The 133442-nt window shown below is 42.8% G+C and overlaps 3 protein-coding genes and 1 non-coding gene across 12 annotated transcripts; 3 read left to right on the top strand and 1 right to left on the bottom strand.

The window, feature by feature from the left end:
• Positions 1 to 11844: 11844 nt before the first annotated feature.
• atp2b2 (ATPase plasma membrane Ca2+ transporting 2) lies at positions 11845 to 60548 on the top strand. 9 transcript variants are annotated; one of them, XM_076141449.1, is made up of 22 exons: positions 11845 to 12043; positions 27988 to 28188; positions 31383 to 31646; positions 31959 to 32084; positions 33218 to 33343; positions 33708 to 33743; positions 37156 to 37197; positions 39023 to 39187; positions 39900 to 40114; positions 40909 to 41151; positions 47701 to 47942; positions 48056 to 48290; positions 51158 to 51337; positions 51476 to 51563; positions 51693 to 51799; positions 52526 to 52717; positions 52900 to 53113; positions 53231 to 53442; positions 53644 to 53751; positions 53890 to 54072; positions 55384 to 55476; positions 57821 to 60548. In XM_076141449.1, exons 1-22 carry the CDS (start codon positions 11845 to 11847, stop codon positions 58127 to 58129), a joined length of 3780 nt encoding a protein of 1259 aa, XP_075997564.1. In that variant the 3' UTR covers positions 58130 to 60548. The 9 variants fall into 9 exon arrangements, with proteins under 9 accessions (XP_075997564.1, XP_075997563.1, XP_075997565.1 ...); XM_076141448.1 differs by lacking the exon at positions 55384 to 55476 and adding an exon at positions 34963 to 35055; XM_076141450.1 differs by lacking the exon at positions 33708 to 33743.
• Positions 60549 to 70494: 9946 nt separating this feature from the next.
• Positions 70495 to 85566, top strand: slc6a11b (solute carrier family 6 member 11b). The gene is made up of 14 exons (XM_076140876.1): positions 70495 to 70715; positions 71234 to 71368; positions 71495 to 71635; positions 71737 to 71818; positions 73570 to 73702; positions 76358 to 76492; positions 79869 to 79972; positions 80161 to 80285; positions 81017 to 81129; positions 81337 to 81474; positions 83684 to 83786; positions 84283 to 84383; positions 84986 to 85156; positions 85312 to 85566. Exons 1-14 carry the CDS (start codon positions 70505 to 70507, stop codon positions 85453 to 85455), a joined length of 1836 nt encoding a protein of 611 aa, XP_075996991.1. The 5' UTR covers positions 70495 to 70504; the 3' UTR covers positions 85456 to 85566.
• Positions 85567 to 91157: 5591 nt separating this feature from the next.
• trnat-agu (transfer RNA threonine (anticodon AGU)) lies at positions 91158 to 91231 on the bottom strand. The gene has a single exon. It is a non-coding gene; the product is annotated as a tRNA-Thr (tRNA).
• A 20710-nt stretch (positions 91232 to 111941) lies between these two features.
• Positions 111942 to 120156, top strand: slc6a1b (solute carrier family 6 member 1b). Its single transcript, XM_076140875.1, has 14 exons — positions 111942 to 112197; positions 112501 to 112632; positions 112769 to 112869; positions 113375 to 113484; positions 113779 to 113911; positions 114538 to 114672; positions 114953 to 115056; positions 115455 to 115579; positions 116017 to 116129; positions 116387 to 116518; positions 118284 to 118386; positions 118608 to 118708; positions 118894 to 119061; positions 119929 to 120156. Exons 1-14 carry the CDS (start codon positions 111942 to 111944, stop codon positions 120040 to 120042), a joined length of 1827 nt encoding a protein of 608 aa, XP_075996990.1. The 3' UTR covers positions 120043 to 120156.
• Positions 120157 to 133442: the final 13286 nt, after the last annotated feature.

The following is a 133442-nucleotide window of genomic DNA, read 5'->3' as shown; positions in this document are numbered from 1 at the left end:
TAGATGTCTTTCCTGCCCTTTCAACCATTGAACCAATCAGAATTATGCCTAAGCGCTCATCTCTCTGGATGAATCTACAGCTGCTCCCTGTAACCTATAAGTAGTGAGCTATATGGACGATTCTCTGTAAACATGAGCCTAAGTGGAATCAATGCAAGTTTCCTCTCCAGGGTTGAAGTTATTACTTAGAATTCACGTCAACTAACTGTATTTACAGTTGGAAAATCTATAGGTATCCGTTTCATTTCTTGTCTATTTTCCTTCTACACTCCCTCAATAGAATGTGATGTAATAATATTAAAAGAGACAATCCATACATTATTCTGCGCTGGCATGTGTCACACGTTCAAAGGAGAACCTGTTAGTGTCGCAGTGCATTGGAATCTGCTGTGTCATCACCGCTGCCGCGCAGCATAGTGACAAACATGTTGAAGCAGAACTGACAGGGATTTTTTTTACACAAGACTGCTGGATAGACGACTCTAGAGGTTCATGTCGCTGATAATAAGAAGTGACAGCATATGATAGACGATGTTGGTAACGTTCTAAGTACTTCATGCTGTTTTTAGTCAGGCTGCTTGGAGAACTCTCGGAGCTGAAAGGAGGATTTTGTGCATTTAATTCAGTCAATTTAAATTCAGTTTTCTTCTCTCATTCTCATTCAATCAATATTTAGATATACTGAGTTGATCCTGATGGCATGTGATTACTTATGTGGTATTTAGTGATTTATTTGTACCTGTCTTTTGTTTATTTCCGTTTATTTTCCTATCATAGTATCAGTGAACTCACCCTTTCCCTGGAGAGGATTTTCACTTAGATCATGTGATGAGGGTTGATCGTGAGGCGGTGCCATTAAGGATGACGAACAGTGTGGTGTGCGGTGTGCGGTGTAGTGGATCAGTTAATGCTGTTGTCCAGTTTTTGCACAGATTTTTCATTCTTTCATGGCCTCTGGCTTTAACTGACTTGTTTTGCTTAGAGTTTGAAGTTCGAATCAGACAGAAGTGAAACCTAATGTTTCTGTATCCGTGTGCTACTTTATCTGCTACGCTGACTTGAGAAAGGAGTTGTTGTCACTGGCTTTGAATAGATCCTTATCTCGACGTTTTTGAATCAATCTTTTAATTTATTTGTGATAATTTGAAGTGAGACTGTCGTAGTGTGTATACAGGAAACTATACAGGGAAGTTCTCCTTCTGCGGATGTCACTGATCTACGAGCAGAACTGCCATCCACTGAGCGGCTTATATAGGGTCTCCTGCAGCTGTTCCCCGTTTGCCCGTGTGGAAGCTTCCTCGTAGCTTGCGTCTCCAAGCTGAGGAACAGGTGTCCTCTCAGTGTCTCCTCTGTCCCCTCTCCTCCCCCTGCTGCTGCAGCGGCTATCACTTGGCCCAGCTGTGCCCACGAGAGCTCGTTAGACATTAACAGAAAAAACTCCAGCCCGAGCTGACAGTCTCCTCCAGAAACCCTGAAAATCATCATCTAGTTTCTCTCTGTTATGTACATGGCTGCCAGATGTGCTGTCTGCCTTCCTGCTCTTCTCTCCGTTTTGCACTCTCCTGATCAAAGAAGTCTTTTTCTTAGAGAATGTTGGAATGTTTGTTGTTGTCGAAACACAACAAGCTAGTATTGAAAGTATGTGTAGGAAGGCAGATGTAAGTGATATTGACACTACTTGTGACTGTAATGTCACAGCCTGGAGTACAGCAATAAGCCTGTTTTTTTCTAATTGATTGTACCCAGGTGAAGGACTTCCAGGACCAATCGCTCAGTCTGACAGCAGAGTGTGTGTTTGGGGACATACATGTGTGTGTGACACAATGAGAGGCAGTGACTGATAGCTTTTATCTTATCTCCATCCCGGACCTGTCAGTCATTCTATCATTAAAGCCGACTTGATTCACATAGTGTGACGTTCCTTGCTTGCAGTTTGGTTTTGGCAGCTTTAGACTATTCAGCTCAATAACCTGACTTGTGTTTATTGAAAACGTAAGTGTCAGTTACAATCCATATGGTGCAAAAGTGTTCCAGTTACACGTGCAGACTCAGCGGCGGCTGCAGTGCCGTTACAGTCAGGTGGAAGTGTTGCTTGCACCTGTCTGGTTATTCTTTGGCTCCAGGGAAACCTACTTGACTTTAATTCATGATTGATTGATTGGTACAATTGGTACTTTGGCTTTGGCATAATGTTGCACTTGACTTTCTCCTCAGACATATTAAAGTGACAGAGCACAAAGAGCAATTAAATAAATAAATCAAAACAAAATGACATAAACCACTTTGTGTTTTCTCTCTTTTTGATTTTGATATATCTGAATTGGCATTATGATACAATTCCTAAGGCTATCAAGTTGTCAATTAGCTTAGTTCCAATGATGTGAATACACAGCTGCTTGTAAGATGTACGATAGCTTTCTCCGGCTGTCATGCAGCTATTATAAAATGAAGATTCCATCTGCAGACTTTGGCACCACGCTCTAGCAAAATCTACACAACACACATCCTCATCACTGTCTAAGTTTATCGATAAAAAGGGTTCATTGCCTCCTCTGCTTGCCAAAAACACGATTTGAGCTTGCGTAACAATTACACTAAAGCAAGAATTAAGGCCCATAAATGCAGTGGCATCGTCGTAAATTATGTCGACACCAGATCATTTCCCTGGGTGACCACACTTTCACATTCTTCATAACCTCCCACCATTATTCCCTCCTCCTCTCCTCTCCTCTCCTCTCCTCTCCTCTCCTCTCCTCTCCTCTCCCCTCCCCTCCTCTCCTCCACCTTTAGCCTGCATGTGTTGAATTGAATTAGACCAATAACTCCCTCATGATTCGTCCCGGCTCATCTGGAGCAAGGAGATGGCCCCAGTATTTTTATTTTATTTTTGCCTTCCAATGACCTTGTTGCAAGAAGTGAATGCGCCAGTGCAATAACTAGTGGCTGCATGGTGTGTTTAAAGTGTATGGGTGTGCGGTTAAGGGAATAGCATGTACAGTATGTGTGCTTTTGAATATTATGTTAACATGTAGATGTATGTAGAAGTCATAGGTATGTATGTATGCGAATGTAGGACTGCAGGTGTAATCACAGTTCAGTCCCAACCATGTATAGGCATATGGACATATTTTTTGTAATTTTTTGATAAAAGCCATGTGACATACAAGCATTTATACACACCAAATACATATGCAGCAGTATGTGTTCATCTAGGTATCTGTTCCTCTGGGTTTACATACACACACACATACATACATAATACAAGGTTATGCATAAACCTTGAGACAGAATGACAGTATGGATCAGCCGTCACAATGAATAACGTTGGATCTTGTCGACGCTTCATCAAGATATGCAAATTGGGTATTGTGTTTAGCTGTTACGCAATTTGAAAAAATGACTGCAGCTGCCGGTCCTAATTCGGGATAAAAACCGGGATAAAAACGCAGGAATGCTAAAATGGCCACCACTGAATCTTTGACATGCTCTCTGCATGCATGCTGCAGCCAAATATTACACCGTTTCAGTCCATCCTTATCTTCCAGCAGACAGCTGAATTCAAAGCTCAAATCACATCCATGTGTCTCTTTCTATTTCTAGTCTTATCTTTCTAGGCCTCATGCCTGTTGTCCTATTTTCCAGTGAATCCTGGAACACCAATATCCTCCCTTCTCCTGTCTCAACCAATGGATGATCTCTCACAACAATGGCCCAAATGCAACCCCCCCCACACCCTCACCCCCTCGCCAGATGTTTTACTCTCTATTGTTATAGGACAGATGTTCTCTGGATGGCACTGTCAGAAACACACTGACAGACTGTTTGCAGATTTCCCATCCCTCGCAGACAGACGTCAACCCCCGCTGAGCACAGCATCCTAACTGATTCCAAATTTCCCCCTATAGGTAGACAACTCGGGCATTATATAATGAGCCACTGACAGGCAGGGTGCAGCCAGGTGTGCACACGAGGCAAACAGGAAACAGAGAAGTTCAAAGACAAGACAGACCTTCATAGATTTTACAATTCAGATCGAACCTGCTCAGGTGCGAAGTCGATAGTGTAAAAAGCATCACATTCTGCTCTCTTCTCTTCTATTCTATTGTGGTGTGATAATGCAGCACAGTGTGACTCTAACGCGCTGTATCATGCGTTTCGTTCCCCGGGTATTTTCTGGACACAGATTAAGCAGCTTGTCGCACTGTAAAAGCAATGGCAGCGTAAACACAATGCTTTTATTAAAAAGGCTTACGAGGGAACAGATAATTGTAAGTCAGGCTCCTGGACTACAGGGAAACAATTGAGGTGAAAAAACGGGTTCAAATGAGGTTCATTTAGTTAAGAACTAACTATGCTTTTGTTGTGGCGACAAAGTAAATGTCCTTCACTAATTAGGATACGTAAACCCCGCAGTATTGTATCTATTTCAATAAAACACGTACTTTCCAGCTATTTTATCACACTACAGTTATAATCAGCTATCTAAACAAAGACAACGAAAAACAAAGATAATGCACCTTAGTAAAAAAGAAATACGAAGAAGCACTGAGCACTTTAGATGCAAGTCCACCCGCCTGCATGCTCAGACAGTATTCAGAGCCACAGGGTGCTAACTTGTCTGAAATTTCACCCAAAGCCTGAGCTTGAAATCCATACTCACTCTCCTTATACCTTATTATTCAAACCTAAGTTTTGTGCATTGAAGCTAGAGAATGCTGCTGATGACTCAGTATATTTTGACGGCTCTCTCTTGGTAAGGAACCCTTTGTGGTGACGGACCCCCTCACGTCCCAGGGCACCTCGTCACTACGGTCGCGTGAGCCATAAAGCATGTGGAAGGCGCCGCGTGTCATCTTGCGTGGATCAGTGAAATCCCTCGAGCACATTCATCATCCAGTTGTTTTGATGCATTACTCTCCAAGGATAGTGAATCTAACGGTGACACAAATTAGAACTGACCCACTCATAAGAAGGCTCTATGTTCACACGGACCGGGTTATGATACTTTCATGTAAGCGTAAATGTCGGGAAAGTTTAAATCTGCATAAAAGTGTCATTGCGGGAGTTGACTTAGGGGAAAACAGAGCTGTCGCAACTCCAAACACACATGTTATCATGGTGTGTTCGTGAAGACAGCGCCACAGACATCTGTCTCATTTTCTTTGAGTGTGCAAAACTTAAATAACTTATGTGCTAATTATGCCGCGTTCACCGCACCGATATCACTTCCCCCCCCTATCTGTCATGGGCTTGACTCTAACTCTGGGGGAATGTGTCATTGTTTGTTGCCTTGGCATCTTGTTGGGGGTTACGGTAAAGGCCGAGCCAGGGTGACATCACACATCCCGAGGTATTCAGCAAGACATTAAAAAGAAGTGTATGAGATCATCGTCAAGATCGAGGAAAGAGCTGAGGTGGGAAAAAAGCCTCCTAATAGGTAATAACGCCTCTCTAATAAAACTACAGGGTATTAAGAATCAAATGAGTTTTGTAATTATAACCTAGAGTTTAGGAAAGAAACAATTACATTAAAAGAGTTTCTATTTGTGCTCTAATAGCCGAGTACTCCGCTCTACTCCTCCTACCTTATAATTTACCGTGCAGCATTCTACTCCCCTGAGCTCCCATACAAATTGATTGACAGCTAGATACCACCCTCCTGGGGAATCAGGCCAGGAATCCAGTTTGATCCGAGAATTCATCACCGTGGAGTAAAACTGCTGCCTGCTTCCGACGCAGACCACAGCCTGTTGTTGTCCCAGGGCGTCCTCTACTCCATTCAGCCCCATTACTGCTGACAGCATTTTGAGTCATCTTACAAAATGGGAAGTTTTCCAGTAACAGTGATGATCCTACTTTTTCCATCATTAGGCTATGAGTCAATTTGTCATCTTTTTAATATTTATTGGACTAGAATGTCAATATTTTATCTGTTTTTTAATATAAACAAAGTCTCTGCTGAAGGCAATATTACACTCTCCACCTTCCTTGTGATGTTGCTGACATCATCTAAAGCCGTTTGCTCAGACAAGCAGGTGCTCAGGTGTCTGTGTATGCGGCAGGACAGTGCAAAGGAATTCACCAAGAATGAAGCGGCTTTAATTTGAAAAAAGGTGTTGCAGAGAACGGAGGAGATAAATAGTGAGATAATGAGAACGAGCAGGCGGAAAAGCGTCATCGCAAGAGCCGAGGGAAGATAAAGGTGTCAGCCGAGACTGGAGCCTGCCTGGCTGAGGCGGAATGGCCAAGGAGGGAGGTCAAAATCAAGGATGGGAGAGGAGGAGAGGAGGAGAGGAGCAGCAGCGTAACCTTAACAGATAATTCATGTTTTACTTCCTCTCTCAGTGGGGGGGTGAAGCCGAAACACAGGTTCCATTAGGGCCCCTCTCTTTCTCTTTCTTCCTCTCTCTCTCTCTCTCTCTCTCTCTCTCTCTCTCTCTCTCTCTCCCCCCTCTCTCTCCCTCTATACCAAAGGCTTATATGGGTTAGTGCCTTGTGCTGTGTTCCACCACCAGTTCTCCCTCTCTTCACGTCTTCACTCTCCCGCTCTGCAGTGACACATAACAACCCTGCAGCAATCCGGGTTGCCTGGCCAACTGCGTGTCTTCAAACGTCCCTCTCCATCTCCGGCGTGACACCGTCGCAGGCTAAACACGTACATAGATGCTCCTTTATTTCTCTGCAGCATTTACACTGACATGACTCGGAGCTACAGTCCTTTCCTTGCTCCTCCGCCGGTTTCTAAAAGAGTGCTCTTCTCCGTACCTGACTCTATCTGCTCGTTTGGCTGACATGACAGCTGCTTTCAACCCAATTAGAGGGCACTGATGGTGGCTGAATGGAGGTTCTTCTTTTGGTTACGTAAGAAATCACCTTAGAGACGGTGTATTTTTATGTGTGCTCACTTGCAATTTTTTGCCCCTACGCACGCCTGTGTGTGTGTGTGTGTGTGTGTGGGCACAGCAGGCGCTATCTGCTAATGTGTGTATGCATGCATGTTTGGGGATTCCCAGAACAGCTCACTAATGCGTCTGCTGCTATTTAATATTTCATTTCCCACATTTTTATTTAAAGACGATAAATGGCTCACTGCAGAAACCAGCGGTGTGGTCTATAAACAAACACTGTAGGGCAGTAAAGCCTTGAGGATACTTGTTTCAGTACATATTACTACTGTTCATTAATAAAGAAGCAATTTATAAAGCACACACATACTCTGGTGTATTTAGGAATAAGTACATACAGTAAATAATCGTTGTTATATAATAGGATGACTTAACATGGATCGTGGTTTCAAATGAAGCTCTTCATGTTAAGGTAAAAACATACAAAACTATTAATTTATTCAATATTCCATATGGATAATTACCAACATAGAGGTGAGAACAGCTGCTGTATCTTTCCTGCACTACTCTTTGTTACAGGCAGGGGGGGCTGCCTGCCAGTGCTGGCGCTGGTGCAGTGAGCCCAGCTTGTTGCCATGTCTCAGTGTGCTCAAGGACGTTTGAAAGGAGAGGAAGAGAGACGAAGATGCACAGAGAGAATCCATGCTTTCATTGTGCCAGACAGAAAACGGTTGACTTTGGACTGCTTACCGGAGCGTAGAGAAAGGCAGTTAATCTGTAGCTCCACCATCAGCGCTCGATTTTCACGGCCACTAAACAGAAGAGTCGACATGATGCAGAAAGAAACAAAAAAATAATAGCAAATCGGTACAAACAACACAGTTTCTGTCTCGGTTACGAAAGGAAAAGATCACATTTGTGCATTTGAAGAAGTCGGATTGTATGGTGGTAGGATGATGTCGTTTAGAGACAGATCAGTGACTCATGACTGCTAAACGGGATGTCTGCTTAACACTTGAAGATGGATAGAGAGAGAGAGAGAGAGAGAGAGAGAGAGAGGGAGGAAGGGAAACAAACAAACAAACAAACAAAGCACAGTATGGTGGTCAGATGGACTTTGTGTTTTGATGTGGACCCATATGGTGTGTGTTCACATTGCTGTCACATTTAAAATAAATAGCCTGTTAGCAATTGCAGAGTCTGCACTTTCTCCTCTCTTGCTGTATCACACAGTGAGTCGCTCATTACTCACTGTGGAGATGGGCAGACCACACCAACAGGTATGCAGACAGACAGCTAGAAGGACGGCCCACTGACAGACAGGCAGACAGGTACAAAGACAGCATTAGACAGGTGATGAGAATATTCCAGGCCAAAGGTTCTTGGATGATTCTAACAAAATGATGAAGCGCCTCCATGACCTCACTATGGAGGGAGAGAAAGCACCCCCCATACTTTGATCTTCACGGTCTGTGATAGTGAGGGAGAACCATTTGGATACGCTGCCTTCATCTGTGAATGCAAAGAAAATGCTAACAATAGCTGCACTCACAGCTGCCCTCTTTTTGCAAGAAAGAGGAAATCTTTTCTGTGTGTGTGTGTGTGTGTGTGTGTGTGTGTGTGTGTGTGTGTGTGTGTGTGTGTGTGTGTGTGTGTGTGTGTGTGTGTGTGTGTGTGCGTGTGTGTGCGCGCGCGCGCGCGTGTTTACATTCACTAAAAGAAAAACATCATTTGCTTTGAAGTTAGTCAGCCGTGGCATCAGCATGGCACCTCACCTTCATCTCCCCCCCCTCCTCTCCTCCGTTCCGTCCATTTCTTTGCTCCCTCCCCATCTTTTCCAACAATTCTTCATCACTCTTTGCTTTTGGTCTCCATGCCTTCCTCCCTCAGTCTTTCACCGTTTTCGCCCCCTTCCTCTCTCTTTTCTTCTCATTTCCCTCCCTCCTACATCTCAGTCGCTCCCACTCCTGCACATGTCATCGTAATTTAAAGATAGGCAGCTGTGCGCCGGCAGAATATAACACCACCAACACCAGCAGTCACTTACATCACCCACACCACAATGTGAAGCTGGAAATATTCAGCCTTTGATACTTCATAATGAACAGATGTTGTGGAGGGAGCTGAACTAACCACATGGATTCTGCATAGCTCTCACAGGTTTCATCACGGAATAAGAAGGTCAAGTATCAAAACACATCATGCCAGTGTCCGTTTTAGCAAAAATCGGCTTTAAAATTATTATTATTTACTCACCAGGATTCATGATCAAAGTATCATCAGTGCTTATTTCCATCAGATGATTTTGAGTTTGTCAATTTAATGCTAATAATGCACGGATAGGTTGGAAATGAGCGGCGCTGTTGTTTCAAGGATTAACAAGGTTTATTAACCGCTAACACAGGTCTGACATGACCTGATGTAATTACTGCTGGACCTACTGATCAGTTGATCAGCAGAGAATAATCCTTATCATTTCAAACACTAAACGTTGTTCTCACTAAATACAAATGTGAGTATTTGTTGCTTTGCTCTGTTACATGAAGGCTTTTCTTTGATAGTTGGTCAGACATATTCTATGCAATTCTTGGAAATCACCTTACCTCTCCTCTAATACAGACTCATTTTCATATATTCCAGACTGGACGGTTAATAGATTAATCAAATAAAGATTCAGTGATTATAGCAGGTACAGCAGCAGAGGTGGAGGTGTTGACAGTCTCTCTCGTTGTCACAGCAGTTCCATCTGGCGCCACAATATTTAGAGAATTACCTGTGTGATGCAGTTTCTCTCTTCAGCCTCTTGGTTAACCATTCAGGCAAACATGAGCACACACACACACACGCACGCACGCACAGACACACACAAATGCCGCACACAAATGTACACACTTAATTTACTTGGAGAGCATTTGTTTGCTTTCATTTGGCAGTTTTGGAGGTTTCTGCCCATCACAGATGTCCCCCTTGGCATTTAAAGAGCTCTGCTAAAATTGATTGGACCTGATCAGCAAGAGGAGGAGGAAAGCATGAAAGGTGCAATCCAAAGAAATGTATCTACCTTAGAGCTGAGCTATATAATATATTTAGCAAAAATACAGTGATTTGAGTTTTCTGTGTGGCGATGTTTGCAGATTGCACGTTCACCCTTTTCACCTCTCTTTACATCAACCTGTATAGCACAGTGCTGTTGTGGATGGATCTCATCTCTGTATGACTGGGGACGTGTGTGTGTGTGTGTGTGTGTGTGCGTGCGTGTGTGCGTGCGTGCGTGCGTCTGGCGTGCGTGCGTGCGTGCGTACGTACGTGTGTGTGCGTATGTTTGCGTGTGCGTGCGTATGTTTGCGTGTGTTTGCGTGTGTGTGTGTGTCAGGGAATAGAGAGTGTATAAGTGGATGTATATTAGGCAGATTGGCACATAAAAGACCTGAGCTGTTCTATGATGGTAATGAGTCTTAATTAGAGCATTGTTGTCACAGATAATGGTTCTACTAGAAGAGATTACTCTTACTATTTAAACCAATGCAAAGTATATACAGAGTAAACACAGTTGTGCCCACAAAACAAATTCATTAATTGTGAACTATAGTTATTTCTTAGGGCAGGAAACACAACACGTTTAACTGATTTGGTGATTTTCCTTTTTACGTTTAACTGATCATGCAGGTGTACAAATGTGCATTTTTCTGAATATTTAAGCACTTAGCTACACAATGCTCTTGTCTGAGGTTAAACGTCATTCTACGGTGAGAGGGTTACAGCTCAGTGATGATGACAGTGATGTGTACGAGAGGTCAGTGACAACAAGAAGTGAACCAGTGGTAGAGAGAGAGAGAGAGAGAGAGAGAGAGAGAGAGAGAGAGAAGTAGAAGTAGATAGCGGCAGCATCCACAGCTCGGCCCATCCTCCCCGTGACAGCGCAGTGTTACGTGCTGCCTCTCTCCTTTGTCGTCAGAGCAGCCCCAGCCTCCCGCCCGCACACAGCTCCTCTCCGCTCTGCACCAGAAAGGAGCATCCTCTCCTCTCCACCCTCCCTCTTTCATATTCTCTCTGTCTCTCTCCCCCTCTCTCTCTCTCTCTCTCTCTCTCCCCCCTACTCTCTCTCTCTTTCTCTCTCTCTCCCCCTCTCCCGCTCGCTCTCTGGCTTCCTCCGTCTCTCTCTCTCTCTGTCAGTCGGTGTGTCCTCAGAATGAGGTTAGCGGCACCACCAGCAGCTGTAGATAGCGACAGAGCCACAGTCACTGCAGCAGCCAGGAGAGGTTGTCCTTCAGCCGTGCGCCACCATCCACTGCTGCGTTCGCCTGCACTCTGAGAACGCCATGCTCATCCCTGTGCTCTTCTTCTCTCTCTCCTACCCTGCTGTTCCGTCCCTCACCTTCTGTCCTCTTTGAATTCATCCCTCGAATTCTCTCTCTCTCTCTCTCTCTCTCTCTCTCTCTCTCTCTCTCTCTCTCTCTCTCTCTCTCTCTCTCCCTCTCTTTCTCTCCCTCTCTGTAGCAGTGATGGGGGAGACCACCATGTAGAGAGAGGCAGTGGAGGCAACAGCAGAATCGCAGCAATAGGATGCCACACATGGAGCGGGTCTGGACTGCAGCCGTGGTGAGCCTGAGACCTACAGGACGTGCAACCACTATCATTGCTCTTCTCAGGACCTGACCACTGGGCTGTCCGACGCTCACCTGGATGCTCTCCACTCACGTCTCATCTTTACCTCATCTTCTTCTTCTTCTTCTCTTCCTCTCCTGCTCTTTCTCCTCCTCCTCTTCTGTTCCTACTCTCGGACGTTTTGTTTTTGGTCTGCTGATTTCTTAACAGTCTCTCCTGAAACTGAGAAGCTGCTCCTCCGTTCATCCCCGCGACATTCTTTATTTTACCCTCTCGATTCCTGTTTTGGGATTTTTTTGGGATAAGACTGAGCCCGTTGAGCTTGTGCAAGCTTTTTGATTGATCTATAAGCAATAAAAACACTCTAAACTAACTGACTTGACAAGCCGACATCATGGGGGACATGTCCAACAGCGATTTTTATGCCAAGAACCAAAGAAATGAGGAGAACCATGCGGCCGAGTTCGGCTGCTCGGTCATGGAGCTGCGCTCGTTGATGGAGCTGCGTGGCTCAGAGGCGGTGGTGAAGCTCTTGGAGGACTACATGGGTGTAGAGGGACTGTGCAAACGACTGAAAACCTCGCCTACGGAAGGTGAGTCCTCCCACTTGTCTGTGTGTGTGTGTGTGTGTGTGTGTGTGTGTGTGTGTATGTGTGTGTGTGTGTGTGCGTGTGCGTGTACAATCTTGAGGCATATGTGTTACAAATCATAAGATTAACAAATATAAAAGATGGGAGATTTTTATCAGGTTTGTCGGTGGTGTTGTATTGATTCTTAGTATTTCTGTCACGGGAGGAGACACGGGAACATGCAGACACACTAAAGCACCCGGCGAAATACGTAAGCACAGCATCACACCAGCAGACAGGGGAGGGAGTCCCGTTTGAAGGGACCCACTAAAATTCTGCTCTCAGCCAGCCTGTGTTAGACTGTTTAGTATGCATAGAAATGGCCTGGACGGTTTAACCCTCCTCCTCCTCCTCCTCCTCCCCTTCCTCCTCCACCCCCTCCACCCCCTCCTCTTTTGTCACTCTCCTATCCCACCGGCTAATCGGCCGCAAAATTATTAAGTAGCAAGTCCGTGGGGTAAGATGGTGGAGGTTTTGGCCCATGAGGGCAGTGCTGAGGTGTCTGCACATATAGATCAGGATAATGAATGACAGCAGCTAAGAAATGAGAAAGCAATACACCCCATTGGCCTAATAGTGTGCTTATTTATTTATTTATGTTGCAATTGGAAAACAAGACAAATGTTTCCTTGCTGCAGTGCAAATGACACATTTCTCATTTTCTCTCCTGCCTTTACACTCCCGTGGGTGTAGACGCTGTTTAGTTGTATCAATAATGCAGTTTTTCTTCCCAGAGAAAATACAGAGTGAACATTACATAATAACATGTAACGCCAGGTGACTGTCCACTAGCTGAGAAGCCCTCTCATATGCAATTCATCAAATGCCTTTGCTTTCTCATATCTCCCTCTGCATGTGGAATATGTAGGATATGTGCAGTACGTGTGTTGGATTTGTGGCTGCGTTTTCTGTCGCTCCATCCTTAACTGCATTCTGAGGGAGGAGCAACAGTGAGGCATAAAAAAAAAAAAAAAAAAGGACGTCGCTAACGGCTACATCTGTGTGTTGAATATTTATAACCGCGCTGAAATCACCCACCTCCCCTGATGGAGGGACGGCTGATCGGTATGCACGCTCTGTCGTCCCCGTGACATCCGAGGTAACCTGTAACCTTACTGGCAGACCGTTGGTGAAGGTCGTGTTTCCCGGTGTTCTGGTGAAAGAGCGCCGCTTTCTAGGTCAGCTGGTACCTGCAGCTTGGCAGTCACACAGTTAAATAAAGAGCAAATTAAAATGGATGGATATTTGCAACATCAGAGCAACAGTGGAATGAAGCCAGAGACACAGACAGCAGAGTTACATCAATCATGTGAAATATCACTTTTGTTGGTTGGTATTTGGCTTTGTGGAGTCTGAAATGTCACCAGCGACTTGCAGCATTCTATCTAACACTGAGGGTTACATTGCATTAAATACAGGGGCTCCACTTTAGTAATCACACCACACTCTCCAGGAACATTACGTAACAGCAATGTAACAGCACAGCGGCATCACAGCACATCACAGACACGGCGCAAGATGTACTTCAGTCTTGCTGTCACTCAAGCTGGCAAATTACATCACAATTCCCAACAAATCAATAGATCTATTGTCTATTGTGCATCAATCTATTTTCTTATTCCAGTTCAGGGAAATGTACTTGAAAATATTGTTTTCAGTCCACCAATACAAAATGATACGTCTTTGAATTCCCCTGTTGATGAATCCAAAGGGTTAAATCACTATCAGCATGAGAATATCAAATAAAATAATAAATTAGACTTATAATGACAGGTATCAGAAGTATTTATTGGATTAAATACACATACTGCAGTGAGTGTTGTAGCGCTAACGAGCAGGATGCCCCTCTTCTCTCATTCCAGGTTATCATTATTAATGCTCATAATGAATGATTTTATCCCTCATTTGGACACAAGTGGAAACTGAGTAATGCTGTCCGCTGCTATTTGCATAAGCGATCCCAGGTGTTTGTGTGTTTATGCCGCGTCGGTTTCCCCCCTGTGTACCGTGCGGTTACTCCGCAGAACATATGTTACCGCAGAAATATGATCGCGGTAATTATCTTTGAAGGTATAGTGCGTTGCTGGCTGTCATCGTGTGTGGTGTGTGTAATGTGTACGCGTCCCTGGGGCCCGCGTGTCATGGTAAGAGGCCTTCAGCACGGTTGACCTATTAGCCTCGCGTAGTCTACACCAGCCCCTCCAATGCAGCCTGTAGAAGTTTGTGTCAGGAAAATTACGTGGTGGCTCTGTGAGTACGGATACGCGGCCGCCAAGGAAACGTCACTCCTGACCGCAAGCGTTTAGAGGAATGATTTGTTAGGTTTAAGGGAAGATAGGGTTTAGGACAACTGCTTTATTTCCAAGACAGAGCAGACGGAGAATATAATATAAGAGGCTGGCAGTAGCTTTCCCAACACATGGCAGCTATAGTACAACAACCATAGTATGTGGGAGAAGATATTGTGGTTACTAGGGGAACAAATACTGATATAGCTATGATGTAAACATTTCCAGAGCTAAAAAAAAAAACCTGCTTTTGTGATTTTTTTCCCCTAAGATTTAATGATCCTGAGGTTTCCCGGGAGACAGTTTTTTTATTTACCAGCAACCTGGGTGTAATAACCAAAGTGTTGCATTGTAGGTGACAACAAGGTGAAGGAGCTTGTGTTTCCCCCCTTGGGTGGGGGAACGGCGCAAATCATTGTAGGGGCGAGCCGGGGATGTCAGGCTGCAGGTTAGTTTCCCATACGAAACGGGAGGAAGCTGCTCGGGGTGCGACCTGCAGGTGGAGGGGCTCGGGGTGCGACGATATCTCCCGTCAACCAGCGACTCCTAACATATCTGGCAACCTTTATCCTAAAGAGCTATGCAGCGTGTGTTCCTCACTAATAGTGTCTTCATTTATCACTGTCATGTCCCAAAGATCTGTCTCATAACTGCCACCGCCGCCTTTCTCACAATTTCCTGTTCATTGTTTGCCGATCTGTACATCAATATGACTTCACACACCAAGGTGATGAGATGAAGTGCTATCTCCTGCATGCTGAACAGCCATGAGAGATAGGAATAAATACTAATTAATACAGCAGGAGGGCTCAGTAGGAAAAAGGGATTCGATCCAAGCGTGATATTCAGCAGTTTCCTTCCTTTTTATACATTTATAGCGAGTGTGGAATGTGTAATTTCTTGTGAGATTTAAACCCATGCAGTTCTACTTTCAAATCCCTTTCTACCTTCACCTTTGCCCTGATTTGACTCCCTACACACACACATACACACACACTCACACGTCCTTCACAATCTCCCATGAATCATCTCTCCCCGACCATCAGGGAGTCGCCGTGTCTTGACGCTGAATCTCGCCGAGCACATTGCGGCCTGAGCGTCGTTGCCAGCGCTAATACAATATGTGTTTCTTCTCATACTAAGTGATGTAAATGAGGGAATATCTAATCACAGAGGGAGTAAACACGATCTGGCCAAGCGTTCAATTCCAACTTTCAGCACAGACGGTCAATACTACTCAAACCTTATAAGTGAACCATTTGCACTAACACCTCATGACTTAACCCACCCTGAGATCTGCATCTAGAATCGCAGCACTGCTTCACTGTGATTCACCTCTACCTTAACGTCTGGCTGCCGTCCAGCCCTTTTCTCATCTTCTTCACCCCACTGTGGTTGGTCTTCTCACTTTGCCTCTTCTCTCATTTCCTGCAAAGTTCCCTCTGTGCCTTTGCACCCAGCAGCCTTTCAGCATTTCTCCGTTCCTCCTCGCCTCTCCAGATCACCTCCTCATCAACCCAAGCCGCCTTATTCATTCTCTCTCTCTCTCTCTCTCTCTCTCTCTCTCTCTCTCTCTCTCTCTCTCTCTCTCTCTCTCCCCGCCTCTCCCTCTCCATCCTCTCTTCGTCTCTTTTGCGCCTCTGCTCCCATTACTATTTCCGTGTGCCGGTCGTTCACTGGCATCCCAGTGGGCCGGTGTACAGCATAGCCTAAATAGACCTGCTCTACATCCATAACCTTCATCGTCTCCGTCTCCTCATCTTCATGTCTCTGAGTTAGTAACAGTATGATCTTGAAAGTAGCACAAGCTTGATACGTTAGAGGTCTGCTTGTACCAAAAGAACGACTTTTACAGCCAAAATGCAGTCAAGCAATAATTAATTTCCTTCACGTTCAGATGGAGACAAACACATGTGGTGCAGGGAGGGGTGGAGAAAATGATTTCCCGGCAATGCAGGCGAATACTTGATTGAGAGCATTTGTGCTTATGGGCAAATCCTTAAGGGGACTTATATATTTTCTCATGGCAGCAGTGACAGTGGTGGATGGTGGCCTGGTGATGCATCGGGCACAAAGCCTCTATTTCTCATGGGAGGAGGTTGTTGATGGTTCTTGTGTGGCTCGTCCATTCCCCCAGATGAGCGTTTGTGAACATGATTCAAAGCCGTGCGCGCTCCACACCCAACCAACTCCCCCCAACCCCCGGCCCCTCCAGTGTGACGGAGACATAAATCTATTCATTTCTAACCGGGTGATTTCTATGTGTGCGTCCGATTTAAAATCAACGACACTGCCTGGGCGGTGGAAATGTACAGAAGGATACAGTAGGTAGAGGATGGAGACAAAAACAATGAATGAGAAGAGAGAGGGAGAAGGAAAGGTAAATAATTTAAAAAATGTATTTTTTTCTGCCCACACAGCAATGCAAGGGTCAGATCTATAAAAATGATTTAACTAATGGCAGGATCGTATTGGATTTTCCCCTTGGTCATGTCAATAAAACACCTGATGATTTTTCTCATGCTGACTTGGTCTATGCGCACACATGATGAGGCCGGGAGGAATTCAGAAAACTGCTTGCTCCACTCATCTGTCCTCCTCCTCTCCTCCCCGCTTCAGCATTCAGTTCAAGCGCTCCCGGCCTCCGATTCCTCCCTCATCCTCACCCATCCTCTCCTGGTTTTCCTTTAATCCCTCCTGCAAAATAAATCCGAATCCCCTGCTTCGCTCCCTGTCTCCCGCCTTCCGCTCGCCTCCCGTGTATCATGTCCGTTTGTCCCTCATTCCAGCTCCCTCTCCTTTCCCGCCTTCCTGCACCATTCCCTCGCGATTAAACTAATCGCGTCCTCCAGTTGCAGCGCGACGAGCACATTCCCCTCTGACGTAGCCTATTTAATCTCCGTCTCACAAGGGATCTCTCACATCGAGCCACCGTCTCTGTAATAAGGACAATTCCTCCTGCTCTGCAACTCCTCCACTCCCCCTCCTCGCTTCCTTCCCTCCCCCCACCCCTCCACCAGTCTGCAGAAATGGATGGAGGAAGAGAGAGAGAGAGAGAGAGAGAGAGAATGAATGAGAGAGGGAATGAAAGGAGGCAGCGGAGAGATGGCTCTCAGAGGACAGATTATAAATGATACACAGCCATTTTGCTCTGCGAGGGAGCAAAACCACATCATGTGCGCACACACTAACACACACTAACACACCGGAGCACTCACACAGGTGTTCTGCAGTACAGTAGCAGTGACCTTGAAGCAGCCTGTGGCAAAGCACTTCATCACTTAACATGCACTATTAGGAAGACATATTAAAGACGATTACAGGATGAGTTCAGTTAATCGATTTTGTACAGATTTCGACCAAATTGTAACATTCAGTGGTTGAAATTATGCATAATATATATTTGCTAATATTGAATGATAGCTGGCCCTCGTCTCCCTTATTAAATCTTTGAATTCCATTTAGAACTGCAAGCGTAATAGTTTATTACAGCCATGAGAGCCAAGACCATTAAAGAAACCCCACATCATTTCATCATGCATCATACTCTTACTTTTAGTCTATAAAGTATCAATAAACTTAGCAGCAATAAAGTAAATGCCAATACATCCTTTTGTGTGCTTTATTGTAAAGCCACACCAGTGTTTTAATGCAGAAGGATAATCACAAATATGAACACACACACACGACAACTCACATGCAAATTGTGTACATAGTCAGATTTCATTTCTGTTCACTTTGACATTTATTTGTTTTTTAATACACACACATAGTCCTAGTTATGTTAATGTGTGTAGCATTACAGCTCTAATCCTAATTGGAGAAACTGTCTCTGATTTGAATATGAGGAACATTATTTGTTCTGTTTGTTTTTAAATGAACCTTAGTGCAGATGAGGTGAGGCCTAGCAAATTCCATTGAGCTTGAAACTTCCAACTGAGTGATTGTAAGCATATTAACTATGTTTTGTCCTTTGGTTACCGTTAGCCTGGTGCCAGACCTGCTGGTGTTCAGCTTATGTAGGCCCACATGTGAGTCAGCGTTCTCACAGATGGATTGGACACAAGTACAGAGTTGTGTTGGTTGCTATGCTGCATCACAGCGTCACACTTTCTGAGTGACAGAAGTGAAAGAGTGAAGATATGAAAATGATAATGTGACTTCTTATTCACGACTGTTGAGGAGAGCACAGACGGCTGCTGCTCTCCTCAGATTTTTGTTTTCTTGTTCTTAAGTGGAAGAGCAAGATATTTCTGTTGCATGCTGGTCTTGTTGTTCTTGGTGAAGCAAATTACAGCTTATTGCACTATTGGTGGAGATTGATTTGATCTACTGCTGTTGGCTAAGGAGAACAGTAAAACCAAGAAAAAAGCACAAAGTGATTTAGTCAATAAAACAACCACAAAACCCACACCACAACCTCCTCACACACAAATGGACCGGGACTGTGGATAAACAATAACAGTACGAGGCATGAGGGAGAATGTATAGTGTATTTGTGCAGCACTGTTTCTTATCAGAGAGGATTTCCCCCCGCAAAACCCACACAACTCCCCACGGATCCCGGTGCTGACTCGTCACGGTTTCCAGCAGGCGTCTGCCCGGGTGAATGTATAGTATAAGAAGGTACAGATTGGTAGTATACACGAGAGCAGAAATGTAATAGAGTGGAGGTGCAAAAAAAAGGTGCTTTCTTTTTGATTTAGCGTTGAGTCCGATTTGTTTTTATCCCAGTAATCATTTGAATGTAAAATAACCCAGTTTTCACGTCAGCTAACATATGAGAGAGCAGAATATAGTTTGAGGCTTTTCTCTTCTTACGTACATCTGGACTCAGTAATTAAGCAGTTCACCTTTCACACATGAAGGAACATTAATGAGCCTTAATCCATTCTGTGCTGCGTATTGTTCCGCTGCAACTGTCTCAGCTCCACGAATGACAACAACTTAGATTCAAATTTTATACGGTACGATTTCCTCTCTTTCTTATTCGAAACGCTTCACAACGACCGAAAAACTTTGGCTGTATAGCAACTGTCCAGTTCCAAATTGAGTTCTCCGCCTCTGCACCCAGCAACCCAACAACCTTATTACTTAGAACTCTGAGCCGCCAGTAAAGCGGGCTGCCGCTGGATAAACGAGTCCCAGGAAATATACAGTCCCTGAAGTGACATCTCCAAATGCTTTCCTGTCTCAGGTTGCCGTCGCATATCTTTATCCAGCTCTTGTCTTATGAAATGTCACCGATTCAAGCTGGCTGCTTGAGGCTGCGAGGACGGAGGCAAGTTGACAGGCGTGGTGAAGCTCTTCGCCGGATATGCAGAGTCCCAGGCTATAACTGGCTTCTTTCCATCTATGTCAGCTCTTTTTTCTCGAGTTGACCTCTCTCCTCTCTCTTCTCCCGCTGTTGGGCAAAACAGAGGTGGTAGCTCTGCTGTCAACACACAAACAGACAAGAACACATCCTGCCTTGGACAAGACCCCAACCTGTCTTGCTCAAGGGCAGAGTGGAGCTGCAGTATCTCTCAGTCATGTTTACACAGCAAAGGGCAATAATCTCAGGGAGGATGGTGGAGACTGACTTGTCATAACTACATAAAATACATTCTGTAGTTTTGTAACCTTAGTCCTCTTGAAAACGTCCCTTGCCTTGTCCAAAGGCATAAAGGACACAAGACCTAAACCTGCTCAGTCTTGCACAGGAGAACAGACATTTTGCTGTACAGACATTGTCAGACTTGTACAAGGGCACAGGATCAAAGTCAGGCATTGATTGTTCTTAAATGTGCAAACACATCATTTCACCTTTTACAATATCCCGGTATCTTTTTCTCTTGTGACATTGTTAATCATGTATTATCCAATACATATTTGCAGCAGATCAGAGTTTGAAGATTGTCAAGATCATTAGTAGTAGTAGTATTGTAGCAGCAGTAGTAGTAACAAATGACCACCCAGAGGATTTGTGTGTGTGTGTGGGAAAAAATCAATTGTGCTGAATCATATATGCATCAATTTCACGTCATGAATTACAAAGAGATGCATCTATTAGTGCAGCAGATGGGACAATTTGGATGGTGTTCACGGACTTGCTCGCACTACAACTCTACAACGCTGCTAAGTAGTGCAAGAAGACATCAAAAGCTCTATAGTATTTCTACAGTATTAGAACTAGTCTTTGTTTATATTTACACGGCCACCGTAGCGCCTCTGCCATGACCCCGACAATATGTTTTCCCTGCCGATCCAATAATAATGAGGGGCACATTAGCCTGTGTAGCTTTCCCTCACCTGTCATGACTATTTAATAACTTTCACTGGTACTTTGAATTTTAATGACCGCCCCTATTGTGGCCGGCGCTCATCTGAACCCACGAGCGAAACCAGAGACTGACACCCAGATGGGAAACAGGAGATAGTCACAATGTTATTCTTCCTTTGAACCTCTCCGCCCTGAATACTCTCACTTTTCATTCCCCTTGGGATTTGCGGATCTGTGTGTGTGTGTGTGTGTGTGTGTGTGTGTGTGTGTGTGTGTGTGCGCACCATAGGCAATTTTCTACATGCATGGGCACCATTTCCTAAAATCTGGAATTATTTCTGCCTAACCCAATGGAGCTTTATCACAATCACCACATTTCACTAGGGGCTTATTTGAAATGCACTAATAACCAGTGAATGGTCCATCATTGTGTGATAACTTCACACTGATTAACAGCCACTGACTCATACACTGGTAAGTCATTCATAAACTGCAAACAGGTTTGTTAGTATTCGATGTGTGAGAGAAAAGAGAGAGAGAGAGCAATAAGTTTAACACAAATTCCATACCAATGACATTTGGTCAAGAGATAGCGCTGCTGCATTATGAAACTATCCATTAATCGGCAGAGTTACGCTTTCTTTGGCATTTAGCTGAATAACAAATGAGGGATAAATGAGAGAAATGAAAAACAGGCCGGGAACGAGCAGATTAATGAGAGGAAGAACGAGGGGACGCAGGAGTAGATTGACTGGATGAATGGTTGAACAGTCTGGAATTACAGGATGAAGTTACTTCCTCTGTTGCACTTTGCCCTTCTCACTAAGCAGTCGTGTGGCTAAACACAGCCACACGCTCTCCTATGTCCACACACACACACACACAGACACAAACAGACACACACCGTGGCTGTAAACAGATGTCTCATTAACGACGTGTCCACAACAAGGCCAGATCCTCTGAAGGTGCAGCTGCCATACCTGGAGTCCAAATCGAATTGCGCTCATCAAACATGTCCCCCACACACACACACACACACACACACACACTGCACACTATTATGTAGATCTACCAATGATCCTTACACCTATTTTGCTCATTTTGGCCGCTGCGAATGAAGACAGCATGTTAGAAGACGACGCAACGGATCTTTGGATGGTAATTGCAGAGGCTGGTGTTACATAATCGCAGCTACGCTCATTTTAATATGAAAAAAAAGCACCAAGATGTATCGTCATAGAAACAAAAGAGGCTGTTTACTTTGGCCGTTCATTTCTGAAAAATCAGTGTGGGATGCAGAAGAGGTTTTTATGATCATTACATCCAGCTCTCCAGTGTTTACGTTTATGACCCAAATACTGCATACAGCAAAGTAATAATATTCAGTATGATGATTTGTTATGCTGTGGAATGTGTGTGTGCGTGTGTGAGAGAGAGAGCTGTTATCTGTGTTTTCTCACTTCACTCTCTGCTGCATGAGTCAGACTAGAGTGCCTGACCGCAAAGCTCACCCACTTGTGCAGCTGCCCCCACAGACACGCACACACACACACACTCACACACACACACACACACACTCAATCATTTACTTGTATTCCTCACTTGTATACTTCACGATCCTCACTGTGACATGAGATACATTCAGTTCGCAAAATGTGCGGCAGGTTTTGATCCGAGAAGACGGTTTTATCGAATTATCTGGATGACTTTGCCCAGAATTCCTTTTATATAAACCCGTGTTCCAGATTTGTCCGGGGTTTTGCTCTTGAAACGATCGAGGTAATTCAGTCAAACCTGCTTCTAGGGAACAGGCGGCCCTGTCTGCACCATTTGGTTTCCTGTTATTTCTTATCTGTGTTTCTCTTCTCGCCAGCAGAATATTCTATAATAGGCTTTGGTATTGTGTGATGAAGCACACGCACACACACACACACTCACACACAAACTCACACTCACAGTCACACACACAGGCACAATGTAGTCTCGTGATAAGGAAGACATGGTGTCAGAAATTGCTCAGTGTCACTTTCAATTCCATTTTGAGTCCATTTATCGTGCCGCGTTTGCCTTCCTCCACTTGTGAAGTGACAACACGCAATATTTGTTTACATACATACATGCATACAGTATATCTGCTCGCATGCTCTGTCCCGTGAGGACACTGACTGCTCAGTGGCCATGAAAGTCTTAATCTGCCATGTGTGCGTGAGTGATGTCAGATCCTCCAGCCTTCAGTGAAACCACTTGTTTTAGGAGCGTATGGAGGCCACACGTTTGCCCCCTTCTGCCCCTTCCGTTGCCTGTAAGATGCGATGAGTGTGTGTGTGTGTGTGTTTTCCCGGTTGTCGTGTAGCCACAACATATTCTTTAAGTCGGGTTCCATGCGCGGCCTTTGACACTGAGACCACTCAGCTGTGTGATGTGTGCATGTATTTCTGCTCACAGGCTATGTGTTTGTGTGTGTGTGTGTCTGCATCGTCCATGCTCCCTTTAGGTTAAATCACACTTAAATCGTGCGTGACCAACAGATTCCAAGATGGTGACTGAGCAACGCTTTCACATTCGTCTCTCCATTAAGTGTGATTATCACAGCTGCCGACAATTATTTTTTTTACATATTCACACGGCACAATCATTTTTTCCTTCTCCGGCTTTGCACACACACACACACACACACACACACACACACACACACACACACACGCAGTAACAAATCTCTCCTTTCATGGCATAAAATGGTGTCATTATTGTGAAGGTCACTCTCAAGGACAGCGTGACACATTTCTCCATCACTCCGTCTTCTAATAAGAGCGCGATAATTATCCACCTTTTAGCCACTGATGGATTATTATTCAAAGAGTTACTCCACATCCCGCTTACTCCTGTTCTCCATTTCTGCTCCTCTCTCTCTCTTCTCTCGCTCTTGTCCCCCATATCTGTCGTTTCTTCCCCCCGTCCCTCTGTCTTTGTCAGTGGTGATACGTTTCCCAAGCTATTGATTGCAGAAAAAGACATAAATACGTTTCGTCATTGTAATGACGACGATCATCATCATATGAGCTTGTTGCCATGGTGACCTGGTTTAGAGTCTTTGTGGCACAGGTTTGTAAAAGAAAGAAAAAAAGAAGAAGTTCACACAGGCAGGAGGAGGTGAAAGGAAACGCTCGCTTCCTGTCTGTCAGAGCTCAAACACACAGATTCAGTCCATGATGTGTGTATGTTTATAACAAGGTCATTTGAAGGTCGTCAATCCTCCCTGTTATTGTCCATGTCTGCAAACAGCCATGGCTGCCATGTGTGAGATACACACACACACACAAGCATGCACACATAATACATTCTCCAACGTTTGGAGTCGCCGGTGTTTCCACTCTACGTGTGGGATGCATAGCGTTTCCATGGAGATCTATTTTTAGCTACCTGACACACACAAAAAAAAAGGGCCAACTATTCAAATATGCCACCATGATCCCGCTCCCTGACAAAAATCCATTCTGCCTCCTCACATAAAGGAAAGCAGCTCTGTGGGGCTCTTCATCTTCCTGCCACATCTGTGCGGAAACAATAGCTCCCTTTTGCTCAAATAGTTTTAAATTACAGATTTTGCAAATGTGATTGATCAGCACATCACTCCACATTCATTTGAGTTCATCGGGGAAGAAGAAGGGAGGAACTCAAGTCAGGTTTATTGGTACAGACCCAGCCTGCATCACATATCATGTCTCTCTGTGCCTCACTGGCCTGCACAGCAACATTTACACCATAATGTTCACTATTGCATTTTTGAAAAATTGCTTGCTATCATGAAATTGCCTTTTTTTTATAAAACACGAGTGTTGGTATGACGCCAAACTTCATGCTTAATTTCACTAATGGATCTAAGAGCAGCGCTGTGGTAATCACCATATTTTGGTTGAAGCATGAGCCCAGAGGTCCAGAGAGTTCATCTGTGCTGCAGACCTTTTTATAATTAAGAACATAAAATAATCAGATGTTTTCTCATGGGCACTTGGAATCCTCACAGTAGCTCTGTAATGCACAGAACAGTGTGTGTGTACGCCCATAGCTTGACGCCGCTTAAATAGCTGGTGTGCAGCAGCAAAGATTAACTAATTAAAGTATTTTTTTTGTCTGCAACCAAGGTCATAATTAAGATGAATAGTCTTAATTAGTCAGTATGGCTTTTAACCCTAATTACCTGCATCACCCGGGCACGCGTTTGTTTTGGGGTCATTGTTCATTTACTATGATAGAATGAACCCAGATCAATGCAGCATTTGGGCTGCGATCCATACGTTCCCAGGGTTCTTCTGTTCAGCTGTTTCACTCTTTAAACCTAAATCAATCAGATCAATCAATAAGCATAAGCAGTACTGAAAGGCATCCGTACCGCATGACTTTTGGCATATACATTCCCAGTCAAATACTGCGCAGAGGTTGTGAACTTCACCACATCCCCTCCTGATCTCTGTGAGCGGCTCCTGTGCTGTGGTTGTTTCTAAGCGCTGCCTTCTCCCTGCCAGAATAATTACGTGGGCTGACATTATTAGCATACAGTGTTTTATAATCTGTGAATCTATTGCGGTGAGCAGCGATCACCGAAGGAAGCGATTTTCAAATGAAGGAAAGAAATTGATTGTGGCTTTGGCCGTATTTCTGGTAGCGTCGGAGGGAAACATTTCATTAACAAGGTCAAATGTCACGCCTCACCTATAGGAAGCGTCTCGTGCAGCCGTACTAATCACGTAGCACGAACAGCTGAGGGAAGCAGTGAGGTAGGCTTTAATGTGAAGTGATTGCTGACCTTCTGCAGAATGCTACATTTGCATGCCATAGCTCGCTCCCCCTGCATCCCCACAGAAGCAAAATGGAGGGAAATTAGCATATGTATTTGTTTTCTAACAACCACAGAATTCAAATCTGTAAATCCTGTATTCAGTAGAAGCAAGTTTGAATCATGCAGTATATGGATGCTTATCTGACCTGGCATGTGCACAAATCTCTGAATATGTACGTGTGGATATCTGTGCCTGTGTGTGCGCCTGTGTGTGTGTGTGTGTGTGTGTGTGTGTGTGTGAGATTTTGTGGGCTCACGGTTAATCGAGCGATACCAGAATGCAGGCATGCTTGCTCCGGCTCCGTTTCACACAGAAAATGCACGTGCGGCTCGGTCACGACTCGCGACGCTGTGCAAACACACTGACACGCTGGCACGCGCTGAGGCTGTGTGTGCGATGTGCGGCTCGGTGCTGTGGAGATCAATGGGCGAGCACGCTAGGTCCTCTCACAAAGACAATTAAAAGAGAATGGATAATGAGCCTATTTAAAGACTGATCTATTTGTAACCAGGGCATTCTCCTGTGTAGGAGCTTGGAATTGTTCTCTTTTCTGCCTGCCCTCCTTCTGTCCTCTCTCTCTCTCTCTCTCTCTCTCTCTCTCTCTCTCTCTCTCGCTCTCTCTCTTCCTCACGCCAACCATCTCTCTCTCTCTTTCTTGTATTTATCTCGTCCCATGTTTTTCAGCAGCATGCACACAGAAACCCGTCTGCCGTCCTTGTGTCTCCGTCCCTCAGCTCCGCTCAGCGTTGCTTTTGTTCCTCTCTCTCTCTCTCTGAAGTTAGACATATTTGAATAATCAGCTGTGTTCTGTCGGTATCAAAACATCAAATGCAGCCACACATGGCAAAAAAAACAAAGAAAAGTCATATTGCCGCGATGCTATCAGGTGCAATCCAGGTTGACTCCTGGGGGACCTGGTGACGCATCAGGCGTGACATAATGCTGTGGTAACGTCTGCGGCTGTGAGGGAGAGACTGAGGGTGAATATGCATTGAGCCTCTGTGCGCGAAGGGCAACACCAATAATGTTCCTGCAGCACTGAAAGCAGCAGCACTGTACAGTCACTGGACTCTGTATACGATTTTAAGTATAAAGTACATTTGCATTCTGGTTCTTACCCTTCCAGACCCACCATGTCTGTGCTGAGGGGGGAAGAGAACCCTGTTGATTTATGAGGCATTTTCTGCTTCAGTCTCTATGAGGGAGGAAGAGATTTATACACATTACACATTCATACAATTTCAGTAGTTTGTCCACTTTTTTTGAGTGGCAACTGTGCCGCAATGTTGTCAGAGTGTTGACGTCACGTAAGATTGGAGAGGATCTTTGAGAGAAGCTTTGATGTACAGTAAATAATAACAATAATGAATGAATGTGATTTATGTGAATGTGAATAAATCAGCAATGGCCCATTACTTTGAATAACGATGGAGATAGTTCGCTGACTCACCGTACGAATTCACCATAATTGTCAGACCTATTGTTGCTCATTTAAATCTTACAAGACGAAATGAATGAATGAATGTATTCAATTTTAAACTGTACAAGTACAAGTAGAGTAAATAAAGCTAATTGAAAATGCAATAATACCGCTCATTTACATTTCTAGCTTTCACCTTTGCTCTCAGCAAAACACAGCAACTGATGTAATTCTTCAGCACCCACAATGTTAGCATTGCATTCCAACCTACCGGCAGAACTGTTCCACTCTTCCTTCAGTAAATTGTGCCTTGAGCTTGTGTGAAGTTTTTCAGTCAGAAGAGAGAAATGTATTTATGTACAGGAGTTCATGGCGTATGAGGAGGTGGATGAGGTCAAAGAGCAAGGTTTTCCTCTTGAAAGGCGTTATATAAGAAATGCAGAGCCGGGGCCCGTCATGACTCAAACTGGTAATTAGTGGTGGATTGTATGATGCATGTGTGTGTGTGTGTGAGAGAAAGAGAGACGCTCACTGTATCGCTGTATTATTAACCATCCATACTTTGGATGCCCCGATCAAGGTTTTTACACCGATATGCTGTCATTGGATCAGCTGGTATGGTTCCCAGGTGGCGCCGTGTTGTAACGCCGCAGCCGTGCTTGTGACACATGAAGACTGCAGCACATTAAGCAGATCATACCGCCATGAAATGAGCAGCGTTTGGTGACTCCTGCGACTACCGCATCGAGACCTTGACACCGGTTTGGCTGATGTAATCCAGTTTATTGCCCAGGGAGCAAAGGTCGCCGAGCATGATTTGTCAGTAGAGCCCGCTGGGGCCTTGAATCAAACCTTAACCCTTCCTCCTTAGTCTTAGCAGCAAACGTAAGCACTCATATAGTCTCTTATGTCCGTTCTACTGACACAAGATGGTATTTTTCATGAATATTTATCTTACAGGTTCCCTCCACTTAACTATGAGCCGTCCAGTCACTACCGATCGATGACTTACTCATACCTGCAATAAATCCTATGTTTGTGAAACTGATTGTGCAAACTCTAACCTAGTCTCCCTCTCATTCTTCTTCTTCTCCTCTCAGGACTTGCCGGTGCCCCAATTGACCTGGACAAAAGAAAAGAAATATATGGCAAAAACCTGATACCTCCAAAGAAGCCAAAAACCTTCCTTCAGCTGGTATGGGAGGCCCTGCAGGACGTCACCCTCATCATCCTGGAGGTCGCTGCCCTGATCTCCCTCGTCCTTTCTTTCTACCACTCTCCTGGAGAGAGCGACGGACATTGTGAGTGCTCCACCTCCTTAATGCTCAGTCATCATCTGCTTTGGGGGTGTTTTTTGAGGAATAGACACACACACACACACACACAGATAAGGAACACTCATAGATGACACGGACCTCACTGATACAGTCTCGCTTACATGTGTACACATATGCTGGTGAGGGAGGGGGAAAAAAATGTGACCTGCCTCGAGAGGTCAAGTGACTCATCCAGCATGGGGATGTGTGTGTTTGTGTGTGTGTGCGCGCGCAAGTGTGCAATACGGAAGGCACAGGGGAGGTTAATGAAGTGTTGAGCAGAGAAATAACCTTGAGTGCGCAGTGGCCATACATCAGGCCTGTGAGCCGTGAAACAGGAAATGAAGACAGCGACCATAATGAGGTGCTGAGTCAGCAATATCAGTCATTGCTCCCACCATTATCACAGTAATGGAATTCTGTTATCCCGCCAAACTAACAAATCATTATTTTAAGAGGTTTTAAAAGTACTGGGGTGAAGTTGGAGAAGAAATAGTCGCCTCCTTCGTTGCTTGAGTTTGTTTTTAAACTAGATTATAACATCCGTTTGTTTTAGGTTTGTTATTAGTACAATTACTAGTTTATTAAGATTTAATCGGGCATTAAGAACAGTGGCGTTGCCCACACACTGCTTCTTTTGAGGTTGACTTTGTGAATGAGCTCGCCACATTACAAGTTCAAATAAAGCAGATAAATGGATTAGGAATAATTATGCTAATAAGTGCATCTATCTGCAGATAAATAATCAGACTCCCTTTTAGGTTGCAGCAAAGAGGTGCAGACATGCAAGTCCCCCCCCTCATATCTGAATGATATGAATACATATGAGTTTAAATCAGCATATAAACCCCTGCAGATATGAAACAGCGAGTCACACATGAATGCAAACTGCTCTGAATCACCATACAGACACAGAATCACAGTCTCTCTCTCCCTCTTCCTCTCCCTCTCCCTCTCTCTCCCTCTCTCTCCCTCTCCCTCTCCCTCTCCCTCTCCCTCTCCCTCTCCCTCTCCCTCTCCCTCTCCCTCCCTCTCCCTCTCCCTCTTCCTCTCCCTCTCTCTCTCTGTCTCCCTCTGTCTTTCTCTCTCTCTACCTCTCCCTCTCTGTCTCTCTCTCCCTCTCCCTCTCCCTTTCTGTCTCTCTCTGTGTCTCTCTCTCTCTGTCTCTCTCTCCTCTCTCTCTCTCTCTCTCTCTCTCTCTCTCTCTCTCTCTCTCTCTCTCTCTCTCCTCTCCCTCTCCCTCCCTCGTTCTCTATCACACCATCAAAACCCACCCGCGCATGTGTGTGTTTGTGTGGGTGATTGGATGGTTGTGTGTGTGTGTGTTTGTGTGTGTGTGTGTGGGTGGACATAAGCAACTATAGGCTTTATGGGGGGAGAAGCACTAGGGTAATAAAAATGTGTTGGCGCAAAAAGAGCACACCTGCAATAACAGATCTACCACACACACACACACACACACACACACTAGGGAGATTGACAGATACTTTATTCCTCCCAGGGGAAATTCAGGAGAGAAATTCCCGCCCGGCTGTGTGGGTCAGAGAGGTCACAGTCAGAGTGGTGGGACGACTTGATCTTATGAGCATTTACATATAAAAAGCCGTGGGCTCATAATTGCACCTCTCCTCCAAGAAAACCACCATTGAAACACAAATCATCCATCTCTCCACGCTGAAAACAACAGGGTCAGAGTAGACCGCTTTCATCCAGGCGAAGGCTTCAGCACCACGGACAGCTACACACTCAGTTAAAGCCACAGTACAGAAACGTAAAATTTCAGGTCATTCACATTGATTTCAAGCATTTTGGCGATAATCTGTAAAATCAGTAACATTCAGGTGCTATTCTTTCTTACAGTGCAAAGCATGTATACCTCCACCACATTCTCCTTGTGACCCATTACACACACCCAAGGTCAACACACAGGGCTTTCAATTGACTCCGACAGCAAATGGAGAAGACATGCGGAAGTCTGCAGTCGGAAAGGAAATGTTGAACATATAATCGTCTAAGTAAACTTTTCAGCTATATGTGGTTGAGCTGTTTTATGTTCGTTTTTATGTTTTATAGTTCCACACTGGGCCATTCTACACTCCAAATGCCAGATATTACACAAAATATCACAAAAAATGCAATGTCAGTGTCCTAGTTTGGATGTAAAATCCCCCAAAAAATCCTTTCATTTTGTTAAATCTCCAGAGTATCACTTTAAAGACCCGTTATGCTTTGTAAAAATGTTTTGCTTTCTGGGCACATTTTGCAAGGCTCAATGGTGATCCAAGCTTTTTCTGTAGTTGCTGTTGAAAAGAACAACAGAACGCACAGTACATCCTAATGCTCAGGGTTTTGGGCCCAAATCGAATAAACTCACAATTAAACTCACGCTTAAATGAAAGAAATCTTAAGATAAATGTTTAAAATATTTATACTGCGATTGATCTCTTCCTCTCTCTTTGGCTGGAACGAGCACAGATGCAGATTTATATAAATGCCTGCAGGGTTAATGGCCGTCTCACTGAAAACAGTTAGACAGCTGCACTGACTATACAGCGTCTCCAGATGATGATTATATTGCCAACCCTAAACCATAAATTGTGCTGCCATCTACCTCTGCTAAAAGATCAAACCCTGCATAGGTAATGTCTATAATGGGGAGTCTACACCCGAGCTCTGGCATGTTCACTGCCAGTATTTTATAGTCCCGAAGCAAATCACCCCACTGAGGGCTTTTGAAGTCAGCTGGCGAGGAGTGAAGAGCACAATGGCTCCCAGAGTAATACAAGGAGCAGCATGAGGAGGACAGGGAATTGGAATCGTTTCATTCCCAAATATACCACAGTCTGTCACCGCGCTGCCGACACACTGCAGGGCCTTCATTTGAAGTGGAGGGAATGAATGGAGAGGCGAGGAGTGAGGGAGAAGTAAATCCTCTGAACACAGCACACAGCACAAACAGGCAATCGCTCGTGTGAATGTTAATGCAAACACACACACTCACACGCGCAACACCGTTTACCTACTTCCTGGTGTATCTCATTTATTTGGTCATCCTGTAGTTTCTTGCTTGTATCTCAATGTCAGTACAGCACATGTGTGTATGTAATAAACTATGTGCATGTCTAAACACGGCAAATGTTTGACCTCTGTATATGACCCTCTTCATCACCGCATTGTAGCTGCGAACTGTGGCGCGGCAGCAAGCGGCGCGGAAGATGAAGGTGAGGCAGATGCTGGCTGGATCGAGGGCGCCGCCATCCTGCTGTCTGTGGTTTGCGTGGTGCTTGTGACGGCCTTCAATGACTGGTCCAAGGAGAAGCAGTTTCGAGGGCTGCAGAGCCGCATCGAGCAGGAGCAGAAGTTTCAGGTGGTCCGTAGTAGCCAAGTCATACAGCTACCTGTGTCCGACATCGTTGTGGGGGACATCGCGCAGATCAAATACGGTAGGTTTGAGGAGACTGTGTGTATGTGTGTGTGTGTGGCATGTGGTATGGACTGATAAAGTATGAAAGGATGATGCCTCCGCGTTCATAAACTCTCTCCTGCTGTGGATTAACCCAATAAACTCCATCCCACCACCAACATTTGCTTACTTTAGGAAATATAACAATGCTTGAAAATTCTCAAAATCCTCCTTTCTGTAATCTCTCCAGCTTTGTATCTACGTCGCTGCTCGCATCGTAATCTTAAATCCGCTCTTATCTGGAGTCCATTCACGAATCCAGTCCACAAGTCTGCACTTTGTGTCATTGCAGGTGATCTGTTGCCTGCTGATGGAATCTTGATTCAGGGCAATGACCTGAAGATCGATGAATCATCGCTGACAGGAGAGTCCGACCACGTCAAGAAGTCTGCAGACAAAGACCCAATGCTGTTGTCTGGTATGTTGTCAGTCTGGCTCCAATACTGCAATGCCCAATAAGAGGTGATGTTATGCTACCTTAAAATATTTGTGTGAAGAACGGTCGGCACAGGAAATAATACCTAAAGTTCTGTTATCAGCGTGTGATTAGCACGAGAAGTGTCATTCCACAAGCTGCTGTCTCGCCTCCGCCACCCAATCGCTGGAGATCAAAATAAAAAGGTGAAATCCCACAATCGCAACCTCACCTCAGGCGAAAGACAAAGGTATTTAATAGTAATGGCGGCATCAAGAGATTAGCGGGACACCCTGTGAAACATCCTGTGGAACATCCTCTGATCTTCACCCCATCTTTAATGATTTTAGTGTTTGTATAGCAGCAAAGATGTTCAGCAGGAGGATTCTTAGGAATGCAAAGTATGGCAAAGAGCAGAGGCGTGGGTTCATCTAATCTCACAGTTTAGTCATCTTAGTTTTTCTCTGAGTATTATGAGTAATTAGTTATATGCCTTTTTGCTGCCTTCTTCAATTAGTCTCTTCATACTCGCCCACATCGACTTAGTCTGCTACAAATTTATAACCCACACTTAAGGCAATGCATCCAACCGCACTAATGCGACTTACTGTACATCAGGTGGCCGACTGCCTTGGGTTGACCCTAATTATGACACCGTTGGGGTTCAAAAGTTTCTTGCTGCACTTATGTAGGGAAGATTTTTAAAAAGCAAAAATATAATTTCAAACTCTTTGCAATCACGTCAACCGAGCTGAGATTTTGTGAGATTGTGTAATTTATCATGCAAATCCAATACAGCAACTGTTATGCGTGATGTTTAATTGTGTGTGTGTGTGTGTGTGTGTGTGTGTGTGTGTGTGTGTGTGTGTGTGTGTGTGTGTGTGTGTGTGTGTGTGTGCGCGCGTGTGTGCGTGTGTGTGTGTGTGTGTGTGTGTTTGGGGGGGGGGGTCATTTTGTGACTTCAGTATTATAATCTATATATATAATCTATCAGTATTTTTCTGTAATACTTCAAAAGGTCAGTCTGTGTAAGAGGTCATGTAGGCTGCAAGGCCAAGGTCAAAGAACAAGGCTGCATTGTGATGAGTTTACATTGCTCTCCCTCTCTCTCTCCCTCCCTCTCTCTCTCTCTAAAGGAACCCATGTGATGGAGGGGTCAGGGCGCATGGTGGTGACCGCTGTCGGTGTCAACTCTCAGACCGGGATCATCTTCACTCTGCTGGGGGCTGGAACAGAGGAGGAAGAGAAGAAAGAAAAGAAAGGTATGAACGTCATCTCACAAACTCATCTCACAACTAACATGCGGCTAGGATGATTTGACGTTTCTTTCTGTCAGTTTTGCACAGCCACATTCCAGCCAAAGACTTCTAGCTGTTATGGGCTTTTCAGTATCCACCTTATTGATTGGCTCTCAAACAATAAACTAACAAAATAATAAATGTCCATCTACTATTTAAATAATGTAAACTTTATATACTGTACATATTTGTAGTACCTGACAGTGACCCTTTGTACCTAAAAGTACTATATGAAATGAGTTTTGGAGGTTGTGAGCTGCAGTATTCAGGTTCTGTGGGTTCAGGTGCATTACTCTCCTTGCTCTCTTATCGTTCCAAAACCTCCTAGACGAAAGGGCCGTGGAAGACGGACACCAGAACACAGGTAGAGTATCACATTTCTCTGACCTCCCCTAAACCCTAACCTGGGAGTGGTACTTTTGACCTTTAACCCCTAATTTACCCTCAACAAACCCCTGTGACTCCTCACTCCTTTTACCACAAGCACCCCCTGTTCACTTAAAAAGAGAAGCTTCATCCTCTCAACACTGCATCTTTTTAAGTGACAATGACAACTGTTAACAAGTTGTCGCCATTGTCATTTTCGTCTGGCTGAGCAGATGACTTAATAACGGATAACCTATGTTTGCGTGAGTGTTGACTTAGATTGCATACAGGGCAACACCAAACATGCTACATCGTGTGAATCAAATACAGTATTTCCCCTCTGAGCCGCCATTAACGCCACCACCAGGGTCGGTTGATGGGGATTTTTTGCTGGCCCCCAGGAAAAGAATCCATGAAAACGAGCAGGAAGGAGATTATGATCACAGAGCACTTATATATGTCACCTCGTTTTGTTTTGGTGCTTACATTTTTTGTACGTTTCCCTGGGTTAAAGTGAAGTTATGGTTGTTCAGAGGGATAGATGACCCACGGTGTTGCTGATACACACTGCTGTTTCATCAGGAGGAATGTGCAAAACATATTGTAGTCTTAAAGTAACATTCTCTCTACCTGCTAACTTCCCTGGCTGATTACGTTTGGACCCTTTTAAGTTTGACTCTTAAATTGGCTATGCAACGACTCTTAACGTTTTGTTTTTTGGATTGCGCTCAGATTATGATTTGTGGTGCTTAAATGCTCGAATAACATGGTTGAAATGAACTACAGTAGGACAGTACAGAATAAAAGTATGTACACTGGCATTTATTGAGGTGTGTAATTTTCTCCGATTTAGTCCAAGATTTGGTTTCACTCTGGAGGCCCCCTCCCATTCCATATTCCTGTTGTACTTTAAACATATATGTTCATTTGTCCTGTTTCCTGTCTGTCCAGTGTTATACATGTTTACTTACACCCCCCCCCCCAAAATATGTAAATCACACTATTCATTTAATTCAGTATTTTATAATCTAGATAGATACAAAAGGAATAATCCACACTGAGTAGAACAGCATTTAACATACAGTCTATCAATACTGTATCTCTTAACCATGTTATTTCTGTCCATTGTTCTACCCTGTGTGTGTGTGTGCGTGTGTGCGTGCGTGTGGGTGTGTGTTTTTGTTCATTCACGTTCGGCCCTCATTGTTACTGGCTAGACTGCTCCCATCCCCCTATCCACCCCATCGCCACTATAGCCACGGATGGGGCTGCAGGCATTAATGCCCCTGGCAGTGCCGCCCTTATTAATGGTAGGTTGACACAAATTCTGAACTCTGAACTTTGTCTGTCGTGACTTTTTGACTCCTCCCTTCTTCATTCTCAAACTTCATCCTACCATGGGTGTCCACCTTCTGCTCTGCTTAGACCCTTTTAGTATCCATGACCCTAAATGCACGTGTCCGATACCGTTGTAGAAATATCTCCCCTTCTCATTGTTCTTGTCTTTTCGCTGTCTTCTTGTGTTGTTTCTAATGGCTATGAAGGGTTTTTTGAAAATTTGGTATACACATTTATTTAGGTCTGTAAAGACGGGTGCTCTTGTATTTTCTTATCCAGTCCCAACACAGATTTTGTGCAGAATAAGCAACACTAGAAGTTCAGAATCTTAATCATTCATGATTGAACATTTCTATTGTATGCCATTTATGTAAAAACCTAAACTGACAAAGGGTTTCAGAACAAAATGAATGTAAAAGCTGTGAAAATGACTGTTTGGCCTGAGGGAAGTGTTTGAAATGGAGCTGGAGCTGGGCCTTTCTGAGCAGTAACAGGTGTTTGTGGACCTTCACATGCACATGGTTGTTTGAGGAAGTGTTCAATATCAGAGTGCTGGAGTTAACACCAGTGACCTCCAGGAAATCCTCAAGCCATAAAACCAAGCCTGGGTGAGCTTGTAGCTCCAGAGTGCAGTTGCAGAGGGTTTCCATTAGCTGAATGAGCTGGATGCTTTGGCTCATTGGTGCACTGTGCTGCCTCCTGTCTGTGTCTCCTTGGAGAACTGTCCCGCAGCCTTTGGACTTGCGTCAGGAAATACGTGTTTTGCACTGTAAATGGTGACCTCGTGCTGTCCTGGGCGTTGGTTTGGCAGCTCATAGTCATTTTTTGTCATTGTCTGATTTATTGTAGCTGGATGTGGAGGTGAAGGTGAAACAAACCTTTTGTTTCCCTCCACATGCAAGCCTGAAACTTAGAGAAGAAGTTGGCCTCAGCTCAACTTGAGTTACAGTTATTACTGTCCTTTTGTTGTCATTAATACATTTGAGCACTGAGTGCTGGAAGATAATCTGTGGAACAATCTCTTATCTGCCCACTACAGAGAGAGAGAGAGGACATATCTTTTTAATTGCAGCTTGAGTAGATAATGGGATCAACACTGCAGTTCATAATAAATTCTTTCTTAATGTCTCATTGTTTGTGCATTTGTACGAGCTAACATTTAGTTTTATCTTTTATTACCTTGCAAAATGGTCCATAATTCTCAGAGGGATCAAGACTCAGCAAGTCAGCACGTTGATTTTGTCATTTCAAAGGAAGAACGTTGGGTTGAAATGTGCTTTTAAGTGAAGTCCTCTGGATCTAACAACATAATAAATTCAAAACATCTGAACTTTGATTTCGATTTTCCTCCAGTTGTTCTTATGTAACTTCACCATGTGGGAGGCTTTCTCTTCAGGCTCTCTCTTTCTCTCTCTCTCTCTCTCTCTCTCTATCTCTCTATCTTTCTCTCTCTCTCTCTCTCTCTCTCTCTCTCTCTCCCTCTGTATATTCACATCTACATCCTCTTGCATGTGCTTTCTGAAACTGCATGCTGTCTCCTGTTTTCTGTGTGTGTGTGTGTGTGTGCTGTGTGTGTTTGTGTCGTGCTCTTCGTCGTCGTCCGCGTTCTGTGTAATGCTGTATATATCCTGATGGTTTGACTTGTACTGTTGATAATGTGTGTGAAATGACCTGTGCTCACATTGTATGTCACTCAGAACAACATTTAGCTGCAGATAAACTCATTAGAGGCTGCACACTTTGCTTAATGAAACTGAATACAATTATAAGATGCCCTTTTCCTCCCACGACATAAAAAGAGGACCTGCACAATACGTGTCTCTGATTAGAGTTACGGTAACCTTAAGTTACGTTTTCTCGCCTGATTAACATCTTGCGATTAGTTACATTGCATCACTAAGCCTTTCTATGTGACTGTCACAGAGACGTTTAAGGTATTAAAGGTCATTTTCCTGTCTCCCTGTGTGTGACTTTTTGGTTCTAACTGTGTGTGACGTCTCTGTGGTGATTCTCTGTTGACTTGTGTGCCTTGGTTATTTTTGTCGTTATTGTCCTGTATGTCTCCATCGTAGGTAAAATGCAAGATGGCAATATGGAGAGCAACCAGATTAAAGGTAACCAACCACACCTCTCACTCGCCTGTGCCCTCCCTTGTCCCCTCCTCTTCCTCACCCTCCTTCCTCTCCTCCTCTTCACCTCCTCTGTTGTGTGCAGTGGAAGTTTTGGGTCAAATACAGGTGACCGATCGCCTGATATTTGGTTTATTTCAGTCCATATTGAATTCTGCCTTCTTAACACCACTGCACTGCACTTTTTCCCAGATAAAAGCCTTAGAAGTAGTGTGACTTTTTATTTGCCCCAGGTCTTACCTGCAGTCCCCCCACCCCCCCTCCAATCTAACCAACTGTCATTCACCAACCGTGTTGTCCCTGTTGTTTGTTCTGTTGTTCTCGTTGTGTTGTTGACTCGTATGAGAAGCACCAACCTGTCCTTCAGTTTTGACACACTCACCCAGAACGTGTTGCGGTCACTGTCCTCCTCTTATAAACCTCACTTTGGTTTCTCCTTTCCCAATGACGATTTGCTCTTATAACCTCTCCGAGATGCACTGTGTAAAATAAATTGTTCCAGGATGAGAGAGAGATGCTCTGACATTTTAGATGGTGCCCTCTAGTGCTTTTTGTTTAATTGATCATTTACTGTAGCAGGGTAAAGATGGAAAATTAAAAGGATTCAGTTTGCAACAGAGAAAAGTAAGTTAAACCTTGGATAATGTAGCCAGCAGCAGTTTGCAGTTTAAAACATTTAACCATATAACTGATCATCACGATTATCCCAGAATGACTGTTATGATAACGCACTCATTTGATTAGTTGTCAGCGTCCTTGTGCTTTACCACCAGGCACTTGTCACAACAACACACCAATGTTTCCATCGCTCAAGCAAATGAAGCATTTAAGTCAAAACATTTACCTTCCAAAGCATGAAAACAACACCGGAAACGCCATTCTCATTCCCAAGGTAGCTTTAATATTCTAATGTGTGTTGCGTCACAAAACTTTACATGGATGTGCCCAGTTTGACTTCACCCTTTACCTTTACTCCTTTATCAGTATGGGATTATTATCGAACCGTTAACTAACAGTCAAGGTATCACACAAAACACATCTTGATAAGCGTGACAATTTCGAATGTGATCTGCTGAGTACAGTTGGGTACAGAGAGGACACACACTCTGTCCTGCGTGGGTAGGACACAAAAAAGAGAGAAATACGCTCACCAAGATGAATGTGTTTTTTAACAAAGCAAGGTTTTTGTGAGCATCAAATTCACGTCCAAACTGCCCACAGAAAACGGGTTGGAAATGGTGCTGGGTGCATTAACAAGGGAGCACTTATGTAGTGAGCAGTGTCGCTTTTGTTTGTGTGTGTGAGAGGGAGAGAGAGAGAGGGAGAGGGAGAGGGAGAAAGAGAGAGGGGCGGGGGGGGGGGGGGGGGGGCAATTTGGTTGAATTTATATACATTAACATGCTACTGTATTTAAATGGAAAATGATCATTTGCAGTATGTGATCAGAGGTTTGGGATTTCCCCCTGTGTTTAGATTCATGTGGTTAGTAGATGAGAGAAGCTTTATGATTGTAATGCATTAGCAGCATATTAAGATTGTAATGATATTGATCAAGTTGTGGTGTGAAATGGTCTTAGCCTTTCTTGGCCTTTTGCAAACATGGAATCACTACAGAATAACTCAGGAATTGAAACCTTAAAGTATACAAGGAAACATATTCTTATTGTACACAGGAATGTGTTTTCGAGCACCTTTGATCAAAAACAAAAACAATCATATGAAACATGGTTCTGGGACATTTCCTCCTCACTTTCTTGGTCTAACCTCCCTTTGTAATGCCGTCGCGCTCTTCTTTTTGTGGTGTTTACAGTGAAAAAGCAAGATGGAGCAGCTGCCATGGAGATGCAACCTCTAAAGAGTGCCGAGGGTGGAGAGACCGACGAGAAAGAGAGGAAGAAGGTGTCCGCTCCTAAGAAAGAGAAGTCGGTGCTGCAAGGAAAGCTGACCAAACTGGCTGTCCAGATTGGCAAAGCAGGTACAGCAAATTGCACACAGACACGTCCTTCACCGCGTCAGTAACATCAGGACCAACAATGCACCACAGCATCATCCTGTCCATCAAAGGGAGATGCTGCACTGATAAGACACATTACCCGGACAATCAAAGTACTTACAGAGAATGCAGTGTCTCCCTGACGGAACTGTGCAGACTGTTTCCACAAAATGCTTCATATAGAGGATGCTGATTATACATATCTGTATAGTAACAGATGCCCATATGGCGATACACCTACATACTGTGTGGGCGTCATCCCTGCAGCGATATAACCCCTCCTTCATTGTATAGCCAAAGAAATGCATTAAATACCAGTCAGAAGACAGTGAGCTATCATAGAATCTCAACCTGTCTCAACATGTTCTTGATCCTACCTTTTCCCTTGAGCAGGGCACCGGGCCTGCGGTGGTTGGAGCATCTAGTAGTTTAGTTGAGTCTTTTGAACAGATTTGGCATCAATATGAATATTCCCATAATGCCAAATATGATAAAACATTTTCATGACGTTACAAAAATGTTGCACTGCAAAATGTATTTGCAATACAAATTGTTTGTTTAGTGTCAGAAGCATCCAACTCCATGGATGGATCAGCACGCAGGATGCTCTTTAACATCATTTGGCTCTTTCACTGAATCTTCCTTTATTTCCTTCACATCACTCCTGAGCTCAGACACGCCCTTCCTCTTCCAGGTTTGCTCATGTCGGCCATCACTGTCATCATCCTCGTTCTGTACTTTGCTATCGAGAACTTTGTGCTGCGTAAGCAGCCTTGGCTGCCCGAGTGTACCCCCATCTACATTCAGTACTTTGTGAAGTTCTTCATCATCGGTGTGACTGTGCTGGTGGTGGCGGTGCCTGAAGGCCTGCCCTTGGCTGTCACCATCTCCCTGGCTTACTCTGTCAAGGTGAGCAAGGACACACACACCCACTTTGGCACTGTTGTCAGAACACTGCTTTTGGTCATTGTAAATCTGTGCTCTTACCTTGTACAACCCACAAGACATAAATTGAATTTTGAGAAGACACAAACAGACAGGCAAACCATTTTCATCTATTCTTTTAATGAATAGCTTATACTTGCTTTGTGTTCGTTTCCCTCTGAAAATGTATAAATTCCCTGACAAGTTTGTGGGGCAGAAACATATTGGGGGGCGTGAAAAACTTCTGATCTATTAAAGGAGGGCCCTGCAGAAAAAGTTTGGGAACCACTACAGTACACAATACCAATAAGTAAAAGTGCCCCTTTACAAAGTCTTCTTAGGCAACAAATACAAACAAATAAACAAATATGAATTCACAACAGGTTTGTATTCATATGCTCAGTGCTCGAATACACTGTTGCCCATAAAGTTGGAATAAAAAATCTCTGAATGTTTTATACAAAAGGTGACCTTGTATCTCAGTTTGGAATATGTTCTTGCATTCAGATCAGCTGAATGACTCTGTGCTTCTCTGACCTCTGTGTGTGTGTGAGTAAATTCATCACCACCCCTTCCATTTCTAAAGTGTATTAAGAAGTACAATGTTTAATTTCAAAATATAGCTGATAAAAAATAGTAAAATATGTAAACACTCAAGTACGGCACTGTACAAGTATATTAGAGTTTATATTGACTGAAGCATCCTTTAAATTCAACCCTTGTGTGTGTGTAGTATTTTTCATGTATGTGAGGATGAACACGCTGTGTCCCTACACTAGAAAATGATGAAAGACAACAATCTGGTGCGTCACCTGGACGCGTGCGAAACGATGGGCAACGCTACGGCCATCTGCTCCGACAAGACAGGCACGCTAACCACCAACCGCATGACGGCTGTGGAGGTTTACCTCGGCGACGTGCACTACAAAGAAATACCCGAGCCCGGAGTCCTGCCGCCCAAATCACTGGACTTACTGGTCCACTCCATCTCCATCAACAGCGCCTACACCACCAAGATACTGGTAAGCCCACATGTCAAGTGAAATATGATCACACACTCTTATGACTGTAAACAAAAGCCTTTTTAGTGACTGTGTAAGTCTTAAATAACTGCTGAGAGCTTCTTGGTCTGTATGATGCGAGCAGGTCTGAAACACTGAGATAGTCAGGCACCGCCGCCTTCGTCTTGGCAGAGCAGCCCGTCGCCGTCCTTGGCTGCTGCTTGGGATTCGTCAGGCGTTCGCTCAGCTCGTCACCTTGAGCACGGTTGTGCAATTTCGTCTTATCTGATATTCAGAGCGTCGCAGACTGTAATCGAACCCAATCTGTCTGAGTGCTCAGAGATCTCGTGTTTACAGTGTCTCCAAGGAGGGGAGATTTCTCTGCAGATAGATAGATAGATAGATAGATAGATAGATAGATAGATGGATAGATGGATGGATGGATGGATGGATGGATGGATGGATGGATAGATAGATAGATAGATAGATAGATAGATAGATAGATAGATAGATAGATAGATAGATAGATAGATAGATAGATAGATAGATAGATAGATAGATAGATAGATAGATGGATGGATGGATGGATGGATGGATGGATAGTTAGATAGATGTTATAGTTTTACATTATTGAATGGTGTTGGATGGGTTTTACACCAAATATTGATCTCTTCATTCAGAGCTACTGTATTACAATAACAGCAATTTGTTTTTAACTGATTTCTCATGGATTGCATTCCCCTGTGCTCCCCCACCTACTTTGTTCAGAAATGAGGTCATGTAGAGGTGAACACAGAGCTCTTAATTATTCCCAAGCACAGCCCAAAGTAAGACAAACAGCAATAAAAGCTATTTTTGTAATCTGATCTCACTCAGGTTTAGAAGGGAACACATTTTCAAGGAATATTTGGAACATCCCTCCCCACACACACACACACACACTCCCTCTGAGCCACTCCAGCCCTGCAGTGTGCTGGCTGGTATGTTCTTATATAACAGGCCAATCCTGTGGGATGCCAGGATGGCTATGGAAGGCTTTGATGGCCACCGCACAACAGCACAAAGGCAGAGAGGCCGGCTTTGATACCCATATCAGTCCCCCCACTGCTTCTCTGGCTTCATAATACACACACTGGCCCAGCTCTGGCTCTTCATACACACTGTACAGCGGAGACTCATCCTCAGGGGGAGAGATCCACGTGCATTTTCAGAGGCACGCACACAAAACGCAGGATAACACGCGCGCAACATGCTAATACTGTAGATATGTGTTCGTGTGCACAGGACGGACACGCACAAGCACAAAGGAGCGATCGCTCTTCTGTGTGATTTTGTGTCGGGTGTAATCACGCAGAAAATTCAAGCACGCTACATGGGAAACTGTGAAAGCGATTCAGTGACATCAATGTACTGGCATCATTTCACAAGAACATGCGTCATCTCCACAACGTCACAGCAAACATAGAATGAACTTATTGTAGCTTTTATCTATGAAATGTGTGGAATCTTGCATATCATAGGTGGAAAGATTGTAAATGAAAGGGGCAGAAAGTGGACAGAGTTAAAGATAAGATAGATATAAACATGATTTATGCTACTAAATAGTGATAATTAAAGTAGTACTTCCAGATCAATACACAGATAATGACAGAGAGTACTGTGTAGTGGACTCAGGCTCCTATAAATATTACTCACACACTCATTTTTGTCAGGAGTGTGTTTCCTCAGCACAGGCGTGCTTAGTGTGACTGCGTGAGTGTCCTGGGAGCCCAGATTCATGTCGCTTCAAGCACCTGCTCAGGTCATTATTCTGGTCAGGTTAAAGAGAGGTGGAGAACACACAGACACACACGTACACACATGGAAATACACACATCGAAACACAAACAGATGGCTTCAATTCTTTGATAACTCTGTGTGTCATTTCCACATAGATGAGGGACAAAGTAGAAGGAAAAGAATTCATGCGAGATGAGCAATTTAGTATTTTGTAGTTACTGTTTTTTGTTGTTGTTTGGTTCATATAATTGGTTTGTGCTTTTGTCGGCTAAATGTTCCCGTTTGCACAACATTAAAAGACATAAGAGCATCTTGGACATCTGCAGCTTGGAGCACAGAACTCCAATTCTTCTCTTCTCTTCTCTTCTCTTCTCTTCTCTTCTCTTCTCTTCTCATCTCATCTCATCTCATCTCATCTCATCTCATCTCTCCTCTCCTCTCCTCTCCTCTCCTCTCCTCTCCTCTCCTCTTCTCCATGGCAGTTTTCATGTTTTCAGTGATCGGTTTTTCCGAGAAAGAGCAGCATCTAAGAAACCAGTCTTAAACATCTTCATTCAGAGAAACTGATTAAACTGCTACTTCTATCTGTGATCGTCTTTAATCAGATGTAGCATGTTCTTCATCTTTGTAAGAATGAACTGTATTCAATCAACTGCTTTCCATTGCTGTTGGCATGTAATTCCTATAGCCATAGATACACATGCATACACACTGCTTACATGATTGCACACATGACAGACTATTTTCAGATACCTACTGTGATTGTACAGGCGTGTTCCCCACATTATATTCTGCAAGCTGAACATCTCCCGCATTCCTTACTGTATGATCGGTACATGTATTTAATCAACTCAAAATAAAGACTGTTGTGGAAGGCATTATTGGTAATTGGCCATTATTCTAGAGCAGAGCACCGTCCAAGCACCGCAATTATACTCTTACTGCTGGCCTTTATAGAAGATGCAACTGCAGTGACATTGCAGTTGCATGCTCCTTTCTACAGTAACCATAATAGTAAAAATAACTAGAAAGAAATTCAGCAATAAAGCAACAATTCCATATCTTAAGGGTGCAAGATGTCAATCAAATAACGGCATTATAGGCCAACACAGCAAGGATTAGTAAAGAAAATGGTAGAAGAAGCGAGAGAAACACTTGTGTGACAAGTGTCCTCATCACAGAGCGGCAGGCTCTGTCCTCCAGCACGCCTCCAGGCCTTAGCCCAGTTGGCCGGTACATTCATGTGGAGTGCAAGAATATCATCCACTCACTCCTACAATCGGGAAGGAGCGGGAACGGGGTGAGGATGCCAAGGAAGAGCCCGAGGTGTCTTATAGTGGCGAGAGAGGGGAGAGAAGAGAAGAAAGGAGGACAAGAAAGAGGAGAAAGGCAGGCTAGAGTGAGAGAGAGAGAGAGAGAGAGAGAGGGGGAAGGAGAGATGGACAAAGGAGCTAAAGACGGGGAGAAAAGGAGGACGGAGGAGGACGATTTTTGAAGAGAGAGGAAGAAAAGGAGGAACAGGAGGAATGGATTAAGGAGAGCCCCAGGTGAAATAGGAAGTGAGGTTGCCAGCTCTCCCTCTGGCATATGTCCTGGCCTGCGGGAGCACCCAGGGACCAGGGTGAGGGCAGCTGGTCCTTAGCCACGTCCAGGCCAATACTTGCCCACCCGAGCCAAGTCATGCGAGCGCTGGGCATCCCGTGCCAGCAATAGCCTTTGTGCGTGGAAACCCACGTCAAACCAGAGCTCTGGAATCTCTTCAACGTAACGCTGTGGATTCCTCTGTTTGCACCTTTTCTTCTGTTGCGCTTATATTTTTATCAAAGCTGGATTGCTTTGTTAGTGTTCAGGGTCAATACAACACACAACAGGTCTCATTGTCATTCGAAGCTCTAATTGACCTTCATATCCTTGTCCAGTCAGTACTTTGCACACACGTTGTCTGTTCATCTGTTGCTAGGAACCATTCCGCCCAACACTCAGCAAACAATGCAGATGAGCCCATTAGTTCCATCCCCTCATTAGCCAATGACAGGCAATGTCTTCCTGATGCAATCATTGGTCATTAGGAAAAGGCATTAATTCTGTTATTTACCTCAAACTCAGTCTAAAGTATTTATACTCCTGTCTGCAGCTGTTAGACACACAGCTGAACATTAACCAGATATGTCTAATTACCAGGTGAACATGGGCCAGCACTCTGATTGAGTTTTAATGATTAATGAGATTTTAGATTACTTTCTCTAAACCGCTCAGCTGGAACTTCTGGCTCACGGGAGCCGGAGAGACGGGAGGAAACATTTCTGAGCCTAAATGATAATAAATAATATGCGGTGGTTTCAAATGCAACATATCCAAGTCCTGAAGCAAGCATAGCAATCAGGTACATTCCTTACAAGACTGAAAATGCTTCATCTGCATCATCTGAGTTTGGTTTAAATGGAGTCTGCAAACCCCGACTTTGTCTCGCATCTCTAGAGTTGAGCCTCGGCTCAGCGTAGCTTTTGCTGCTTCACTGCCTTTGTGCCTTTCATCCTGGTTTAATCACATTTTCATCTCCACTCCGGAGGAAGGTGTTTCATCATTCGTCCCTGAGCTACCTCTTGGAAAAATGGCTTCTTAGCACACTTTATTAGCAATCTTTATCAAAACCGTATTAACATGCGGACAAGAAGGCTCATTTGTTTTACGAACGCAACCGTAGCCGTTCGTTCCAACCGGCCATTAAACTGATTAACTGTAGTGCCAATGCACAATCTCTCTCTCTAAGCAATGCAGAGAGTGCTGAGCGGAGGCAACAACAACAACAGGAAAGTGAATTCAAAAAACAGGAAAATGACAGGCTGTCCTTTTAAATGCGATGCTGGGTGGAAGCTTGTTCACAGACAGAACAGCGAGCAGGCAGTCAATCTATTTTGGGGCAAACAGCACAGACTGAAGGTGTCTGCTTAGCTGCAAGTCAGGAGCATTATGTTCACTGTGCTTTTGACACGCTGAGGTAATGTACAGTCTATGTGTGTGTGTGTGTGCCTGCCTGGGTGTTCTGTAGCTGAGTGTGTAGGTGTGGAACATACTGTTGATACTATATAGCGAAACCCACGGGAGACACGCTGTCACTTATAGGGACTGAAATGAAGCAAATGTAACTTGTTGTACAATCAAAAATCAGGATGCTGCGTCGTGCTGATCAAGAACGTCAAGCAACAAATATCCACTTACTGTTAATGACGCGTTTCTGGAATAATGAAACTCTACATTCACTCTCTCTCTCATTAATTTTGAAGATTCCTTTCAGTTTCCCTTCGTCAGTTGTTACATGTGTCTGTTTTATCAAGCTGAGATGAAAATGAGCCTGTGAGTGTGTGATTTAGTGAGGGGACATGTTATGAAAAATGACAGAAAGAGTTGCATTCTCTTATTATAAGTGTCCAGACTAATGGGCATCACTGTCAATACAATTTGTGTATTTGTGTGTGTGTGTGTGTGTGTGTGTGTGTGCGCGTGTGTCTCTGTGTGTGAGTCTGTCCCATCTAATGATCGTCTTTCTTCTGTTACACTGGCTGAAATGGAATATCGTAAATTTGCATAGAATTCAGAATGGCCGCTGTTTACGTTTCATCGCCTGTATATTTTGTGATGCTGATCATTTAGAAGAGAAAACAGAGTAAACAAGTGCAGGCGACTGGAGACAATACAGAAAAATAAAGTAGAGAAAAAGGAAAAAGGAAACAGAAAGATATGAGGATGAGTGGCAGAGTGCACCTCTCTCTCTCTACCTCTCTCTCTCTCTCTCACACACACACTTTCTCCCAAGTTTCGCCTGCATGCTATGCTTTGCCCTGTGTTACCATGGCAATGCAAAGACTTCAACAAGCTGACCACATCGCTCGCGTGTGCAGAAATACACTCAGGACGCACCATCACGTACGTGTGTGTGCAAATTGTGCGCATATACAGCAGGACCTCTATACGTTCACATAATGTGTTCGGTGAACTGCAATCCCACGCCTGCCACTACTACTGCGAGTAATACTGATCATCGATTGAAATACACACACTAGTATCATTGTATACTGCACCATTACACGCTGAGATTATCATTCATAACCCACATGAGTCACAATCCATGCTGTTATATTGATGTATGTACTCTATAGTGAGATGTTTACCAAATGTTTTAGGGGAAAAACACGTTTCCAATTACGTTTTGCGCTGAGCTGCATGTCTTAAATAAGAACGTCCAAATTTGATTCCATCTCATCTCCTCCCCTCCCACACACTGCAACCCTTTCACCTGCTATCTAGTTAATTATCACTAGCTGCTATTTCGAGCCCTACATTGGCGGCACTGCGCTGAAGAAAAGAGAATCTCATTTATAGAAGAGAATAGATTCCAACCTGCCTCCTGTATACAGTGAAGTCACAGTAGCCAGGTGAAGTAGAATACTGGAGCAAATCTAAAATGTGCGGCATGGGCTGAAAGAATAGAGGCGGTAAAACACCAAATCAAATCAGCATCACAAAATATAAGGACCACTTAAGTAAGAAAAGAACAGTTACATCAGAAGCATACATTCAACCGTGCTTAAAGTTGCAATAAACACACTGCAGAGAATAAATAACCTTCTGAAAATACATCAAAACATAAGATCTCTCTCTGTCTCTCTCTCTCTCTCTCTCTCTCTCTCTCTCTCTTTCTCTCTCTCTGTCTCTCTCTCTTTCTCTCTCTCTCTCTCTCTCTCTCTCTCTCTCTCTCTCTCTCTCTGTCTCTGTCTCTCTCTCTCTCTCCAGCCCCCAGATAAGGAAGGCGGCCTTCCCAAGCAGGTGGGCAACAAGACAGAATGTGGCCTGCTGGGGTTGGTGTTGGATCTGAAACGGGACTACCAGCCCATAAGGAACCAGCTCCCCGAGGAGAAGCTGTACAAAGTCTACACCTTCAACTCTGTCAGGAAGTCCATGAGCACCGTCGTCAAGCTGCCCGACGGAAGCTTCCGCATGTACAGCAAGGGAGCCTCCGAAATCGTCCTCAAGAAGTGAGTCCCTGGTTTTGTGAAATTACGGTAATAAGAAGGATTTCAGAGCTTTTTACACTTAGGTGATATCACAAAACCAAGCAAAGTAACATCACTGCCCCGCCTTACCACAGGTGTGGCCGCATCCTGAACGAGGTGGGCGAGCCAAGGATTTTCCGTCCGAGGGACAAGGATGAGATGGTGAAGAAGGTGATCGAGCCCATGGCGTGCAACGGCCTGAGGACCATCTGCGTGGCGTACCGTGACTTCAGTGGTGACCCCGAGCCCAACTGGGAAGACGAAGGCAACATTCTCACTGACCTGGTGGCCATATGCGTGGTGGGGATAGAGGACCCGGTCAGACCAGAGGTACGAGGGTTGTTTCTGATCGTTCTGATCGGCTTTAGACGTTGCGGGCTGGATCTTGATCTCTTGTGAGTGTTAACTTCTCCCTGCGCGGTTGTTATCTCCTCGTGTCATCAGCTGTTCCTGTCCTGTCCCTGAGTGTTCAGAGGCACGCTGGCTCCTGAATTAATGATTTTGCAAGAGATTGTTTCCTCGGCTGGTCACATTGTTTTATAATGGATTTCACTGACAGGAAAAGATGAGTATAATAGTCGGAAAGAAGTATCCCTGTACAGTAAGAAAGCCGACCTCGCTTGACAGCTGGCGTGTGTGCGTACAGGAAGGAAGGAAACAGACTACTGCATTATTCAACTTCCTCCTTCCATCTTTTTCCATCTGCTCTTCACTCTCCAAAATGGTCTCTGATTTCACCTCTCTGTCATGTTTTCTCCCGTATATATATCTCTCCATACTTCAGGACTTTCTCAGGGCCTCTGTTTTAAAGAGAGGGAAAGAAGGGAGGACAGGAAAAATAGAGCTTGTTCTTGTCAGAAACATGAATATGCAAACAATCTTGTGAAGATCCCAACCAAACTAAAGTAAGAGCAAGTGTCCTGGCAAAAAAAGAACACAGAAAGGAGAGGCAATATGGGGTTAAGACAAACTTTGCAAGATAGTGGTTTTGCGTCCGCTCCTTGCATCTGCAATCTATGGAATGTTCACCATCACTTCATATAAGTCTTGAGTTCTGTCTGCCTGCAGGGATACTCAACATCATCCATATTGTTGTTGCAACCTAAAACAGACCAACGTTTTGTGTAATTTCCCGTTCCTTCCACCACAGTAGCCACCTAACAGCTGACATTTTCAATAACCCGTATGGAAAAGCAGCTCACCAGCAGCAGCTTTCCAGGCTTCTTAGTATGGCAGTAAGTTAACACTGAATAATACTGGGAATAAGATGACTCTCTCGCTGTCTAAAAGGTCACACGGGCTGGTAAACATGTTTTTCGGGTTTGTTTATTAGTCTCTAATTTCATCCGCCAGAATGAGATGCTCTTTTAGTCACTGGCAGCTCTGGAGGGTTGCCTCCAGAGACGGGAGGAGAGGAGGAAGAGAGACAACACGAGACAGCCAGAGCGGGAAGGGGGAAAGACGGAGCAGACTGAAAACTAGATTGATCTCTGAGAGGATGATGAGAGTGGGCAGAGAGTGGGAGGACAAGGAGGAGGAGGAGATGGAGGAGGAGGAGGAGGAGGAAGAGAAGGAGAAAGTTGGGCAAGGAGAGAAAAGGAGAAAACTGAGAGCGCAAACAGATCCGCGCAGAGACATGAGATCCTCCCTCTTGTTCCTTGATCCCTGATCCTTGTCTGTCTCACCCACTTGCCTCTCTCCATCTCCCTCTGGTAGCCACCAGGCCCAGATTGTATTTTTAATAGGTTTCCACTTTTCCTCGCTCCTCTTCTCTCTGCCTCCTTGGATGAGCAGTCAACTGGGGCAGTGTGGATCCAAAGCAAAGCAGAGGGCAGGAATGACACGTCTGAGAATCTTGATATGAATCAATGAGGGTAGAAAAAGGAAAACGTATAACTTACTGTAAAGGCTTCACAGGTTCACATTCCTATATAATATGATTAATGGTACTTTCTATCTGTAAATATTTACTTAAGACTTAATCATTTAATATCACATCATCTCATATATCCATTAGATCTTTTGCCTTCTTAATTGTCTTTACTGTTTTGGCGTATTTTCCAAATCGCCAAGCAGTCAAAGCAGAGCGAAGTCCACCAGCATTTAGAAGCAAATGTTGTGTAATACCTATTCCAATTCAGCATTTGGAAGCCATGTTGAGATGCAGCTGAATGTGTGTGTGTTTGTTTGACCCCTGAGCTCATTAAAGACCTGACTGTGTCCCTCACTGTATAGATTTACTTTGTAGTCCGCCCCCTCTTTAAATGACTTGTTAAATGCATTGTGTTGTGCCTACAGATGAGCAGTTGGCAGTGTAATATGTGTGCACACACTGTGGTGGTGGATTCACTCGGTGGTGTGTGTGGGTTTTGCGAGTACAAGTTCTGGTGTGTGTGTAAGTCCAAGTGCATGTGCCTGTGTATGAAGTTGAAAGCATGCATATTCCTGCACATGGATTTGCATGAGTGTGTGTGTGTGTGTGTGTGTGTGTGTGTGTGAGAGAGAGAGATAGAGAACACAGGGGGTGCACTGCTGCCTGCCTGGGTGTTTGTGCAAATTGATGCGAGTTGCTGCTACTATATGTGCACACGTTTGTTTATGTGTGGGCTTGGATTGCAGTGCTCGCCCACACTGACCTTTGCCAGGAAGGAGACAGGATTCTGAATTAATTCTCTGCTTTCGCTCGCTGGTTGTACCACAGATCAATCCACATATCCCCTGGCTAATCTAATAGAACTGTCTGGAGGGAAAATAGCTCAGATGAAAGGCGTTACTGTGTGTGTGTGTGTGTGTGTGTTCGAGATGTTTTTATTATTACGTTATACCTACAACACTGTGTATTTAAAGCAGTTGAAGGCTGCAAAAGACTAAAAATGATACAGTTTGCACCAGTTTCACATCATTTGTATGATCAATAAATCAATTCTTAATCATCGCTTCTGAGAATATTACAGCTGTTTGTCAAGACATTAGAGATTGACAGTTAAATTATTGTTCTATGTACATTACGCAATATGAAACATACAGTACAGTACAGAGTCACTTCTGTTCACTTGTATATGTTAACCTCCACAGTCAGAGGGAGGACATCTGCTCTTTGCTGAGGAAATAAAGATCTTTGCTGTCTTGGAAAGTGAAATCTTCGACTGGGTGCAGTGCTATATTTTATTTTGACACTTTATTTCTCTTCTCCTTAGGTGCCAGATGCCATCCTGAAGTGCCAGCGTGCAGGCATCACAGTGCGCATGGTGACCGGAGACAACATCAACACAGCCAGGGCCATCGCAATCAAGTGCGGCATCATCCAGCCGGGAGAGGACTTCCTCTGCATCGACGGCAAAGAGTTCAACAGGAGGATCCGCAACGAGAAAGGAGAGGTGACTACAGCTGGGAGGTGGCAGGCGGCGAGGAAGCAGTGAGGGTGAGAAGGGAAGAAGGCTCTCTAAATCACACTGTAACTACCTTTCCTTCTGTTTTCGTTGTGTTTGTGTGTACCTGTGTACCTGTGTACTTAGGTGGAACAAGAGCGTATGGACAAGGTTTGGCCTAAGCTCCGAGTGCTGGCCAGGTCCTCCCCGACTGACAAACACACTCTTGTCAAAGGTAAACTGTTGACTTTACCTCCTTGCTTGGTCACCAGTTTTACAAAGACAGTAAGAAACGAGGATAGTGTTCCAATCAAATTGATCTTATCAAGAATGTGTGAATTTTGTATTTGTCTGCGTGTGACAGGCATCATCGACAGCACCATGGTTGAACAGAGGCAGGTGGTGGCTGTGACAGGGGACGGGACCAATGATGGACCTGCTCTAAAGAAAGCTGATGTGGGCTTCGCCATGGTGAGCAGCAGCAGCACCCCTCCCTCTCCTCTCTTTATGTTTGTTTTCCTGTTTTCTCGCCTGCTTGCTTACTGATGATACCCCCCCCCACCCACCCACCCACACACCCACACACACACACACACACACACACACACACACACACACAACCCCTCCATATCAGCCTCTGCAGATAGCTTCTTCACCTCTGCAGTATGAAAATGGCCCTCTGAGGCAATCTGGCTGTGGCTGCCTAGATTAGGAGCTCCCCCTAGTGGATTTCTGTGGTCGCACAATTGTCCTGCAGAGGAGCGTTATCAGCAGAACACTACATGATGAAATTACAGTTATAGTTTAAAAATGAAGAGCTTTATGTGTCGGCATTTACGATCTCTCTTTAAATTGTAATGATACTTTTTGAACAGTCTTTAACAGGCTTTGCTGCTTGTTGCCTGCTGCTCTGTATGTTTCTGCTCCCTGTGCAGACTGAACACAACATTTAGTTTAGTTTATGTTCTGCACTGGACCACCACAAAACTTCAAACAGCACCATCATTTATGCATTTGCACGCACCGAATCAACATTATCCTGCCTCCCCCTCTGGACTCTTGAGTGTTATTGTATCCAGTGACTGCAGAGTTGATTTGTGAGCATAACACAGCGTCGTGCAGAATGTGATCGTCGCACACCATGACATGATGAAACGCTAATTTCATTCCGTCTGCACCTTATCTGTGCGTTCCTAGGGCATCGCTGGCACGGATGTGGCCAAGGAGGCGTCGGATATCATTCTGACCGATGACAACTTCAGCAGCATTGTCAAGGCCGTGATGTGGGGCAGAAACGTCTACGACAGCATTTCCAAGTTTCTCCAGTTCCAGCTGACTGTCAATGTTGTGGCTGTTATAGTGGCGTTCACTGGCGCCTGCATCACACAGGTCAGAGGGTTGTGTGTGTTAATAATGTTAGCAAATAATGTTTTGGTGTGAGTTACAGCTTTGGGAATAGGGGCAGAGGTGAGCCAATGCTTTGCCACTATGGGGTGCAAGTGCAACAGTGTTCTCAATAGTACGAATGTCTCCAGTTCCTCAATAGTACTAATGTGCTTGCGTTTCTTCAGGACTCTCCTCTGAAGGCAGTGCAGATGCTGTGGGTGAACCTGATCATGGACACCTTCGCCTCTCTGGCTCTGGCCACGGAGCCTCCCACCGAGTCTTTGCTGAGGAGGAAGCCATACGGCCGCAACAAGCCACTCATCTCCAGCACCATGACCAAGAACATCTTCGGACATGGAGTGTATCAGCTCGTCATCATCTTCACGCTTCTCTTTGTTGGTACGCACACATCATCACACATACAAAGATACAAAACACTCATGGCATATCAAGTGTCAGTCACAAACATACACTGTGCACTTACACACAAACAGATCCAACTCTTTTCACCCTTAGGCGAGCAGATCTTCGACATTGACAGTGGCCGTAACGCCCCTCTTCACTCTCCTCCATCCGAGCACTACACCATCATCTTCAACACCTTCGTCATGATGCAGCTCTTTAATGAGATAAACGCCCGCAAAATCCACGGAGAGAGGAACGTCTTTGATGGCATCTTCAGGAATCCCATCTTCTGCTCTATTGTGTTTGGCACCTTTGCTGTGCAGGTAAAGCAGACGCTGATCTGTTCAGGGTTATCGCCATAGATACAGGATATAGGGAGTCACCACCATGCAAATTCCTTTACGTGGAGAAACAAATGAGTTGCCACATAATGTTATTTAGCTCTGATTTAATTAATGTAAGTGACAGTGGTGAGATGAGTATGTGTGTGTTTCAGTCTGACGTGTGTACTTTGGTTTGTATAGATCTTTATAGTGCAGTTTGGTGGAAAGCCATTCAGCTGTCAACCTCTGGATTTGGAAAAGTGGATGTGGTGTGTGTTCTTAGGGCTGGGCGAGCTTGTCTGGGGGCAGGTAATGTATACATTCATCTGCATGCCTTTCTCTTTTATTCCTCCTCTCTCTCTCTCTCTCACTCCCTTCTTATTTCTCTGCACCGTATGCTTTTCATCTTGCATTTTGAGACAACTTCCTGTCTTCTCTGTGGGTCAGGTGATCGCGTCGGTACCCAACAGCAAGTTGCGCTTCCTGCGGCGGGCAGGGCAGTTGACCCGAAAAGACGAGCTGCCGGAGGAGGACGTGAATGAAGACAACGACGAAATTGACCACGCAGAGAGAGAACTGAGGAGAGGACAGATCCTCTGGTTCAGAGGCCTCAACCGCATTCAGACTCAGGTGAGAACATGACATCAAAAGCTCAGTCCTCGTTTAGTGATTTTGTCCGTGTTATCATTATTATTATTTCAATGGAAATGTGAGGTTTGATGGAACCGATGAAGTAACAGCAACAACAGCACTGGAAAGGTTAAATTTCACCTGTGACCAGCCGTCTTCTCTGGTTCTAACATGGCTTTTCATTATAATCTCTGTCTGTCTTTGTTATATAATCAATTTCCAGTTTAGGGGGTTGCTGTTCCTCAGACGTTGTCATGCGTACGCCTGAGAGAACACAGGAGATGTTGTGTTAAATGTGCCGGGGCTGCTCACACTAGTCAGTAACTGTCTTGAAGGTATTCTTTTATCTCAAGGTGATTCAGGTACATGAAGATGTGCTTCTCACTGGAGTGTTGCTAACATCAGCGTGGACCAGTGGAAGATCAGCGCTCAAACCTTAAACATAATTGGAAATGGATTCTGAATGATGATCTCCTCGGACCATAATCACTGTGATGTCCAAGCCTGCATGCTGGATTGGTTGTTTAATGGTTTCATCTCAATGTATCACCCATGGTCCAGGGTGAAGCTATCCCAAAGCACAGTCCCATGGACCAGAGTCATACACCGGTAGCCAATCGCAACCCAGATAGTGGATTATTGCTGTGGTCAGCATTCTGCTGGACAGCTAGGGAGGTTTCCATTAGTGTTAACTCAAGTGAAAACATCAAAACACAATAAATCCCGAACGATACACATGCAGTCCCTCCAGAGTTTTGTGATTCCACAATTGTAGAATTCAGCTCAAATTCAACAAAACACCAGACTTTCCCGCAATCTTGTATAATTTCGCATTGTATTGCGTAATTACCACATCATTTTACATTTACCGCACAAAGATCACTAAACATGCAATGACTATGTGTGAGGAAGCAGAGAAACTCATTCCTCACTGAGCAGGCTGGAATGTTGGCTGCTCCTCCTGAAACCCATTCAGCCACATGTGCATATGGTTTGTGTTTGTTTATCATGTAGAGCTATTTAAACTTTAGAATCTGAATACAATTTAGGGAAATGACGGTTTGGATTGCAAAAAAATCACAAAAAAATATGTTGAACTCCTGGGGGGACTGCAAACAGCTGCATCTGTAGATCACACACTCTTCCCTTCACTTCAGTTCTTTACAATTCGTCATGGGATACTGCACCCTGATCTTTAGCCGTCCCACCATCGTGTCTTGATTGACTCCAGCCAGCCAGCCTGTGTTGCCATTTGTTCTCTGTCTCTCTGAGCAGCCATTTGTCCTCTTCTGTCCCGCTCTCCTCCCACAGATTGATGTAGTCAACACCTTCAAGAGTGGCACCTCCTTTCAGGGGGCGGGGGTTCTGAGAAGGCAATCATCCACCACCAGCCAGAACCAGGATGTAACCAATGTTTCTAGTCCTAGTCACGTGTCCTTGTCCAATGCCCTTTCCTCTCCTACAAGCACTACTGCTGCTACTGCTCCTTCCACTACTGGCCGTGAGTCAGAACTCTGTCAGTCTGCTTCTCTGCTCTCTTTGCTTCAGGGATGCCATCCCGTCATTAATTTATAAAACTATGTGTAGATTGAACAAATCTGAACATTATGCAGTTCATTAATCCGAAATCAAAATATTGTGTCTGTGTGTATTTTGGACTTGGCATTTCTGAAGATGCGTCTTTTTTCTTTCTCGCTATCTGCTTTTTCATTTCCTTTCTTTGTTGTGTGTTTTTGCTGTTCATACTGGATTTCAGATTCATCTTTATAGCTCGTGCCATGCTTGGGTGTACTGTCCTCTCATTGGTGAATGTGTGTTTGTTTCCTCAGAGTGCTAGGAGCGCAGGACTAAGGGTGATACCCACGGCGTGACATTTCAGGTTGTGAGTTTGTCTCCCTCTGCTCACCCCCTCCCCTCATCCCAACCTCCAGTCCTCCCATTTGTATGTCTTTACAGACATTGTTGTGAACTAATTCCAGATAACTCATTAAGTAACTGAGTAAACATTCAAGTATAAGCTGCAAGTAAGATCTGATTTGAGCTCACATGGTGTAGGTGAGCAAATACAGCCAAGCAATCCTGAACAGAGCTCTTCAAAGAGCCTAACACTCTTCTCTTCTCTTCTCTTCTCTTCTCTTCTCTTCTCTTCTCTTCTCTTCTCTTCTCTTCTCTTCTCTTCTCTTCTCTCCTCTCCTCTCCTCTCCTCTCCTCTCCTCTCCTCTTCTCTACTCTTGTTCAATGTCTCCTCCATCAGTGTTAATTGTCCGACATCCTGTCACATGCACTCATCCAGGTTTCTTTTTGATGCTTTTGTTTTCTTACTGCAGTAGCATTACAGTAGTAGTAGCAGCAGCATTCACAAACTCTTGAAATACTATTAATACATTTAACATAATTAAGAATTACTTACATATAATAATTGGATTGTAAAACAGTTGCCATTGTTATTTTATAGTGGAAAGCATTTTGAACCAATTTGGATACAAATTGTGTTAATATATTAACATTTCCATTAATATTTTAACATTGGTGACTAATAGTAATTCATGTATTGGCCTGTTATGTATCTTAAAAAACTAACTTTGATGAATATGTGTGATCTATAGAAGCAGCAATTTATTCAAATGTATTCATAAAAACATGAAAGCCTGCTGAGTCATCATCTTGATCATGTGATGGTGTGCATGCAGAGGCAGGTTATGATTCCTTTAATCCTCCACCTGAACAACCTGATTCACTACATTGTCACTAAGGCTCACAGTTCTTTGAGTTGTATACTTGAGTGTTTACTTAGACGTGCATGGAGATAAGAACGTGCTTTGACCATCAGACCTCTCGACATTAAAGTTCCCATTCCCTCCATCCTGTGCGCTTCGTCTCAGTGTGCCTCCGTGTCCTCTCCGTCCATCACAGCTCACCTCCTCTTCACCGTCCTGTTGTTGCATGTAGTTTGTGTACCTCTTGTTTACTGCCGTGTTGTCAAATGGTCACTTTTTTGCCATGGATGTGTTGTTTTGCTGTGCGTTTTACACTGCAGTGCTTGTGTTGAACCAGCATTCACCCAGACTTGACTTGTTTCCATTGTCCTGTTTGGGGACCATGCTTCACCCACCCTGTGCTGTCTTTGTGTGTGTGAGTGTGTGTGTGTGTGTGTTCAGAGTCTGTGTGGATATTGTCCCAGACAGTGCTCTGGTACCTTTCTGAAGTGTAAATCACCTGATTGGATCTCTCAGATCTAACCTCCTTCCTCCTTACTGACCTCGTCCACCAGATCTCTTCAAACTTGCATGTGATATTCTCCTTTAATTTTTCTGTGAGCATTCCATTTATTAACGTGGCTTGTTTCTAGGTATACAGCACATTGGACTAAAGCGTATACTTACAACGAGCGTTTGTGTTGCTTTGTTTCTTTTTTTTCCTGAAATGTATGATTTTGACCGTTTTTCGTTGTGGATTGTCTTCCTCACAATATTCCTTAGTGCACGTCAACTGCGTGAGTTGTGAACTGTAGTCATGTTGTGAAAGCAGAACACAGACTGCAGTTGCGTATAATCTTGCTGCTCCCTCACCTTCTTCACCTCTTTATCAGTCTCCCTCCCCAATTGAGAGGTTCCTTCCTCCCCCCTGTCCCCGTCCCCTCCTCTTCCACTTCCCTCTTTTTTTCTCATCCCAAGGGTCCCTCCAACCCTCTCACCTCAGCCCGGTACGATCTCTCATTGTTCTCTCTGTTCTCCCTCTCATACCGCAGATCCGTGTTGTGAATGCGTTCCGTAGCTCCCTCTATGAAGGCCTGGAGAAACCAGATTCCAGATCGTCCATCCACAACTTCATGACACACCCTGAGTTTAGGATAGAAGACTCCACACCCGACATCCCCCTCATCGATGACATGGACGATGACCCCGCCCGGAGGAGGAAGTACTCCAGCCAGCCCTCGTCCCCTAACAAGAATAACAACGCCATCGACAGTGGCATCAATCTGACCATCGACACCAGTAAATCAGCTGCTTCTTCCAGCCCGACGAGCCCTCTGCACAGCTTGGAGACCAGCCTCTAACCTGAATCCGAGCCTCAGCCCTCTAATGTTGTTTCCTGCCCTGCGCCTCTAGCTGGCAGTCTGGGGTCGCCTCCTCCAAGTCCTCCAGACCTTTAACTCTCACCTTGACTCTCAACTCATGCCACCCTAAAGTTGCACCCTGTTCGGTTCAATTCTCATCTTCCAGCCTCCCATCCACCTACCTGGGACGGATCCTGTGGCAAATTTTCCAAATCCCACCCCCTCCCCCTCCCCCTTAACGTTGAGCTCCTAAAGCTCTCAGCTTCTTTGAATGGACAAACATTCAAAGTAACATTACAAGGTAGAACATACACATACACTGACATACAATCAAAAAGCGCGACAAAGCCACACAATCTACAGCCATGCTGCTTTTGTGGTTGTATATGCATGGTGGTGGTGTGTATGACTATATGCGTGTTAGCATGTAAATGTGTGCCACTGAGTGCACATCTGTGTGACGTGTGCCTTTAGTGGCGACGGAAGAGGACGACGCGGAGGGAAAAATGAGGAGTAAATCACAAAACAGGACTTTTAAACTCCCCTTAAACTCCCTCTCCTCAACAGTAACATTGTCAATACTGATAATAGTTTAAATTAAATTGAAAAACATTATTATTATTATTCTGATTCTGATTATTATTATTGTTATTATTATTGTTGCTCCTGCATGAATGTACATTACCCAAGTTTTATTTAAAAGGGTTTAATTTTATTGGAATTCTTTGGTTCTGATGGGCTGGGCCTCGGGGCGGACTACTATTTTACAGACAGCTTGTCTGAGTTCCTGGCCTGCAAGTTCCCTCTGTGTGGCATGTACATGTAACCAACTGTAAAAATGTATTTCAACCATAAACGGAAATGTGTTTTGAGGTGGCAGGGCTCAACTTGCACAGTGGTTTTGCACCTGTCGGAAAATAAGGAACACATAATTATACTGATGATGAAAGCATTTATGGGATATATTCTATAAATATAAATACATATAAATATATTTAGAGAGAGTTTATCTTTGTTTGTTGGCATGTTGCCTTGTTCCTGCTTCAATGGCTCAAAATACTTTGACTTATTTATGTCTTAAAGAGAATGTAATTTGTTTACAACCTCGTAGAGATATACTTGCTGGTTTCTAGAAGGAGGGCGGACACACCGGAGCTCTGGATAGACGGATCCGAGCCGTGTCTGTGTGTTATTCCTGAAAACCATGTGCTGGAATTTGCCTGCTGTCTTGTCAAATACTGTAGATATTTTTAGAGGATTAACAAACAAAAAGAAACCAAAATATAATGGGATACCTAGTAAATGTGGAATCTTAGTATTAATCTATATGATTGTTGGGATCCAGACGGAGCGGCTCGCCTGTGGTTTTCTAAGCGGAGGCCTCGTTTTTGTGACAGACGGGGAATATCAACTTCTCTCTTCTATTTTTTTCATTTTGTTTTGCCTTTTTCTTTGCTTGGGCTCTGGCCTCAGTCAAGGCTGACATCAGGACCTTTAAAGTGAACTGTCATCTAGCTAAATCTGCTTGATCAAAGGACTTTGTGTTTAAAAATGTGTGTGACCATCGAGGCTGCAATCGAGTCATGGTAGAAATTTGCAAAGTTATATTTGGATCTGTGAGAAAATCAGACTTTTTTTTGTTGTTGAAAGTATTAGGATATATTATGTTGATTATTTTTTATTTTGATTTATTTAGACGCACACACACATGCACACGCACACTCTCTCTCACACACACACACACACTCACACACACACACACCTACAAAGCTGTTGGCATTTTTAACATCTGAAAAAAAACAACAAGAAATAACAGAAAAAAAAACAAATTACAACAAAAATGGAATGTTGCTTTGACTCTTTTTCTATATAAAAAAGATGATTCTTTTCTGCACTATCTGGTTATGAATGACAAATTCTGTGGTGTACTTCTAGATGTGCTTTTTGTGTGTTTTAACCAAGCTTGTCTTCCTGCCGTCACAGAATATACAGTACTCTAGCATCTCGAGTGTACTCACTAGTTGTAAACTATTTATTGTGCTTTGACCAATCAGACATGACCAGAGAGACGCACATGTACTCAAGTCGTATTGCACCCGGAAGGACAAGGCCACTTACAAAAAGCCTGTACTGTCATTATTTCTATAACTAACCCAAGTCATTGGCAAGCATGACGTGATAGGCTCATTATGCAACTTGAAAAAAAAATTGACGAATTTTCTACTTTTAAAAAATCCTATATACTCTATACAACCATTCACCCAGGCAGTTCTGTCCCTTTTTCAAATTGATTCCCCCTTCAGTCAATCTGTCCATTTGCAGAGGATGCACAAGCTTTACCAGTCAGCTCAGGCGTGTTGAAAAAGTAACATTGACCATTCAAATAAAATTATTTTATTTCATTTGAAAAAAAACAAACAGTCTGGATTCTGATGTTTTGCTTCGAAGCTGTTGATTTATTTTCCTCTTTTTTCCTTTACAGTGTTTTAAACTTGACGATTCCTTTGTTTCTCTGTAAAATAAAGACAAAAAAAAACAATAACAAAAAAAGCATCACGTCAACAACAGCATTTTCAATAAAAGACTCCGGCTCTCACACCACTTTTCACAACCAGGAGGACATTTCAGCTTTAAGAGGACGCAAAGACACCGAATTTAACAAATATTTGTTGTAAATTTTCAGAGGACAGAAACTCTGTGTGGACTGGCGTGAGACGGGAAAGCCGTCCTGACAACATCTCCCATCATGCATCACGCCAACACAGCTGTTTGGCTGTATGTAATCTAAAGCAGCTCCTGTCAGAAACACATTCAACACCGCCATTACATGAAAACTGACAACCTATAATGAAGCTGATGCTGAAGATGATGGTGACGATGATGATGATGATGATAATGATGATGATGATGATGATGATAATAATGATGAAAGTGCTGATGATAATTATGATATCAATGATACTTCTTGCAACATACTGTCACCTGCCTCGATGTACTGTATTTAGCAGCATGCAGTTTGTGGAACAAAGAAAAAGAGAAATGCCAACAGATAACTTTTGGCATTCTTAGCCATTTATGGGTAAGTGATTTAAGTGTTCATTCATCTTGTTTTTATGATACTTTTTTTTAATCTATACAATAATTGTAAATAAAGAACTCAATGTCTTTGTTCATTTAATACTATGCAAAAGTCATGCTTTTCTGATTGTTACCCACCCTTAATCCTAGAGTGTGTTGCTGGAATGTTTGTGGTCTCAAAAGTCAGTAAAACAATGTGATGTAAATTATTTTCTAGCTTGATGAAAAAGTAAAAATGATTATGAAAATGATTCTGGTAATATTATGAGGAGGAGGAGGGTAATGGTGTTGGCAATGACGATGGTGGCGATGATGATGATGATGATTATGATGATGAACTGTGACTCTTGCTGCTTGACTGTCACATTTTACCACACTCCTGACAGGAGCGCAAGTGAAAAACATTAATAAAAAAAAATAAAAAAAATGGAAAATCACTAATAAATCTCCCAGAGCAGCATGACCCAGCATGGTGTGTCCTGGCCCCGTCCCACATGTCCTGTGCTGATTGGTGTCTCTTCCATGCGGTGACCCAGCGATGGGCAGCATTTGTTTTTCACATCATATTGACTAGTTGTTGATGTAATTGGACTGTTCTTTTACTTCATGACACCCTGCCTTTAGCATGAGGGGCGTCTGGCCATATGGCACTGAAGCTGATTTGTTTTCTACTGCATGCTTAAGGTTTGTTAAATGCTTGGTTTGATCTGCTGCAATTCTCTGTGTGTTTGGGGATGGAGTTAAGGGCTCTTAAGGTGCATGATGAGCTGACTATATGTTCTGGATGGAGGATGGATGGATGGATGGATGGTTGGTGATTGGTCAAACCACACGGCAGAGTGACAACAAACCAGCAGGTTTCTAGACGCGGCCAAACCCTGAACAGGTTAGTACATGAAGACATGATTGCCGATTATGAAGGTGATTTGCCTTTTGAATGGAAAGGTCCCAGAAGCTGTGTGTGTGTGTGTGTGTGTCTTCCACTGGATGGCAGTATTTGACTAACGATGAGTCAGCCTGTTACTGTTCCCCTCTTGGGAATATAATCACCTGTTGTTAATCTTATTACAGCAAAACACTTCAGTCTGAGTCGTACAAAAGAAAACTCTCTGCAAACTTTCTACAAACTCCAGCTCATAATATAATGCCAGTTGTTTGCATGGCAATATAAAGAATTCCACTAAATCATGCCTATGCAGCCTTTATTTTGTGAGCTGAATAAAATTAGCATTAAGATTGCAAAAAGGCATTAAGATGAATGCAATCCTCCAGCTAATGATGAATCTTTACCAGTATTAATATGCAGATGAAGAGGGCTGTGTGCTTCATCAGTCATACTGGTCTAATATTAAGACGGGGATGATCAATTAAGCAAAACACAGGCTGAGAAGAAATGGATTTAGGATCACAACACTGTTAATGAGGCCGTGAAAAAGAGGTCATGTACACTGGATACAGTGCATGTGTGTGTGTGTGTCTGCCACATGCATACTAAATACATTGTTGTAATACATTTCACAAGCGCGATTTGTTGTGGCTCTGACTGAGGACATACTGTGAAAAAGTCATCAGATCATCGTAAAAGGAGCAATAAAGCATCAAATGAACTTCAGCTTCCGTTTCTTAACCCACATAACCACACAACTCCTTCCTCTACTGATGTGACATTAAACCTGCAGTTTCAATAGTCAATGGTAATATATCTAACCTACAGATTTGTGACTAAGTTTAATTGCTGGAAGCGGTCAGGTATTCTTCTTCTGTACAGACACCAAACATCAAAATGTTAAACTATTTTTGAAGATATCACAAGTTTCAAATAATTTTCAGCCTTCCCCATGTGTGTGTATTGTGTTCTGGAGTGGAAGCAAGTTGAAGCTGCACACTCGAAATTCAGCTGCTAGAAATTTCAACTTCAAAGGACTTGCGTGGTCTTTGGCCTGTAAACTGGGCAGTGTGGCTCAGGGTGGAGTGGCTGTGTAGTAGTCGGAATGTTCTCAGGTTGGATTCTAGATACAGAAAACACTTCAAATGCAGCGTTCCACAAAAATTAAAGTGAACAGAACGTTTGCTTTTGAAACTCATCGTGAAATTGAAAACATATTTCCATCAAAGTGGTGTTGTGACTCGAATGATGTGGATGAAGTCATCATTCACTTTTCTGTAAGACGACACTGTCAGGTAGAGCTGCAGTGAGCAAGCAGCGTCAGGTCGCTGTGCCAAGTCTCTACTCCCCAAGTTTCTACTGACCAGGGCTCTACTGACCAGGGCTCTACTGACCAGGGCTCTACTGACCAAGGCTCTACTGACCAGGGCTCTACTGACCAGGGCTCTGCTGACCAGGGCCCTACTGATCAGGGCTCTACTGACCAGGGCTCTGCTGACCAGGGCTCTGCTGACCAAGGCTCTGCTGACCAGGGCCCTATTGATCAGGTCAGGTTACATCTGTTCCTGTCCTGTTCTGTCGCTGTATTGACAAATGGTTTCCATGGAAACTCCCAGGTCATGGTAGAGCACACAGCACCCAAAACTTGCAAGAGAACTTAAAAGGGAAAAAGAAAATCCATACATTTTTTAAATGTATTATATTCCATTATTATATATCATGCTAACATTGCATGAAATGTTTGGGTAAAGCAGAGATGTTATCAGACTGGAGCCTCAGCTGGTCACAAAGAGACACGGGATATTACAAAGTACATCCATGAGTTTTTTGGGGGAAACCTGCTGTGTTCTTGGCCATGAGGGACAGTAGCACCAACCTATTTTTCCAAAAAATGATTTTGTGATTCTGTGTGAAAGTAGACCATAGTTGCTCAGCCATGTTGGGATGAACCTTGTGTCAGAGCTGTAGCATGTGCAGCAGCATCAGCATGCGCGGCCGTGCCTGCTGGGGTGGCACAGCCTGTGCATATAGAGTGGGCTCCCACAGCTCGGAAGATTAGTGCCGAGTGCATTCAAGTCCATGTGTGAGGGCTGATTTCCAGGAAGAATGGCCCTTTATTGGGCCCCGCGTTGAATCCTGCTGCTTCCCTTTGGCCCAATAGAAGCCTGCAGTAACTGACAGCCCTTTACAAACAGCCAACACACTGGTGGAGGTTTCGGGGCTCTCATTCTTTTTTTTCCCTCCATTCTTTTTTCTTCCAAAGGATTGATTTTGAAATTACTCTTTCTCTGCCCTGTGTGAGTGTATGGGTCGGTGGGCCTTATATTTGTGTGCATTCTGTAAGTGTGTGTGAGCGTTAGTGTGGTGTGTACACACAAATGCACACGTTTGAATGCCAGTCTTGGCAATTGTCTTAATGGGATAAGGGGAGAGTATGGTTCCTGTTGGGGTGGGGGAGGGGGGGAGAGAGACTGTGGGAATGACATGAGAAAATAGACACACACACACACACACACACACACACAACCACACACAACCACACACACACTTTCATTGCTATGCAGTTAGTTGATTCAATGCAAACTTGTCTAAATATGCACTGATTTGTTACATCCCAACAATCAGAAGTCAAAGCTTGTATAATTATATGACCAAGATATAACCAGAGTTACAAAAGACAATGACTTAGGCTTTAAGTATCACATGTAGAGTTGTGAGCGTTTAGGATCAATTGCAGGCAGATTTACGCTCAGGTTGATGATTTCAGATGGTGTGAAAGTGAGGGTCATTTAAGGAGAATGAAAGACCTGACATCCCAAATTACTTCAAGGGGGGCAAAGGGGGGAGGGGGATTTGGGTTTGGAGTTGTAATGACAGATTTAGACCAGCAGAGGGCATATGTGGTATGTCGCGTAAAATTCATTACATCCCTGATCAAATTAGACTCATGTCTTGTGTGTAGAGACACCAGAGACCAAAGCTCCAGCCTGCTGTCTTTATATAAAGTAATTTAACTTGCAATGTAAATGTTTAAAATCTGATGTCTGGCTGTTAAATGTATCAATCTATTTGGAGACTAATTTCTCTTGCTAAAAACAGTTTCACCTGGTTGGCCCAAACCCAGACTAATACACATGAAACTGCCCATAAGAGCATTTCAGTAGATTCCCATTCACTAATATTCCATGAATGAGGCCGATTTCTCTTTATTCACATCCTGAAAAAAGTCTGATATCTCACATTCATTACTGAAATCAGATATCAGGCATTCCTCTTCAATATGCTGCATAAATAGATAAGGCATTGTTATAAACTTGCACACCCACACCCACACACCCCCACACACACACATACACACAGCGTGCTTGCGTGATCAATTTCTGTCCGTCACACCCAGAGATGCATTTGCGTTCAATTCTCCCGTGACAGCCAATGGACAGGTTCCTGATTACCATCCCACCTCTAACCCTCCTATGTATAATGGCTCCATCCCCATCTCGCTCGTCGTGTCGATACTCAGATGTCAGCCTGCGATAAGCCAAATGACGAATTCAGAAAGATGCTTGATGGTGTCATATTTCACCAAAGCGATCAACATACCTTGACATCTTGAGGGGGAGGGAGAGAGAGAGAGAGAGAGAGAGAGAGAAAGAGAGAGAGAACTGTCATTATTATGATACCGCCAGTTTGTCTTCATTACCCATGGTCCATTGCACACCTGGATGTACTAACAGCTCGTGCATCCTGTCTGACAGGTGGAGAGGGACGGAACTAAGAATAACTGAATGCATCATTTTTAATACGATCAGTCTGCTGTGAGATGATCTGTAGCAGCCAGAATCTTGAATCAATTTATTCTCTTGTATTGACATTGAAGTGATCCGTGTGTGTTGCTGTGCTGAGGGTGACATTCATAAATAATGGCTGATTGTCTGCTGACTGTTTGGCATATCTGTGTTGAGTATGGCCTCAAAGATGATCACATGTGGGAAACAACTTTGAGTGACACAACAATGTGATCCATTCAATCCAGTGCAAGGCAAATATATTTATGTGCAACATTTAGTTAACAGTTTGAGCAGACCTGAGTTGTGGAGCAGAGAAACTAAAGGCCTCAGCGGCTTTGTTCTGTCTCTGGGAACAGATAACGGACCAGAACCAGATGACCTAACAGGGTCTGGAGGGTTCATATGACAAGAGATACATTTTGGTCACTTTATATGTTCTGTCGACAGGATATTGAAGCGTTTTCTGTTACATCAGTACCACTTCTGATGATATAACTGTAATATTCAGCATACTAATATCAGCCCGCTCTGTTACACTGGCATGTGTCTGTGGGTGTAGCTGGCAGGTCTCACTCACTACTGGGTGGCCTGGTTAGTAGCTACTGAACACTCTCCTCCTGCCAAGTAGAAAAAAACAGAAGCTTCTGCACTCTCCAATGAAAGCTTGAGTGTGTGTGTGTGTGTGTGTGTGTGTGTGTGTGTGTGTGTGTGTGGATGTATGTCAAAAGTCCAATTTTTTGTAACTGTAAACTGATACAGTCTCCCTTACTGCTGTGAAAGTAAATATTAACTTTCATGGACACTAGTTGTCGCAGGGGCACAAAAGTGAAGCTGGATTCAGAGCCGGAGCAGATGAATAGACGCGGCCGATTGGCTGCAGCTAGTTTGTTGAACCTGAGTTTGGGATCTGTTGAGTCGGGCTCTTTGTCCTTCATTTCCCCAGGCTCCTTTTCTCTTTCACTTTCCCTCGCAGCTACTTTTTGTTGTTGCTGAAAATTGTGGATCAATGCAGTCTAAAGCTTTCTGGGTGCAGTGACCGGGGTGTAAGTGTTCTATGGGCGTCTTGGTGAATCGCTTAAGCAAATTGCTGTTGATATGAAGATGTGGGGTGGTGTCTCTATTGAGTTGGAGGTTTATACACGCGAGGAAACATTAGCATCGCGAGGCGCCCAATGGCAGATCTGGCTGAAGTTATGACTCTGTCTTTTGTCTGTCAATTTGGATCCTTTCTTTGAGTGGGCTTTAATCCAAACATGTCAAACTGATCAAAGGGAGTTTCTCTGATGACTGACTTGACCTTGTTTCCGTTTTAAGAATTCTTATTATGTTTTTCCTTTTTTATTTCAAAATATATTGGGTTCTAAAGGGGATTGTCACGATCTTACCATGGTGGTGTTTGCATGCTTCTTCTCTATGCTTGCAAGAAAATGAGAACGAAAAAATAAAAGTCAAAAGCCAAACTCTACTGCTGCTGAAGCTGTGGATCTGTGCAGGTACATGAATAAAAGTCTGCAAAAATCAAATTGTTCAATGCAGATTTCTTGCGATTTTGCAAGTGTGACACAAATGGAGTAGGAAGCTTTTTTCCCCATCCGCCCCTTTGATTCACCGTAGAGGTTCAGAGATGTTACAAATTACTACACACTTCGCTTCACAAGACGACAACACTGTTATATAACAGAGGATAAGTTGAATGAAAGATGAGATGTAGACGGGCAGCTCCCCTCTCTGTGTCCTACTATTCTAACACACACACACACACACACACACACACACACACACACACACACACACACACACACACACACACACACACACACTGCCACTTTTTAGCACATACTCCCTCTATCTCTGCTTTTGTGGTGAATTATGTATAGAGATGCTGAAGTCGTCTGCCTTGGTCCACCTCTCCATCCCATTACCTCTCTCACCGACCCTCCTAAAAGAATGAAGATAGGTATCCTAGCAACAGGCTTTTTCCTGTGTGCTTACTGGACGGGAAAGCGACTCTGACTTCAACAGCCAATCGGACAACAACTTTCTGGTTCTTTGGGGGTGAAGCAGCCAATCACTTTGACGCATCTTGCTCGTTCTGAAGTCAGTAGGCCAACAGCATAATAGTTGGGGAGAATGATCTATTGCCATCTTGTCAACAGACAATCCAGGTCTCCGTTTCTTAAGACGTCACCTTCCACTCATCGTCGTCTGCCAACTGCCCTCCTAGAGTTTGACAAGCTTAGATCTGAGATGAACTTGGCAGTTTGGGGACTTTTGGTTTTGTTTTCCTGCATAGTGAATATGGCAATTCTCAGCTACATGTAGTGCTTTTCAGATGAATAGATTTCGATTTGCCAGCCATTTAAAAGAGCAAGTAAATATAAAAGCAACCTACAGTATGAAAACACATCACATACCTGTATCAAACTCAATTCAACTTCCTCATCAAGCATTCCCGCCCTGATAATGTTGTACGTAAATAAAGAACTGACTCTGTCTAAAAAGCTCAGTGAGTGTTTGCCAGCCGCTTTGGGTGGCCATACTTTTTATGCAGGGCACTTCCTTTTCACTTCTAATGACAAGTGACCCTTGCGTAAAGGGATTCTTAGAGACTAGGTCAGTCTTTTAGAGTCAAGGGAGTTCCTAGTGCACCGAGTCTATCACGCCTGGAAACCAGGCAATCAACTTGTGTATGAATAAACCCTACAAACTCCCTTCTAAGCTTATAAGGAAACATTTGTTTTTGAAGCAGCATGGGTTATTAAGACTTTATGATAAGCTGATCATTCATCATTAGCTGGTGACAACTACAATCCAATGTTTTTAAATGAGGAAATCCATTAGTGTTGTATGCTGGAGCGGACAAATGACTTTTAGTGAGGACAAAGGGGTGAGAGTTGGTATGCTGAAAGCAAAGCCGCAGGAGCAACTTGCATTGACAAAGGAAACAAGGCGGCAGACACCAATTCATAAATCAAATGGGGTCACTACCTCTTTGACGATGAAGTCTCCACTTCCCACATGCTTTGAACTCAAATAACTGAAACCACCACAGGTTAAAGGAATATACAAATATAAATGTGTTGTGTCCTTTACATGTTCTTGCAGGTTTAATATCACATGTTATACCTGTGTGGAGTTTGACTTGACATAAATGTGATACCTGTACATAGAAGAAAGATAACAATGCACAGACTGAATTTGAATGTTTGAAGTCCTTTTTTTAAAGACAAACTTCTATCATTGGCATCATATCAGGCTGAAGAAACACTGACTTAACCATGATGCAAATGAGGTTCATACCAAACTATTTTCAAGTAAGAGATTTAAATCCTATATGCAAACTCAATATTGAAGAAAAGGTGTGAAACAACCCCCGAAATACTCATCATTTTCTGAGAAACACAACACGACAGCTAACTGATCACTAAGTGTTACAGGTGGATCATTGAGGTATTAGAGCCGCTTGGTGCGTAATTTCACTGATTTCCCCCAACAAATACTAAGTTTTGGATGCGTAAAGTTGCATCAGTAGCACACAACTTTGTCCCCTCGGTTTGTGTCCGTCTGCTCGCCGTGGTAACGCTGCTGTGAGAGTCAGACTGGTTCCCTCATGGCTCTTATCCAAGTCGAGGCGCTGGAGAGCAGATCGCTTGGAGAGTCTGAGCGCAGTCGCACCTTCTCCATCGTCCGGTGCGAGCAAAACACTCTCCACGTCTGGGATCTTCCTTTATATATGACGGGACACTGAGACACAAAACCCCACTCCACTCACCGCCGGACCCCAGATTTGACTCTTTTCCTCCTCCGTCCCCCCTCTCTTCTCTGTCGCCCCCCGGGTTATGCGCAACCGTCCTGTGTGTTTTTGTTTAGCTGATTGTCAGTGCGCATCCGTCGCGGAGCCAAAAGCTTTGCCTCTGTTCCATTGGAGACTGGTGAGTAATGCGGCTCAAGCTGCTTAAGCTTTTGGGCTTTTAGGACTATTTGACTTTGCCATTTTCACATGCAATGTATCATTTTTCCTCTGGACTTAATTATGTACATACTGCTAATTTGATCTTTGTTTGATTGGCACCTGATTGTTATGTAATAGTGTCTAATATGACCGAACCACATCATGACTGCTTGGGTTGATATTCTAACACGCTGTTATGTGATTTGTGTTTGATCAAGTTTAATAATGACATCACGTTTTCATAGAAGTTAAGAGGTGTAATGAACTCTTTTGCTTCAGTTATCTCATTCTAAACAATATGTTCTGTAACTTCTCTTTTATTTTCACTGGACTTTGATGCTCTTCTTTCCTTCAGTTAAATGAACAATAACGTATTACATCTGATTCCACATTGTGCATCCATTCCATTTGAGATATGTATAATAATAACAACAAGGTCAGACCGCTGCTCCGTTTAATTGATTGCTTTAATTAATCATCAACTTTAACTTCTTTTATGGGTTTGAGATAGGCGTGGTTTTTGCACCAATGGGACGGTCCCATTCACTGCTGTGTGCCATGGAAGAGTCAGAAAAAGTCACCGGATCCATGTTGCAGTGTGGTTCTTGAGGTCACCTTTTAACTTGGTGTCCCTGTGTGTTTTCTCTCTCTCAGCGGGCTGCTGGAGCGTCATGACAGCTGAGAAGAGCGGGCCCGTTATAAACGGTAAACCAGAGGATGGCAGAGACCCAGAGGGGTCCAGTACCAGCCTGGACAAGACTGGGTACAATGAGAGGGGCCACTGGAACAACAAGATTGAGTTTGTCCTGTCAGTGGCTGGAGAGATCATTGGGCTGGGCAACGTCTGGAGGTTCCCTTACCTCTGCTACAAGAATGGAGGAGGTGAGGAAGTTTGTAGACTGAACATAGAACCAGAATAGAGAAGGTAAGACCAGTACCTTCAACCAGATGGATTACGCAACAATGTTTGGTTTGTTTCAACAAAATACAAGCAAATTTCTCTCCTATGTGGTTGGATGTATGATACAATGTGATACCATAACCTTGTTTAAAAGCTTCCTGAGTACAGAAAGCTACCTTCTATCAAAGGAGAGTTAGAAACATGATCTGTAATACAAATTCAGATGTTAAGAGATGTGTCCTTTATCCATTATGCACAATCGTCTTAATAAAACAGACAGGTTCCCTCATTAAGCACCATTAACTGGCACAGTGTGAATTCGCCACATAATGAGTAAAGGTCATATAGTAAAATACTGCTTAATGCGTCTAAGGTGGGAGTCAGCAGGAGTTACTTTATCAGCACTCAGTCTTATATTCCAATATTCACAATCTGCTATTTGTGTTCTGTGTAGATTTTCATTGCCTGTGTGTGTTTGTGTGTGTGTGTGTTCGTAAAGGTGCGTTCTTCGTCCCGTATGTCATCTTCTTCGTGTGCTGTGGCATCCCCGTGTTCTTCCTCGAGACGGCCCTGGGTCAGTTCACCAGCGAGGGAGGCATCACCTGCTGGAGGAAGATCTGCCCGTTGTTTGAGGGTGAGAACAAACACGCTCGGGATCCTGGTCTTCGCCTGTGAAGGAATGTGTGCACCAGGAAACTTAATGACTGACTTAACTTCCCCCTTCATTGACAAATACCCACCTGTGTCTCTTTGATTTCAGGTATTGGCTACGCAACCCAGGTGATTGAAGCTCATCTAAACGTGTATTATGTAGTGATCCTAGCGTGGGCCATTTTCTACCTCTTCAACTGCTTCACGACTGAGCTTCCCTGGGCTGCCTGTGGACACTACTGGAACACAGGTAAGCAGGAGCAATGACCACACCATCATCTGCTCTAAATATTCATTATGATGTGCGCTGCTGTATCCCAGAGATCATAACAAGCCATTCTGTGTCCATAGAGAACTGTGTTGACTACTATGGAGAAAATTCCACAAACATTACAAATCCCAACGCAACTTCACCAGTCATTGAGTTCTGGGAGTAAGTACATCTTCTATTTCTTATTTTATATTCAATGACATTACATCATCATTGTTGGAATATATTATCTCCAAAACTTTGTGACTATAATGGTGGATATAACACGTTAATGCAGTCAGTGACGGTGACCTCATCAGATACTAGTTACGCAATTACTGCCATTATCCACTGTACAGTTGAAAGCCAAGCTGTTGACAGCTACACCAGGCTGTTTACTGACCCATCTAACCTTCCCCTTGATAATTAGTCAGCCCTTTTCATATTTGTGTGTCAGCGGGTCTTGGTGGCCAGCTGTCTCCCAGCTAGAGCCATGTGTGTGTGGCGGATCAGGCCATGTCGGTGTGTAATGCTGACCACACTTCCTGTCTAGCTGCCAGTGGCGTCATTCACACTGCTACCTTTTTTTAACCTTATTTTGGATCCGTTTCTGCTGTTTGACTCCTATCAAAGTCTTTATATTTATGACAATGAATTGAGATGTTTGTAACATAGTGATGAAAACATGACATGTGAGCCAGCAGCAGAAACCCGGCCTCAGAGAAAAGCCAAAGGAAATGACCAAAGAGCCACAGAACCGCCATATTGTTGGCAAAAATAACAACTGAACAAGGCTCATATAAACTGTGCCAAGGCCGACTGTTGTGTACTGTATACTCTACAAAGCTTATATTTATTCCTTTGCTTCCTGTATCTGTGTAAAAGGAGACAGTCAATGTCCAAAAATATAAATTTTTGTCGATATGATGCTGCATGTGGGATCTGGAGGAAGCACAAAGCTGAAGTATTTAAGTATTTCAATATTTGAATAGAATGAATGAAAGGTAAATATGTGCCCGTTGATGAAATGAACACCCACCCTCTGTTTACGGAACTCCATCCTCAACCTGTCTGCACACCCTAAAAGTTAGCCCATCAGCACTGTCAGATACATACAAAATGCACTACACACATATACATAATGAACCCACACCCATAAAAAAATCATGCACTAGACACAAGAATATTTATTTACACGCATAAGTGTTCACATCCTGCCCTTTCCACTGACCAGGGAGAAAGAAAGGAGAGGCTGTGTTGGACCTAGTGGCCGGCCACCAAGAACATGTCACTATGATCAATGGCTGGTCAGGAGCTCCGGGGTGAACTAGGTGGCAAAGATTTGGCAGCACCGTGTTGCTCTGTGGCTCTAACTCTCTCTTCTCATCCTCTCTTTATGCTGTTGCTTGGCTGTGATTTCACAAACAGGAAATGCATTGTCGATTAACCACAGATGACAACCTATGATGTCAGTATTAGTGGGAAACTCTCCCGTATTTCACTTGTACGCTGTTGCTACCTGTTGGCGTATTCCGCATACACAGGTGTACCTCTGTTGCCTTTCCCCTCCAGTAAACTCCTGTAAGAGTCAAGAGAAAACTGTGTGTTTTTAAGATCAGATTATGGACATCTATTTACAGTTAATTACAACAAACGTTTGTAACAGGACTTTGTACACAAGTTCTACCAAAATAGAAACAGCAGGGTTGAAAAAAAAGAAGTTTGCTGGTTTTGTATGAAGACATAATAGTCAGTAGAATCTCCTAACTGCCTAAAGATTGGTGTCAGACACATGCAGATCCGGTCATCAGATCCACCTCCAGGAAGTATTGTCTTGCCTTTACATATTGTATATGTCACACAACAGCTTTCTTTAAGAGCCTCATATACAAAATGTAAATCAGTAATTATCCCTTGTCTCTGGGCTAAAACAGACGAAGAGTACTGAAGATATCAGATGGCATCGAGCACATGGGGGGAATACGCTGGGAGCTGGCCATGTGTCTCGCCCTGGCCTGGTTCATCTGCTACTTCTGCATCTGGAAGGGACCCAAGTCCACTGGCAAGGTAAGACCAAGCATTGAAGTGAAGCTAGAGGGATGGTCAGTTTGGTGATGAAGATATGAGTGTGTGACTGTTTGTGATTGCCAGTCACTATAATTGCCTTTTTTTATTGTTGTAGTTCCTAGTTCTCAAATGGTACCTTCCAATTTAAAACCAAAGACTAAATTAAGGGTAGAACATGCGTTCTCCCTTGAAAACTGAAGACAGAAAAGGGATTTCTGCATCATGGAGTTCTACTTTTTCCTCTGTCCATTCTTAGTCTTCCTTGAGACTCTTGAGGCAGTGGAGACTCTGCACCCCTCTTTTGGGGCTCAGCAGCCTTTGAGATGCTCCTCACAGGTTCAATGAGCCAGAAGGAGCGCACGGAGAGAGAGATGAAGGCATAGGGGGAGAGAAAGGGAGAAGGAAGAGATGTGTGAGGAAAAATTAATGGCTTTGCTTTCTACATGATGGGAGTAAAAAAAACAACAACTAGGCAGCGATGCCTATATCTCCCTGAAGTGTCTTTTGTCTGGGTGTGAAGTAAGAGGAGGGAAGGCTTCTTCATGGCTGGGCTTTAGGAGTCGGTCCAAGATTGATTCCTGTATTCACAAGAGGAAAGGAGCATTCATGAGCAGCATGTAGAGTATATCCTCAGCTTCTACTGCCTCTCTCCCTCTCTCTCGCTCTCTCTCTCTCTCTCTTTCCTGCTATGAGAAATTAACCACAGAGCGCTAGAGAGAGGTGCTTTCTTCTTCTTCACAGAGCCTACAGACCATTCAGGCCTCCCCTCCTTCTACTAAGCTGTTTGCTTTGTTGCCCATGTTTGCAAGCCATTCTCACATTCAAGACCCCCTGTTAGATTTACGGTGAGGCAGGGGGCGAGTTTGACCAGTAAATTTGTGGCGGCTTGAATGTTTGTCCATGGCGAGCTGGGGGGGAGTTTGTGGAGCATCACAAGTTGGTGGAGATGGAGAATATTTTCTTTTCATCGACAGGGAGATGGAAAGAGAGGGGAAGAGAGAGAGACAGAGAGAGAGAGAGAGAGAGAGAGAGAGAGAGAGAGAGAGAGAGAGAGAGCAAGAGAGAGAGAGACGGAGGGCGATGGGTTTTGAATGTGGGGTCGTTTTAGTCGACAAATTGAGGGAGGGATCATGTAGGGCGAAGACAAGTTTTTCCCACACTTTCCCTGTAAGCCCCATTCGGATTAACAGATCTTAGAGTGGACGGATGAAGTCATGTGGATGTCTTACTTTGCTATTTAATCACCATCCTGGTTGAAACTCATTTGATTTAGTTCAAGTTTTGAGATGCACTATCTTCAATAAAATAGATTACACCAGTCTTGTCCGTACAGTCTTAATTTCTTAAAATCAAAAACCTGTTGGGACCATCACTTGCAGTGTGTTATTAGGTTAAGTTGAGATAAGTTAAGTTAAGTTAAGTTAAGTTAAGTTAGGTTAAGTTGAGTTGAATTGAGTTGAGTTGAGTTGAGTTGAGTTGAGTTATGTCCAGTTGGCCCAACAAAACAGCAGCTTCCTCTCTTAAGCCCATTCATGAAGCTGCTGCATGCTGTAGTACAGTAATGATCAAATGGTTGATTGGAATGTGTGGGCCTTTATGTGTTAGCCCAGTGTGTGTGAATGGTTGGTTTTATGTGCGTCAGTGTGTACACACCCATCTCTATCTTTCTATCTTGTGAATGAAGAGTGTGCATGCTTGTGTGTGTGTGTGTGTGTGTGTGTGTGTGTGTGTGTGTGTGTGTGTGTGTGTGTGCGCATGCGTGTGTGCATACTAATTCACTTCGGTGCGTGCTTTGAAGAGAAGCACATTTTCCCACACTGCCAGCATCACTCCTCTGGGCTTCTCCTGTTTAAGAGACAGGGCCAGAGGAGCTTTCTTTTCTTTTCAGTCTCCTGGCCTGGCTCTGTTCTGCTCTGTCCTGTTCTGTTCTGTCCTCAATTGGACTTTGACTGGATGCCAGCAAGCCAGGGGATGTATGTTAGCCGCCTCTGCCTTCCAAGAGGCCAGGGTCTTTGTCTCGGGGGTTTCTAAGAGCCTTGAGATGTTGAGCACAACTCTGCAAAGCTTGAATACCTGTTAATACCCACAGTAAAAGTGGAGTGTTGATGGTTAGCGAGCGTTAGCTACTGTAAAAAAGATGCAGTTGTGTAGCATTTACTGACTCCTGTTCATTCATGATACCCTAACATAATGTCTGCACTGTGCTTAGCTCAAGGGGGATACTAAAGTTGCTTTGTTAAAGTCAAGGAAAAAGGCTGTGAAAGAGGTCTTTCACAAGGCCAGCAATGCTTTTATGCTCCCTCAAACTGACTTGGTTAAATATTTTCAGTAATTTTACATCAATCCATGCAGCACATTCTCCATACCTGTTTATTCCTCTGCAGTGTCACACAACAATTAATGCAATCTGTGCTTGTTTCAGTTGCATTTAGGTGAAAACATAACGTTTGAGAAATGTGATTATTTGCCTTAATATGTTTTTAAGTGCATGTAAATGAGTGCCTACTGAGTGATTGAGTGTGGCTGTGCCTGTGTGTAAGTGCGTGTTGATGCAGCAACACTAATACTGATCAGAGCCCATTATTATTCACAGTTGACTTTATTGTTAGAAAGTGGAAACTAATGAAATGAACCTGTGCATGTGTGTACCTGCAGGTTGTGTACGTGACAGCCACATTCCCCTACGTCATGCTATTGGTCCTGCTTGTCAGAGGAGTGACGCTGCCAGGAGCCTTCGATGGCATCAAGTTCTACCTCTACCCGGACATCTCACGTCTCTCAGACCCTCAGGTAGGCTTGTGCCTGTAACAAGAATCAATCTATGGCATGGTTTAAGTTGTTGTACTGTTAGAGGTGTATACATGGCTCAGCAAGAAGTGACAAAATGCTGCACGGGGTTGCAATTGGTTCATCGTTGGTTGCTAGTGAGGATTCATTAGCAGTGTGATTTTGCTGTTGATTTTCTCGCTCTCTGCATTTTGGAAATCAGTGTAAAGTAGAACTATAAAGCAGCATGGACCCACATTGTTTGGGTCTGGTCCAAGCTTACGGGGGAGCATATGAATGATATGATTCCAGACCTTTCAGTTTCTGACCCACCCACATGATAACTATGGATCACACACCAGCCACCCAGCAAACCAGCTGCCTGCCAGCATTTAATAATGTAATGTAATCTTTTAGTTTTCTATATCTTTTTATTTTCACTGCTCTCTCCATACACTACTTCCTTTTCCTGCCCAAATCATCTGTCACCCATTTATTTTAATCCTCCATCTACACTTCCTTCATTGCATCCTTTCATTCTTCCTTGTTTCATCATCACGTTACTCAAACCCTTGCATTCATCAACTTTTAATAGAGTTTCCAAATTCTCCATAGTACTCCCTACCCCTAATTTCAATAAGTGTAATCACATCATCCTCCAGAGTTGGGAGGCTGAAAACTGGCAACCACTTAAATCTCTCATTCCTGCCATGCTGTGTCATGTTATCAGGCGGTCAAGCAAATCACTGGAGTAGCTGCCAGGGCTACAAGTGGTGTTGTTGGTTACTGAGAAAGGGGATGCTTCCGTTGCGTTACATCATAACCAATTACATTGTAGATCAGACTCCTTGACCTCATCTGGAAAAGGCAGACGGCTCAGGTCGCTAGGCAACAGAGCACCAGAAATTGTCAGTGGATGGGGTGTCATGACAACGTGAATAGAGATAGATGAAGAGTTTGTAAGAGAGAAAAACAGTGATGGATGGATGGATCAAACTGTAATGTGCTGTCATTACACTCTTCATGGAAACAGCTGGGCCATGATTGTTTTAGTGGATTCAGAAATTTGGTTGTAGTTGGTGAAGAACAGGACAGAATTGAGTTTTTTTAAGAAGAAGTTGCAAAATCTAGGTCACAATTTTTTTCACATGTAGTAAGTAATGAAATAAAACACAATGCAAACAGTGTTTTGTTTTCATTTTGTGTTAGGAGTAAGTGTGTAACATAAGCTTTCCATTCGAGAGAGTGACACAGTGGTGCAGAGAATAGGTGAGACAGAGACCCAACCAGAGGCACAGAGAGAGAGAGAGAGAGAGAGAGAGAGAGAGAGAGAGAGAGAGAGAGAGAGAGAGAGAGAGAGAGCGAGCGAAGGGGGATGATAAAGAAGCGCTGCTGTTTGGCAGAGGAAGACATTACTTCTGACACCAATGTTAAATTAGCTTCCTCCGGCACAATCTGGGCTCTGTTCTTTTCATCACGCTGTGTGGAGTGGTGTGTGGCTGTGTGTTACTCTGCTTTTGTACACCACTGAACTTCATCATACCTTGATTCACTGCCCTCTCTCTTTCTCTCTCTCTCTCTCTCTCTCTCCTCTCTCGCTCTCCCTCTTCCTCCATCTTTACATTAAGTGTCACGCTCAAGACACTGCAATTCTCATGCTTGGCATGCTTGACTTATTTTCTTGAGCCACTCTAATGTCATACTTTCTGTTCCCCTGGTTAACTATACTGATACAATAATGTTTATACTGTCAATACAGTAAAAGAAGGCAACACAGTATATAAGTAAGTTAGAGAGTGACATTCTAATATTGACAATTAATATTCATATAATTGGAACAAAGTAAGTATGAGGGTAAGATCTTTTTCTTAAAACTCACATGCTCTCATACACCGCCCCATTGATAAGGTATCACAAATTGATTATACATTTTAGATAAGACTTCACATCAGTGCTGTCTCAGAATATTGATGATTCTTTAATTCACTTCATCTTATTGGTTCACTTCTGATATAAATATCTGAAGCCTTTGTAAAAGAGTGGGATGCATGAAGCACAGAGAGAGGTCCGCTTATATGGCAAGAAGACAATCAGATAAATATTCACATATAAAGAAGCGGGTGTCATCCAGTTTTCACACAGTAGAAAAGTTTAGTGGAGCCACAGTCTCAACATAACCAAACACAAGCTGGCCAAATTAGGCACAACATCAACAAGCGATTCTGTCTGAGCCTGGGCCTTTAAGGTTCCCCTGTGCTGCGCCGCCATCAGCCCAGGGTGAACTAAAGGGAACATTAATGAACATTAGGAGAGAAAAGCCTGTTCTTCCACAGGAACAGTCCTGTGTTTGTGAGGTCACAGAAGTTACCGTGGTTACTCCCAGGAGGGAGCGAAGACCGTGCGTTTGTTAATTGTTTCTCGGCGGGGAAATGAGATTAGTGGCTGAATGGTGATGTGAGAGAGTTTTCAAAGAGCCATGCTGCATTAAGTTTGAATTCACTCGCTCCCCATGCTCTCCAATGGGGTTCTGGGGTCCTGTACTGCGCTACTAACTACTTCCATAATGCACATTTTGCAGCTGTCTCAGTTAAGAATCCTACATGTGTAAATCCCCATGTAGTCTATGGATGCAACCCCTGGGCCTCACTTACAGGTTTGATTTCAGTGATGCAGGGGGAAATAAAAGCTTTACCTGCACTCTTCAAATGTACTGAAACTATATTTTGAAATAGGAAGCTTTCAAGGTTGTTTTCACCTCCTCCAGCCCCGTGACCTTAAAGAGGATTTAAGGGTGAGCGGAATTTAAGGATGAACAAATTGTTCTCCATAGGGGAAATTACTTCTAAGCCTCAAGGTCATCTGTACTGAACCACACCTCTGCCCCGAAGAATCCAAGGGGAATCTAAAGTTAGTGGAGCATAGTTATATTATACAGAAGCTGTTCACCCTCAAGCCTCAATCAACACTGTAAAGGAATAGAAAGCATAATATGAATATTAAGGTGCTGGAAAACTTTTTTTTATCTACTTTGAGGATGTTAATTCACAATTCAAGCTGCTCACACTTTCTGTCTCTCAGAGGGAAAGAAAAGAATGCGGCTGAGCCATAATTTCATTAGAAAGTCAGTGAGACGATGAAAATTGGGTAAATGAAAGTTACAAAAGAAACGTGGGGTTTAATTAGCAGATAAAACTGTTACGGCATATCATGCGAATCTCCTGTAAATGAGAAACCCTGATCTACTAATGCAAAGTCTACGGTTCAACTAATTAAAAAAGTGAATCAATCTAATCTAATCTGGGTAATAAAAATTATAATGATAATAATGATAATAGGTGCTCACTTAATAACTTTATGAGCTGCATTATGAGCAACCAACTGATGATTTGTGATCACGCAGGTATGGGTGGACGCAGGAACCCAAATCTTCTTTTCCTATGCCATCTGCTTGGGTTGTCTTACTGCTCTTGGAAGTTACAATGCCTACGACAATAACTGCTACAGGTAAGGCTGCCAAAGCTGATGAATGGATGGATGATGATGGTTACAGGGAGGTTACTCAAGTTCTATGAGTCTGTGTGTCACCATGTCCTTTCCTCCAGTTTTAACCAGTAGCAATTACTTTTTGACTGTATGTTCTTACTCTTATGGTAAGTGTTGCTCTCTGTCTTACTCTCCGTCTTGCTCCTCAGGGACTGTCTCATGCTGTGCTGTCTGAACAGCGGCACCAGCTTCGTGGCGGGTTTCGCCATCTTCTCCGTGCTGGGCTTCATGGCCTACGAGCAGGGCGTTCCCATCGAGGCCGTGGCAGAATCCGGTGAGAGCATAAGCGATAATGTGAATCAAATCTGGACATTTGTGATGTGACATAGACTTTTCTTCAGTGTTAGTGATTAGTAGCAGTTGATGATAAAGATAAAGGTCATCTGAATCTCCATGCTCGCATCCATCACATTGGACTAAAATGGATGAACTCTAACCTGTAACATAACTCTATAGTTCACTCTTCACACACACACTCTTGCTGTCAGCCACTGCATTATGATTTATTCAAGTCAGCATGAATGATTTAGTTAATGTGACAGAGTGAGGGGATGTTTGTGTCAGAGTGTGGTGAGGACAGAGGGTCATGTTTTAGATAATGTGTTTTTGTCATACATAATACAACCATGCCACTTCCCTTTTGATCTCATCTACAGCATATTCTCTTCATTTCGAGGTGATTTAAGGACCCATTCAATGCTACCCAGACTTCTGCATGATTTACTTATTGTATAAAAACTGCTGTGATCTTTATCCAAGTTAGAATTGTAGCTTCAGGCAATCAACCACTACCCCAGCATTTTCTGGTCACATTTCTTCGAACAGATTTGAATCCATTGTTCATTTTAAGCTCCCATCCCACAGCATGAATGAGAATAAGAAAAGTACAAATTAAGCTTTTTTCTTTTGACATTGATCTGCATCGAGGAGTTTGGTGATGCATTGGGAGCTTTTCCAGCATGGCAGGGTCACGACAAACTTAATCTACTGTTATTTGTGCTGCAGGTCCGGGCCTTGCGTTCATTGCATACCCAAAGGCTGTTACTATGATGCCTCTGTCTCCACTTTGGGCATGCCTCTTTTTCATGATGCTCATCTTCCTCGGCCTGGACAGTCAGGTGAGGACCAGTGGTGTCCCAGCAGCTTTCAGAAGCACAATTTTCTCAACTTGTCAAAATCTTGATATGGCTGTACTCATATCAAGAATAGGTTTTTTTAATATCACTTGTTCAGTCAATTTAATTTATTACATCTTTGACTACACAGCAGATGAAACAAATGGTACAGTAAATGCTAATGTTGGCATAATGGTTCTCATTCCCCAGTTTGTGTGTGTGGAGAGCTTGGTGACGGCTGTGGTGGACATGTATCCAGAGACCTTCAGGAGAGGATACCGCAGAGAGCTGCTGATTCTTGGCATGTCTATAGTTTCATTCTTCATAGGACTCATCATGTGTACGGAGGTAAGACCAGTCTGCGGTGAGACATGGGGAGCTGAGGACAAGGACAGCGCACACTTCAATTCTTACATTCTTACATTCTTCACTTCGTCATCTGCGAAGGTCCCTACAAACCTCATCAGAGGAAAGCAGCATAAAGTTGTCATTTTCAACATAATTTGAATATCGATGAACACACACACACACACACCACACACACACACACCACACACACACGCAAATCAGTAATTCTGTCATTTCCTGCCAAAATCCCTTGTGGGAATTCCATCTATATTAGGTGGTATCGATTTAAATCTAATAACTTCTAGCGCATCTGATTGGCCGATGATAATAGTCAGTATGGAATTCCCCATATGGGCTTTGATGCCTCTAAAGCTAATCATTGGCTTCAGCTGAGCTCTTCTACAACAATGAAATCAGGTGTGTGAGGCTAACATTTCTCTGATCTTTATTAAGTGCTCAGATAAATGTCTGCAGGGACAAATTCTTTCATGCTGAATCTTTAGAGTTCAAAGGGTTTTCAAAGGATCTATTTTTAAATTTCTAAAAATATTAAAATGCTGCTGCTATAGAGGCTTGGCAAGGAGCTGTTTTTCCACAAAGGATGGTGTCTCTGCTTAGGGACAATAATTAACTGAACTGAATTGTAAGAAAGGAAAGAGGACACTTTTAACCTTGTGGGAATATTGTCTGTATTTTACTGCTACCGGCCAGTGCGCCACTTTTTTGAGCTTTTCCCTTCTTCACATTAAGCTGGCAGGGTATTGATACTAATTGCTTTGCAGATCATGATTTTATATACAGGAAAAAGCTCAATGCTGTAGATAAACTAGCTAGCATTTTATGAAGCACTTAGCCTTGGTTTTACCTTGACCTTGTGACCCTGTGACCTTGAAAAATTCAGGATTTTCTCTTACCTCAGGCCTCTTTATTGGTAATTTGAGTATTGTATGTCAGTTTACATTATAAATTATTTGATTTCACATTAAAGTCACATTCATCTCTTTATATCTATGTAGACATGTCATCATCATCATCATCATCATCATCATCATCAAATTCCAGGTCTGAGATTACCCAGATGCATTGCAAATGAATGACATGACAACATTTTGAATGCACAATTTAAATCACTGAAACAAATCTGAATAAACAATGAAATAGATTGAATTAAACAGACCATCACTTCCTCATTTGGTTCAGTGTTTGGCCCAAAACTAAGCTCCACTGGATGCTGTTTTGGCTCCTGCTTGTCAGAGATCCATCGAGCCCACAGTATTTGCTGTGCTTTTAAGAGCTTTTACTTTAAGTTGTAATAATAGAAGAGAATCTGGTGCCTCAAACTGTCAGAAGGTCTTTTATCCACTAAAAGCTTTCCTGTCTGCACTACATCAGCCACCCCTGCAAAGTTGTGATAGTGGTCTCTGGTGGCCCATAATGGCCATGGAATAAGCACAACTTTTGATGCAACATTGAAGCGAATAATTACAAACCCACAGTTTCACAGTCTGTCATCTGTTGAAGGTCACTGTGTAATTCAGCGATTTCATCTCTGCTTGTCAGTGCTCTTCATCATCCCTGCTGGCACTTTTCTACTCATCCCCACTCCTACCATCTCTCACAACAAAAAAATCATTATTTATTTGTTTCCCGCAAAGAGCTGTCATGAATACAATCTCACAGGAGGCATAGTCAAATTAAGCCTCAGTTCAAAGGGTCCTCTGCCAATGGGATTCAATACAAAGCTAATTTTATGCATCAGCTTTGATATTTGACATTGACATTTAGATGATAGCCTTAGTTGTTTGGACCTGTGATGTAATCTACTCTAGGATTTATGTGAGTTTTTATTCATGGGGCCCTTTTAGTGTAAGTAGAAAGGAATATCAGATGAGGCACGTTGAGTGGGGTTAAGGCGGGTAGAGTGGATAATAAAATGGGAGAACCTCTGCTGGCCCTGTAACCAGTGATGGTGACCCATCATTCACAAATAGAGATGTTACGGCATAGGCATCGCAAATCGCTGCAGAGTCTGAAAGGAACTATACAATAGGGAAGTGTTGGCTAAAAACAAGAGAATGTTCTAATTGGGGACACATTCATACATTCAGTAATATATAAAAAGCAACACTGCTGGGTTGCCATGTCTTACAAAGTGGTTTGTCGGTGTGTTGGTTGTGACAGAAAAGTGACACCTATCTTGTCTTATCAGGGCGGAATGTACGTCTTCCAGCTGTTTGATTCGTATGCTGCCAGCGGGATGTGTTTGCTGTTTGTGGCCATATTTGAATCCATATGTATCGGCTGGGTGTATGGTAAGAGGAAATCAGAACTGTGAAGCATACTGCAAAAACATAATCCTTTTTACCCGTATAACCTCAAGGGAATGTGTATAATGTTGTTATATTTAAGCACACACGACGAGTGTACGACAAAGAACAACCAGCTATTGAAAAGTGAGAAATGTGCTTGTGCTGTTCATTGCGCATTAATGCTTCTTCTATGCCATCTACTGGAGAATGATCTCAAACACAGCATTCAGTCAGTGATGGGTCAGAATGAAATATTTAAAACAATACTGTGGAACTGCAGCACTCAAATGTAAATGTTAGAGTGAAGAAGTAAGAATATGAGAACATTAACTTGGCACTGAGCTACTTTCCCATGGATAACTGTGTGATGCAGTAACACAGAGTCAAATTGTTGCTGTCAAACTTCAAATTTTATTCATAACCAGTGACCAATCATTACCTCTGTTTGGACAGAAATATAAACACAGCATCAACAGTGTCACTTTGTTTTGTGTTTCAGGAAGTGACAGATTCTACCTCAACATTGAGGACATGATTGGATACAAACCAGTTTTCTTCATCAAATGGTGCTGGATGATCCTCACCCCAGGCATCTGTGCTGTGAGTCCACTGCAGATACTGCAACAAATTGAAAGCGGCAGGAACACCAACAGACAGCAAATCATGTGGCCGAGCAAAGTCTCAGGTCAAATTCTCAGCTTCCAAATGAGTACAACATTTGAAGGGATATAATATGGAGAAATGATCTACATACGGACGCTCACAATTTCTATAGCTGTTTTGTATAATCCTTTACTGGGGTTGTTGGCTTCATTTATATCTGGCATAACCAAGCTATCTGCATCAGGATTTGTTATGTTATCTAGATAACATATGTCAATGCAAGGTGTAAGTGCTTGCAAAACGCATGGTTGTTGAAATGTCATCCAATCAGCCAAACCACGTATTCACACACACCTCCTGGCTCTCATTCATAAAGCTAATTTGAATGGGAATTGCCATAAATGGTTACCTGCCATAGACAGCCCACACTAAGAATGTGTTATTATTTATGAAATTTGAGTGATCCTCCACAGAGTGAGGAGGAATGATGAGCTTTGATAGGGTAAAGACAACAAGAAACTGAAATGACCAACGACACCTCATCATCATACAGGACAAATATATATAAACACAACTTTCTTTCTCTTTTCTTCCTGCAGGCAATCTTCCTATTCTTCCTGATTAAGTACAAACCGCTGAAGTACAACAATGTGTACACCTACCCTGACTGGGGCTACGGGATTGGCTGGTTCATGGCCATGTCCTCCATGGTCTGCATCCCACTGGGGATGATCTATAAGATCTGGAAGACTCCTGGCACCTTCTCAGAGGTAGAAACACAAAAGTCAGATTCAGAAGTCATTTCTTGTTCTCTGGTTTTAAATAAAACATAGATTATGACATGAGAGCTTGAAGCTTTTTTAGGTGATCGTCAGGATAACTTGACAACTAAAACTTGTCACTCATGAAAAATATCTGTCCACAGAGAATCAAGAAGTTGACCACTCCACACCCAAGCCTGAAGATGAGAGGGAAGCATGCCGCTCTCAGTCCTTATGCTGCCAATGATGCAAAATTTAAGGCTGATGGGAAAATATCCACCATCTCAGAGAAGGAGACACATTTCTAACTGACTGCCTGGCTGAGCGACCAAGCTGCCTGTCATCTGCACAGCAACAACAAACCACCACCACCACACAACACAGGAAAAAAAACAAATGACTCGGAGTAATATTTTTTTTGTTTTGTAAGAAAAAAAAGGAAAAAAAAGGAAAAGTTATCTTGTGTAGTCTGCTTGTTTTTTGCACAAACTTTGATAACACAGTTGTTGTTTTCAGTTAACATTTTCACTAAAGCTGTCTGCTTTTATTTTCTAACTATTAATATTTTAAAAACGGTATGATGACATAGATGGTTAAACTTTGTTGTGGTACCTTGTCAGCACTGGTCACTCGTGTCTGTGCCTTTAGAACAATACCAGTGTGTTGTGCTGTCAACGGCTTTCACTGTATATAATTGGCAAAGTGCTGTGCCTCCCTATTAGGTACTAGGTACCCACATGTGACTAAGATGTAGCAGCTTGGGGACCATTCTACATATTTTTATGTGTTAAGGGAAGATACTTCAGTTTGTACTAAAGCTATAGGAGGGCACTGCATACCCCTGCAAGTAAAGCTTTGAGTTGTATATAAAGACAAAATCTCAAACACAACTTAAATCAGCTGTGTCTGTGAGGGCTACTCAACCGTTTTAGGCTTTCAGTGATTGTTAATTACTTGAATTAAATTTTGTTGCTAAGCAACATTGGCAAAACTCTGTTTAGTGGATGTAATTGAATGACATTATTAGCTTATTGATCATCCTGATCGGTTATATGTGGTCCTTCAGGGCTTTAACTGAATTCCAAGGCGCAGCTCTTTCTTCATGTTTCTGCTCTGGTAAAGGGGTCCAGGATCTAAACACAACAACAAAGCCCATGCCCTCAGTTCAACCCTGCAGTTTTGGCTTTGAGCAGCTACAAATAGCTCTGACTCGCAGGCTGAGTCTGAAACAGCCACTCTGTCACTCCCCTTTAGCTGCCCTCCAATAAGTGGATATCTGTCATTCCATAGTAATTATGCTGATCCTAACACAGAGCGACAGACAGACGTGCTTCCTCTCCTGCATTTTGATTTCCTTCTCTGTAGATGACTGGCACCTGTCAGATGAACATTTCCAACCCATCTGTCTGCTCATCCTCACACCTTGTCTTCTTTCCACTTGTCTGCCTCTTCACTTTTCTCTCATGGTCCTTTCCTTTCATCTTCTACCTCGAGTTGCCGCTCTTGTAGAAGGCTTTAGAACAATGACAGGCCTTGTGTAAAACTGTAACGCCCCTAAATCGTTGCAATTTGTCTGGCACCTGTCCATACAAAAGTGTGTTGGTGATTGTACATGTGTCTCTCCTAACTCCATCAAACCTCTTTTAAAAGTACACCTTTTTATTTTTGCAGTCTGAGCAGCCATTGCAAGGGGGGAAGCACTGTCAACTGTGAGCTGGTCTCATTGCTCAGATCAATCTCAGCTTATTACAGCCTCATCCAATCAGCATTAGACTGATTGAGTCATCCTTCCTTCCTTAGTTCCTTTATCTGACTTTCTCCCTCCCTATTTCTTTCTTTCTTTCCTATGTCCTTGTTTCCTAATGAAAATGCAATCAGAGGAGAACATCCGAGGGGGTGAAACTCTAATTGATCTGTTTACAGTTTTTCAGGAGGAGGCAAAGTAAGAGGGGAAGAAGTAATGAAATGATGAAGTGAGCAAGTGTGTGACTGTGTAGGTCGTGAAGGAAACTGAGGAAGTGTTTTGTGATTCAAGCCCCTCCTGTCTAAGCTGTGACGTCCTCTTAAACACGTGATTGGTCCCTCCGTATTTGGTTGCATTATGACATCACCTCCTCACTGATGTTTGTGCAAGTAATAGTTATGTGCATCTGAAATTATAGCCTGTTTAACACTGATCGTATTGATGTATATTCCCACATCTTTCTAGCAATCTGTGGTCTATTTCTTGAGAGGGAAAAAAGAGAACTGCTGTAATTAAAAAGAAAACATCCTTTGTTTTGACTTTTGATATGCCGCTGAAAAGATCTTGTAATAGAAATATAATGAAAAGTGTTTTACTGTTCTGTATTGTTCTACACACATTTTGGTATTCACAGGACACACAAACTGTCTGCTTACTCATTTTTAAGAATAAATATAAAGGAAAACTGAGCACAGATTCCAGTATTTTCTTTTAAAAAACACATTGCACATGTTTCTGTACAGTTATCCAGGAAAAACATTTAAAAAAAGAATAAAGATTGTGTTAGATCCAGAGTCTGACATTTCTTCTTTAAGGCTCAAAGAAATCCTTTAAAGAATTTTCAAGGCAGTATCAGATAAATAGGACTCCCATGTGGAGATTAAGATTGAGAAATATGCTTGTTATCACTTCCATCAATACCGCTGCTCCTTTGGGCAAAATGCGCCTTCTCAATGCCCTGTTCCACCTCCCACGGCCACTAGGGGGCCTCCAACAACTCAGCCTGAAATCTCTGAAAGGTCATTCCAATCTTGCATCAAAAATAGGCTGTTGTTGCTACTAAATGTGACAAGAACAGTAAGAGTCAGGAGATAACATGTCCCCTGTGACCGTATTAGATGAGCTTGTTAAGACCTTTGTTGCAGACGCTCTCTCTTGCCAAACACTGTGGTTTCATGAGAGTAGACGCAATGTCTCATTTTATTTTGAAATGTAACTTTTTTACAGCATAGAGTTGGGTGATATGATACAATCTGGACCTGTCTTGTTTTGTTTTCCCAATGTTTTAGTACAAATGTGACGCAAAAATGGAATCTATAGATAGTGAAGGTAGATAGAACCACAACAGAATTACAGTGTGTGCAGTAATTTGGCAGGGAATGGAAGACAAGTGTGACAGGTAAACGGAAACAAATGCATAGAAAGGCTAGCATAGATACAAATTTGAGATGGTGATGAAGAGACAGGTGGGTGCAGATGCAGTGAGACAGGAAAGGACAGCAGACAGACGAGCAGGCAAATAGAGAGAGAAAAGAGCAGAACAGCATTGTCCCCCGCAGTTATGCACAAGGCATATCAGATTAGTTGACTCACACAGCTGATGTGGGGCAGAGCTTCAGGACTGAGCCAAGATAGAAACGCATCATTGCCAAAAGTCAGGCTGGCCCACAGATTGTGGCAAAACTAGATTTTATGACAGAGACATGACCGTACAAATAACTGTGCAGGGAAGTAAGTGTTTAAATGCAGATTAAATGGAAATGTCACACTACTGTCAGCAGCTTTTCTCATGCTCACTGGGATATTGGGGTACGAGTTTGTTTATACTCCCACGTTAAGCAGTTTCAGTCCATTTTAGGTGTTTAGATATCAGCGCACCATTTATGCCAAGTATCAGCAAAACCCCAAATTTCCTGCGGCTTTATGTAGACATTGGCACAGGTATAAATGTGAGACTCTACAAATAGGCATGGATGTGTTGTGTGTGTGTGTGTGTGCATGTGACGGCTTAATGTGATGCGGATGATATCACGCACTGCTGATCTGCACCCAGAAGCTGGGCACGGGCTGCCAAATGATTGGGAGAAAACGGATGGGGGGAAAAAAAGAAAAGGAGGGCGAAGCAAAAGGAGACAAATACAATGCTGGAGGGAAAAAAAATCGATAGAATGCAGACTGAAAGGCAGAGAGGAACTGACAGAGATGAAGAGATGGACCCCCATCGTGGGGTCACGGAGCAGCCAAGGAAACAGAAAAGAGGGCAGAGAGAGCCTGATTATTGTTGTGAGAGAGGAGGGCGATCCAGTTTATGTTTTTACCTCACATGCTGATCACAGATTGTGTAATTAAGAAAGAGATCCTCAGTTATTACCTCCAAGAAAGATGTGACTGAAATATGTTTTACGGTAACAGAGTTTAACGGTAAAGCTGACCTTTATCGATTTCCAAAAGTAAAGCTCCACTGAATGACTGAGACCACTGAGATTGCCATTTTCTCACCATTAAATCTGTGACATTGGTGAAGAATTGTCTCCTGTAAGCAGCAGTGAGGGTTCCAGCTTCCAGAACCTCCCCACATACTGATACTGACGAGCATTCATTAAACCTTGGCTCAGTGGGTCACAGGTCTTGTTGCTAATGCTGTGCTTGAAAAAGCCTCTGCTTCATACCGACTCTCATCAGTTTGTGTTCCCATCATCCTCTGCTGGTGTGAAATGAGATTGGAGTTACTCTTTTGCATTCAGCAGGGGGCAGCACATTCCATGACTGTACCAGCTTAAAGAACAGGTGAATAATGCTACAGAATTCACACGCTTATGATGCGGTTGTGAATCTGTGTGACAGTATTTGTTTACGAGTGGATGTTTGTCTATAACACATGCTCCTTCAGGTATACAATATTAGGCATTCTGACAACCTTCTCTCATAGATTACAGATTGCAGTACACAGCTCAGTCATAATGTCAGCATCACTTTGAATATGTGTGTGTCTACGCATTTCATTTTAGCTCAAACATATCATGACCCAGGTCTCTTTCAACACGAGTGTGAGAGAGGCGAAGGAAGGGAAAGTGAGAGGAGGACAGAAACAGGATGACCGAGATTCGGAGACAGATGTGAGAACTGAAAAGGCAGGAAAAGGAGAGGGGAGCGAGATAAGAAAGTGAGAGCAATCTGGTGTGTAATGAAAGGAGGCATCACTGAGGAAATGGCTCCTGTGCCTGGTGAGAGACAGAGAGAGCACAGAGAGGGTGGACAGGAAATGCAGAGGTCAAAAGGGTAAGAGTGCTTTTTGTTCTGTGCAGGAGATCACCAGACACTGTGCCAAATATTATAACAAATGCCATTTCTTGCCACCAGGAAGGAATAGCGGATATTGTTATGGTAAAAGACACACACGCACACACACACACACACACACACACACACACTGGGGGCTACACACTGGGGCTACACACACTAATTCATAAAAAATAAAATAAAAAATTGTGCCACAATAATTGAAGCTAATTCATAATATTGTCATAACATCGACGGCACGTTGTTGTGAGGAGTGTACCAGGTCAAAGCCAATGAAAACATGTCAGGTCACATTAATGAGCTGCTGCATATTGAAGAGCCCCACTTTCCCTGGTGTAAACGCAAATGGAAAAGCTAAATAAGCTTTCATTTTCTGCTCTATGCTTGAAGAGAGGAGGTCTGTGTCTCTGTCTGTCCCACTGCAGGGGGTGTAAGAGGTACGGTGTGTGTGTCTGTGAGAGCTCCTCAAGAATGCACAAGAGATCAGATCAAAACCCCATTTAAATTAAGTGACTAATCAAGTGGGTGAGCTTAGGTAACACTTTTATTGATCACTAACACACATGAACTGAATACAGCCTTAAACACCACCTAGATTTCATTCTGCCATCATTTACCCTCAGAGTGTAACAGGCGTTTAGGACACACATGTTTTAAGATTAAGATTTTACTTAATTACTGACTAACTTTATTTATCATATTACATGCAATTCACATTTGTCTTGCACCAACTCTTACATATAAAACATGCATTACAGAGGGGGTGCAGGGCAGCCATTCTATGGCGCCTCTGGAGCATTTGGGGGTTTCGGTGCCTTGCTCACAGGCACCTCCGCATTGCCCTGGAGGCAAACTGGCAACTCACCAGCTACCAGTCCACTTTCTAGATCCAGACGGGGACTCGAACCGGCGCCCCAATGGTTCCCAGCTAAGTCTCCCTATGGACTGAGCTACTGCTGCCCCAAAAGGCACTGCTGGGATTTGAACCCAGGATCTCCTGTTTACTAGACAGGCGCTTTAACCATCTAAGCCACAGCGCCCCTTAAGTATGGTTCTGTGTACTTAAAAACATATTGTTTGTGATTGCAGGACACAATGCCCACGATTCTACTTTCACGTTTTAAATTCCTCTGAAAATATAGAATACATATTACAAATTTCTGAGCTCTTTCTACAGTGTAGTTACCTAGCCTGGGCTGAACGTAATTGCTCTGACAGGTTCATCTCCATTGACATTATAAACAGTCGATGAAAAGCTATTACGATGTATGATGAACTCTGACCCTCGTGTCGTTTATTCTGCATAATGACACATTGGAGCACATTAGCGCATTGGCTGTGTGTGTGTGTGTGTGTGTGTGTGTGTGTGTGTGTGTGTGTGTGTGTGTGTGTGTGTGTGTGTGTGTGTGTGTGTGTGTGTGTGTGTGTGTGTGTGTGTCTGTGTGTCTGTGTGTCTGTGTGAGTGAGAGAGAAGGGGCAGGAGAGGGAGAGAGAGAGAGAGAGAGAGAGAGAGAGAGAGAAAGACAGATTGTATGGGTAAGAAAGTCAAATTGGAATCAACTTGGCATCGTCTTTGTGTTCTCAGGTAATGGGTCAAAAGAGAAGATGCCTGAGGATAACCCCCCCCCCCCCCCCCTCCCTTCTGTAGGCAGCTACTGAACCATTACACCATAAATGTGATGAAATCTTATAGTGTATAGATTTATTTTCATTTGGTGGTTGCGGTTGGAAAACGTTTATTAATTTTTCCTGGATTTACATTACATCGATACCCTCAGACCAGTTTTGTCAATACGTCCTTTACAGCCTATTGAAATATGAGGGCACACATCATCAAACCTAGTAATATATAAATACACATAACAACCACAAAAGTCTGTCTATGAATGCAAAAAAACACATTGATGTCTGTTAGTTTAGCGGACTGAATAAGTGGTGTAGCACGTTGGGTGAGTCTGTGTTGCCTGGTTCTGCAGTAATGGGGTTTGGCAGCTGTGTAATTTCTGTTGATTTATTCCTGACCTTGGAAAACTCTTCTGTAGTGCAGGTGTCATTTGCAGGCATGCACGCATGCTCTCTCTCTCTCTCTCTCTCTCTCTCTCTCTCTCTCTCTCTCTCTCTCTCTCTCTCTCTCTCTCTCTCTCACACACACACACACACACACACACACATGCACACACACACACATGCACACACACACACACACACCACAAACATCTGATTCAACAAAGTTCTGTAAAATAGCACAAATAGCAAGTGCTGGAAATCATTTGCAAGATGGTCAATCATCATCATCAAGCTGAGCGTTTGGTGATAAAAACAGCCTGCCTAAAATACAACGCAGCCTGTGTATGTGTCTTAATATTTGTTTGTATATGAAAGTGTATTATGCCCAGACAAAATAAAGAGATGGAACTTTACACCACTCATTAAAGTAACCAGCCAAAACGTTTCCTCAGTAGGCTAGCTAGTTTGCTAAGTCAAGGGCAGCTAACTCATGATTAGCAGGACATTTGAGCGGGGTTGATGCTTAATTTTGACTTCCTGTATCTGCCAGTGACCTTTCCAACGCACAACCAAAGAGAAAATATCGAAAGAGGACAAAACAACGAAGGAGAAGGTCACGAATAGGCGGCCACTGTTCGCAGTTAGATCTCTTCTAATTTGCTATTCCGTCTTAGCAACATGTCTTACAGGCTAAGCTGGACATCAGTCTTCTTCATGGCAGTGATCAGTCATGCTTCGGCACCAGCGCTCTACTCCTTGCATTGAGCAAGGCACAAAATGTCGGGTGCGTACACTGAGCAACATTTCCTTGTGTGTGTGTGCGTGCATGTCGCTTTGTAATGAGTTCTGCTAAGGCGTTCTACTGATACGACCTAAAATGGCTGCCTCGGCCGCAGCGTTGAATGGCGATGAATCATGTAACTATGTCATAGTTTCAATGTGTGTCAGAAGCTCACTCGACAGGGTGTGAAAAATAAATCCCTCACAATGGAACAATTCTCATCCACATCCCCCCGCAGGAGCTTTCTCTTGCGTATGCACAGGCACAGCAGGGTTTGCCGCTTTTCATTCCTAATGGTGTCGCTTCTGGCACTGAAAGGTACACACTCGTACAGTGACACTGTAAGTAGTGCTAGACTTTAAATGCATACTACATGCATCTGTGCTCCCTCTCACTCTCCTGCTAACCTCCCTCCTACTCTCCACACTCTGTTTCTGACCACCACTGGCTTCTACATTAAGCCTACATTTAGTCATAATGTGTTGGCTTTATTTTTCACACTATATCCCATTTTTCTTCTTGCAGAATAATGGAGGTGTTTATTCTTTCACTTTGTGGTGATGCTGTTTTTAAGACATTTTTAACTGCGCCTTCCTTTGACACAATTTTACAACCCTAATGTCAGCCATTCAATTCTTATGTGTGACAATCTACCCTGCTTTTTACTGCTTTAATGTTCTTTTTATGGTGTGACCACTGTAACTGCTAATTGGATGTCTTTAACCAAGCCTGAGTGTTTACGATGCTTTCTGAAACATCGTTCAGGTCAATTCGCTTCAATCTTTATCATCCTGTCAAGCCACTAAGCCTTTACCAGCACCGACCAAAGCACTTTACCAAGTGTGACAGGATCTTCACGGCTAGTGCCCGGCTAGTGCGGCAGAGTGTTGTATTCTGCTCAAGGGAAATGTGTATCAGATTGTTGACAAGCCACTAAGATCTGGTACACACACAGAACCATGTGATGTCACCTGGAGAAGGAACACGCCTCTAATCAGGTGGCCTTAATTTCTGTGTTAGCTTACCCAAACCCTAACCATAACCTGAAGAGAATGACGGAACAAGAAAATGAATAAAAAGAGATAACGAAGGAGAAATTTCCAAAAAAAAGAACGACAGAACATCTTTAACCCTTTAAACCCTATCAGGAAGATCAAGTCTCAATAGGAAGGGATTTTGCGATCATATCACATAGTACGACATTAGCGGTTTAACAGCTATAAGTGTGGGATTGCATATGTCTGACTTCAACTGCAGAAAACCTATGATAATCCAGATTTGGACATCTTTGAGGCAGTAGGTATCAGGCTTCAGAGATTACAGCATAAACTGCAAAAATGCAGAAATGCAAATATGCAAATAAGCTGTACACATGGAATTAATCGGATTTCACCATTGATATGTTGCGTAATTGCAGTATGACTGAGGCATTTACATGCCTGAACAAATTAATTTACAATTGCATAATCTAGGTCACCCCAAAAAAGCATACTTCAGTTAATGGAAATTTCAGTCACTTGTGAAAAAAATGTATTTGTATTTCCTCAATTGCAGAATGTCTTGTCTAACTTGCATGTAGTTATTCTGTATGATAAGCGACCCTGCCTGAACAACCTCTAAACAAATCAAAAAACAAAACAAAAGTCTGGCCAGAGGACAAGATGTTATTTGTTGCTTTTGAGAAACATCTGAGCACTGGGCCAACAGCACACACACACATCAAGGATTGATTGTGCTGTTGTTCAATCAATCAGCCTCACTGGGTCAGGAGGTGTGTGTGTGTGTGTGTAAGAGAGAGAGAGAGAGAAAGAGAGAGAGAGAGAGAGAGAGAGAGAGAGAGAGAGAGAGAGAGAGATGTAATCAGGCCAAAAACACCTCTGGCTACTCTAAAATAAAATTTCTCACCATGGCTGTGACCTCTCACCCCCTTGTAAAGCACTGGGTAATTGAGGTTAACAGTACATTTGACCTTTTTGAGATTCTGTGTGGCTTCTGTTGGAATATTCCTCCCTAACATGTTTGAATATTCTTATCTACACCTCCAGACGGACTGTAATGTGAAGAAGCATATTAAACCCACAGTGTGAACATCACAAATAGACTAGATAAAATGTTTTAGGAATCTGATTAAAAGGTTATGATTACGCACTCTTGCCCTTCATATGAAACGACACTCAGCATTTAGTTTCAGATTAGCTTCTCTCTGCAAATATCCATATCATCCAATCTCTCACTCTCCCTCTAGAGGGGATATAATAAACCACTGAAGGCAACTACAGCGGTGGTTCTCTGGAGGAACGTTGTAACGCAGTGGCCTGAGGCATGACACAGGTAGATGCAAATGTGCACATGCTCCTTCCATACAGACACACACTTAATGCACATGCACCTTTTTGGAGTCTAGGGACCTGGCAACATGCATGTTGATGAGGGTTGCTGCAGGCATGGACATCTCCCTCTGAGCTCCTGCCTCTTAGTTCCAACACTCTCTTCCTATATTGCATAGAAAGGTCACCATGTAAAGCTGGAAGCAAAAAATAAATGGAGTTTCTCCTTGGGGTGCCAGCTTTGTGTGGGTTTGGTAATGTGCTGTGGTTTGAGATTTTGTGTCTGTGTTTGTGTTTGTGTATGTGGTTACAGTGAGAGAAAATATTATAGAGGTAGGTGTTAGGGCATTATTGGAGGAGTTGTGTAAATTTGAGTGGCTATGCACAGTGCAGCAGGCTTATAGGAGAAATACTCACAGCAGTTGTTTAGATAAAACACTCATTTTTACATACATTTCCAAGTTCGTGGAGTCTGCCTCCATCTCTTCTTTCTCTGTATTTGGATTACTGAGCCTATCTCAGTTCTGTTTTTTAAATCATTTTATTTCTATTAATGCCCCTCAGTCTCAGTGAATAAAGTGCAAAACCAAATTAATATCAAGGAGAGAAGGTCCCTAAAGCATTTGGCAATCTGATAAGTGTTCAATTTTGTCCCTAGATTTTTAGAAACATTTGTCTTATATACTTTGGTATGCATAAGAACTCTTCTACAGACCTAACGGATAAAGACTGAAGTAAGATATCAAATGTACTCGCATGTGATGTAAAATACTTCAGCCTCAGTGACTCCTATGTTGGAATTAATAGAACCTAATAAGAACACAAATTCCATCATGTAAGAGAAACTTTTAAGCAGTTTTAGGGGATATTAATTCCATCATTCTGTCCACCCACAGTGTTGGAGGATAAGCCAACTATTATCTGAAAAAAGCAAGACTGTGCAAGTGTGTGTGTGCAGCAGAGAGGGAGGGAGGGAGGGAGAGAGAGACTTTGAGGTTCAAGTGCCTCCCACTGTTGTGTCCATTAAACACATTATGCTAACAGCAAAACTGCAGTAGAGTGGCTGCATTTCTGATTATCACACACTGAATAGGACCATTTTCACACCAACTTCACATCTGCAGTGTTCCTTTAATCAGACCAAGCCCTGGGATTTGGGGGGGGAGGCCCTAAGCAGATTTGGAAATAGCCCCCCTCTGCTCCCAACACAGCTACAATATTTCAATATTTATTTGAAAGCAGGACACACTGCTAATCTGCACAAGGGATGAATCTTTCAATTTCTTCAAAAAAAATGTGTTTTTCTGCTCTCTTGTGATCTTTTGCTCCACTTTCTAACTCTCTTATTACAGATACCAACCACAACACTTTTCAGCTTCTCCATTCCAACATGACCACATAACTGTTAAGTCGCCTGTGGAAGGTATCCGCAATGAGAAACTAATAAAATGTGTCCAGAACAGATTCATGGAAAAAGTCAAACGACAAAGCTGATAACAATGAGACGGGAAGGAAACTGTGACAGCGCTAAAATCCATCAGTTTTAGTGAAATAGCACGTGAAAGCACCTTACTCCACTACTGAAAGAGCCCAAGCTTTTCACCGGATCCAAATATTAATTCAAATTTATTTCTGACCTTCCAGAACATCAGTTTAACTTCAGTCCTGGCCACAGATGCCTCTGGTCTGAGTGAATCTGGGTTTGTTGGAAAAGACACGCTGTCTGTCCGCCATGGCAGAGGAAGCTGAGCTGACCTACAGGAACATCTTCTCTTTACACTTAATCCATTTCCTTTTCTTTATTCCATCTGTCTCTCCTTATATTTTCTTTCTTCCCTGTTTTACTCCCCCTACCCCTTTGCTCAGCATTGTGTATTGGCCAGTGTGGGGCATTTTCTGCTTCATTAGTGGAGAGCTGTCACATCAGCACTCACCTTTGGCCATCAAATCAGACTAATGAAGGTTATTAGTCCTTTCCAACATCATGGCTACACTAGTTTACTTCTCCATTTCTCATTTTCTCACTGCATCACACGGGCCCCATGAGATGGAGGAGAGGTCTATGGATCTACAAACGGTGGTATAGGACATTACCCAAATTCCCTTTGCCTAATGGCGTGTCAACATGGATTGGCTATTACTGTATAATGATGTGCTGTGTGATAACGAGTGGATTATTTGGTTTACAATGCCATGAGCGGCTACACGGAAATAACATGAGGGAGAGGAGAAGAGGCTGATTCGGTCCTAATTCGGTGCCTGAGGCGATCTTATCCGTTTTGTTCTAGTATGTATAAACTGCCTCTCCACTCCTGCGAGAACAATATGGCGAAAAGCTATTTTAAACTCTGGCAATGCAGTGAGAACATCACTTCCTTTCATATTTCTGCAGCAGAAATCAGACAGGGGACAGGCCATTCTTTTATTTTGTCATGCACACTATGCTCATGCCATTTCTTATTTTGTTTTGGAATGTGTGCATATTGTGTGTGTGAGAGACAATTAACTACATGGGAAATTGTATAGATAAATGGCTGTAAACCACCATTATTATGACTATGGATTTTTGGAATTCTTGCCACAGAATGTGATGAAGAGAGTTCATGTATGACTCTGAATATGCTGCAAGCAAGTTGAGGAGCATATCTATATTCCCAGGGTCCTAAATTCCCCAGTTCTTTTAACACACATTAAGTAAACTTTTCAAAAGGATTTATGATTTTAGCTTATTAAGGTAAACTATTTATACCGCCTTTGTCAAAAAATAAATGACGTATTGTATTTGTATCAAGGACATCAGCTTTTTCACAACATATTATTCCTTGGAATAATAGATGGTGTTTCTCAACTTTCTTCGTCCATTGTTGAATCTGTTATCATCACGTGGGACAGGAGGTGAGCCTGGTTTAGAGGCACTTTAGAGGCAGATCTACACATTCAAGATGCCTTTGAGGTTTTGCAGGCCAGAACCTTCTGGGAGACAGAGGCGTTGGGAAGCATCCTTGAGCTTTGAAACGATTTCATTCATATTTACAGGAGGTGAGTGAATTTCACGCCCTGCCTCAGAGCTACAGCCAGCTATTGTACTGATCCCTCTCCTTCAGGCTATTCCATGTTTGTCACATGTTGAGCAATGCAATAGTGCATGAGAATTACATTATGCAAATGCAGCTGACCACAAACCTCCTATATGTCTGCAGCAGCAGGAGCTCCATATTTCCTCTCTAAGGTTTTTTGAATAACTACACCCTTTAACGATGAGTGTGAGCTGAGACTAAGGTTTGGAGCTCCTTTCCCATCTTTTCCTCGCCTTTTATTTCCCTTTTGTTTCTACGTCACGCAGCTATTTAATACAGCACAGAGGAAGTGCATCTGGCACAGTTGTGGTAAAGGTGCCTGCTTTTGAAACAATTGTGTTCAAAATGTGGCCATGCATTAAAGTCACCCTTGTTTTGAAAGAAAAATCTATGTCATATATCCTAGCTGTCAATGTTTCAATAGTGATTTGACCCCATACAATACATCACAGCATAAGAATTAGATTGTTGATTGTTTCATAATTACTTTAAGATTAATTCATTGTGAAAGACAGAAATAATGATTCCATAATGTCCAGCAGCAATGCATTGTCAATCACTAGCTAGACATTACCATTTGGAAATTGATCCCCTGTCGAACTATAGAGAGCATGAATTGACTGAATTTATGTCATTGATCCTACAGTCGACCTACAATGATCCTACTGTAGACAATACAGGCCATCAAAGAAGTGGAAATTGGATTTTGGCTGCAAGCTACAATTTACCTCAATTGGTCTTTTTACAAAACAAGATTCTAATTAAGGAGCTTTTGTCATTCTGTGAAGATTTACAGCAAAGAGGAAAATAGGTGTTTACCTTTCAGTGTTGAATACAAAAGACAAAAGCTCACATCTGGTGAAAGGAGCACTTTACTGCGGCACAACACGAAACCCCGTCGACCCCTGTGAGCTGGTTTCTGCTCCTCCGGGTAAAACACAGCAAACATGTGGCCACCATTTTGAGGACTGACAATCCTTAGCTGCACTATTGTTCATGTTGGTCTGCAGCTAAAACCTGGGCAGAGCGTATTCTGCCACCGTGATTACATCATTACACCGTCTCCCCAGGCCTACTGAATCTGTGTTCATTCAAGGTCTCCATACCTCTAAACCTGCCTCACTCCCCCATTCTCTTTTTTCTATCCCCTCTTCCTTCCTGTGCTATGAGTAAAGCATGCCAGTTAGTCTAATATGCAGAGCTGTCAGGACTGTTCATTGTAAACGCTCAGTGATGTAGACATGCAATGGTTGAGCCAGCAGCAGAGCCTGGATGTCAGTAATTAACAACTGGCTCACTTCCCTTCATCCATCTCTCCTATTCCCAGTATCTCTCTTCTATTCATTAACAGTGTTATTTTGACTTTCCTCTTACCTCTCCTGTCTTTCCTGTCCACATCAGGGTCTCTGCCTCCATACCACCCCAGCCGAAAGAGGGATCTGTATGATGAGCAAACGAAAACCCTGTAATTATGTCTTCGTCACAGATAGCGTTGGGGAGCAAGAACATACAGTATTAGGGTGTGCTTCTGCTAGACTTGAGATATAATACGACAAACTGCTGATAAGACAACTGGGCGCTTCAGAATTGCTAAGTTGCAAATTTATACATGACACGCAAAAGAAAACTCTATCTGTCTATCTAAAACCAGGAGAAGGACTTAGAGAGGAAATAGAAGAAGAGAAGCAGCCATTAAAGCCCCATTGCTGTGAAGGGTCAGAGCAGAAACCAGGCAGCGTCAGGCATGTGGGGTCGGTAATGATGCAATACATTGGGACATGATCCAAGATAATCATTCTCTTCAACCAACCATTACAAGTTAAATGGAAGAAGACGTGTGCAGCTACTGTGCTTTGACAAGAAATGTACAGACTAATTTTTTCAAGCAAATAGCTTGACCTGAACTAATGAGGCTTTGCCAAAACAGTTGTTGGTTAACATAAATGGTTTGGAGAGTAAATTAACCCAGAAGGTGCTGGATCTGCCTGATGTTACGTAGTTAGACATCAAAATGAAATTATGAGATCATGCCAATTGCACAGTAAATGCAGTGCAGTTTATTGAGATGATAGCAAGATGATAGATTGTACACGCTTAGAGGAATATGATTTACCCCACCCAGACGATCCATGCATACTTTATACCTTATTACTCCCATCTAAGATCATAGGGGTTCTGACCGTGCATGCGTTGGTGAAAAACCCGAACAGGTTTCCAGGCATGGAGCTAACAGACAACCACATTAGCTGCCATTTTTGAAATGATTATATATTCTGTATATAGATTTATTTGAAAGTGATGTTAGTTTTCTTAGAGGGAAATTAGAATGTCGGTTATTAAATTATTAGATGATGCATGTGACTACAACGTCAGCCTCTTGTCAGTGTTGTTAACATCCAAGTGACTTTCTACTGTGATTTCAAATTTGAATAAATGAGGCAACTATACAAAATGCATTAATCTTTCAAACAAAATGCTCAGACTCTGCATGTCTTCTCTCAAGTGTTGACCAATGATCGTCTGGTCCTCGGCCTCATAAACAAGACGACTACAAGGTTATCATCAAGCTTAGCTTACACAACCTCAAACCTTTTTAAAATACACTCCTGTGGATACTCCAGGCAAGGTTAGCAACGTCCTTGTGTGTGTGAGTGTGTGTGTGTTCTGGCTCGGCCACAAAACACCCGCTGGAATTTTTTGTCAGTGTCGTTCAACATCAGAAGTCAGCCAGAGAGTCATGTCACAACACATCTGCTCCTCATGCCCATTTGGGAGCAGCAATGCCAGCAAATGTTCCTTGTTTGATCAAGACAAAGGACTACAGCAGAGGGAGTGAACAGGCCTCACCGGTGTGGACATGGGATGTCTTGTTAATGCGTTTTTTAAATGTCAACACTGGCCTTTTGCAGACAAAAGCTGCCCAAAAATTGGTTTGTTGTTTATAGATGTTCTCATATTAGGTGTTTTTGATAAAAACAAATCCATTCTATACCTAATTAACACTGTCTCTACATAATTATCCTGTGATAATATTGCATGATTAGAGGGAACATGATCTTCAGTGACGTACAAATATATAATAAAGTCATTAACACAAAGCTTTGGTTATATTATTGGCTATGTCTCCTGAAGCAGCACTGGTGGCCCGACCCACACACTCCCCAAATGGCAGGGTTGACTTGATGCCTATGACAGTATGGGAGAGAATGCATTCAGGGGGTATTAGTGCCTGTTCAGAGTCGCCTCGAATTAATTAGCTCAATATCTAAATACAAGATCAAATCGCAAAGGCTTGTTTCTTATACGTTTTCAGAATCAGGGGAGCTCAGTGATTTCATTAAGCATCAGAAAATCTGCATCAGGACGATGTTTCTGTACTCTTTATAAGATTGTTTTTCATTCAATGTCAGATTCCTTTGCCATATTATCGGAGTACCATTGAGTAAATCCAAGCTTGTGCCTTTTAATGGTGAAGGCTGAGAAGGTGTAGATGGTAAAGATGAAGGCAGAGCAATTTTCAAAGAAAGAAGTGTCACACCAATTATTCTTTATCTCACAGTGATCTCTGTTTGCCATAAGGCTATTATGCACGACAATCTTTGATCAAAGCTGGTCGTACCAGAGAGCCAGAGTCGCTAAATCACTGATCACAGGATTAAAACCTACATAACTTCCAAGTTTGATCACTCTCTTTGTCAACATCCCTCTTAATGTGTCTGTATGGGAAGAAAACAATAATGAATTGATTTAACCTTTACATGTGATCATACAGGTAAATGTTTGTCCAGCCAATATGTACCGTAACCATGAAGAAAGAAAATATCACCAAATACTGGTAGGCCAGCTTCAACACTCCAGGAAGGTCTTAAAAGAAAGGAAACAATGATTGTGATTTAGCAAAGATCATAACCAAAGTGAATTTGCTTACTGGTTCTGCAGCGAGTAAACTCTCCTCAACCATGTGACAATACAATGCTGTCATCCCATAACAATCAATCAATCAATCTCTGCTCACATAAAAGCATGTTGAGAAAGATCAATACAGTATTTAACAGTCTCCAAAGGGCAGGATTGATCCATAGAGCGTGGTGTGGGGTGTGTAGATATGGAGCTAGTTTTCATGGTAGCTAAACACAGTTACAGCCGACTGCATAGTGTACAGTCAATGTCAAATCATTACATTGTGAATAATCAGTTCCATTTTACTGAAGACACATGCTAAACCACAAAAATCATCTTTTCCTCGTTGTAGCTGCTAGAGAGGATTTATATAGTTGTCTTAATAGGTGTCCAACATGTTGATCAGTCATTCAGCCATCTAATTTAACTAATCTCTCCCAGAGTGTACAGTAAATAATTGCCACATACGTTGAGTGAGACAAGCTGTCAGATTAAAGACAGTGATTTTCTCCCACAGAGCTGCACTAAGACACTTTGCTCCTCTAAATAACTTCTGGGCTATGTGTGTTGACTGCCTTTGGTGACAAATTGGTTACAAGGAACACTGGGATCTAGTCTTATTATTAATGTCAAACATAACATATTGAAAAAAACTATTACCTACAAAATAACTCAAATGTGTAAAAGGTGTAGCGACTACCCTTAACTCATATTGTTAATGTGACATATCCATGTTTTTAAAATTTCATCCAGTCTATTTTGAAACCTTTGCAATGCTAACAACTGCAGTGAGCAACTTCTTTGATGAACTTGCTGAAATCCTGATAACATCCATGGATCGAGTGCCCAGTGAATATACCATGTCTGTGTAGCGCCTCCTAGTGATGGATTCTGATTTGTGAAAAACTAGCAACACATGGATCCATTTCTGCTCCCTATGACTGTGCACAAGAGTGAAAACAGGCCATTTTTGCAGTGTGTACTTTGCAGGGTTTTAATGTGGAATGTTCTTGCCTTTGCAGCAGCACCTCTCTGCACACTGAGTGAAAAGGGGACATTTTAGCCACTGTCACTTTAAAGCCCTTCCTTGAGCTGTGTGAATGACGGATAATGTATAACAATGTGTGTGAGTAAATTCCAGTATGTTTGATACTGCGAGGTGAGGAGCTCTGATAGAACTTGTTTGTCTTTTTTCCTTCATCTTTCTTCTCTTCGTCATATATTTACAGAAAACTAATCTGAGCCGGCCTCACTGCTAGATGATCCTGTTAAGAATAATTATTACAAAAGTTACACTGTGGCCCTTTTGGGACACTGAGCATTTATTATGTCTTTTAATGAGGTAATGGCTTCAGGAACTGATTTCTAGTTCCATCATGCAGGAACAGTTTTACATAATATTGCTTCAATTTAATTGAGCTTTCAAGTTAGAACTACACGAGAAGAAGTCTCAAAATGCTCTGTGGTGGATTTTGTAGATACAAGGCTTTGCTCGATCTTAATTTGCTATTATTTACCAGAGTGGGTGTCCATTATGAGGCCCATGACTGCTGGATTGGCACCAATCATCTACTGTAGCAATCCATTCATTTGTTACCATAGAAACGGCCTGGGTGAATAGGGGATAAGTAGGGGAGCGTGGAGAGATTGCTGACACCTGCTCTCCTTCATTTCCTATCAGCACACATAAAGAGCTTGACAAACAAACATGTATACTGTATGTGACTGCACACACAGACACACACACTCCTCTACCATATATGCAATCAGACTATATACAAAACCTTTCCATAGGACTGTATTACTTGAAAGCTTGATCCCTTTTATTAGTTGCACATCATTAATCCAACATTGTGGAACATTTATCATCCTTATTTCCCTCATTTTAATAGATGATCTGCAGAGATCAACTGGAGGACAGACAGTGCAGAGTAAAATCTATAGACAAGGAGATGAACAGGAATGTTGATAGTGCGACCCCCAGGTATCTGTTGTACTCTACAGCCACGTGGCCAACACTCTGTTTAGGTGGTTGCCATCTTGATAGCATTCATCAAAATAGTCCATAATTACATCACATATCAACAGTTTTCACCTGAGCATACCAGAGCATAAATCCTGTAGCTTCTGTAAAAACTGACTGATAAAGGAATGAAGCTTCATGTCTTCCCCAGAGGAGCTACTGATGCGTGGCAGGTGGGAGACTGCAGGTATGTAATGTTTTAAAGTAACAGCCATTCAATAAGGAACTAATTACCCGCTTGACTATTTGCAGTGCATTCTACTTCCTGAGCTTCAGCAGTCATGATACCATGAAAATGTATAGGCTTCAAGATGCAAAACCACAAAGTATTTGACGAAGCAAACCAAATTCAAATTAACCCCCAGACCCTTCATCTGAGGCCTCATAATAGCGACTCTATAAAACTTAATGAGGCCTATTTGAGCAGCTGCTGTAACAGCAGCAGCAGCCCATGGGAGACTCAGTCGCTCTTCCAGCTTGATCCTTCATATCAGTTCTACACCAAACTGCTCTTCTGCCTGCCTGCCTGGCTGCTGTGCCTCGGTCCTCACTCCTCAGTCCAACCAAACTTCAGCTATAGCCGCCTCCCTTAATCATTTAAATGTCAGCAGTTTCATCCAGTCCTGCTGTGCCGGGTTGATAAATAAGATCTCACTTTAAAGAGTGTGAGCTTTTGAGTATGCCGCCCATCTTCACAGAAGCAGTCAGTGCTCCTCAGTCAAAGATCATGTTCTATCCTACAGATACGTGCTACAGTAACTTGCTTATCCAGCCGTAAAGCAGGATCTTGTGATAGCTACAATGATTAATGGGACAGTCCTTTTCCACTCTTAGTTTCACATCTCTTCAAAATTACATTTGTCCAAGACCCTTGCCCTCAACGGATATGGTCAAAGGGCTAAGATGAACCAGCCAAACAGCCCACTGCTGTGTTGCTTAGCAACACATCATTGAATATTTTAACTATTAGGGCCGGATTATGCTTTAAATACCTATGTGAATTGAACTGATTCAGTTAAATCCTCTGTTTCCTTTAAAGAAATCCAGTATGAAATCCAGTACACTTTTCATGGTTGTCTTCTTCTCTCTTTTACTTACTTACTTACAATCTATATACATTTATACGGAATGCCATTTAGCAAACAACTGTAAGTTATCTCAAATTCAAATGTAGTGAACTCCAGGAGGAATCACCTTATTGCTCCATTCTTTCCGTGTATATCCTTCCTTTCTCCTCTGTGGTAATTATATCCAGACAGCCATGTGCTGAGGGTGCAGGTGGCGGTGAAGATTCTCTGACCAATGAATCACATTCTGTATGCCTCAATTTCTTTGACTAGGAGCACCAGCTCCAAAACATTGTTTGGTCACTGTGTCGAAACCCACAGAGAAGTGGTAAGTGAGCTTGTCTGTTTTCTCTGATTCATACCTAAGTGGCATTTGCAAACCAAATTAACCTTCAAAATTGGCAAGTGTTGTTTTGAATATTCTGTGAAGGTAAAATATGTGTAAACATGGCTTTTAACCTTGTCAGAATGCAATGTTGTTAAGATATCTGGCACCGGCGTGTTTTCAGTTTTACATTGAGTTGAAACAGCTGAGAATGATCCACGTTCTGTCTTTTGTCTCCTCCAGTAGGCTCAGGTGAGCAATGAATACACAAACATGTAAATCGTTTAATTTAATTACCATTTTAATGCCTCCTTTATTCATTTATAATCTCTCATTTGTGTGTAAATAAAGGGATATTAGTGACACATGCTGGTGGCATAGTGAGCCTGTTATGTATTTATTTATTCAGTGTTAAGTTGAGCCCACCTGAGCAGCCCTGGACCACAGCAGAAGGTTGTTTTCATTTTAGACATAATAGCTTTTATCTCAAAAGGGCTGATCGTTGACAGCATGTTTTGTACGTCCTCGATTGTTGGATTTTCCCATATTCACACGTACTGCTACAGTGTATTTGATACCAAACAGGGTTGATCATTACAGCCAGACTGAGCTCTTTCATACAGTGAATGACACATTGCATATTCATTTGCTGAAACAATGTTGGATTAATGAAACTATGCTGAGTATGTTTTTGTTTAGACAAATGTAATGGAAAAGTTCAGTATTTCATTCATTAAATGATTTTGTAGATGTTGATACATCGCAGTATAAATCTGGCAGGAATCTTGCTCTCCCTCTTGATTCGCCCTCATTGACTTCTACATTACTCCCTGGCTGTGAGAAGAGCGAGAGAGGCAGGGAAGGGAGCCAGTATTTGTTTTACTTTACTGCTGTGTTTCCAGCCTCCCTCTCCTTTAGAAGTGCACCCTGGGATCTTTTTGTGAATCACCCGGCAACAGACACATCACTCTGTCTCCGGCTTTTCACAGCAAGCGGAAACACAGCGCTGGGACTCTTCTGGAGAGGCCAGGCACCGTCCTACCTGACTGACTTACCAATGAAGAGCCAGACACGTTCAATGGGGCTGCAGTGTTACACATAACTAGTCCTGACACCAATCCCTCCCTCTCAACGCCACCCGAAAACACAAGAGGCTTTTAGGATTGAAAGAAGTGGAACGCTATAGGGCTCCTGCTCTCGATGTCTTTCTGTTTATGTATTTGCCTTTCTCTCCCACTCAGATATAAACGCAAACACACATTTTGCACTGACTGACAACCATTAACATTAGTTTGGTTGGGTACAGCAGAAGATTCTTGCACTTCCCGACTGACAGCATGGTTTTCCAGTGCAGTGATCATGTACAGCTGTAATGATCCGTTATAATTCTCTCAATCTGTGCAATTTCCTTAGATGCTGTTATTCATCATCTCAATTGCACACATTGTAGTGCAACACACGATTAGCCATGCAGTGCGAAAAGTGTAACAGAAATACTAAAAGAGAGCGGCAGCTTATTTCTAAAAGGTTCTGTAAACTATAACCTTACAAATGCATTCATCATCATGATCCGAGTCATCCTCCTCTACCTCACCCTTTTGTCTTTCTCGTATGAGCGTTAATCTGCTGTAGTTTCAAGCTTCACTTTTGTCCCCTGTGTCTGAGCACTGAAAGTGACAGGAGGCCAGCTGTCTGTCTGTGTGTTTGCCTGTACTCTGCTCTCTATTACTACCACCTCCTTCTGTAATTACAAGCTCCACTGCACACGGGCTCACCATCAGGTGGGGCCGGGGCCACAAGCAAAGCACCACCGGCTCTTGCGAGTGTGGCATTTTCAATTCCCTCCATGTGAAAGCTGCAAGCCAACAGGAGACGTTTTGCACATCTGAGGTGCCACAGCCTGCAGGCCAATCAACCAGCTGGGATTAAAAATGCTACATTTTGTTTGGTATCATTAGAAGGTTAGCTCACCCCTCATTGGTTCACCATCTGGGCTTTTTTTCATTCCCTCTCAATGGTTTGGCTTTTCAGGAACACTGTATCAGCCCTGCACAGCCTATGGCATTGGAAGACCTATACAAAGGGAGAAAGAGAGGGAAGGGAGAGATTTGGGAAGAGGAAGCAAAATAGAGGAAATGGGAAGTAAACAGACAGGGAAAGAGCTGCTGAAAAGAAGATGGTCTCAGGGAGAAATGTGGATCATAATTTGTCCGATTACAAAAGCATTAACTCGTGCACTATTGCATGCACCATATGGCGATGTAAAGCATTACATTAAAGATGGTGTCGCCTGCTATAACTGCTGTGATAACACAAAGGTGCTTCGAAATGTCGACTGGGGAAACAGGAATTTTTCCTCATTTGCTTTCATTTTTCTCATCTCTTATGGGGGGTCTGAGAATAAGACATCTGTCATTCCCTGATAAAGATAGATTGTTTTAAATTTATATTGGATTAATCCCTGTGATTTTTTTAATTCTCAAAGTTTCACTGTTAAACCCTGACAGTCTAATCTTAAAATAGGAGCCGTTAATCTATCTCAGTGTGGGAGTTAAAGTCTGCATGAAGATTGCTCATTTGGGATGTTCCACAAGGGCATTTCATTTTGGAAGACAGCAGGCTAAGAAGATTATAAGCACATATTTCAATTTATCTCACACATCCTGACTCCATTTATTGGCTGTGGGACCCGCCTGTCAGATTTTTCCAGGAGCTAGAACAGTAAGAACAGCAAGATGGCATCTTACTCTATATCTGCTACTTTGGAGTTTAGAGATGAGGCATCATAATTCTTTATCATGATTTTTATTTTTTTAACAATCCAGGTTGTTAAATTTACCAATGCAAAGTTAAAGGACTAGAACTCAGCTGCAGAATAGAGGATGAGACCTCATTTTCTACCAGTGTTCAATATCTTTATTGTCAGTTTAGAGTGTATAATGGAAAGTGTTGTGCAACTCTAGTAATGCAAAATTGACAACTGTGCTAAAGTGGTGAATGGTAGAAGTGTACAAGAAATGAGGTACACAGAGATGATATCGATTGCAATGGGGTAATTAATAATATATAGTACAATATTATCAGCAAATTAAGGCAGCGCCACCACCAGGTGGGACAGTACTGTCTCAAACCAGACTTCCAGCTCAATAATGCAATTGACCCACTCTTGCATGGAAACAACGCTTTCAAAATGAGCACGTCAATGCTACAAACATATGGCAGATGTTCCAAGCTGATACCTGCTGTGGTTCTGTTGTAAAGAACCACCTCTTTTTACACAACCTATGACAACACACACACAACTTCCAAACAAACAGCCATAGAAGTGTTTGAACATGATATTTCACCACAGCAGCCTAGTTAGCAGCCTACTCCAGCAGGCAAAGTAAAGTTTAGCGTCAAACTATCTGACGGAAGCTGCCCAGTCACAACAACAACAGCCAACACAGCAGAGTAATGAAACTTTGACATGAAGTTGTAAGATTCTCTCAGACATAATGCTGCCAAAATAATGTAATTTGCAAACTCACTGTCATTTTGAAGCTTGTAATGTTCTGAAACCATATCCAGATGCAGAGCTAAGATCCAACCAATGAGCCACAGTTGACTGACAGATAAACTGACTAATCACTTTGCATGAATATCAATCTGTCCCGCCTCTCTGACTTGATGGATGTCGGTTTCATCCAATAATAGAGTTTCTAAAATTTGAAATTGACATTTTGTTAGTTCCAAATAGGCCAAAAAGGAGATATGACGCCTACACGTTTGGTTGACAACCAAAAAAAGAAAAGGGCCAGCGGTCAGGCCTTTCTGAAGCCAGTCAATGGACCAAATGGGTGTTCCATCTTGGAAAGGAAGTTACAAATACAGGTTTTGTGCATTGATTCAGTAAAATATGACTTATAAAACACATTTTGGCCTTCCTGAAAGAGGATTCACCACAAACTCTCAGAAAATGGTCACACTGTAGCGTAACAATATTCAAAAATACCCCAGATGGTGCAGATTTAAACACGAGGGATATGGGGCAAAAGGCAAAAAATGCAGGCCAACCTGGACAAAAGTAAAATTGTTGATATTCCTCACTGTTTTGTTACTGCTTAGTGAAGTTGAGTGAGGGTGGCTCATTTTTCAAAAACTGGTGAATGAAGTTCACTATTGTAACCAAATTTGGCGGTTTGTCAGCAAGGGATTGGTGATGGCGTAGAAATTTCATTGTGAGAGACAAAGCCATAAATGGAGGACTGTTGGGCCTGGGCAGAGGTATGCACTCTGAATATGTAATCTAAGTTAGATTAATGGGAGGTTTAGAGGACAGGACTGGTATCAAAATGTGAAAGCACACATAGAAGCCTGTATTGTGTATGAAGTGGCCAAGAGAGAGGGAGAGAGAGGGAGAGAGAGAGAGAGAGAGAGAGAGAGAGAGAGAGAGAGAGAGAGAGAGAGAGAGAGAGAGAGAGAGAGAGAGAGAGAGAAACTTGCTGATGTAAAAAAAAACAGCAGTAAGGATATAAAACCTTGAGACAAGAGGATGCTCCTCTCTCAAACCCGCTGTGATCTCAGGGGTGGAGGACATGTTGGAGTTGGGGAGGGTCGACTTTGCGGTGACATTGACGCTATGTAGATGAGAGCTTGAGCTTGAGGACCCTGCGCTCCATGTTACGTCCCTGCCTGCTCGCTCCAGCTCAGACGGCGGCAGCTCCTTTCCCCGTCTTGTCTCTCTCTCTCTCCCCTCCTCTCTTTCAGCACCACTCCTCTGAGGACAGCACCTCACACACACTCACACACAGTCTCCTCATCCTCCTGCTGCTGCTGCTGGGGCGCTTCTTTACGCGCTGGCGTCGGACGCAAACTTCCACTTTGGTTTTCATCTTTAAAACGGCGAAGGAAGTTACTTTTGTTTGATTCGGATTTTGCCGTCCGGGGGGAAACAGTGACAAGGGGGAAGGACTTTGCGGTGAGTATCATGTGGATAAAATGTATTTGTTCTTGTTAGGAGAAGAGGAGCGCTGAGCTATTTTGCATGGATGCGCTGGAATCCATTAGTTTTGATTACAATAATAAGCATATTTTACCCTTTACATTTTAAAATGCCAAGATTTAACGTGACTTAATCTACACGAGCTCGTGTGTCTTTGTTGTTTCAATTTGACGCGCGGGGTTTCTTTAGGTAAAAGATAAATAAACCTTTTATTAAGGGATTTCCGCAATATTTTTAACGATTTTGAGATCAAAGGCGTCTTAGAAATGTGTGCGGAATATATTAAGTATATATATTTATAACACTCACCGTGCAATTCTAATATGCTACTCCGCGCAATTACGCACAGACGGTCACGGTGCGTTTTTACGTCCGTTTATTTTCATTTCAAAAGTCGTAATGAATGAAAATAAATAAGACATACCCTTTATTTTTCGCGCAAAACTGCATGCACTGGTTTAGCATGTTATAATTATACTAACCACAGATATTAGAGTCTAAATTTATGTTTGAATCGTTAAGTGTTACTGTTATTTCCATTTTGCATATTTACACATAATCCAGGCTGTGACTTATTAGCCTCTCCAGGTGATTCATTAGTCATTAAAGTCGCCACTGACTCCTGAATGTCTTTAATTGCGCTCCTCTTGTGCCGGAGCGGGGAGCAGAGGGCCATTGAATTTGGAGCCTAATAAATCAGGGACAAAAGCAGCTCCACATCTCTGCTCACACGCGGACACTCCGGGCTATTAAATCGCTCCTATTGCATGAGGAGCCTACCGGATCCCGTGGGCTTCACGGACCAAGGCGCATTTCTTATCCCTTGACCCCTGAAGAAATGTCATGCAAATGAAATGGCATGCGTGTGTAATAAAGAATAATTATTCATAATTTGTCAGCACTGCAACAACAACAAAAATCATTTGCCCACAAAATTTAGCGTATTTATCTAGATATAAAGCGTTACTAAATTTTCTTTGTCAGTGACGGAAATCCTTCAACAAAATTTGCATTCAATTTGCATGCATTTTTTATTTCTTACACTTTATTAAAGCATTTTTTTTTACATTTTTATGTCTTGTTTTGTAGGCTCGCTTGTGCGCTGCTGAGGTGAATCTGCTTGCGCTCCTCGTCGCCCCCCTAAAGTGTTCGTCTACTCTCGGCGTAATTTGGGAGCTGCTGGAGAAGCTGCTGCCTGTCTGTCACTCCGACACACACACACCTAAACCCTCCACTGGTCAGGACATCCAGAGAGGACCATGGCCACCAACGGCACCAAAGCCTCGGACGGTCACGTCTTAACGGAGACGGTGACTGAAGCGCCCCCCAGCACCACCACCACGCCAAATGACAAGCCCAAAACCTTGGTGGTGAAAGTCCAGAAGACGAAAAAGGAGATTCCGGAGAGAGAAACCTGGGCTGGGAAATTTGACTTTCTTCTCTCGTGTGTCGGATACGCTATCGGACTTGGGAATGTCTGGAGATTTCCTTATTTGTGTGGGAAAAACGGAGGAGGTAATGAGGAATTCTTGGCATTTTTTTTTACCCCTCTCACTTTATCCAGCGGCCAAAATGGAGGTCGGAGATTGTGACATTCAATCTTGCACAATTTTGATCCCGGGGGGCTTTAATCTAAATAGATCTCCAATGTATTTCCTCTATAGTAGTCGTGCGTAATTGCGCACAGATGCCTCCCTGCGCCGAGACCTGATGCGACGTGAAACCTATTACACCGTTTATCAAATATCTTGAGGAATACCTTGAATGTTTATACTTTATGGTTCCTTTTCACTTATACACCTTTGCTTCTCACCTCAGGGGCCTTCTTGATTCCCTACTTTTTGACCCTCATATTTGCTGGTATGCCCCTGTTCTTATTGGAGACGGCTCTGGGTCAGTACACCTCTATTGGGGGGCTTGGTGTGTGGAAACTGGCCCCTATGTTCAAAGGTAAAACACACTTTCACGTCAATGTTAATGAACACATTTGAATTTCCTGTTATTCCATAAAGCACAGTGAGTGTTTATCCTTCATGCAACCTTCACATAAAGATCATAACATCTATACTATCCTATATTGCTGTAGGTGTGGGCCTGGCTGCTGCTGTGCTGTCCTTCTGGCTCAATATCTATTACATTGTAATCATTTCCTGGGCTCTTTATTACCTGTACAACTCATTCACCACTGTGAGTATATACGTCTTTTAAATCAAATATTACCCCCCGAAACGGTATATTAGTATAAGTGATAGACGGGAAAAACATGCACACGTCTCCATTTCAACCAACACATTTTGTGCCTCTTGACATCAGAGCAAAGCATAGTGCAGGTTAGATTGTTACATACTGACCCTTTTCACTTATATGGTAAGTTCTCTCTGCCAGTGGCCCTTACATAAGAGAGCAGAGCCATTAACAGGCTATGGCATTTATTACTTCCTTTCCCACATAATTAGTGTCTTACACAAGGTATTGATAAATGCATTTGGCGATGGGACATTCACTGCTCTGAGAGAAGCATGAAATCTCGATGTTCCGATGAGGATCGGACTTGGCTGCTTGACAGCCAGAGAGAAAATGGGACATGGCAGTGGGAGAGTCGTCCAAGGGAAAAGGGTGTCTGTGTGAGTCTGTGTGAGTCTGTGTGAGTCTTTGTGATGTTTTGTTTTGTCTTGTTTTGTCTCATTTTTAGGAGCTGCCATGGAGGACTTGTGGCAATCCCTGGAACACAGATCGCTGCTACACCAACTACAGCATCGCAGACACCGCAAACCTCACCAGTGCCGTGGTGGAGTTCTGGGAGTAAGCTGGACGTGTATAGAGTCTGTTATGGGCAGATCACAAGGCAGATCACAAGGCCTCTGCAGTTTAGCTGGACATGATGGCCTTCTTACCCGCTGTGCATAATGAAGTTTGGATGTAAAGTCCAATACAGTCAATTACCCCCCAAAATCTTAATCTTAAAATTCATAAAAGGGCACAATTTGGGGAGTGAGTAAACAATGGCAGGGATACTTTTTTTTAAGTGTGTATGCATCTCTGCATGTCAGTTTGCATTTGTATGGTGCAGTAACAGGACTTCACTCACCCCTGCAGACGTAACATGCTCCAGATGACGGATGGTCTGGAGAAGCCCGGGGAGGTCAGGGCTCCGCTGGCCATTACGCTGGCCATTGCATGGGTGCTGGTGTACTTCTGCATCTGGAAAGGGGTCAGCTGGACTGGTAAAGTAAGTATATGAGAGAGGACTGAGGAGAAAAGTCAAACAGAAGGGGGAATAAATCCACCTTGAAATGATTTCACTTGTGTAAAATGTGTATAAGGCTTCTTTAAGGGGGCAACAAGTGCTCTAGCTGTACAGAATCATATCAGATCTAATATGGACTACAAAACTACATAAAGCACAGCAGCTTGCTTTTTAAAACTTCAAATTTTTGGTGACTTCATCCCTAAAATCTTAGTTTAGTGTATTTGCAAGCTATATCTTTCGAGGTTAATCAGTACCCAGTGAATGTGCTGAGCTGCGGTTTCACAGTGCAAAGCAAGTTCAGATAAGGGAAGGAATTAGAGCAGTGCAAGTGTGCTGGAGCGAGCCGTTCCGGGGTCATCTGGCCTGCAGGGAGTGGCGGAGTAGGTCACTGTGCTGTGCCCTGGGCATGGTGGCACAGCGCTGCAACACTCCTCATGATAGGGTGAAGAACCTTTCATGTCGAACCTTTCATGTCTGTTGCCTCGCAGGGTAATCTTACAAGAAAGTAGCGTTCAAGTGCACCGTTGAGCTGAGTGGACTGATGTGTTGTGAAGTTTGCTACTTCAGTCACCATGGCCATTTTCTGTTTTCTTCCTCGCATCCAGGTGGTCTACTTCTCCGCCACATACCCGTACGTCATGCTCTTTATCCTGTTTTGTCGTGGCATTAGTCTACCTGGTGCCATTGATGGGATCCTCTTCTACATCACTCCAAACTTCGACAAACTTACAGAGTCTGAGGTGCGTTCTCTGATATCCAAAACGAAAGCTATTGAGAGAAAAACCTACCGAACCACGCAACTTTATGGTGTCTACAGGCTTTGCCAAGGTTATAGGCTCCAGTAATGACTGCTGAAGATGCTCTTCTTCTTCATAACACCAGCATTCACAAAAGATGTCTCACATAGACTGATAGAACATCATACATGTCCAGCAAAGCCTAACACCTATTATATTGTGTAGGAATGAATGATAAAAGCTTGTACCTAATCATTCAAACCTTCTACTCTGTGTGTCTCAGGTGTGGCTGGATGCTGCCACTCAGATCTTCTTCTCCTATGGCCTAGGCTTAGGTTCTCTGATTGCTCTTGGTAGCTACAATCCCTTCAAAAACAATGTATACAGGTAGGCAATAGCTGATTCAGCAAACTACTGCTACTACACTGGCCATTCATACATCCTTTTTCCTAGTTTGGGTGGACTGAATATTAAATGTGTGTCATTTGTCTGGTTTACTGCACCATCTGTTTTGGGACTATTCGTGGCTCTGGCTTCTGTTCTTACACTCTTACTTACACAGGTACATGGATAAGGTGGTGGTCAGTGATTAAATCTATTTTCAAGCTGCCAGTTCCCCTCTGCCATTTTAGAAGTGAACATTTGAATATAAATGTGTTCAGCTGCAGCTACTACAGAAGGGAAAATGGCTTGCCAGCGTCCCCTCCCCCCACAATGTGTGACGAGTTGATAAGGAATTGATACAGGCGTAACAATGGCTGCCTCATGCTTTGTCTCCCCTACAGAGATTCTGTCATTGTCTGCTGCATCAACTCCTTCACCAGCATGTTTGCTGGCTTTGTCATCTTCTCTATTGTGGGATTCATGGCCAATGTGACAAAAAGACCCATTGCTGATGTGGCAGCCTCAGGTAATTGCAATCAATGTTGATACTCATTGGTGACAATAGGTGCTTCCAATAGATACCAGAATTAGCCCGAGAAACCACCAGATACAACGAGCGCTGTCCTTTCAGTCAGAGGGCGGTAGGATTGTGTCAATTTCCAATTTCTGTTTTGAAAAGAAAGGGAGAATGCTTGGCAATTTTGCAACAGTCACAGTTCACAAATCACTCTGATCATGGTTGACAGTGAATGTTCAAACGCATTCACATCACATCTTTCTTTGATTTTCATGGAGCTCTTATTTCAAAGTAGAGTTCTGTAGGTCTACTTGATGTTACTGTTTTATTTCTGCGATGTTGACATATGTTGACAACAAATTCTATATCATTACCATTCAAGCCATTCATTAGTATCCAAATGCAAATTCCATGGGGGCCTATTTATCCCATTTGTCTTTTGTTAGGGCCTGGTCTGGCCTTTTTGGCGTATCCTGAGGCCGTCACCCAGCTGCCTATCTCTCCTCTGTGGGCCATCCTCTTTTTCTCCATGCTGCTGATGCTGGGAATTGACAGCCAGGTAAAGATGAGCAAGTGAATCCGTCTCAGTTGTAGGATTATGATGGTTTAGTTTGACTCATGATTGGTCACCTACAGCACACAGTCAAGTTCTGTCTGATGTGCTGGACATCATATTAGCTTTAATGTATTTTTCAGCGGTCAGGTCAGCTTAGTTTTACATGATGTATCTCTTGGCTTGTGACCTTAAAGTACATTTCACTTTGGAACAGTTTTTAGTGTTCTAGTGTTGTTGACATGAGTCTGCCATCTCTCCAGTTCTGCACTGTGGAAGGCTTCATCACTGCACTGGTTGATGAATTCCCTCTGGTTCTCCGAAAACGACGAGAGATCTTCATTGCGGTCGTCTGCTTTGTGTCATACATTATTGGACTGTCCAACATCACACAGGTAAGTGCATTCTTTTCTCAGTGTAATACGCGGTATTCCACGAGTATCTTTTTATATCTTATCTGTTTGCGGTATCACCTGAGCTGATGGCCTAGTAATCTTTGGTAACATTTACTCTGATGTATGTTAACTTAGCCAGTTCTGTACAGTCCAAACAAGAACCAGTCTTGCATGTGTCAAATGAGCTTGTAGTTGTATGTTGTTGGCCAAGACACTGAACCCCAACCTGCTCCTGACGTGCAAGTTGGCAAGTTGCGCATTTGTTTGTTTGTCTGTGTTAGCAGGATATCTCAAAAGGGTATTGACAGATTTGTGGGATTTTGTGGAGATGTTGATCTTGGGCCAAGGAACAATTGATTCAGTTTTGTAGCAGATCTTAATCTTGATTCAGGGTTGTATAACAAAATTGGAGGGTTTGATTTGACATTTTTTGCTAATTTCTTAAAAACTAATACATCAAACTTCATAGAAAACACACCAGGCATGTGTGTCCTGTGGTAAGCTATCGATACCTGACATCTGGTGTGGATCCAGACAATGATCTGGATCTGGTGGTCACAAATTTTGCATTCACAGATAGAATAGAATGTTCGGCCTTGGCAGAGGTTTGGGAGTGATTTCTTGTGGTTCATTGTTTACCATTATTTAGAGCCGCAACGTATTGACTGCATCCTCCCTGATGAGGTCAAATTTCCCAAGAGTGCACATGCACTATAACCTTTTAATCCCATTTCAGTATATTTAATCAATTTGAAATCCATTTGGGATTTAATTAAAGGTCCACAAGGTTTCTTTTAGTAACTTTTGCTATAATACCGGATTATATCTATACATTCTACAACATTAACCCATGGGCCACGAGGAACTAATGGATAGTCTGTGCATCATAATTGTTGTTGCTCTGTCCTGCAAACTTAACTGGCATGCTAACATGCTAACATGTTACCAGAGGATTATATTTTCCACACAGTTTGCCAATATTTTATTTCATAACGCAGCATGTCAACAGTGAGCTTTAAATGTTGTTATGTTGGTTAGGGTCCTCTGGCATGTGACACAGAAAGGTGAAGAGAAAGGTTTTAGTTTTGTGTCTGTCTGAACTGAGAAAGTTAGCAAACCAAACTTCAGTACGCAGTAGGTCGAGACCCCTCTGCGTGTGTCTGCTGGAGAGCTAAAAATGACTAAATCCCTGCAGGCCAAGGTCAAGTTCGTCGGTGACACTTGAAGAGTCCCTGAATTCTTCCTCCACTTCTGCCACAGTGGATACGTGTCATGCATGCATGCACAGACAGCCGCGTTACACTGAGGCAGTTATCTTAATCGCCGCTCTGGGCAGTGTGTAAAATATATAAGCTTCACCCAGATAGTGGGTGCTCATCTGGTCTGGTGCAGCAGGTCTCCCTAATGATCCCAGCATCCGTGGACAGACAGACGGGTGTGTGATATTGGGCGATATATAAATATACGTGACGTGACTTGACAGGGGTGTTTCCTGGTGCCTGAGCTGTGTTGGCCTCGTCTACGCCGCCTATCCACAGAAATACAAACTGTTCCCACGAGAAATTTCGCCACCGGTCGCATCCTGACCAATGAGATGTCACTAACTCTTAGCAGACATGGCCACCAGTGCTCTCAACTGATGTGATTCCATTAGACAAGTGGTGCAGAGTACTTTCCACACTATTGTATAATTGCTTCTCCTCTGTTTCTTCTTTAATTCTTCTCTTTATCTGTGTTTTCCCCTCACTGTCCTCTCCTTTTGCAGGGTGGGCTGTATGTGTTCAAGCTTTTTGACTACTACTCAGCTAGCGGAATGTCTCTGCTCTTCCTGGTCTTCTTTGAGTGCATTTCAATTTCATGGTTCTATGGTGAGCCACGCTTATGTCACAGTAATCCTCTAAGCACTTTGACCATTCTAGGAGGTTGTTTCTTTCCCTGAGAACAGTCGACTTTTATAGAGTTTATCCTTCTGGGAGCTAATGTCTAAAGTCAGATTTGCTTTAATTAGCAACCCTACATAACAGAAATGATATTCAGCCATCAACACACTTTGTCGGCTAAATCTTACGGTGTGAATCATTTCTTTCAGGTGTGGATAAATTCTTGGACAACATTGAGGAAATGGTTGGTCATAGGCCCTGTCTCTGGTGGAAGGCCTGCTGGGTCGTCTTCACTCCGCTGATTGTGGGGGTAAGTGTCATCGTTGTGCAACATGGATGGATTGGAAAAGAAAAAGATTTGCCTGGTATCACTTCTTCATTGCTGCATAAGAGAAATTAAGGTAGAGAATAAAATGTTTGACACCGTGCAACTCTGCAGGTCAGAGATGACAAAGATGCTGAAATGTCCCGGTCTGTCTCTCTTCTCTCTTTCAGGGGGTGTTCATCTTCAGTGCTGTGCAGATGGTTCCCCTCAAATTGGGCGATTATGTGTTTCCAGCATGGGGCCAGGGGGTGGGCTGGTGTATGGCCCTCTCCTCCATGATGCTCATCCCCGGATACATGGTCTACATGTTTCTCACACTCAAGGGAACATACAAAGAGGTATGATCAGCATGGATGTCATTGAGAACATGTATACCATGTATGCGTGCAGGGAAGTGAGGAATCAATACAAACTGTACACATTTAGTTGTTGTTGAACGTTCCTTGAATGAACATTCCAGGGTAATTAAAGTATGATTTAGCAGCTAAAAGCCTCTTCACAGTCAATACTCAAATGCTCAGCTTAACCCCATGTGTTCTTTTTCTATGCAACATCCTGTCACAGACGCCTTTGTAATGAACAAATACATGGCGTGCCGGAAAAAAGGAGCAATACACTGGCATAGAATACAGAACAGTGATGAATCACATGTATCTGAATGCTCCAGAATGCTGCATAGCATTTGTATTGATGTGATGAACCTAATCAGTGGCAGATAATGCCATTAAGAGTGTTTTTGATGTGTCATCATCTATATTGACCCGAATAATAACGCACGGTACTTAGTGACACATATAGCTTTATAACTATCGCTTTTAAAGCTGCCGCTGAGAGAATAAATGCGCTGTAATTGCCGGCAGTGTAACAGAGGCTGTGTGAGGCGATGTGCAGGTGTCAAATACTGCAGCAGCTGATGGCTGACTGTCTAATTGTAGCAATCAGCCAGCTGATTACTGCTCTGCACCCAGGCTGACGCTCACTTTCACCAACATTCCATTTGGATGACGACTGTGCAGCACGGCCCCGTCCAACATATTTCACAAAAAACATACAGTATACCTGATTAATTTTTATAGAATGTTTGGAATCTAGCAACAACAAAAACTAGTGATTCCTAAATTTGATTATTTGTTGTTGTTTTAAAGGCTCCAGCTGTTGGCTTCTTGTTGTGTGTTATTGATTCTCTCTGTGCTTCACCTTCCCAGCGTCTGAGGATGATGATCAAACCTGTGGTACTGACAAAGGCTCAGGAAAATGGCCCCGACCAGCAGACTGAAAACCAGAATCAGAACCCTGCCAATGAGGAAGCCTACATCTAGAAGCTTCTGCGTGTCTCTCTGTCTAAATGGCCAGACTGGCGTTCTCCGCAGAAGAAACGTAATCGAGGTTGGGAACGACCACCAGACTTCCACGTCTGCTTTTATTCACCTACCTCCTGGGGACACGTGAGACCAACCTGATTACAGAGTAATATTTAGGTTTTTTTTCTGTTTGTTCATTTGTATAATGCAGAGTTATAAAACTTATGAGGAAAAAAACTACCCAGCTGATGATATGATATGTTGTGATATTATGAATTTCATTATGCAAAAGCTAGTCTTTCTAGAAAAGGAAATGTGACAGAAAATTACTGTATTTTGAATTTATAATTTAAATTTGGAGGCCCACAGTGATTCAGCAATATTGCTCTACTTTAAAGGTAATGATTAATCTATTAAACTATTACTGTACAAAGAAATATATAGATTAAATACATTTTGCTTGTACATGAAATAAATACATTAAACTGAATGCAGTGTAGTAGGTGAACAAATGCAGTTGGAAAGTTGTAAAATGGAAAGTGAATACTGATCAATTTAAGGCAAAGACTTTATGGGAATGTGCAACAGGTAAGGCCAAGTCTCCTTGTATGTATAAAGTCGATGTAGTCAGACTTTCACCCCCTTGCAGGACCCCTGCAGTTATCCAGAAATGTTTACCACCCACGTCTTGGGCTACCTTTGAAAAGCACAAACACAGAATGGAATACGAAGCATTCAACTCCTTTTGGCATGACTGAATACTTGTGAAGAAAGCAAAAATAATTTACATAGACTAAATAGCAAGAGACTGTTAAAACTGTTTCTTTGTTTTTTAAAGAACAATAACATTGTATGTCGTCTGAATCTTTTTTGTAGAGTCATTTTTAGGATGTTTTGTACGTGAGAGTGAGCAGGACCAAAATCATATACGGTAAAGACGTTTCACTCGCAGATCAAATCATCATGAATCACTTTAGAACAACAGGGTAGAAAAGCACATCATCTGCCTACAAGCACAAAATTGGATCTGTAAGCTACCGCCTGCTTTTAATACAACACACAATGAACATGTATGAACTGCAGGAATCCAGCTACTTCAGTGTGTGTCAACTGCACACAGCAATGAGAGGGATTTTTCTAAAGTATGTGTTTCCTTTTTGTGCCATTGTCTCACATCCTGGCAAACACTTGGGTGAAGGAGAGTTTTGTGTTGCAACACCACAATGCACATTCAGATCTACTGTACGTTCTAACCTTTGACATAGGATAGGCTGCAATGGTTGTATGATGGATTTCTATAGTAGCTACCACTATACCAGTTTACTTGTTTATTTGTTTAGTAACCCACTCCTCAGGAACAAAGGTGGAAGTGACCAAATTCTCTCAAATATTACCACGATACAATGAAAAAAATTGAAGCTGTCCATTTTACGTCAGTAAATCCAGCACAAAGAATGATGTAGGACCATAAAAACAGAGGTTGCCCAACATTTAACATATAACACACTGAAATTGACACATTGACGTAAGTTGTTGCCTTGTTCTAATGGGCGTTTTTTGCCGGCTTCATATCTTTCGGTGTATTTTATGAACTGTGACGGCCCTCACTTCATCATTTTAGCCGAAGCCACGGATTCCACGTTTCTGTCCTGTGGCACATTTCCACTATCAGATTTTGAGAGAACCTTAAGCTGTCTAAAGTACTGTTATCTTGTTTCAGCAGGACATAACTCTGTACAGGCCAACACCTCTGAAACTACTCCTAAAAGCTATAACTACATATCAAGCTGTTCGGCAATATGACATACATACTGTTTGTATATTCTGACTGTGTGACATAGGCCAGTTAACTCCACAGATAATTATATTATGATAAAGAGGGATCAAGAAATATGCTTCTGTGGCAGCTACATGCAACAGGAATCAGGTTGAATCAGTCCTTTTCTCTTTTATTTATGTTTTCTTTCCATAGATATGTTAATGAAAATGTGCAATGAAAAGGGTTCCACGGATTTTGTATAAAGTTACCATACTGCAGTTTTCTCTCTTTGAATGATGTTGTAAACTGGACTGTGTAATACATGTATCTGTGAATGTCCGTACAACCTGATTTCTTTTTTTGTCTAAATGTTGAAAAAAAAAACTTCTATTATTTGCTATTTTCTGCAATAATATTATTATCTCAGAAACTAAAGCACATATCTCTCTCAGCTGTAAAAAAAAAAAAATATATAGTTACAATAACAGTAATAGAGTTATAATTATGCTGATAATAAAAATGTAATAGAAATGTCTAGTCAGAGAATATTGTTTTGTATATTTCTAGCTGTTTCATGGGCCTAATGTAAAATATTCTATGTAAAAAAAAATATAATAAATGTCTTTAGATGGTGTTATATGAAAAAGCATGATTGCATATATGTTATCTGCAAAATAAATAAAGATCTATAGATTATAAAGTCTCAATCATGTCATTATCGTTATTGTTTTTGCCTGTATCAGAATTTTTTTGTAGCCTCTTAGCATTTTCTATGAAAAATCATGTAGATGCAAATTAGACAGAAATAAGTAAATCAAGTGGCTTCTGAGGTACCACAGTGATTTAATTATATCTTGAAGTGGAGTGGAAGGATTTGAGCACTTGTTGCTGCTTTAACGTGTCATAATGATTCATTCATATGTGGACAAAGTAGAGGTGGACTGAATTGGAATGTCCAAGAAATTCCGGTCTGTGTTTATATCACAGTCGCATTGGAAGGTATCTGATACATCTATTTATTTTACATATGAGTCAGGCATGGCTTAAAGTGAAGGTACTATTCCAATAAAAATAAAATATTCAAAATATGCACACAAAAAAGCGTCTGATGGTGCAACCAGACTGTTGTACCTTCATCTAGGAGATCAGTTTGTATCTGTTTCTGTTTCTGCCCTTCTGTTCAACATGAGGTCAATTTTCCTCTTGTGGCCTCGGTCCTCTGGTCCAGTGAGGTTGGCTATGGTCCAATGGACCTTGAACTTCCTTATATTAGTAACCATCGTAACAGGGACATCAACCTGCTTGGAGATACTCTTAGAGTCTTTACCTTGACCATGCTTGGCAATTGCCTTCCTCCTTATCTTCTCAGACATACAGTTTATTGCTACTATCCAATTATTTATTATCTAAGGGGTATCAGTAATTTTGTCCATGCCATTTTAATTTGTTTTATTATTTAAGATAATATGTTACATTGAAAATTAAAAGGAAAGTGTCAGTTCTATTAATTATTGAATAACGAATGGTGGATGCCAATTACTTTATCCTTATTTAGCATAAGATGCTCTCTGATTGTTCAGTCAGATGCTCTGGATTGCATTGCAGGTTTTGAAATAATCGTGAATTTACTACATCAGCAAAAGAGATGTTTGTTCTCTGTTGACTAATGTGATCATATCTGACCAAATGCGTCTTGGCAGATTATGAGCCACCTGTCACCTGCACTGATAGTGAGACCGTAGCTGTGCCAGCACAGATATTAGATCTGGACTGACCCACTGCCAATGCCTCCAAGACACAATGCACCATCTCCCTGCTGTCATGCACCACTAACCCTACATTTGCCACCAAACCATAGAGAAATGTGTGTGAAGGAGTGCAGGGGTGGAAGGCAAATGTGGCTGACTTAAATCATCTTTTCACTCTTGTATATGACGTATGTGTTTTTATAATGCTGATTTGTATGTAGTTATATATATATTGTGAGACAATGGGAAGAAGCAGCAGTTCCAAATAATAAGGAAATGAAAGAAAGAAATGTTAAATCACTCAGCTCGCAATTCCTTGTGTCTCAGGTGTCTTTGTGCATGCACATCTTTGTTTTTTTTAGGAGCAACAATTTAAAAGCAATAAAGATTGTTGATCCGAGTGATTGAATACTGAATAAGGTATAAAGTGTGTATGTGGGGTAGAGAGAGAAAGGCAGCGAGGGAGAAAGAGAAAGAAGGTGATTTTATACCTGGACAGACACATCCTCAGGAATACTGGAGAGGTGATGAGTGGTTTTGAGTCTGTGTGCAGAAATGCATGTGATGCAAAACGTTGTACAAGTGCATATATGTAAGCCTGTGACTGCATATATGAGCAAGCGGTGATAGTATAAGAGTGTTAGTTGTGGTGATGTCACAGTGTCTCTGTGCAGACGTGAGCGAAGTTGCTCTGACACATCCAGTCTAGCAGAGGTATCTGCACTTCAGTAGTCAGCTGCAGGGCCACAAGAACAAACACACTGAGGAAATTATAATCTGCCAGCCAGGCCAAAGCTCCCACCGGCATCCACCCACATCAAAATCAATGAGCACTTACATGCACGAGAAAAAAACAATACAACATGTATACTGTATAACTGTAATACTGCAAGGTGTGTAATATCATTGTTGGATTGGGTAAAAGAGTAATAGTGCAATTAACTGCAATGGGAGACAGTGTGTCCCTTTAGATGGATGGATGAAAAGCTTGACATATGAGTGTTAGTCCTTGTTGCCACATACATATTATGTGTAAGTGGTGTCAGTGTTAGGACCTCAAACAATAATGATTTAGCTCAGGGTGGCATCTTTAAATTGCCATCTGCAAATTGTTGCAATTGCTGACATTCGTGTTGAACTAATTGATGATTTGAGATATGTCAACGTTTACGTGGGAACTATTTCCCTGACTCTTTGTACATTTGTAGCCATCAGACACACCATATAATACATTCAAATTCTTTCAAATGATGATATTTAACATTGAATGAATCCCATATATGTTAAATGAAATATATGTTATGAATCATGCTAGATTATATAGTATATCGTAATAAAGTACTTTGACTTATTGTAATAATTGTAGGTGTTTGGCATATTCTACAACTGACCACGGATAAAAGTTGAATCAGAGTAGCAGTGATCCCTCACAGCTTCACCTCAGCTCATCTCCACACCAGGCTGCTGATAGCCTGATATCTGTCCCCTGCACAACGACAGACAGACAGCAAATGCTCTTATCGCTGCCTGACATATGATGGGATTAGATGGAGAGTTGTCTAACAGAGCATTAATGAACAGTTTTAATTGCCTGCACAGCATACCCTGCCTAGCCCAGTCTGAACACACACACACACACACACACACACACACACACACACACACACACACACACACACACACACACATAAACATCAACATGGGGTTGTGATGCCCATTTGCCCTGTCTAAAATGGTGCCCAAGTGATTATTTGTCTTATTGCGGCGTGGTGGTGAGCAATGTTACAGTGGATATGGTTTGAGTAAATTCACTTAAAGGCACAGGCTGTGTCCCAAATATCAACAAAAATGGCCTCCCTTCACCCAAAATCAAAACAAAGGACTAGTTCAAGAGGTCTTTTAATGCACGGAGAAGGAACACTCAACAATACTCTGATGAAAGGGACTTGTGTTTTCTGATGCTTCAAAGTAGATTAAGTTTGAATTATGATAAACAAATGAAACAAATGTAATGATTCTGAAATGTTTTTCTTATTGAAATGGCACAAAAATGGCAGAACAATTATTCCATATGAATCGCACCAGATCAAGACTCCATTCTGGGTCCTCATCCACAGGCATTAGGGAAGCTGAATGCACCACTCGTGGCAAACCGTGTTTCAATGAACACAAAAGTCATCAGGCAACAACATTTCAACTGGGTACAATTGCACCAGTGGGAGGTGGTGGAACACACTGCTCCAATCACTTCAAGTACACCAACAGATGTTGTCAGACTTCACCCAGCACTTGCACACTTCATATTATACAACAAACCATAGAAACTGAAATATGGTACATTTTGTTAAATAGAACAACGATAGAATCTTCAACAATAGAAACCAGTCCCCCATGTGTACCACATTAACCTGGATAGTGTTACGTTGGCTACAGTGTAACTCAAACTGCAACAGATTTTTTATTGGATTTATTGTGGAAGCTGCATCACATGACTTCAACCTAAACTGCATTCCTCAGAGCCCTGCGTGTGTGTTTTCATGATGAATGGAGAAGGCTGTGGGACAAAACAGAGAGCATGGCTTCCAGCTGGAGACAATTTCTGGGTAAGGAGCCCCAAGAAAACCTTCTCTTCTCTTCTCTTCTCTTCTCTTCTCTTCTCTTCTCTTCTCTTCTCTTCTCTTCTCTTCTCTTCTCTTCTCTTCTCTTCTCTTCTCTTCTCTTCTCTTCTCTTCTCTTCTCTTCTCTCCTCTCCTCTCCTCTCCTCTCCTCTCTCTCCTTCTCAGGTGGACTCACTGTCATGCCATTGCCACAACCAATGAACCCGTCTCTTTAAGTCTCTGAGGCCGTTTGCCACGGCACATTTATCACCAAATGTAGCGGGAGTGCCAGCGGTACAGCTGAAGGCGCAGAGGCAGAGCTCCATTTCCCTGCGATAAGTCCCTGCATCAACTTGAACACTTACTGTACTGTACGCGGATAAAGCAAAACGGCTCTAGAATGCTTTCTGTTGTTTCCATATTCAACCTGATCTCTAATGTGTGTGATACACAGATTGGAAGAGATGCAGCTCCACTGGAAATCATGGGCAATCATATGAAAACATTCAAATGAACTGAATAATCAACTGAGTGGATGTCTTACTGTATTTATCTGAATAGCTTCTCTGACATGCAAATGAAGAAATACCCCAGTAATACCTCTTTCAAGGCAAATGCTAAAAAAAGACAAGAAGGTGACATTTATGAATGAGGGAACATTTTTCCCATAACCAGCTGTACTGATTGCCCACACTAAGTCTTTTACAATTATTGTTTTTGAGTAGGACTGTAGAACTGAAGTAGGTAGAAATGGTGTTACAATTAGTGCTTCTTTGTGAAGAACCATCACATCATCAACCTGTAATTTAGCCCTGATGTTAATGGGTTTCTCTCAAGAATAATCACTTATTGGATACCATTTTCTAAAGACTATTACAAATACAAGGAGGCTCAAAATGCACCAAAAGCCTTCTAGTCTACTGCATGTGTTCCATTAAATGTTATAGCAATATAAGTGCAATGTCAATAGAATTGTCATGATATAGCACATGAAGCATTTGTTCTCATAGCTTCCATTCCTTGTACCTTTCTCGACCTTTGTCACGTTATTCAATCTACCTCTGCATGCTGTCTTGTAAAATAGAGATGACAAAAGTATCATTAAATAAATGTTCTCTGTGTTGCAGGAATTTATTGTTCAACAGCACAGCGTCTAACTCAGGATGCATCTTATTTCAACCCCCAACCCCCCAACTCCTTCTCTCCCTCATGCTGCTTATGCAGAGAGGAAGAAATCTGATGTCATGCCTGTCTGCCCTCGGCTGTCAAGCCTTCTGATACACACACACACACATGCACGCAAACAGACAAACGTTATTTACAGTATAATTACATCCATGACAGTTCAGATGCAAGCCCATCACTCAGTATTATCTAACTATTGAGGCATGTAACAATCTATATATAATACAGAAGGAGAAATCTATGACTTCTATCACAGATCCACACACATGAACAACCACACACACACACACACACACTGTAACCCAGCAGAATGTTTCCTCCTAAAATCTACACTCGTCTCAGGCTCTTTGATGTTGAAATTAATACCAAAAACTGACTGAAATGACGAGGACGGAAAACACAACGAACAACAGTCTCCCTTAACATTCATATGCAGGTTAGCGTGTATAATACAGCATTAAACTGGCCTTACGAAGGCTATAGTTACTATGCAAATGTGTAGATGACTGATTGCACTTTGACTATTCCATCTTGCTGCTCTCTCACTCACTCCCGCTCTCTCACTCCTGCTCTCCTTTTTTCCCATAACCTGAGCTACCGGAGCATAACATGCACTTGTCTTTCATGCTTCAATTTTAACGTTGCCAAGGGGTGTGCTGAAATAAATCGGATGTAATTAGGTGGATGTCGTGAGAGGCAGTTAGATATTAACACGGGTTGCACCGCTCAACATGGTGTTAAATGCCAGGCGCACATCTCCTGCAGTCACTTTAGGTTTGCAGACAGATGTTCTTAAAGACTCTGTTTCCACCCCATCATCACAATGTGGGACATGAAAGCGCAGAGTATCGTGTCTGTAGACATTTACAAAGGAAAGAATGCAGCGTTGTAGGATGTAGTGAGAAAAAAATGCAAATCTTGCTTCTTTTGTTCCTGTTTTTAGGGAATACACCATCATAAAACTACAAAAGATGACAGCTTCACCTTTCTGCACACCAAGCCCAAGTTTTTGGAGGGAGCATAAGTTACCCAAGGGTATAGAAATACACACAAGATGTGACAAAAACTAAATTTGGAGACAAGATGCAAAAGACCCAATGTGCAATCTGCGTGTGTAGGTACGCTGGAATTCTTGCACAGTTCTATTTTCTTATTACAGCAACATTTAAACTATTTTGGGGAGCAGGATACACAATGTGTGGACTACCTCTTTTCGTTATGGCATGTTTGTGCTGCACCTTGGTGAGCTGCATCTCAGTGAGGGAGGAACACAGAGGTGAACCCTGCAAAAAAAACAAAAACAAAAAACAAACAGGAAATGCTACAAATAAAAATGACAGAGACAGATTGCAGATTAAGTGTGCCACTTCCAGCTCTTTAACTCTCCTCTCTGTCTCTTTTCTCATGGTAAAAGCTTTCCTTTTCTCCATTCGGAGAAAATAGTGGGAAACAGTGAGTCAGACTGGAGTGGTGAGGGCTGGACAGGACTGCTAATGCTGCCCAATGAATTAAGAGTTGGCTCCGCTGGTTTACCATTTGAATGACTGGGAGGCTTGGGAAGGTGGTGAGCTCTGGACACAAAGAGATGCTTCACAACCTGAATGCACTTTGGTTCACATCTACATGTCTAAATATTTGCTTCCAGGGACACAGCAGGAAGAAAGAAATTAACCTGTACAACAACACAGAAGGGTAGAGCAATTTAAATTTTGTTGTCGCATAAGAATAAATAAATAATTTAATTCCTTATTTGGATTGGGAAGGCCAGCTTCAAAGAACTGGTTATTCATCTGCACTATTGTGATTAATATAAAGTAATTCTTCATTAACTGCTACTTTGATGATAAAACACTGCTATGTCTCCTAACATAAATAAGGTAAAACGTAAAAATTTATTCTTAAATTTAGGATCAAATTTGCTGTATTTCATGGGAGCATATCTTGCTTCCGTAGCAATATAATGGAAATACACATGGGAGATCTGAATAAATCCAGCAGAACCTGCAGGGAAAACCCGGTGTGAAACTAATCAAAGGTTTCTCTCTGTGCACAGCACGAGCACCCTTTCATTGTGCTCTAATGATTCACTGTATGAGTGCTGCATTTGCGTATTGTGTTGTACAGGTTGATGATGATAAGCTGACCTGGACTATGGGTACAATGTACCTTTATACATGTTACAGTTTTTAGCACCTCTGATTGTAGTTTGAAAGGTTAGCACTTTATTTCCCACTTGGCACTTCTACAAGTCTTGCCATGAGGCGAGGCCATCAACTCAGCCCTGATTACACAGGGTGTACTTTACTGCAGCCTGACAGGAACCCAGCTGGACAGGCTATTTTTGGAATGCAAATGTTCATGCAAAAGTTTACTCAGAAGTTTCAAAGTTCTTCATGAAAGTTATATTAAGTTGAAAACTTGAAAGAAACGTATGTTTTGTTAGTGTGACCTATATTCACATCAACCATATACAGTAGGCCTTATTCAACAGGGTATGAAGGCAAACTGTGAGAACAAACTTTAATTTTAAACAGCAAAAGGCCATAGTATTCATTGGGTGGATGGATAGATGATGGATGGATGAACCACCTTGTCCTTTTCAGATTTCTTTTTCTCCATTGCATCAACATTTTGAGATTGGTGAGTATTTATTTTTGTGTCGTCATAATAACAATGTGCATGTGTGAGTAAAGAGTGTGTGAGTACCATAACGCATGGTTAAATTATAAACAATTTCAGAGGAATACATAATGGATACAGAAACACAATATAATGTAGTGAAGGCTGTGTTATTGTGGGACAGGCTGATATTTTCATTATTTTCATTAAATATGTCCCAGATTTAATTTGTTTCTCCTTCCTAAAAGCTCCCAAAATAAAAATGTGTTTGAGCCTGAATTCCAAAAGCAAGTTCCAGATCTTTAATGATCTGGGGGAGCCATGACACAAATAGTGTGGGACCAGTTGCACTTGCTAATGGCACAATTAATCATACCGGCCACCGCATGTGTCACATACTTCAACAACACATTCTTTTCATTTCCACATGGCACAAATCTCTCCTCTCCCACCGACCTCTCTTCCTTCGCTGCAGCAGGAATATCTCCAGGCAGCCTTGCAAGACAATAGAGCACAATTACCCTGAGCAAAAAGCACTGTGGCACTGACAAATGTAGTTTTTACTGAGCAAGAGACATTATGTTCTCACATCAGAGTTAAATACCTCCTATTTATCTCAGCCAAGGCGAGAGAGGGAGAAAAGAGGGGGAAATAGGGAAAGGGAGGGCAAGAGGGAGAAAGCTAGAGTGAAAAAGTGATCAAGGGAGAGAAACAGAGAGAGAGAGAGAGAGAGAGAGAGAGAGAGAGAGAGAGAGAGAGCAGCAAGCCTGTGGGCGATGGAGACATTGCTAGATGTTCCATGACAACCAAGCAGAAGCATTGTGAACCATTTTGTCTCTTGTTCCTATTTGTAACGTCACATGACAGCGGTACAATTGCACAGTGAGATGGTTCTCCTATGTAATGACCTCTGCTTTATTTCTCCCACGGAGATGAATGGCACAGGTATATTTTGTTGAACTACCTTGACAAATGTATGAAATATACTTGAGTTATCACTGTAATGAGCTCGGGAGAAACATGGAAAGACAGTTTCATCCCATCTGGGATCCATCGCAGGGTTTGGATCAAGTTTGAAGAGAGCAATATAAAAAAAGATTTCAGCGATTGTTCAACATTTTGGACTTTCTAATATATGGACAGGCAGGTTTAGGAAAGGTTTGCATAGCAGAATGAATATTCTAGTGAGCCATAGTACTGAAAGGGCAAATACATATTGTGTTCATTTGACATATGACTTTATTTGACATTATATAACACAGAGGGACAGTCAATTTGTAGGATTTGTTTACATGCTGTATATCATGCATGATGCGTTAATGACTTAATTAATACCATAACTTTGACTTTGAATTGACTTGACTTGGGACTTGGGTCTTGACTTGGGTATAGAATTCAGTGCAAAGACTTGAGACGTACTTGTTACTTGCAAAACAATGACCTTGTCCGATCTCTACTGATCTGTGCTAATGCCAGCTCTTCCAACATACAGGCGGATCAAAGGACAAAGAGTGGGAAAGGGGGCGGGGCTTTGTGCCAAATTGTTCCAGCTTTGCCAAATTGACCGAAATCATCTGTGGTTTCTTTTTTATTTATTCCTACATAATATTGTAATCCAGCTTTGGCTTTTGTTTGCTCAGCCAAAAAAAAATATCTGACTTCATTTTAGATTAGATTAGATTAGATTAGATTAGATTCAACTTTATTGTCAAGAGCAAGTACGGGTACAAGCTGATGAAATGCCGTTTTCACACCATTCAGTAAGTGAAAATCATCCACAATTATTACAAGTTGAGCGTAATAATGGCACACTTCATAATTATACACCAGCACATATACATTTGGTTGTCTATGTACGCTAAATTTAGAAAAAATTAGGGAACAAGGGACAAGGGAAAGAAATCAAAGACAATATGGTCGTAACAGTGTAAACACATGGTAATATACAGTTGAGGGGCAGCGTGCGTGTGTGTGCAGGTGGGTTGTTATCAGTGAGTCTTTGGTGGTGTGTGTGCAGTCCGTAGTGGCCTTGGTCCCAGAGACTGGCTCCATTCACAAGGCAACAACAGATAGAGTGTGTAGAGGGGCTGGCGAAAGAATGAGGGAGATAGTTTGGACTCCGTCAGCAGTGAGTTCTACTGGAGGAAAGGGGGGCAGATGACCTTCGCCGTCTGATAAGGTTGAGATGTTTGGGTTAGGGGAGAGCAGCGCATTCCAATCTGTTGCTCAGAGTCCAGCCAATTCATAGTCAGCCAATTCTTACAATTTTATTTAATTTGATGGTCCTCAGGTTTTCATCATCCTTTGCAAAGCAGCCAATTCCACCACGATGTTCTCCATTGTACGTTTCAGCTCAAGCATTTGCGCTGTCTGATTCCCCACTGCTTTACCAACCTCGTTGATCATGACAGGCAGATGTGGGTTTCCAATCTTGTTGGCAGCTGTCTTGACAATATGCCGATAGGTCAGGGCAAGTTGGAAGAATCCACAGCTAGCAGAGCGGAAGCCAGATATGTAGACTTGGTTTGACTTTCAGTGTTAGACAATACACTTTCAAGCAGCTATAAACAGTTGGGCAGACAGTTAACTATTAACAGACTACCAATAAATATCAACACACAGAGCATTCAAAGAGAAACCAAAAGGACTCTGACATATGAATACCATTTGGCATACTGAACAACTACAGGATATGGAGATAAAAGGCATTAAGACAAGCATGAGACCATTCGGTTCACTGTAGTGTGTCAGGAACAGTAAGCACTGGGTACGCTGCTGCCTGAGCTCTGTGGGAAATCTCTGGATGGTGACACCTGGAAGGAGGAAGGAGGCCTGCATATCTCTGACATAATGTAAGTATGTAAGTTAACACATTTGGGCTTGAATTGGGCTGCATAGCACTCAGGGCTAGACAGAATGAAAAGTGTGAGAGGAGCAAAGAGCGTGCCAGTGTCATATTCAGTGTATATAAATTGTCACAAAGGGCATCATGACATGCTGGGTTGGCTCCCAGTATGGACGGCTTTTGCTGTTGATTACAAACAAGAGTGTTTGATTTGGCTGTGGACATTGGTTGAAATAGAGGTCACGTTAGAGGTCACTGGGTACTATTCTGCTGGAATAGGCTGTGTAGGCTCCGCCCTGCCCGGCTGGGGAATTAAGGCTGAAAACTGGACTCATTCATGCATAACAGCAAGGATGTTACAGACAGCACCAGCAACAAACAGCTGATTTGGTCGCGATCATATCTCAAAGGTGACCAATGAGATCTAATGAAACAGTGATCTCAGTGATAATGAGGTTATAAGAGGTCAGTGTGGTATAATCCTTGATACTGAGAAAACAAAATGCTGCTTGCTTTGTTTCCTTAAGGGTCAAGTCAAAGTGAATGTCACACTGTCAGGTGCGACACGTCGTTGAGCATCCAATTTCACAGTGTAACCAAGACAGCACGGACGTTCGCTGTGGTCATTCACATGTGAACCAAATAAGTCGCTTCACAGATATGCC

The sequence above is a fragment of the Genypterus blacodes genome, unplaced genomic scaffold (genome assembly GCF_046128005.1).
Source record: "Genypterus blacodes isolate CSIRO-AG114 ecotype Tasmania unplaced genomic scaffold, CSIRO-AGI_Gbla_v1 ptg000017l_1, whole genome shotgun sequence".
NCBI classification, from domain to species: Eukaryota; Metazoa; Chordata; class Actinopteri; order Ophidiiformes; family Ophidiidae; genus Genypterus; species Genypterus blacodes.
Note: the sequence above shows the minus strand (reverse complement) of the source record. Positions and strands in the feature narration are given on the sequence as shown.

Bases quoted from the DNA above. Each gene is read 5' to 3' on its own strand.
- atp2b2 (XM_076141449.1), top strand. From the start codon at position 11,845: ATGGGGGACATGTCCAACAGCGATTTTTATGCCAAGAACCAAAGAAAT. The intron at 12,044-27,987 runs GTGAGTCCTCCC...TTCTCCTCTCAG, and splicing joins GAAAACCTCGCCTACGGAAG to GACTTGCCGGTGCCCCAATT. The intron at 52,718-52,899 runs GTCAGAGGGTTG...GCGTTTCTTCAG, and splicing joins CTGGCGCCTGCATCACACAG to GACTCTCCTCTGAAGGCAGT.
- slc6a11b (XM_076140876.1), top strand. From the start codon at position 70,505: ATGACAGCTGAGAAGAGCGGGCCCGTTATAAACGGTAAACCAGAGGAT. The intron at 79,973-80,160 runs GTAAGGCTGCCA...CTTGCTCCTCAG, and splicing joins TACGACAATAACTGCTACAG to GGACTGTCTCATGCTGTGCT. The intron at 81,130-81,336 runs GTGAGGACCAGT...CTCATTCCCCAG, and splicing joins TCCTCGGCCTGGACAGTCAG to TTTGTGTGTGTGGAGAGCTT.
- slc6a1b (XM_076140875.1), top strand. From the start codon at position 111,942: ATGGCCACCAACGGCACCAAAGCCTCGGACGGTCACGTCTTAACGGAG. The intron at 112,633-112,768 runs GTAAAACACACT...ATATTGCTGTAG, and splicing joins ACTGGCCCCTATGTTCAAAG to GTGTGGGCCTGGCTGCTGCT. The intron at 115,057-115,454 runs GTAGGCAATAGC...TCTCCCCTACAG, and splicing joins TTCAAAAACAATGTATACAG to AGATTCTGTCATTGTCTGCT.